We start from the raw sequence: 144,179 nt of genomic DNA on the forward strand, positions 1-144,179 counted from the left end.
TAACATCAATATACTGTCCATATGTACAATCTCCAAAAAGTCAAAATAACGCTAGGACTATGCAACAAAAATCTCCTAGTCCTAGCTCAGGACTTACCCTTCTAGTAGGGAAGCACCAATCACTCAACGGCGGCCCTGACCCGCCGGTCTCTCTAGGTTTCCTTAAAAATATATTAATGTTGGGGGTGAGACACTTCTCAGTACGGGAAAGTAAACTCAATACAATTGTGTGGCAACATGAATATTTAAAGTGCTTATACATATACAGTACATTTCATAACTCTGGAAATAATCATATTATCATGTTGGATAATCATGTATTTTCATATTCGTTAATAAATCATAACATACATAACATCTGTTATAACTTGTAATACTGAAAATATACCTAGGATGAATAGCTAGCTAATGTCATGTATTACCCCCCATGACGGGTTGTGCAACCTGAAGGCGGGACCTGACAATGGCTGGTCGACCACTGCCGAATCAAATATGTCTGTAAGTACGATGGGCCCGTCACACCCTGGTCCGGACTGCCAGGTAGACGTCCACACTCTACTGAAAGCCACATCGACTATCCATCTCCCATCCCCTCGTGGAATGGTTAGCACTAATACGGCCTCATGCCAAATCTGATCTACCCATAGCTACGGTACCGAGCTCCTGATCTGAACTAAACTAACATCCTGGTTGTGATAACATATAATACATGATCATACATAACATCATTACGGCCTCGTGCCGAAAACATAGATACGACCTTGCGCCGAAATCATACGTATGGCCTAGTGCCAAAATCATAGTAAATATGGTCTCGCGCCAATAATATCAATACAGCCTTGTGCCGATAGCATAAATACATGGCCTCGTGCCAAAATCATATAACTACGGCCTCGTGCCGATAACATAAATATGGCCTCATGCCAAATATATTTCAGGTATTTACATTTGAAAATAACTCATTTATCATATATTCGTCAACTCAATATAACATAACCCATCTTTCCAAAATACTTGAAATTGTATTTTACTTGTAAAAGCATTCATATCATATCTCATTTTACGTAAAATAATATTCATGCCACACATGCTTTATTAAAAGTCATACTTCATATTTTAAAATCATCCTTTCTGGCATCTCATACATACATATACATTTTTCATCATAAAAACAGTATTTTCCAAATATACATTTCATATGTAATATACAAAGATAGCATATGCTTTTCTGAAAATAAATGTGCTCATAATTAATAATAATATGTATAGAAAATTACTGCTTTAGTTTATTCCCTTACCTGACTACTGAGAAAGCCCCCAAATATCCTAGCCTAACTCCCGTCTGAGTTCCTGATCAACACCCTGAAACTCAAAACTCCCAGTATTAAATAACAGTATTTTCATGCGTACATTAATTCTTATAACTATCACAAAGTCTAATTTGACTTAAAAAGCCTTACCTCAACTCTGGGATGATTTCCAACTTCGTTTCCCCAATGATCTGCTCCGGCAAACTTGTAGGGAACTTCGCCAGGAGCGTCGTGGTAGCCTCAGATCTTCGATCCGGCGTAAAACCAGCCCAAAATCGAAGAGAGAGAGAGAGTGAGAGAGCCGAAGAGGAGAGAGAGGAGAGAGAGAGATTTCTTAAAAAAATGAGATATTTCCCGGATTTCCATATTTATAAAGCAACGAGATTCGTCGACGAGTCCTTCACAAATTTCGTCAACGAGACCCTGTATTCGTCGACGAAATTCAAGCTGCCTCAGAACCCCTCTCGGTATTTTCTCGTCGATGAAGCCCTGTGTTCGTCGACGAAATCTTTAAAGCCTTCGTCGACGAAACCCTGTGTTCGTCGACGAAGCTTAGCAGCTTCCCTTCTTTTCTTTTATTTTCAAATTTTCCTTTCTTTATTATTTAAATTTCATTTAAAAATTCGGGTCGTTACAACAATCTTATTGTTTATCAATGTAAATTATAAGGAATGTGAATGTGTGTAATTAAATTTGAATTATTTTATAAATTTATTTTAATAATTACAATATTGGTCTAATATTAAAAAGCTTGCAAATAAATACTTTTATTGTGCATAAATACTCAAATGTCATATCAAATCATGAAAATAATAAAATATTAGCAGGGAAGATTATAGAAAGTCAAGTAAAAAAAAATAATTATTTAAAATTTAAATTACTAATAATCATAGCATAATTCCTATTAAATTTAAATACAGAGGACATTTAAAAAGAAAGAAGAAAACACAATGTTTCGACTATAATAATATATAAATAAATAAGAAAAGTATAAATTGATGCATTGCCCATGTGTAGATGCTACTAGTATAAACTATATATTTTTTCACTTCAAACCCTAAAAATTTATATTTAAAAAATAAAAAAGACTATAAAAATGATTTTATACTAATATAGTATTTTTTTGAATGGTTCCAACTTAAAGGGAATCAATATAAAACTTTAAATTTCGTCCTTACATGAATGTAAATTTTCTCATAATATAAAAAAAAATCAAAATATTTTTATTGGTAATATATTGTTTTTATTATAACATTTTACTAAATGAGTTTAACATTTTGTATTTACATCATTGCCACGAAGCTCGTCTTCATTTTGAATGTCGTCTCTCTGGCCTCTGCGAGGGAAAATCCAAACGGCGCCTTTTCCTCCGGCGGCAAATCCAAAATAAGCCCTTCAGGTGTTTGCAGCTTTGCATAAACCACCACCACCACCACCACCGTCTCCTTCTCTCTCTCTCTCTCTCTCTCTCTCTCTCTCTCTCTCTCTCTCTCTCTCTCACACACACACACACGGCACGAAATGTACAAAGAAAACTGTGAGCCAAATGAGGAAATCTCGGAGGAGCAAATGGCTCGGATTTCGCAGAAATTCAGAGCTGCGAAGGCCCTTCTTGCCCGCAAAAGGCCCCGATGCGCCGCCGGGGCACTTGATCAATCCCCTCAAAAGTAAGTAGTTTCGTCGCTTCAGTTTTTTTTTTTAATATATATATATATATATTATTATTATTATTATTATTATTTTGGGGTGATTCGACCCATGTACGGCCTGTTTGGTTGCCGAGAGAATCGAGGAAAAGGGGGTATCTAAAAGTGGTCGAATATTTTGTTTTCTGTTGTTTTAGTTTGTTATCAGTGACAAAATCACTTGAACCAAGTACACCAAGCGAAGCTGTTGTATTATGTAAAATTGTGTGTGGCTATATATATATTGTGTACATATTTATTGGAGGTCCCAAATAAGCATTTAAGAGATAAAATTCTATTTTCTTCATTTCCCCCCTACATATCCTCAGCAACCAAATTGCACTATAGGAGTAGAAGATAAAAGAAAATAAATGCTGAAATGTAGTTCCAAAAAAACTCAATTGTGGTTCTTGTAGCTACATAAAAGAAAACATGAAATTCCTGTCTTTTACCCCTCCTTGATTATTTCTGGTTTCAGTAATGGAGATGCTAATATATTTCAAACCCCGGGTCAGGCTACTAGCATCAAAAGAGCTCCTCTTGCGGGGGTATTAATGAACAAGTTGTCGCAGTTTTATGTTAAGGGTTTCAGTTCAATGGATGGTGGCTGTGGGAGCAGTCCATACAACGTGGGTGTATCTGTTGAAAGGATTGAGTCAATTGATAATAGTTCTAGTGCAAGGATGATGGGTGTTCCTTTGGAAGATGGGTTCGTGTTGAACTCTTTTAAGACTCCAATGAAACGACCACCGAGTTCTAGTTCAAGGGATTCTTTGACGTCACAAGATGTTCTTGATGATGATTTTGATGAGTCCATTTTAGAAGAGATTGATGCGTTGTGTGAGCAGAGGTCAGCAGCTAAGACAGAAAGGGATGGATCAAGTAGCAATTATCATGTGGAAAATCAGTTCAATGATGATAAAAATGGGGAAAATAACAGCAGAATCAATGTGGAGTCTATTGTAGTCAGGAATTGTTTAGAAACTGAAGGTGCATCGGATTCTGCTAGTGCTCTTGTTTCTGGAGATAAAAATTCAAGGATTTCTGAGACTACACAAAGTAAGGGCATGCCTCTCGAGTATTGTGGGTATTTGCAATCTCTTAATGATAGGCAGCGCGAAGCAGCTTGTAGTGACATCTCAATTCCTTTAATGATTGTTGCAGGCCCTGGGAGTGGAAAGGTTTTTTTTTTTTTTTTTTAAATCTCTGTTTAATAGTAACTCTTTTCTCTCTCACCACATGCGTGCACACACACGCCCACGCATATGTTGTTAGGGCTGATTTTGCTGGTTTAAATTTCAGACATCTACAATGGTTGGGCGTGTTCTAGTGTTGCTCAGTGAGGTATGGCCACAATTTTTTTAATTGAATTTTAAGTTCTAACATAAAGCTGTTTGATTTTTGTTTTTAGCCTTTAATGTGCATTTGTCCTTTTTAATGGTGTGGCATTTTTATTCTCTGTTTGATTAATTTTCTCCCATGCCCTTTTCCCTTGCCCTTACTCTCTGGAAGGGCATTGGTCCATCCCATATTCTGGCAATGACTTTCACTACAGCTGCTGCTTCTGAGATGAGGGATCGCATTGGAGCAATAGCTGGGAAGGCAATAGCAAAAGAACTTATGATCAGTACATTCCACTCATTTTCTTTGCAACTCTGTCGTCTGCATGCTGAGAAGTACGAATTTGCAGAATTTTTGCAAAAGCATTTACTTGTTGATTCTCTTTCCCCCTTCCTAGTGAAAATATTCCAAATTGCAATTGGTAGTTTTATTCACATTTTATAATTCTTTGTTTTAATTTATTGCTAAGGCTTGGTTGTCATTGCTGTCATTGTTTCTGTTGTATCTTATCAATAATCATAACCACAAACTATTTCATGTTATAAAGAAGCTGCATGGATTATTTTGCAATATTCTATATATATTTATTTGATTAGATCAATGCAACACTATCATAAATTGTTTTGGTGTTGCATAAGCTGATTTTGATATTTCTCATGATTTTTTAAACTCCCTGACATGAACCTATGAATTTGTTGATGCTATTGCTGTGCTGGATAGTTGATATTGCTGCAACTGCAATTAGAGAGGAATTGAAATGTGTTTTCTTTTTCACTTTTTCTATTTTGAGAGTTTCTAGGGGTTGGCATGATGAATTCAAGGCTGAGCATTAATTTTCCTTTTATTGAAATCTAGCCTAATGCATTTGATGTAACAAAAAACATTTTTTTGGGTACTTGCATGTTTTGAAGGGCATCCCAAGGTGTCACAGGCCGAATATTTCACACCTTTGTGAATGGACCGTGCGGCGCTACCTAAAACCCTCTTGTTTAACTAGCCAGTCTATCGTTTACCACAATTTATCCACAAAACACTTTCATTATCATTCAAGCAAGTATTAGCGGAAGCAGTAAGCAACTTATGAAAGGAGAGGCAAGTAAAGAGTAAACGTTGAAGCAACGTAATTCATTAACAACCCCTCCGTTAACATTGTGTGTCTAGCGAGGGAGACAAGTAGACTAAACACGTTGACAATAGCTAGTGAGTTTTACAAGTTGATGAACACTCACCCTCCTCTAAAGAGCTTTCTATTCTATTCTCACTCTGACACTAGGAAACATCAAAGTGATCGAGGAGTCATACTACCTTTTTTAGCACAAGGAGAAACTACTACTAGAAAATAAACCTACAATAGTATTTACATGATGGAAACCCATCCCAAACGCATAAGACAAGCGGTCAAAGGCAAACATAATGCCCTGAACAAGCTCGGCTCGTGACACTCCCCCACTTATGCGGTTGATGTCCTCGTAGACGTTGACGCTAGTTACACTTTTACTTTGTCCACGAAGGGTTGCATATTATTTGCAGAAACCTAGCTGATTTCTTCGTCACCAAGGCCTTTCCACTGCACTAAGAACTCCCGCGCTTCTTCCTTGAGGATGTGAACTCTTTGCCTGCAAGGATGTCTTCAACTTCACGTCTGTTAGGCTGCATTGTCTTCAATTCGACTCTGGTTCATTGACTTCTGCTCGGATCTTTGGTGTTGGCGCGTTGAATGACTTGAGGCACCTAACATGAAACACTCCTGCACTTTTATCCAAGTCGGAGGGTTAATTTTGTAAGAGGCCTTCTCGACTTTAGCCAAGATGGGGACTGGTCCTTCATATTTACGAAGTAGTCTCCTATCTCGTCCTCGTAGTGACCTGGTCTGTTTAGGATTGAGCTTAACAAGCAGCAAGTCACCTACGGTGAAGTGTTGCGGTCTTCTCCCTTGATCTGCCCACTTCTTAATCTGCTTAGAAGCTTTCTCCAAGTAGGCTCGGGGAATCTCTGCATTTTGTCTCCATTCTCTGGTGAAGATGTACGCCTTGGGACTCTTTCCTCTGTACAACTCGTCCACTGTGTGAGGTAACAATGGCTGCTGGCCTGCAACAAGTTCAAAAGGGCTCTTGTTGGTTGTTGAGCTCCTTTGGGCATTGAAATAGAATTGAGCCACATCAAGTAGTTGCACCCAATTCTTCTAGTTGGCATTGACGAAATAGCGCAAGTACTCTTCTAGTAGCCTGTTGAATCTGTTTGTATGTCTGTGGATGGTAACTCGAAGAGATGTCAAGTTGTGAACCGAGGATTTTGAAAAGTTCTATCCAGAAGTTGCCGGTGAATCTTGAGTCTCGGTCACTATCAATATTTTGAGGAACACCCCAATACTTCACAATATTTGTAAAGAATAGTTGTGCTGTCTCCTTTGTCAAACAGTACTTTGGTGCGGGTATAAACGTATCATACTTTGAAAACCTGTCTATAACCACAAGTATAGACCCTGCCTCTTCCACTCTGGGTAGGTTGGTGATGAAGTCCAATGAGATACTTTCCCATGGTTTGGATGGTACTGGTAGGGGCTTCAGCAGCCATACAATCTTCCTCCGCTCCACCTTGTCTTGTTGGCAAGTGAGACTAGTTCGGGTATAATCAACCACATCATCACGCAGGTGCGGCCAATAATACCTCTGCTTCAGTAAAGCCAAAGTGTGCTGCCATCATGGATGTACGGCCCATATGGTATCATGACACTATCTCAATTGTGTGTTCCTCAGATCCCCAGCTCGTGGCACAAAGAGTCGGCTACCATGGGTCATCAGCAATCCGTCTTCCATCTAAAACTGAGGTGCTTTCCCCTCCGCAGTCAGCTTAATGAGGTTCTGTGCAATTGGATCTTTTGCTAAATTCTCTTTGATGCGCTCTCGCATCGTTGTGGTAATAGTACTCACAGTCAGGTGTGTTACCGTTTGCAAGGCCGCCAGCTCAGCTTGTGTGAAGAAGTGGCTAACACCCGAGTTATCTGTTTTCGCCACAAACCTTGACCCAAGTAAGTAGTATCGCCACACGCGGAGACAATGTATCACCGCTAGCATCTCCTTCTCTTGAGTTGTGTACTTCCGTTCTGCTTCACTAAGCTCAGGACTCTCGTACGCAACAGGATGTCCCTCCTGTAACAAGACTCTTCCAAGGGCAAAGTTTGATGCATCTGTTTGTACCTCGAAGGGTTTCATGACATTCAGAAGAGCAAGTATTGGATCTCTCATCATGGCATCTTTCAAGTCATCAAAGGCTCCCTGGTACTTCTCTGTCCAATTCCACCCTTGACCCTTCTTCAGTAGTTCTATCATAGGAGTAGTTCACTGTGAGTACCCCTCTATGAACTTCTTGTAATAGTTGGCAAGGCCGAGAAAGGAACACAACTCTTTCACTGTCGTTGGGATCTTCCATTCTTGAATCGCCCTTACCTTCTCCATGTCCATCTTGATATGGCCTTGCTTAATCACATGACCAAGGAATTTGATGCTTTGCTGAGCAAAAGAGCACTTCTCTTTCTTCACATACAAACTGTTCCCCTTCATCCTGTTGAACACCTTTCGTAGATGCTTTTTATGTTCCTCCAGAGTGGAGCTGTAGACAACAATATCATCCAGGTACACCACGACAAACTTGTATAGGTACTCACGAAATACTTAGTTCATCAAGGTACAAAATGTTGCAGGTGGATTCGTCAATCCGAATGGCATCTCCAAGAACTCATATGCCCTATACTGCGTCACACAAGTTGTCTTTGGCTCATCCCCATAAGCAATTCTCACCTGATAGTAGCCTGACCTCAAGTCAAGTTTAGTGAAGTACTTGGCATGACTCAGCTGATCCAATAGATCGGCAATCAACGGAATAGGATACTTGTTGCGCACTGTCACCTTGTTGAGCGCGTGGTAGTCTACACACATCCGCATGCTCCCATCATGTTTCGTCTAAAACAACACTGGTGCTCCGAACGGTGCTTTGGAAGGGCGAATATATCCCGCTTCCAACAACTCATCAAGTTGTTTTCTCAACTCTGCTAGCTCTGGAGGCACCATCCGATATGGCCCCTTAGTAGGTGGTTTCACTCTTGGCAACAACTCGATCTCATGCTCCACACCTCGTCGTGGAGGCAAGTTATGAGGCAGCTTATCCAGCATCACCTTCTTCTACTCATCCAACACAGCTTGGATGGTCGTAGGCACTAGCTCTTGGCCTACTCCTTCATCTACCACCACCGTGGCTAGATATGTCTGCTTACCCTTTCTCAACCCCTTCTTGAGTTGCATGGCTGAAAGGAACTTCTCATCGTCTCCTTTCTTTGCAATGGCTTGCACCATGCAAGGGTGATCTCCTATCAGACACAGGGAACTAGCAAAAGGCATTAGTACTGCCTTAGTTTCCCTTAGGAATTCCGTTCCCAAAATGACTTGGAAGTCATCCAATGGTACCGCTGTGAAATTCGCATGGCCTACCCATTGCCGAAGCTTCATAGTCACTTGCTTGGCTACTCCTAGAGTAGGCTGGGCTATAGAATTTACCACTTTCATGCGTTCTAAATCCTTCTTCAAGGATAAGTTGAGTCTCCTTGCTTCTGCCTGTGAAACAAAATTATGAGTAGCCCTAGTATCCACCATAGCGCAGGTACTCTTCCCATTAATCCTCAAGTCCACAAACATCAGTCCTTTTGCTTGTGTAACTTTTGGTGCTTTTGCCTGCTTTTCCAATGTGTTCACCAGCCGCATTGCACCCATTCTCGGGGTATCCTCCTCTTCCCCATCACTTTCCATTACTTGCTCCGCAGTGGAAGCTTGTAAGGCATTGAGTGTTGCCTTGTGAGGGCACTCAACAACTCTGTGAGGGCATCGACACAAGTAGCATGAAATTATACTCTTTCCAGTGGGTGTGTTGAATCCTTGAGATGATGAAGCTTCTTTTGAAGTTGATGCCTTATAGTTGGCTCCCCCACCTTTTGGTTTGCCCTTCTTGAAAGACTTTCCGCTGTTTCCCCCTACGCCAAACTCTTTGGACGAGGCTGTATTCTCACCAGCGTAGTTAGTCAAATGTTCCGCGGCAGCTTGTGCGGTAGACAAGTCTTGAACTCTTTGCCTAGGAAGTTCTGTTCTTGCCCACAGTTTCAACCCCTCAGGAATTTTGTTCCCAAAATGACTTGGAAGTCATCCAATGGTACCGCTGTGAAATTCACATGGCCTACCCACTGCCCAAGCTTCACAGTCACTTGCTTGGCTACTTCTAGAGTAGGCTGGGCTATAGAATTTACCGCTTTCATGCGTTTTGAATCCTTCTCCAAGGATACGTTGAGTCTCCTTGCTTTTGCCTGTGAAACAAAATTATGAGTAGCCCTGGTATCCACCATAGTGCGGGTACTCTTCCCATTAATCCTCAAGTCCACAAACATCAGTCCTTTTGCTTGTGTAACTTTTGGTGCTTTCGCCTGCTTTTCCAATGCGTTCACCAGCCACATTGCACCCATTCTTTGGGTATCCTCCTCTTCCCCATCACTTTCCACTACTTGCTCCATAGTGGAAGCTTGTAAGGCATTGAGTGTTGCCTTGTGCGGTCACTAACAACTTTGTGAGGGCCTCGACACAAGTAGCATGAAATTATACTCTTTCTAGTGGGTGTGTCGAACCCGTGAGATGATGAAGCTTCTTTTGAAGTTGATGCCTTATAGTTGGCTTCCCCACTTTTTTGGTTTGCCCTTCTTGAAAGACTTTCCGCTGTTTCCCCCTACGCCAAACCATTTGGACGAGGTTGTATTATCACCAGCATAGTTAGTCAAATGTTCCGCGGCAGCTTGTGCAGTAGACAAGTCTTGAACTCTTTACCTATGAAGTTTTGTTCTTGCCCACAGTTTCAACCCCTCAAGAAAATAGAACTTGTCCTTTTCTGACATATCCTTGATATCCAACATCAAAGCAGAAAACTATTTCACGTATTCAATGATTGAACCAGTATGCTTGAGGTCTCTGAACTTCTTCATAGCATTGTACTCAACATTCTCAGGAAAGAATTGGGCCTTGAGCTCTCTCTTCAAGTCTGCCCAACAATCCACAACACAATGTCCATTTTCAATTTCATGATACGTAGTGTGCTACCATAGTTTGGCGTCACCAACCAAGTACATAGTCGTAGTATCCACTTTTACCTGTTCTGAGTCCGTCCTCAAAGTGCGAAAGTATTGCTCCGTATTGAACAAAATGTTCTCCAAATCCTTGGCATCATGGGCACCCCCATACATTCTGGGTTCTGGTACCTTGGTCTTGCTAAACCTCGGAGTGTTAAGAGTTTCCTGTAGCAAGAACCACCAAATTCATCTTTGCAGTCAAATCAACTATTTGAGCTTGCAAGGTTTCCACAGTACGGTGAAAGTCCTCACATTTCACCTATCAAACTTGCCTGATGCTTTTGTGATCCCACCACTTTATCAACAAGTTCCATCAATTGGGCCATCTCTGTGGCCATATTGTTGGCTGCTGTCTCAGCCTATGCTTCCAGCACACTAATTCTCTCAGCATTGGTTGGCACCATGGTCATTTACCAAAGCTTTCCCAATCCCACAACGAAGGCAACTGGATTCACGTAGTAACTAACCGAGCTCTGATACTAGGTGTCACGGGTCGAATATTTCATACCTTTGTGAATGGACCATGTGGCGCTAGTTAAAACCCTCTTGTTTAACTAGCCAGCCTACCATTTACCACAATTCATCCACAAAACACTTTTATTATCATTTAAGTAAATATCAACGAAAGCAATAAGCAACTTATGAAAGCAATGGCAAGTAAGCAATAAACATTGAAGTAACGTAATTCATTAACAATACCTCCGTTAACATTGTGTGTCTAGCGAGGAAGGCAAGTAGGCTAAACACGATGACAATAACTAGTGAGTTTTACAAGTTGATGAACACTCACCCTCCCCTAAAGAGCTTTCTATGCTATTCTCACTCTGGCACTAGGAAACACCAAAGTGGTCGAGGGTCATATTGCCTTTCTTTAGCATAGGGAGAAACTACTACTAGAAAATAAACCTACACTAGTATTTACATGATGGAAACAACGCACGAGACAAGCGGTCACATGCAAGCATAATGCTTCGAACAAGCTCGGCTCGTGACGAAGGTCATGGCACAGGGAAGTGGGTGGAAATTGAAGGTTGTTGCTTGGAGTTTCAATCTTCCCTCCTTGCCTAGAGCTTGGTGGAACTTTGGGGTGGGGGGCGGGGACCAAAAGAGTGGTTGGCTAAGTTAAAGCCACACTCTCACTCCAGCAATCTCACCTACCTCCCTTCCATGAGCCGGTTGTAGGAGTTCACACCTATACTGATTTAAACTCTGGTTTTGTTCTCATTCAGATCTTTCTTAATTGAAAAGGAGTTTTTGAGAGGGTTTCTTCCATGAATGCTACAGTCAAGATAGATGGGAAATTTTTTTCCCTTTGAGTGGGTTGTTGTTTTGCTTGCAGTTAGAATAGTGAAGCAATTGGGAAGCAAAGAATTTTGGTGCTTATTGCTAGCAAATGAAGTTAAATGAATTAAACAACTTTGTGAGTTTTCGTTAGAAAAATCCACTTATCCTTGGGTAAAAATGATGAGAAATCTAGGGAGGTCTTTGAAGGATTTTTTAGAAGAAGAATAACCATTCTTATTGAATTTCAAGAGACACGATTACAAGATAAATAGTAGAGGACAGCCGCCAAATTAGGAAGGCCACAAAATCAGCAAATCAAATCACCACAAATTCAGCAGATCTCTAGGCTAGAAAACAGGAAACTGAAACTACTAGTAACTGAAATAGTAATTTCAGATTTTAAAAAATAGAATTTCCTGATTTATTCCCTAGAAATCCGACACCCCCCCTCAAGTTGGAGCGTAGATATCTTACAAAGAGCTCAAAACTAGGTTTGAAAAATTCTTTGGTGAAGATATCGACTATTTGTTGAGTAGTAGGACAAAAGGCATGCAAACAACTCCATTATCAATCTTCTCTTTTATGAAGTGTCTGTCAATCTCTACATGCTTTGTGCAATCATGTTGTATTGAATTTTGAGCAATACTCATGGCAGGTTTGTTGTCACAATACAACTTCATTGGCATGTTCACTGGCATCCACAGCTCTTCAAGAATTCTCTTTAGCCATAGCATCTCACAAACTCTGTTTGCCATAGCCCTATATTCTGCCTCGACATCGCTTCTTGCAACTACATTCTGTTTCTTGCTTCGTCATGTGACCATATTTCCCCATACATAAGTACAGTATCCCGATGTGGATCACATGTCAATAACTGAGCCTGCCCAATATGCATCAGTGTATGCCTCTATGTTCTGCTGTGTGGTCTTTTGGAAGAGTAAACCCTTGCTGGTGTACTCTTCAAGTATCTAAGAATCCGATAAATTGCTTCAAGATGTTTCTTGTAGGGTGAATGCATAAACTGGCGTACCGAACTCATAGCAAAAGCAATTTCGGGCCGTGTATGTGATAAGTAAATTAACTTTCCCACCAACTTTTGATACCAAGTTGTATTCACTGGATCACCGTACTTGTCATCTCCAAGTTTTTATTTGGGATCTATTGGAGTGTCTGCTGGCCTACAACTGCTCATCTCAGTCTCCTTAAGGAGGTCAAGGACATACTTCCATTGGGAGACAACAATCCCTTTCTTCGACCGAGCAACCTCCTTTCCAAGGAAATACCTCAGAGATCCTAAGTCCTTGATCTCAAATGTTGATGAGAGGGAAGTCTTCAATCGGTTCATCTTAAGTATGTCATCTCCAGTGAGAATTATATCGTCTACATGCACAATCAGTACCATTTAACTTCCCAACCTGTGAATGTCTTATAAACATTGTATGATCTCCTTGCCCTTGAGTATACCCTTGAATTTTAACAAACTGAGTGAATTTCTCAAACCAGGTTCTTGGTGACTGTTTTAACCCATATAATGACTTCTTTAGTTTACACTCCTTTGTGCCAAACTTTTCACCAAATCCTGGAGGTGCATCCATGTACACTTCTTCCTCCAGGTTTCCATTAAGAAATGCACTTTTTAAGTCCAAATGTTGCAGAGGCCAGTCACGATTAGCTGCAAGTGACAAAAGAACTCTTACAGAGTTTAGCCTTGCGACTGGGGCGAATGTCTCCAAGTAATCAATGCCATAGGTCTGAGTGAATCCCTTGGCGACCAATCAAGCTTTATACCGTTTTAGAGAACCATCAGATTTATACTTGACTGTAAACACCCATTTGCACCCTACAGTTGTCTTTCCTCTTAGTAGATCAACTAACTCCCACGTGCCATTTTTTTCAAGAGCTTTCATCTCCTTGAAGACAACCTCCTTCCACTTAGGAACTTTCAGAGCATCTTGCACAGTATTAGGAATCTCCATACAAGACAATTGTGAGGTAAAAGCTTGAAAAATAGGTAAGAGATTTTCATATGACACATAGTTGGACAATGGATGTTGGGTGCAAGACCTCACACCCTTTCGGACAGCAATGGGAAGTTTAGAATCATTGAACTCAGGATTGGAACCACACTTGGGTTCTGAACTAGAGGACTTAGAACTCGAAGATGAAATGGACTGAACATGAGGTAAAGGCTCGGTGAGGACATTACCTGGAGGGTTTATAGATTCTGGATAGTGTAAAGGATTGGAAGACCCTTTCTTTCGAGTTGTCCTTTGACGCGAGTAGACAATGTCAAATGGTACCAATGTTGTGGTGTTTTTTTTTTTTTGTTTCTCCTTTGTTAGTCATTATAGGATCATGAACATCATGAGATGGCACTGTAGGAAGACCTGCCTTTTTAGTATCTAAAAAACTCGATTCACTTTCTCTTGGTATAATAAAGCTTGGGTTTTTAGGTTGAATAATCAAAGTTGGAGAAGGATCATTTTGCGAGTCTTTAGTTTGGAAAAAATCATGAAACACAGCCAAATCTTTGTTTTGGTTCCCCCCCTAAAGATGAGGCGTAAAATAGGGATGTAATTCAAAGAATGTAACATCCATGGTAATAAACATTTTTTTGGAAATGGGTTCAAAACATTTTTACCCCTTTTGAGTGGGAGCATAATCAACAAACATACATTTTGTGGCTCGGGGTTCAAGTTTTCCTCGATTATGACCAGTGTTTCAAAAGGTGTTCTTGAGGCACCCCCATTTTCAGCATAAAACGCCCTAAGGCATAACGAGAAAGGCTTAAAGCCTAAAATGCGTACGTATTAGGGGAAAAGGCGTACGTCGTAGGAAGAAAAGCGTGCATTTCACGCCTTAGTTGGGAAGGTGTACGCATTTTTGGAGTGTCAAAACCCCTTGACAAAGCTTCTTTCTTCCCTCTCTTGGAAAAACTTTTGTAGCTCTCCCACGATTCCTCTAGCTCCTTCTCCCTCTCCGACAACTCGACGAAGCTTCCGTAGCTTTCCTTTAGCTCCTTCTCCCTCTCCGATGACTAGACGAAGCTTTCGTAGATTTCCTCCAGCTCCTTCTCCCTATCCAATGACTCGACGAAGCTTCCTAGCTTGCCTCCTGCTCCTTCTCCCTCTCCGACGACTAGACGAAGCTTCCTAACTTTCCTTCAGCTCCTTCTCCCTCTTCGACGACTCGACGAAGCTTCCTAGGTTTCCTTCAGCTCCTTCTCCCTCTCTAACGATTCCTCCAAGCTTCTCGTCTGTCTCTGACGTGTGGATCCCTTCCAATTTGATCTGCCTCGGAACTTTGGTCATTTAGTTTTATATTCTTGGAAATTAGTGGAGGATGCTTTAATTTGGTTTTTCTCTTCTTTTAGTAATGTGGCTAATGCTTATTTTTTAACATGTATTATTTGTGTTTATTATGTAAAATTGGCTTATATGATATTTAAAAATTATATTATATTTTTTTCTCCCTTATTCTAAATTTTTTCCTCTTTTTTTTGCTATATATAATTTAATTTAATTATTAATTATTCAAAAATATACAGTCCCAAAATGCTTACGCCTTACCTCAAGGAGGGTAAAACGCCTCGCCTTTTAAAACACCGATTATGACTATGAAAATGAACAAAAGCGGTACAACCAAATATCTTTAGTGGTAAAGAAGAAGACAACTGATTTGTTAGATAAAACTTATGAAAAACATCAAAAGGTGTTTCAAAGCTTAAAACCTTATTCGGCGTTCTATTTATGAGATATGTAGCAGTAAGAATGGCTTCACCCCGAAGATATTTAGGTACTTGATTGGTAAAAAGTAATGCCCAAGCTACTTCCAATAAGTGTTTGTTTTTTCTTTCAGCCAAACCATTTTGTTGCGGAGTGTCAACACAAGAGCTTTGATGTACAATTTTCAAGAAAAATTTGGCCCAAAATGTTTTTGAAATATTCTCGACCATTATCACTCCACAATATTTGAATATTTTTTTGAAATTGTGTTTGTATCATGGTGTAAAATTTTTTGAAAATTGTTTCCACTTCAGATTTTTCCTTTATCAAATAAACCCTACTTAATCTCGTGTGATCATCAATAAAGGTCACAAACCATTTTTTTCCAGAATACATAGATGTTTTACATGGGCCCCAGATAGCACTATGAATCACGGTAAATGGTGTAGTTGGTTTGTAGGGTTAGGTGGAAAAGGATGCACGATGATGTTTAGCAAACTGACAAACTTCACATTGAAAAGAAGATGGACTTTTATTCCGAATTAAATTGGGAAACAAGTATTTTAAATATTGAAAACTGGGATGGCCTAACCTATAATGACATAACATGATATCATTATCTTTGAAAACAGAAACAAAATTTAGCAAGTACTTTGACATTGTCTACTCGACTTAGGTCCATCGTCAAAATAATAGAGTCCATCTTTTTCCTTAGCACTGCCAATCATCCTCCCCGTGGTCAATTCATGAAACTCACAATAAGAAGAGTAGAAATTAGCTTGACATTGATGATTAGAGGTAATTTTACTGATGGACAACAAATTGCAAGACAAATTTGGAACGTGGAGCACATCATGGAGAGTTAACAACGAAGTGAGTTTGATAGTTCCTATCCCGGCAATTACCGAGAGTGAACCATATGCAATTTTGACCTTTTTATTGCCTGCACACGGACTATAGGATGAGAACAATTTGGAGCTACCGGTCATATGATCAGTTGCACCAGAATCAATTGTCCAAGAATGAACAGAATTAGGAATAACACCTAAAAACGCAGTAGCAAGAGAGTTACCCTTTTGTACCAAAGAACATGGCGGAGTTAAGGACAGTTTTGGAGATTGAAACAATTTGTACAGTTGCTCTAATTGCTCCTTGGTAAAAGGGACTGCATCCCAGTTGGTAGAAGGCTCCTGAGTCTCTTCAGTAGTGGCTTCGTAGGCGTGACTATGACGTTTGGATTTTGGCTTCCAATTTGCTAGTTTACTATGAAGCTTCCAACACGTCTCCTTTGTATGCCATGGTTTTTTGCAATGTTCGCACCAGGTTTCTTACGCCCATTGAGTTTTGTAACCGTGAGATAAAGGGCTGAATTTTGGGAATAGTATTCAGCAGATACAGACTTGGGAGGAATAGTGGGATTGGGTGGAATGGTTTCAGAAGTACCGGAAGAGCCGGTAAGATTTCTTTTGGCGCTGGTCATTGCCGACTTATACGACATAATAAGAAGAAAAGAGCACGAGGCTCTGATACCATGAAGGATTTTTTAGAAGAAGAATAACCATTCTTATTGAATTTCAAGAGACACGATAACAAGATAAATAGTAGAGGAAGGCCACCAAATTAGGAAGGCCACAAAATTAGCAAATCAAATCACCAGAAAATCAGCAAATCAAATTAGCAGATCTCTAGGCTAGAAAACAGGAAACTGAAACTACTAGTAACTGAAATAGTAATTTCAGATTTAAAAAAATAGAATTTCCTAATTTATTCCCTAGAAATCCAACAGTCTCTTATTACATGATTTGTTTTGAATAATAATGGAGGGATGATTGAAATCGAGAAGCTTTTGTACATTGGAAGGAGATTGTTGTTGATAATTCTAGAGGGAAAGGAAGCCTCAAGATGGTGGGCTTTCTTAAAAGTGTTGAACAATTACAAAGGAAAAGCACAATAATCTTCACAAAAAAATTTTGGGTTTAACTTTTAAAACATCTAGGTCTACTCATATAGTGAAAAGTGAGGGCCAAAGCCTTGTGTACAATGGGCTTCTCATGAGCCTAGTTATGCATAGATGGTGAAGCATGGAGGTTCCTTTGGTCAGATACAAGGAATTTCCGATGAAACCCACGAAGTGAAGTCATAGAGTTTGGAAAGTGTCAAATTGGGAGGGAGGGATCCTTGGATATTTTGTTGACTCGAATCCATTTTGAAATTTAAAAAAAATCGTGTGAAGCTTAACGAATTGGATAATGGGCTGAGATTGGTTGAGTTCAAAAATAAATTTTATACCACATATTTTGGGCTAGGAGGCCTCACTCTGAAACCTGTCTATTTGATGGGCCCAAGATCGAGGAAGTAAGCTGCTCAAGTATGGGTGGAAAAAGCAAAGCCTAGTACAAATCAAAACCTAGAAACAAAAGATGTAGTTCATTCAAGTCTTTGAGGTTTGGGTCTATAGTCTCCATTGAAGTAGAGAGCAAATCTAGTCAGGTGGTTAGGGATGTAAGGGCCGTTAGACATTGAGGACTGTTTGGATCCTCACAACATTTTTGTTGAAATATTAGGCAAATTGGAAGACCTAATTACAATGGTAGGTCTCTCCCTCTATTTATTATATATGCCAAGTACATTACACTAACCATATTACCCTTACTAACTCACACATTGACTCACACTTACTAACACATTGATAACACACAACAATTGCACTAAATTACTACAGTAACTACTAACTAGTAACACTCCCCCTCAAGTTGGAGTATATATACCATATGCTCCTAGCTTTTTTTACAAATGGTTTTAACTTGAGCATCTCGCAAGCCTTTAATGAATAATCAACAAGTTGGAATTTAGACTTCTAGTTGTTATAATTCACTTCTGTCCAAGTTTCTCTTGAACAAAGTGACAATCAACTTCAATGTGTTTCATCCACTCATGGAGGACTGGGATGGGGGCAATATGAATAGTAGCTTGATTATCACAAATCAACTCTATAGGCCAAGAGCATGGAAAACCGAATTCTTCAAACATGTTCTTTAGCCAAATAAGCTCACATGTATTGTGGGCCATGGCACGATATTTTGACTCCACACTCGTCCAGGACACCACCATTTGTTTCTTACTTTTTCGATGATACCAAGTTATCAATGACAAAAACACAATGCCGATTATGGAACCCAATCTGCATATGTATATCTTGAACATAAGTGTGACCCAATCTTGAGATAAGATACCTCTCCCAGGTCCACCTTTGAGGCATCTTAACATATGAATTACTGTATCTGAAGGATTTATTCTTTGAAAATCAAGAAACTAGCTCATGATGCTTGTTGCGAGAAATATTTCGGGTCAACTGTGAGATAGTTCAACTTCCTAACAAGCTTCTAGTATCAATCAACAAATCACCCACATTTGGTCTAAAACATGGGTTTATCAACAAATTTGGATCCCAACATCCTGTTTTTCAAAAAGGTCTAGGTGACAAAACAGTCTTGATACGAGATTTGGGTACTTCTATACCCAAGAAGTATTTCAATAGTCCTAAATCCTTGGCTTGAAATTTAGTTTGTAAAAAATGCTTCAAGCATTGTATACCTTGATCATCATCACCAATAATATCAATATCATCCATATGCACAATGAGTAGGCAGTGTGATGATAAAATATAGAGTGATCTACCGTGCACCTTTTAAGATCAAACTAAAGTATTGCAACACTGAATCTACCAAACAATGCTTTGGGAGATTTCTTCAAACCAGACAAGATTTTTTGTGCCAACACTCTAATTGTGACTCTCCTTGAGCAACAAACCCAGGTTGTTGCTTCATATAGACCTCCTTTTGATGATTACTATGTAGGAAGACATTCTTTACATCCATGTGGAGGCCAATGGCACGTGGTAGCTAAGGAGATGATGTACTGATACAGGTTTGGCCATAGGAGAGGATGTGTCTGAATAATCCAGACCATATGAATGTATCCTTAGCAACAAGATGGGCCTTCACGAGCCATAAAACCATCTAGATTGAATTTTAGGTGTGCACCAAACAACAACCAACCACTGACTTATTAGAAGGAACTAGGAAGAGATGCCGGTTCCCAAGTATCATTCCCTTGTAAAGCATGCGCCTCTTCAACCATTGCAGTTCTGTACCTAGAATGGGATAGGGCTCTAGAAACAGAATTTGGAAGAGCAATAGAAGATAGATTACTTACAAAACAGTAATATGAGGGACAAGAAATCATAGTAACAAAAAATTAGAGTTTGGATGCTAGGTAATAAGAACATCAACATCTTAGGAAATAGGATGACCAGACGAGAGGCATAGAAGTAGAGGCTAGAGGAGGCTATCATGTGTACTTCTGCAAATTAGGATGGTTTAAGTGATGAGAAGGGCTTAGATCGGATGAAGATGTAGGAGGACTGGGTAGAGATAATAGGTTAGGATTTGGAATATTAGGTAAAGGAAGGGGCTCATAAATGGAAATAGAACTTAAGGAATCAAAATAGTATGGTGTAGGCTCAAAGAAGGTGACATTTCGATGTAAAGTAGGGCTATAACATTGATATCCCTTTCAAGTACAAGAGTAGCCCTTAAAAAGTACATTTGGTTGCACACGGATCCAACTTATCCATTCTTGTATCTAATTAATGGACAAAGGACACTTAAACCAAATATATGGAAAGGACGTGAGGGCAAAGGAGCCTTTGGGAGGATAAATGTGGGATTTTACAAACAAGGACAGAGGATGACACTTTATTGATGAGAGAGAAAGGCAGCAAGCAGTGAGCTCGACATCACTCCAAAAAACTTTTGGGACATTCATTGGATACAATGGAGTACGAGTTACTTTGAGAATATGTTTGTTTTCCCATTTTGCAACTCCATTTTGTTGTGGAGCATGGGCACAAGATGATACTGGATCATACTAGAATTAGTCATATAGGTAGAGAATTGGGTACTGAAGCACATCAAACTTATATGCGAACAAAAGGCACAAAAGACAACTTAGAACGATCTTTCATTAAATACAACCAAGTCATCCTGGAGTAATCACTGACAAAGGTAACAAAGCGTTAGAACCCCAACTTCATCGTGACACGACTAGGATCACAAACACTGGAATGGATTAACATGAAAGGGCTGACTGCCCGTTTATTGACTTGGGAAGAAGTTGGAGCAAAGATAGGCTAAACAACCTCTCATGCACTAGTGCTAAGGTTGGAACTGCCAGCTGTTGGATGTTGTGTGGGGGCACATGGTGCCTCCTTCAGCGATGAAATTTTATAGCCCTATAGATCGGCAGGTTCTGTGGTTATATATGAGGTTGATTCTGCAAAATCTGAAAGGAGTTCTTGAGATTATGACAGGGCTGTGACGTCCAGGAATTATTTTAGTGACTGCTGTGTTTTCTGGAAATTTCTGTACTTGTTTTCAGTCTCTAGTGGTGCAGATGATCTTCCTATAATCGTAGATTTGCATTGGATTATGAGGTTTTGGGTTTTGTTGGCAGCAACTATGTTGAATTATTGGGTAAATTGGAAGACCTAATCACAGTGATAGGTTTCTCCCTCTGTTTAATACATGCCAACTACATGACAATGACCATATTGCCCTTACCAACTCCCTCACTAATTCACTCTAACTAAAATAGCAATAACTCACAGCAGTAACACTAAATAACTTAAGTAACTAGAAGCAGTTTTGAATCAGATGGTCTATCCAAAATCTAGTTTGGAATCATAGAGGGATTTGGTTGGATAAAAAAGGTGAACATGTTGCTACCCCTTTGATCCTACAAACCGTACACTGATACTTGCAGATAGATCTACAGATAGAGAAAGGACTGATGCACCAACAAATATGGCTGGAGTTACAGCTATGGAAGATTCAGCAATTCCTGGAAAAAACATGGCTATGGGGCCTTGATTGAAGATATTAGAAACGAATACAGAGTTGCAGCCAATGGGAGGAGCCGGAGACTCAGCAGAAAGATTCCCTTTCCAACCATGAGAAAAAAGAGTGGAGAAAGAATAGAAAAAATTGGCTTCCAATATAACTATTAAGAGGGGAAGGGAATGAACGCTAGGGGAAGCAAGGTGGCGGAATGAAGATCTTGAGCTAAAGTATTAGGGGTTTGGGTTGCTCTGGTAAGCGTTGTCAGATTAAGGAAATTATAGGTAAGGTTGCCCCAGTTGTGGTTGTGCTTAAAGAGTCTAAATTGGAGGTGGTGGACGGGTTTCTAGTTAGGAGCATGTGGGATTCCAGGTTCAAAAATTGGCTTGATCAGCGTCTACTTGTTCCTTGAGGGTTATTGTCATCATTTGGATACTAGATCACTTGCAAAATTGGATGTTTAAATTGGTTCCTTTTCTGTATCTATTCATTTAGATATCATAGGAAAGGTGCAGTGGTGTTGGGCATATTGTGGCATGAATTAGATGCTGTTTATGGCATTTGTTCCTCCTAGTGGTGTTTGGGGGGGGGGGTGATTTTAACATCATTAGGGTTCGCTACTAAGAAAATGGGAGGCTGTAGAATCACCTCGAGTATACAAGTAGAATCAGTAGAAGTAGCAACACAGCAGGAGTGGAGTCTTGAGAAGGCCCAACTTGTAAGATGTGAGGGTGAGGGGTCAACATAATCGGGGGTTTTCATACTTTTATTTGGGGTGTGATTTGGGGATATTCCCTTTTTTGAATGCTCAATTTACCTAGTTAGCTAATAGCAGTAGGCTAGTGGCTACTAGGATCGATTGGTCTCTGGTAACCACTGATCGGGGAGGATGCATTGCCTACCCTAGCTCAATAAGTGCGGCCTAGATTTATTTTTGACCATTGCCCATTGCCCACTGGTTCTTGAGTCTAATCCCATTAAATGGGACCCTACTCCGTTTAGATTTGAAAACATGTGGCTAATGCATCCTGATTTTTTAAAGAATGTAACTAGCCTTGTTCAGAAAATGTTACCCTTGTTCATCATATCCTGATTGGAATTAGACTCTGGTATTAAAAATGTAACTAACCTAGAAGAGAGTTCAAAAATGGGGAGGTAAGATGTAAAAATCCAGGAGCATTTATGGGGCAGATTGATGATATCTTGTGTCCGAATTTTGACAGATTTGAGGGTAGCAAGGTGTATGCTTGTTGGAAGGCAGCTTGTATGGGTGCCAAGATGAGGAAGGTGTTTGATGAGAAGGACAGGGACAAAGTTTTTAATGAGAGACTCTAGAGGAGAACTTAGCATAGTGGAAGACTTTCTTACAAAGAAGGATGTTAGTTGTATCAAATGGGAAAGAAAAGACAAGGAGGTAAAGAAATGGGGGGATTTTTTAGATTCAGAAAGTGATGATTTGAGTAAATTTGACTTTGGTGGGGGTTGTTGTTCGATGAGACTCAAAAACAATATGGGTATGTTTTTGATTCTTGCAACGAAGTAGGGGATTTATCTTATGTTCATCCTGCCCTGTTGGGAGGTTTGGAGGTAGTGTCTATTTTTGAAAATGATGGTTTGATCAACAATTTACAGCATAGGGATGGAATATTGCCTACTCCCTTGGAGGAAATTCCCAAGGAGGATTTAGAAGTTCAAGATCTTTTGAATAAGTTGGATTTAAAGTTAAATGATGTTGGAGGAAATGAGGTTTGCTTGGATGGTGACAGAAGTTGTAAATTGAAGGGTCAAAGGGAATTAGCGAATTTGAAAAGCTAAGTACATTATGGCGGGAAGGGTCTGAATAGGGGTTTTCTTGGTTAATTTTATCTAGTTTCATGGTGTAATCTTCGTTTTTTAGTTTTTTTTTTTTTGTTTTTGTTTTTTTCTTTTCTGTTTTTTGGTGAACTCCCTGTCCCCTCATGGGAGAACATATATCACAAATGACACATGGTAGACATGTGATCTACTTGAGGAAGGGTGAAGGAGGCTGACCTTCTCACCTTCCTCACTGGACCCTAGTCCAAGCTAACCAAGCCAATCCCTTCATGTCATCCTGACTTTGGCATTAATTGTGGATACTACCATGTATCTTGTGATCAATCTTGATGTGCGAGTTAGGTTTTTGCAGTGTCACAGAAATTCTTGGCTCCTTATTTCATAGAAATGGATAAATGACAATAATAAAATAAAGATAGCTTGCAATCACGAAGATGGTTCGGTAGATTTATGATTCATAGCACGTCGTGCACGCCCCTTGGAATAATAATCAAATTGAGATGGTTGGGGACGTAATAGTTATTACTTTAATTTTGACCAAAATTGGAACAAAACTTGCGTGTATTTTTAGGGAAGAAATTAGCATTTTTGTTGGTGTGGGTGAACATTCATTTTTTGGCTTCTTTGTGGTGCGTAGGTAATGGTAATTTCAAGGGGATATGCTTCTCAGATATTAAGCAAGATTGGCTTGCTCTGTTTGCTTCTTTAGGATGTGCTGATTTCTTGGGCTGTTTTCTTTACATTTTTAATTTTTGTTTTTGTTTTTGTTTTTGTTTTTATTTTTATTCTCCTTGGGGTTTCCTAGACTTTGTTAAGGAGGTGTCTCATCTGCTGATTGTACATCCTTTTTCTATCAAATGAATTTCTTTTGCTATTAATTTTTTTTTTTTTTGAGCAAAATTGAGATTGCTTTTCACTTCATATAAAATTGGAAAAAGGCTGTCTATGGAGTTTAAATGATTTACTTGGTCAAAAGTACTTTTAACATTGTATTTGGCCTAATGTCCCTCAAACTTCATCTATTCCACATTCAGATCATGAGATAAAACAACAACGACCAATGTGCCTTAAGTCACACTAGGTGGGGTCGGCTACATGAATCCTTTTCCTCCAAGTCACTCAATAGAGGGCATTTTCCTCCGCCAGCTTAGGAGCTGTTAAGTCTTTCCTCACTACCTCATTCTAGGTTATTTTAAGTCTACCCCTACTCCTTTTAATACTAGAAATAGTAACTAACTGACTCCTCCTCATAGGTGCTCTGCTTGGCTTGCGTTTCCAATGTCGAAAACATCTAAGCCTCCCCTCCCTTATCTTGTCTTCAATCGGTACTATGCCTAGCTTGTTGCATATATGTTCGTTCATTAATTTATCTTTTCATGTTATGCCATTTATCCAACTTAACTTTCGCATTTTGACAACTTTTACTTTTTGCATATGTTGTTTCTTATTTGCCCAACATTTTGATCCATAAAGCATGTCTGGCCTTATAGCGATCTTATAGAACTTTCCTTTTATTTTAGGGTATCCTAAGATCACACAACATGCTTGACACACTCCTCCATTTTTACCCATCTTGCTTTAACTCTATGTATCACATCCTCTTTAATTTCTCCTTCCACTTGCTTAATAAATCCAAGATTAAGAAATCTACTAATGCTATTAATTTCTTGATTATCAAGTTTAGCCTTATCTCCTATGCTCCTCCTTACGTTATTGAATTACATTTCATATATTGTGTCTTATCTCTACTTATCCTAAAACCTTTAGATTCTAAAGCAATTCTTCAAAGTTCTAACTTGGATTTCATTCTGCTTCTACTTTCATCAACAAGACAATATCATCTGCAAACAACATAGTAACTTACACCAAAGGATCTCGTTTTAGATATTCCTAGTGAGTTTATCATTCACTAAAACAAAAAGATAAGGGCTCAAAGTAGAACCTTAATGCAGACCTATTATGATTGGAAATTCTCTAGACTCCTGTCCTACAATCCTAACGTAGTTGTTACTCTATCATACATATCTGTAATGATCTCAGTATTTCTATTGCATACTCCCTTCTTTTTTAAAACCCACCAAAGAACTTCTCTAGATACTCTATCAAAGGCTTCTCTATGTCAATAAAAACCATATGCAAGTCCCTCTTATTTTCCCTAAGCTTTTCTATTAATCTTCTTAAAAGATAAATAGCTTCTTGTCGATCTCCTAGGTATAAAACCATGAGATTTGAATACTAAATCAATCCTAAATGAGCTCTTTCTTTACCATCCCTTGGCCATTTGATTCCTTGTACTAAAGAGTTTTAATGCAATATATTTATTTTATGTTAGTTCTTATTCTAATCATTCTAGAAATCTATGTACCATTGCTGTCAAATAAAGATTTGATTGTGAGTCAAAATCCCAATCTCAAGAATCAAAATTGAGAATCAAATCTAATTGTAGTTTGGGACACATTTCCTAACTAATCCCAAATGACATTTATATATGTAAAGCCAAGAAAAAAAAGAAAATACGTTGAGAAATTTTCAACATGAAAATCATATTTCATGTGCGTTTCCTCTAAATAATAAAAAATAAGGGAAAGAGTCAAGAATAAAAACTGAAATTTATGGTGTTTAAGGGAAGGAGTTTTTGCATCTCTTTTCGACTTTTAGCTGTTCTTGCAAAAAGTTAAAATAAGATTTTATGGTTTTTAGTTATTTTAGCAACTTATCACCACGGTACTTCAATATCCAGAATTAACTTTTGTGGATGAAATCATTCATGTTTTGCATAATTTTTAATTAAAATTAAATGACCTTGTGATAAAATATAGTTAAAATAAAATATCCATAAAATTTCTAAAAATTTGAAAAAAATAAAGACAAATCATTAAAAAAATATATATTTTAAATTTCTAAATGTCATGTACAATAGAATTGTTCTTGTAGCACTAGCATGTGATTCTTGTTATACTGCATTTTCTTCTTAGTAAAATCTCTTCTGTTTTGATAAAATAAAAATAAAATAGAAAAGCATTTTAACATTAATCAATTCTTCATTGTCCTTTACATATCTTAGGCCAATTTAATTCCTTGCACTAAAGGATTCTTTTTGTCTATGTTTTTATTTTATTTTTATTTTTTTGATCAAAAAATGATAATTATAGACCAAAAAGGATATGTACAAGGACTCTGGGCAAACCCAGAAAGGGAGCCCAAAGCTCACACACAACCAAAGAACAGCAAATACAACTCTACCTGGGGACCCCTGGGGCACACAGGCCTCAAGACAAAAGCACCAACTAACTACTACTCAAAATACATCAAAACCTGGGCATTCCCAGGGGAGCAATCACCAAAAACTACAACTCAAATACAAAGAGAGGGAAATTTATCATATACTATTCTAAAAGTGTGTGAACCACTTTTATAATTGCCTTTGGTTGAGTAATAATGCCTTCAAATCTCCTCTTGTTTCAAAAGAGCCACAAACAGTAAACTGTGATGGCCAAACAAACTCTCTTGGCCTAGCCACTTTTAGTATTTAGGCTTCGATGTATATACCTAGTGGTTGAGGGTGCAGTGGCAATCACCCCTTTTCAAAACTTGCACTTAAGCCCTTAATCGTTTGGTATTTGCAAGATGATTATAATCCCCCCTACCCCGAAAAACCAAAAAAGAAAGTATTTTGGTTCCTGTAGAGAATTGTACTTATACCTATAATTTTTTTATGATATCTATATAAAAGCTCTACTTTGCCACGATCATGACGCTGCATTGTAGATACTATGTTCTTGTCCAATGGAACAGTTAATTTTCTCTTCCATAAAAAAATTCATGTGCAATACATGTGCATCTTCACTGGTTTATCTAAATATGGTATTTAATGGAAGTTTGAGATCATAATGTCAGGAGTTGGTATCTAAATGTAGTATTTTATGGAATATTTGTTAACATCATCTTGACTTGAGTTGGTTGATCATACAAACATTAAAATTAGTCCCTATTTGTTTGTTGAGTAGCAAATAAAGGAGTAGAATATGAAAGTTTTTTATTCACTTCTGACGGCTCAAGATGCAATTCCTAATCTGTTTTTTTATCATAAGATTAAAAAAGCAATATATGTTGGGTGCTTTCAGAATTATTTAGAATCAATCATTTTATCAATGTTAGACTGATATGTGTCATTGGTCCTTAACTTTGTGAAACTAGATATATATCAAGTTTTATATGCCAACACCAAAATATAAAAAAAAAGAAAAAGCAAGGAGGTAGCAAGTAGAAAGGATTGCCAACCTACAATGGGACTCTCCAGTTAGCTTTTGCATGTCTTCTCTTCAATTCTTCCTGGTTTCCTTAGGTCTTTGCTTGTTGTCTGCTTCTAGATTGAGTGCTTAATTATATTTCTATATAAATTTTTCTTGGCATATTATGACTCATGTAATTGCTTAAGATCTAACCTGTTAATTAGCTTTATAGGTTAGACCGCACATCAGAATTCCTAATTTATGGGCATGGGCAACAAAGAAGAGCAATAATAGAGGCTGTGCGGTTATTGGAGAATGAAAAAGGTAGGAAAAATCTTGATGATTCTAATCTTGGTGATTCTCCACAACATTTCAAGGACAAGTCAAAGCGGTGGCAAAAATTTGTGACTCAGGTCAGCATATTATTTATTGCAGAATGATTTGCTATTTAGAGAAGGGGATTTGATTTTTCCTTAAAAATAAAATCCATTTAAATTATTCTTAATCTTACCACGTGCACCTCCAAAAATGTTCATAAAAAATTTAAAAATTTATGAAAAATTTCATGTGTCCAAAAAGCCACAGAGCCCCCACAATTGTTTGTGCCCTTGGCTGGTACATCTTGTACTTGTCTTAAAATGGAAAATAAAGTTATTTTTTTTGATAAGTTCTATTTTAGGGCATAATATGTTGGCATCGCTTGAGGTTTGTCAAAAAGACATGGACCTCCCTTGACATTCAAAAAGTGGCATAGACCTACCTTGACATTTAATGCAATGATTACGCTTATAATCTGTCTTTCAGTTGACCATCTCTCTATTAAAACAGAAGTAAGTTAATGCATTGCCCTTACTCCTTGGAGCTAACTTCTAAATTCTAAAAGGATTTGAAGAAATGAATACAGATAGCAAATACTCAATACATCTTTTTAAAGATGTTTTTCTGTCAAGACCAGTGATGCATATTGATCAGATTCAATGAAATTTAATAACCCATTTTTTCTTAGCTTTTCTAGGCAATGTTAATAGAGCAAGCATGCCCTTGCAACCTGATATGTAACAACTCTAATTTAAACATAACTCTCTACTCTCATAATAGTGTGCTATGAACATGGCCCTGTATATAGTATGTCGTCAACTCTAAAATTTTAGAATTTTGATATGGCTAATGTAATTGATACCTGATTACGCCTAAAGAATAATGCGGTAGTTGTAGCATAGCTTTGGGGTGTCGATTCCACAGGGAGATGGAAAAAAGGAACACAAATGGGCAAATAAAGATAAAAAGAATAGTAAATGATTTTTAAAGAAAAACAACTGACTTCTTTTTAGAAAGATTTAAAACTAAGATTATTTTTGTGGATGAAAAATCAAGTCTGCAAGAGCCAAGGCATCAGGAATCGCTCTCACAAATCAAATAATCAATCTATTTTTAACCCATTGGTTTTTTCAATTGGAGATTTTTCACGTCCCAAATCCCCAATCGAAAGATGTAGAATTACAAATCTTTGATAAATTCAAAAGTAAATTTTCTAAATATTATTCGTCTCGTTAAAAACTCAAAAGCTATTAACTTTGTTTACAAAATCTAGCGACGACAGTATATCTGGAGACAATATCCCAACCATGGTTCAAAATCGCGGTCGTGGGTAACGTCGCGAAACGGTCGCGGGTGTCGCGGGTCGCGGTAGACGCAGGTGTTACGTAACGGGAAGCGGGCGTTACGGTCGTGAATTTTTTTCATGCATGCACAACCATGCCAAAATTGAAAAATAAGCGTGAAATCCATTAATATATGATTTTTAATGAATTTTAAAGGCTTTCATTCAACCTACAAATGCTTTTTAATAGGCATTATGATTTTTATATTAATTTTAGTGCGCTGTTTACAAAAAAAACATATTTTTTTATAGTTTACATTACTTTAATGAGTAAAAAGATGTAGAAATGTAAGAATCAATTAATTAAAGTCATAAAGTTACTAAAAATGAATCAATACTCAATAGACTTAATACTCAATATACACATTATAAATACATGAATTTAAAAAGTGATTAATATCAAATATCAATAAATAGTTGAAAATACATGAATACAATATTACAAATTTATAACATAACACATGTCACCACCAAAAAGAATGACGTGGAGAGTCTTCATAATTTGCATCTGTATCTTGAGATTGGGATGGGAAATTATCTTCCCATCCTTGTGAAAATACATAGTTGAATGAACCCAAGTTTGCGTCATTTTGTTGTTGCTCTTGAAAATGTATTGGTGATGAAAATTCTCCTGAATAATGTCTATAAGTTGGGGCAGGGGCTGGCTCTGGGTAGTGTGTAGAAGAAGACTCACTAGATCCTGAGATTCCTGATCCATTGGGATAAAAATGTGAGTCACGAGATGCATAATGTGGATATGTTGGATAAGATCCATATGATTGTGATGATGAACCATCTAAACCAAAATCGCCAAAACTACGAACCACACCATATGAATCTTCAGCAGAATCACTAGGGTCACCACGAGCACTCCTTCTCCTGGGTTGTGAAGATTGGTTCCCTGGAGGAATACCCAAGTTATAATTTTCAGGTATGTCATGTAGTCCATAAGGATCAGAAGGATATATATCCCTTGCAAATGATGTCCCTGTATCATATCCATAATTATATTTTACACTGCCGCCTCCACCACTACCCCCCCCAACCCCAGTTCCAACACCACTATTACCCATCATCATCACTTGGTGGGCTCAAACCAAGATTGTCAACACTTTGTGTACGTTCAGGGCTTGAACTTGAATCATCATGCGCGTTTATTGGTGGTTGATCACCTCCTTCTGTAGTACCATCAACTTCTTCATTTAACTAATTTGAATTGTCTTGACCGTCGAGTAGTGGTGTCTCTCTCTCCTCTAACCATTGACTTAAAGGATCATCTTCTTCGAAAATGTAGTCCAAATTGATAGGATTGAAACCCTCTTCAATTTCTCGTTGGCTTCTTCTCATTGTATGTCTTAACTTTAACCTCATGTTGTAATGTACGAAAACAAGTTTTTGTAGTCTCATGTACTTTAATCTTTTTCTTGTTTTCGTATGGATGAGGCTAAAGGTGCTCCAATTACGCTCACAGTTCGAAGCTGATGTGGTCTGGCTAAGAACTCTAATTTCTATTCTTTGGAGCTTAGGAGCACACAAGCCATAATGAATCCACCATTCAGCTGCATGAATAATTAAAAAGAGTTTTATGTTAGTAAAGCGTATATTTCAAAAGTCAAATTTGAACACAAAGAGAGAAAATAGAGTCATTCTCCATTATTTAGCTATATAGCCATATTTACCAGGATTTGTTTGTTTCACTTCCCTTTGAGCCAACGGGGTTCCAAAAGTCTCCTGCCTATCTCGATATAGCAACAACTAAAAAAGGATGATTGTGAAATATAATTAATTAATTAGATGTATTAATAATTATTCTTGAAAGTATTACAGAATACTAGAACAATTCATTATTCAATTCAATGGAACCAATACTTACTTGATTAATAGCCCGAATTTGAGTATCTATATCGGGTACCAACTTGGTTATCACTTTTTTAACTCCATCCATGACTTCTCTAGCAACTTCAGGAGAGGGTGGGGCACCATAAAGAAATTGTGGGTTCAAAAAATACCTTATAATTAAATTTAGAAACATATTAATCAATAGTTTTCTAATGCAACTATGCATAATTTAAAAGTTAAAATAATAAGAAATTGTATTTGATTTACACTTACTAGCAGCGTGCAAATCTTGGTGCAACTGAAAACTCCACCGGTTGTCAATAATTTTCCAATAGTCTTTGTAAAACCGGTAATCTTTTTGAATGACCAACTTCGCCCTATCAATTGCCTTGTATATGAAACCCATAGTTGGTTTTTCATCACCATCAACCAATTTAAGAACTTTCACCAAGGGTTCTTGCACTTTAATTATATCAGAGGTCTTTTGCCAAAACTCTTTGCCTAAGATAATTTTCTTTGAATCATATGCTGGGCCTGATTTTGCCATTCCAAACCTTGAGTTTTTCCAAGCATCAGATGTAAACATTTCCCTTAGTGCTTGTTTATGCCTGACAATAGTCTCCAAAGCAATGAAATTTATGGCAAATCGAGTGATGGCAGGGCGAAGTAACTCTCTATTATTTGTGAATTTCTTCATGAAATTCACTGTCCATGTGTAGTTGTAAATAAATGAGGTTATTGTTCTTGCATCTTCTAAGACCTTCTTCACGTTACTTTTCTTACTAATATCTTCAAGAATAAGGTCTATGCAATGAGCTGCACATGCTGTCCAATAGAGATTGAGCCTCTTCTGCATTAATAATTTTCCTCCTGCCTTCATTGCAGCTTCATTATCAGTCACTACTTGGACAACATTCTCCTCTCCAATTTCTTCAACCACTTCATCCATTAATCTGAAATGAAATTATAGATTCAATAATTACTACTATTTAATTAAAAACATGTAAGTCCATAATACTATTTGCATAAACAATTAAAATTAGAAAATTACCTGAAATAGTATTCAGCTGTTCTGCTTGACACATCAGAGGCATCAACTGATTTATGAAACACGGTGCCTCTATCGCAATAAACTAAAAAGTTTATAATGTGTTTTCTAGTTTGTCCTGACCAACCATCACACATAAGTGTTACACCTCTCTCCTTCCAAATTCCAGCAAAAGAAGCTATATAATTTTTCATTTCTTGATACTCTTGCTCCAAATAAATTTCAGATATTTTATAGGGTGATGGACCCTTCACTCCCTTTTCAACCTCTGCAGCAATATCAAACATAGGCTGCATAAATGGAGAGTCAGCTAATTTGGGCTTTTGCTTCTTCTTGCCTTTTTTGTTTATCTCTTTTTTTCTCAGCATACTGTTGTAGATGTTTCATCATTTGTTCTCTTACTTGTGTGGTCACATTTGAGCATCCAGCTACTTGACCCTTTTTATGTGCCAAGTGTTGTTTCAAGCGTGTAATGCCCCCTTTGATTATCTTCCTACATAACTTACACATAATAACATGTCTATTACCGTCCACCGCAGTACCAAAATGCTATCCAATATCCTCACTAGGTAAGTTTTTATTTCCTCTATCATGTGACATATTGATAGACTTAATTTGATGATCTCTACACAAAACATAAGAAAATACAAAGTTACAACCCTTCTACAATGACAGGAATAATATAATTAGTAATTTAGTAAATATTAAATAATAAGTACTAAATAGTCCTAATTTTAAATACTTATTATGTAAAAATAAAATATAATATTTGATTAAAAATAATAAATAATGTTTATTATTTTTATATTTAAATAAACAAAATTATAAAATATTAGATATTTTATTACAAAAAAAATATATTCCTTTATCTTTAAAAAGATATTTTCATTATTTTTTATAACTTGATTTTATTTTCATTTATAACTATAAGAAATTAACATTGTAATTTTAAAGGTAAAAAAGACTTTTGCTCTACTCTCATATACATCACAGCATCACTAATAGAGATCCATACATTACAAATTGACTATTTAACTTTTTAAGCATTTTCTCAGTATAGGGATTAAAATAAAATTTTTCTACAAATTCCTGTAGTAATTAGTAAAAATCAGATTTATTAATGTATTAACTATTAGGTTAATTTTTTTATTTATTAAGTTATCAATTTTTACTTTATTTGATAACTAAAAACAAAAAATAGATGTAAACATTTATTTTACCTAATTTTAAATTTAAGGTCAAAATGATGTTTTAAAACTTAAAAAATATTAATAAACAAGGTCACCCTACTCAAGAAATGGCAAGTAGATACACATGTAACATAAAATGGGTGACAGATGTTATTTAATTTTTTTTTCTTTTGTAATATGAATATTATTTAATATTTTTTCAATAGATGGGAGTGAATATGATATCTTCTTTATCAAAATGACCACTTTGTCCTGCTGACATAAATAGTATGTTAACCAATTGGTGCCATGAATTAATTTTATTTCTATAAGTTTGGCAAATCCTAAGACTAAATATTATAATAATTGTGCAGAGTATTCCTTGGAATTCTTTAAGAATGGTGAAAAATAGAGCTCAATTAAGCCTAGATAATATAAAATGCCATCACATGGATGTCTTGTGTACATACATAATTTAAATGCTTTGTTTACCGATGGTGAATGCAGTAGTGGATATTCAAATATTATTATAAAAAAGGCTTCAATTATTATTGGTAAATATTAATTATTTACTAACCTTAAAAAATATTAATTATTTACTATTAATAATTGCTTGCTATGTCATGGAATTAGATTTTCATAATTATCTTTCAAAAAATATAAGACAATTAAAATATTTATAAATTAAGAAAATTTTATTTTACATAATTATTAATGATTTCTAATTTTTTACTCTATTAAATTACTTTTTTTTTTAATTCAATTTAACAAATATATTTTACAACAAAATATAATTAAAAAAAAAAAAACATAATGATAAGATAAGTGCTGTGGGTGTTGAGTGTTGAGTGTTAGTGTTGAGTGTCTCATACGCTGGGGAGTCGAGTGAGACCGAGAGAGGGGAGGAAACTCGGAGGAGCCTCGAAGGAGCGAAGGCTGTGAAGCACAAACGGCAGCGATGACTCCAAGCTCCAAAGTTAAAATCGAGAGGCTGGCTGGTGGCGACTGCGACGACTGGCGGAGGAAGGTGCCGACAGGCTATCGGCGACTCGTAGAGGCGGCGGAGCTGCTGCATACCTGTCGCCGGTGACTTGCCAAGCTGCTGCAACTGCAAGTTTGCAATTCCCGAGTCCTGGAAGGCTGCGAAGTGCGAAGATGAGTAGATCTGCTCGGTGTGCTCACTCTTAGGCTTCGAAGAAGTGAAGCCTTTTTATTGCTTTGGCCAACAAATTTTCAAGGTCAGTTTTTTAGTTTCCATTTTACCCTTTGAATGGCAGATGGGTGTGGGGACTGGGGAGAGGGGGAAAGCAGCGCTGCTGCCTGCAGTAGAAAGCCTTCAGGGAATCTGCTAGCTGTTGGCCATGTAACGGTCCGTAAAGGACCGTTACGACGTGTAACGCTGGGGTATCGGCCGTTACGTGCCGTTACGGCTGTGAATTTTTTCCGAACCGCATTATTGGCCCGTATCGGTTTCGGAGCCTCCGATTTCTGTTACGTATCGGCCGTTACGCTACGTAACGGCCGTTATTTAAAACCATGATCCCAGCAGAGGAGTAATTCAACAAAATTACTAGTTTGTCTTGAACATATTCATGGATCCTTACAATTCTATGGAAAAAGCATGACTGAATCCATGAAGAGATTCAAATATATGAATATTCAAGCGCGAAATAAAACAAATAATAATTGATGAACAATAAATAGAAAATATGAAAACATTGAACACCAACAATATGGATTAAAAATAAATTGAAATACCTTTATTTGATCAAGTTCATTCCTAGCCCAGGCTAGGGAATTAGTTCCTCATAATAAGATGAAAGAAAAATAAACTCTAAAGAAAACCTTCACAAACCAAGATGGCCACTCAAAATAAGAGTTTTTGTTTATATACCTACAAAACCCTAAAAACGAAATAATAAAAGAAATTCAGAATAAATAACTTCAGGATTTTGGGCTCAAATTGCGACCCAAAACCGATATCGGATGAGATAGTTATGATGAAAATACTAAACGGTGCGCGGAGACTCTTCCAAAACGGGATTCTATCATATCCAATATTCTTTCCTCCAATCTAGGTGGCTGATCTTCATGTAAACAGATATGCATAAATCTACACCCCCCAACCTAAACCGAACATTGTCCTCAATGTTTATGAACAAAAAGGATCCAAAAATGTGGTACACTCCGGCAAAGTTAACTATAAAAAAAAAAAAAAAAAAAAAAAGCAAAGCCAAAAAAAAATAAAATAAAGAAAAACATACTTGCGTGGTGTGGTCAAGGTTGATAGACCGGATCCTCAAGTGGAATTTCTTCCACTGCCCGAACTTGCCTATCAATTAATACTTTAAGGCGTTGACCATTCACTTTAAAGATCCGACCATCCTTAGGATCCTCTATTTCTACCGCCCCATTTGCAACAACATTCTTCACTACAAAAGGGCCGGTCCACCTAGACCGAAGTTTTCCTGGGTGCTTATGGAGTCTAGAATCATATAAGAACACTCGATCATTAGGCTCAAACGTTTTTCTCAAAATATTTTTATCATGAAATGCTTCCATTTTAGCCTTATAGATTCTAGAGTTCTCATAAGCATCATTTCTCAATTCCTCTAACTCGGTCAACTGAAATTTTCTAAGCTTACTTGCTCATCTCATGTCAAAATTGAAATGCTTGATAGCCCAATAAGCTCGATGCTCAAGCTCCACAGGTAACTGGCAAAGCTTTCCAAAAACAAACCTATAAGGTGACATGCCTAAGGGAGTTTTGAAAGCTGTACGGTAGGTCCAAAGCGCATAAAGTGCATAAACTAATCTCAAAGACCAATCTTTGCGATCTGGGTTGACTGTTTTTTCTAAAATTTGCTTAATTTCCTTGTTTGCAGGCTCTACCTATCCACTTGTCTAGTGGTGGTCGGTAGTAGAGATCTTATGTACCACCCCATATTTTTTCATCAAAGCCTCAAAAGAACGGTTGCAAAAATGTGTACCCCGATCACTAATGATAGCATGTGGTGTACCAAATCGAGATAACACATTCTCTTTGAGAAATTTAATTACTGTCCTATTACCATTGCTCCTGCAAGCTGCTGCCTCTACCCATTTTGACACATAATCTACTGCCACAATAATATATTGATATCCAAAAGAAGGAGGAAATGATCCCATAAAATCAATGCCCCAACAATCAAATATTTCAATCACTAAAATTGGGTTTAAGGGCATCATATTACGATGGGACATAACTCCTAACTTTTGACACTTTTCACATGAGCGACAATAAATGTTTGCATCCTTAAATAAGGTGGGTCAATAAAATCCTCACTGCAGAATTTTTGCAGCGGTTTTCTTCATTGAAAAGTGGCCCCCACGAGCTTTGGAATGACAAAATTCTAAGACGCTAGCAATCTCTTCATCAGGGATGCAATGCCTTAAAATTTGGTCAGGGCAGTATTTGAAAAGAATAGGGTCATCCCAATAGAAATTACGTACCTTAGTCATGAACTTCCTCTTTTCCTGAGCGCTCCATTCCACCGGTATCTCACTTGCAGTCAAATGATTCACAATATGAGCAAACCATGGTAGAGAAGTAATTGAAAATAAATGCTCATTGGGAAAATCATCCCTGATTGGCAGGTGGTCAGAGGTGTCCTCAAATGTGAGCCTCGAGAGATGGTCAGCCACTACGTTCTCCACTCCTTTTTTGTCTTTGATGGTGATGTCAAATTCTTGCAAAAGTAAAATCCACCGTATTAGTCGCGCCTTAGCATCCTTCTTTGTAAGAAGGTACTTAAGGGCTGCATGATCTGTGAAAATAATAATAGGAGAATCAATCAAGTAAGCATGAAACTTATCCAAAGCAAACACTACAGCTAGCAACTCTTTTTCAGTAGTGGAGTAATTCATTTGAGCACTTTTTAGAGTTCTACTAGCATAGTAAATGACAAAAGGCTTCCCCTCCCTTTGCTGTCCACGAACAGCACCTACAGTAAAATCACTAGCATCATACATGATCTCAAATGGTAAAGACCAATCAGGTGGCTGAATTATGGGTGCTGCGGTAAGCTTGCCAATTAGCGTTTTAAAGGCCTCTTGACAAGCTTGTGTCCACTCAAATGGGGCATCTTTAGTTAGGAGGTCACTTAGTGGTCTAGATATGGTGGAAAAATTCTGTATGAACCTACTATAAAAGCCCGCATGACCAAGAAAGGATCTCACATCCTTTACTGTCCTAGGTGTAGGCAACTTAGAAATTAATTCAATCTTAGATTGATCAACCTCTATCCTCCTAGAAGAAATAAAATATGCCCTAAGACAATACCTGAAGGTACCATAAAGTGGCATTTTTCCCAATTCAAAACCAATTCCTTCTCCTCACAATGAGTCAACACTCTCTCTAAATTCAATAAGCATGAATCAAAAGAAGATCCAAAAACAGTCAAGTCATCCATAAAAACTTCCATGCAATTTTCAACCATGTCACTAAAAATGCTCATCATGCAATGTTGAAAAGTAGCAGGTGCATTGCACAATCCAAATGACATTCTATGAAAAACATAAGTACCGAAAGGACAAGTGAAAGTGGTTTTATCCTGGTCTTTTAATGCAATTTCAATTTGATAATAACTAGAATAACCATCCAAGAAACAATAGAACGGACGACCAGCCACACGCTCAAGAATTTGATCAATAAAAGGAAGAGGAAAATGGTCTTTCCGGGTGGCAGCATTCAATTTTCTGTAATCAATGCACATCTGCCACCCAGTCACAAGTTTTATAGGGACTAACTCTCTTAGGTCATTCTTCACCACAGTAACACTTGACTTTTTAGGAACAACCTGTGTAGGACTTTCCCATTACTATCAGCAATAGGATATATGATTCCTGCATCTAATAGTTTCAACACTTCATTCTTCACCACTTCTTTCATAGTGGGATTAAGCCTACGCTGGGGGTCTCTACGAGGGTTGGTTCCTTCCTCCAAATTAATTTTATGAGAATAGACCAGGGGACTAACTCCTTTTACATCAGTAATGCTCCAACCTAAGGCTGGCTTATGCTCACTTAGGGTTCGAATTAATTTCTCACTTTGAGATTCAGACAATTCAAATGAGATAATAACAGGAAAAGTATCACCTCGACCAAGGAAAGCTTGCTTTAAACCCTTAGGCAGAGGCTTCAATTCAACCTTGGGCGCTTCCACACTTGAGGGAATTTGTTTTTCACCTTTCTCAGGCAACTCCTCAAACTTTGGTTGCCATGCCCGCGTGCCATAATCCTGAGTTCTATAAAAAATAGCACAAATATCAACTACATCAGATGGATTACTAATAGAATCAAACTCAAAATTAACAAGAAAATACTCAAAGGGATCAAAATCATGGGCTGTAGAAACTCCCCTATCCATGCGTGAGTCAATCATGTATGTCTGGAGGCCCTCGTCATCATCTTCTGGCTGTTTTGCAATATGGAAGATATTCACCTCGAGAGTCATGTTTCCAAATGACAGCTTCATGAGCCCATTCCTGCAATTAATAAGAGCATTAGCAATGGCAAGAAAGGGCCTACCTAAATCAAAGGAATTTTAGAAGTAGTATCAACAGCAGAGCTAGTGTCAAGAATTAGAAAATCAATAGGATAATAAAATTTGTCAATTTGAATTAGAACATCCTCTACTACACCTTGGGATACTTTGACTAAACAGTCAGCCAATTGCAATACCACAGTGGTTGGTTTGATTTCTCCCAACCCCAACTGCAAATAAATAGAATATGACATTAGATTCATGCTAGCTCCTAAATCAACAAAGCTTGACCAAACTCAAGATTTCCAATGCTGCATGCAATGGTTGGGCAACCAGGATTTTGTACTTGGGAGGAATCCGCTGCTCAATTAGAGTACTAACTTGTTCTGTCAGGAACGCTGTCTTCTTCACATGGTGCTTCCTCTTAACTGTACACAAATCCTTGAGAACTTTGGCATAAGTAGGAACTTGTTTAATCACATGCAAAAGAGGAAGATTGATTTTTACCTGCCTTAGATTCTCTAGGATTTCATTGTTAAGATCCAGAGTTCGTTTGCTTGATTTTAAAGCTTGAGGGAATGGTACCTTAACAAGACTCTTTGTCACCTTAGCTTCCTTGGGCAGCTCGACATCATTACTAACTCGATTCTTTTCCACATCCTATGATTTGTTCGTCGTTGGGATGTGTAATGACTTACCATTTTGTGTCACAATGACATTCACATCCTTCAAATTCTCTTGTGCCATGCGTTGACCATGGGGTGCAAACTGAGCTTGAGAAGGAAACTTACCTCACTCATTCACACTCAAGGAGCTCATCAATTTGGACACTTGGCTCTTTATCTCGTTGTTTTCTTCAACAACCTGCGTAATCAAAGATTCAAACTTTTGGTTAGTCTTACCTTGTGCCTCAATAAAAGCATGCAAAGTGTCTTCTAAAGTACTCCTAGAAGATGAAGGTGCATGATATGGTGCAGGACATGATCTAGGGGGTTGTGCAGGTGGCTGGTTTTTCAGACTTCCAGCTAAAATTGGGGTGATTGCGCCACCTTGGATTATAGGTATCAGAGAAAGGTGTAAAAGGCTTCTTGTACACACCTAAGACATTACATTGTTCCTCATACATCCCTCTCATCTTAGCAAATGTGGGACACTCTTTGGCTAGGTGATCTACCCCGCCACACAAAAAACATGGTTTGAAAGACTCTGCATGGTTAGCCATATGTGTTGGCTTTAAGTCCTTAGTCTTTAACACCTCTAGCTCCCTAATGAGCATCTCAACCTTAGCCTTTAGGTTATCCTCCTCCCTGAGATGGTAAATTCCACCACCATTTGGGTTTCTTGTAGGTCGTGACCTATTTGTGCTTTGAGTAGCACTAGGTCCTATCCATGTGTGGGCTTTTTCTGCTAAGTCATTCAAAAATTCAATGTCCTCATCAGAGTCCTTTTGCAAAAATTCACCTTTACACATCATCTTAATGAATTGGCGCTCCCTAGGTACAAGTCCTTCATAGAAGTAACTCACAGTGCGCAAACTCTCATAACCATGGTGGGGACACAAATTTAACAATTCTTTAAATCTCTCCCAAACTTGGTATAAAGTTTCACTCTCTTTCTAAACAAAGGTTGAGATTTGTCTCTTCAAAGCATTCGTTTTGTGATGTGGAAAATACTTATGAAAAAATGCTTGAGTCATCTCAACATGACCCAATTGAACGTGGTCTCAATGAATACAGCCAACTCTTTGCTCTTTCTTTTAAAGAAAATGGAAAAAATTTAAGTCTAACTGTGTCCATTGTACCAGGTTGATTATGAAAAGTTGCAACTACCTCTTAAAATTCCCTATTGTGCACATATGGGTTTTCGTTTTCAAGTCTATGAAAAGTGGGGAGAAGAGGAATCATCCTTGGTTTAAAATCAAAATGCGGCGCATTAGGTGGGAGCATGAGGGTGTGGCAGTGCGTGTAGAATGGAGATACTTCTGAAGAGTTCTAATGGGTTGGTCCTCATGATGACTCATTGTGAATGAAGATTGTGAAGCAATGGATGTTGTATCTGAATTAGGAGGCGTATTAAATAGATTCGGAAACATAATATCCGTATTAGAATCAATGTCGGGTCTCTTTGCTATTCTACCTAATTCGTCCCTATACCTATGCATACACTAAAATAAAAATAAAAATAAACTACTTTACTAAACAAAAAATAAAACTAAAACTAAATAAAATAACAGAGAGAGGAATGAGATTACTGCCCTTGATGAATCAATTCAGTAAAATATATTCCTCACAATGCTCCTTGTTGTACCTTCTCCCCAGCAACGGCGCCTAAATTTGATTGTGCCCAAAGAATAATGCGGTAGTTGTGGCACAACTTTGGGGCGTGGATTCCACAGGGAGATGGAAAAAAGGAACAAAAATGGGCAAATAAAGATAAAAAGAATAGTAAATGATTTTTAAAGAAAAACAACTGACTTCTTTTTAGAAAGATTTAAAAGTAAGATTATTTTTGTGGATGAAAAATCAAGTTTGCCAGAGCCAAGGCATCAGGAATCCCTCTCACAAATCAGATAATCAATCTATTTTTAACCCATTGGTTTTCTCAACTGAAGATTTTGCATCCCAAGTCCCCAATCGAAAGATGTAGAATTACAAATCTTTGATAAATTCAAAAGTAAATTTTCTAAATATTATTCATCTCGTTAAAAACTCAAAAGCTATTAACTTTGTTTACAAAATCTAACGACGACAATATATCCGGAGACAATATTGCACCAGAGGAGTAATTTAACAAAATTAATAGTTTGTCTTGAACATATTTATGGATCCTTACAATTCTATGGAAAAAGCATGACTGAATCCATGAAGAGATTCAGATATATGAATATTCAAATACGAAATAAAACAAATAATAATTGATGAACAATAAATAGAAAATATAAAAACATTGAAGACCAACAATATGGATTAAAACCAAATTGAAATACCCTTTATTTGATCAAGTTCATCCCTAGCCTAGGCTAGGGAATTAGTTCCTCATAATAAGATGAAAGAAAAATAAACTCTAAAGAAACCTTCACAAACCAAGACTGCAAATCAAAATAAGAGTTTTTGTTTATATAGTTCTCCCTACAAAACCTTAAAAACGGAACAATAAAAGAAATTCGGAATAAATAACTTCAGGATTTTGGGCTCGGATTGCGACCCATTTTTGACCTAGTAAAAGTCCGAATTAGCAAAAGGCTATTTTAGGATAAATTGTAGCCCATTATGTAAGGTTTTCAACGCAACTTGAATCGCCCAAAACCGATGTCGGATGAGATAGTTATGATGAAAATACTGAACGGTGTGCGGAGACTCTTCCAAAACGGGATTGTATCATATCCAATATTCTTTCCTCCAATCAAGGTGGCTGATCTTCTTCATTTATGCTAAGGGTTGACTTCCAAATCTTCTTAACTTTATTCCTATGATAAAAATCATCGAAAATTAATTAGAATTAAACTTTATAAAATGAAGATCAAGTCAGAAACTTACCACTAACATATTCAAATTGTTTTTATAAATTAGCAAATAAACAACAAAAAGTAATGTTCAAAGTGCACTTTTATGCACTCATCAATACCTTAAAGCTGAAATTGTTAATCTGGTAATGTACTAGATAATGAACAATTTACAATGACTATTATTTAATTATATGTATAATTACAAGATTGAAATAGGGGTATCCTTGGACTGTCTACATATAGACTTCTTGAATTATGATTCACGCGTAAGTTATCTATGTTTCTTGTAAAATCTTTGAAAAATTATATTTTTGTTTAAAATATTATTGTTTTAAGAAGCAACTGCGTAATGATTCTCTGTAGTTCTTGGTTGTTTTGATGCATTACCCAATAATTTCTTAACATCTTCAACTTAAGCAGGTGCTAACTTATTTGTAGCTTTGACACTACTCTATTTCAGGCTAAAGCTTCTGGAAAGAATCCTGCAGATTGCTGTAAAATGGGTGACGAGATCGGGGTGAGTTGATGCAACACTCTTCCAATTATCTTCATTGCTACTTTTCCTTCCCCTATTTTGTGATTCTTAGCTTTGTTTATCAGGCAGCCATTCTTGGGAACTACAATGATATATTAAAATCTTGCAATGCTCTGGATTACCATGACTTAATAAGCTGTTCTGTGAAACTGCTCACCGATTTCCCTGAAGGTTCATATTATCGGTACATATTTAATCAACTTATGCAACTTTTTGAATTTCTTTTAATATGCTAACAAATTATTTGTTCTTTTCAACTTTTAGTATTCAAGGAGTGTCAGGAGTTGTGGAAAGCTGTTGTAATAGATGAGTTTCAAGATACTAGTGCCATGCAATATGGTTTTCTAAGAATACTTGCATCTCATAATCACATAACCATCGTTGGTGATGAAGATCAGGTCTATTTTTATCTCTCCTGATATTTATTCTTGGAACCTTAAAGAGTTATTTTCCCCTCATCATCATTTCCTCTAATTATCTTCCTTATTTACCTATGAAGCTGAAATAAAATATTCTGTATGTTCCACTGCAGTCAATTTTCAGTTTCAATGGAGCTGATGTATCGGGATTTCATTCATTCCGTAAAGATTTCCCAAATCACAAAGAGGTTTGGCTTATCCTTAAGTGCCCTTGCTTGTAATTCTTGTATGTTTCTCATTCCCAAAATATGCGCAATTTGTGTTTTGCTCAACTCAAGAACAGAACCACTATACCATCTAGGGTAGTTTTCTCTTGGTTTTATTTGACTATTGGTGAGGCTGCCTATATCTCCCTTGCCAAAACCAAACTATGAGGTGGGAGATTGTGCTGTAGCTTGGTCTTTTTTCCCATTTGGCTCTTGGTACTGTTTTGATAAGTATGAGAACCAAGATATTGGTTTGGTACTGGGTTGGAGGGTTGGGTAAATTGACAACCTTAGGCACATGGGAGGTGGAAGACAGTCTCATAATGCTGGGCTATGTTTCACTGAATCATAAATGGTCGTTGGGTGTAGGTATGTGTCTAAGCATCCAACATTTGAAATCTTCAATCCATATACATGTGGACACAGCAAAATATTCATATAGTATATTGATTTATAATTTTAAAATAAAATGATATTTTAATATAATGTAAGTTGTTCAATGTGCGTACTCTTTGTTTTGAAGCAAATAGATGGTGAACTTGGAACTAATGAACAGACTGTTAGATGAATGTCCAAAAAAACATGCTGAACAAATATTCCATATCCTTGTATGAAAGTTGCATTTTTGACATGGGCACTTCAAAGTATATATAGTAGTCCATGTATCAAGCTGCTAGCTTCTGTGTTGTGAAATAAGCCACATATATGTAAGTGATGGTGCCCAGCATGTGCTATTTCCTAATGGCAAATCATAGGTTTTAGCTCTTAACAATTAATAAGTTAGTAAAATTTATTATTGAAGAAGGTTTTTTATATTATAACTTCGAATAGTTTTAACTAAATTACAAATTGTCTCAAAAAACCAAGATAGGTAGTCTTCAGATTGAATTGGCCGAGTTTCTTTTGGGACTTTGGTTTAGTTTAGTTAAGGGGTTGTCGTTAAGGGAACCATCCTAAACTGACTTTAACTGCTAACATCCATCAGTTCCAACACTCTAGCTTCATTGATTTCGTTCACTTTGTTGTGGATGACATTGATGATATGTTTTACAATTTCACGATGCAGGTTAGACTTGATAAAAATTATCGGTCCACAGGGTGTATTGTTGAGGCTGCTTCGTGTCTCATACGAAATAATACAAAGCGATGCCAGTTAAAGAATGTTCTGACTGATAATTCTTCTGGGGCAAAGGTATTTTCTTCTTTGCTCTTTAAATCAGAAATGCAAAAATTTTGATGCTCTGCATCCATTATTTTAATAGTTAATAACAACTTATTATGCATGGTCTGGCCTACAATATTCAGATTACTGTCAAAGAATGTCATAATGAGGATGCACAGTGTGCTTTTGTTGTTGATAAGATTTTGGGAGCTACGTCAGATGGGTCAGCTGCCAAGTGCTCATTTGGAAATATTGCAATTCTTTATCGGAGGCAGGTCAGACTGTTTAATTTGATAATTTAAGTTGCATAAACCTGCTTTTAAACTATATTGAACAGCTTGTGGTTACATATTTTTTTTACAACAGGTATCAGGGAAAGTGTTTCAAACAGCCTTTCGCAATAGGAAAATACCATTTAATGTTCATGGCGTGGCTTTCTATAGGAAAAAGGTTGAATAGTCTTTGTAAAAATTTTTCTTTGCCGTCTCGTATGCATTGATTCATATTGAGCACATTTGGCCTAATTACTTTTGGTAATATATATATATTTTTTGTGAATGATTGGTGCCTTTTAGCCATGCTTCTAAGGCTGCATTTGTTGTGGGAAAAAATTAAGCAGGAATAGGGCATGGAAATTTGCACTCCTTGAAATGCAAAATGGATTCATATTCCTTTGTTTTGCTACCAAAATGGATAAAACCCCAAATGAATGAACATATTCATATTTTTCTATACCCCAAATGAATGAACATATTCATAGTTTTCTATAATTACATTTCTTTTTCTCATTTTACAGTATAAGCTATTCCTGGTGCCTCGGAATGGCTTTTCAGGCTAAGAATAACTATTTCTTCAATTAGGGGAATGGTCATTCCATTCGAATAAGCTCAACCAAGCATAGAATACCTATTCTGGGATATAACCATTCCATTCCATTGTCCTATTTTATGTGCCAAATGTGCTCAAAGGTGGTAGAGCTTTCTCATATGGCGCTTGCAAATTTATTTCATCATTGAGCTATAGTTTTTCTTTCAAGTTGGTGCTCTATTGAACTTTACGGAAGCTGTAAGTGAAATTAAGTTTCAAATAGAGGTGTTTAAATTACGACAGCAAACAACAAACCAAGCCTCAAGTCTTACTAGGTGGGGTCAACTACATGAATCCTTTTCTTCCGGTTTACATGATTGAGGACAATTTCCTCCAACTATTTAAGGGCTATTAAATCCTTACTATGTCATTCCAAGTTATTTTAGGTCTACCCCTACCTTTTTAACTGCCACTAACAGTAACTAGCTAACTCCTCCTCAATGGTGCACTGTTTGGCCTATGTTGCAGATCATTTGGGTTGTTCCTCTCCTATATTTTCTTCTGCAGGTGCTGTGCCTAACTTGCTGCAAGTATGTTCATTCCTTAATTTATCTTTTAATGTTATACCACTCATCCTCCTTCGCATTTTCATTTTGACAACATTTACTTTTTGGATATGTTGTTTGTTAGTTGCTCAACATTAATTATCAATATAGTATAGCTGGTATTGTAGCCGTTTTATAAAACTTTCCTTTTGTAAAGGTATTCCACGGTCACACAACATGCCCCATAAACACTTTTGCATTTTACCTATCTTGCTTTATCTTTAAATATAACATCTTCTTCGATTTCTCCTTCAACTTGCATAATATATTCAAGGTATCTAAATCTAGTAATGCTATTAATTTCTTGACCATCAAGTATTTTTTCCATATTCTTCCTACCATGACTGAATTATTTATACTTATCCTTAAACTCTAGATTCTAAAGCTTCTCTCCATAATTCTAACTTAGATTGTACTTGACCCCTAGTTTCATCAATCAAGACACCATCATCTACAAACAACATGCACTATAGAACCTCATATTGGGTACTCCTCATAAGCTCTTCCACCACTACTGCAAAAAGATAAGGGCTCAAAGTAGACCATGTACACCTATTGTGAATTCCCTAGTCATTCCATCATACATATCTTTAATGACATCAGTATACCTACTATGTACTCCTTTTTTTTTCTCTTGAAATCCACCATAGAACTTCTATAGATACCCTCTTGTAAGCTTTCTCTAAGTCAATAAAAACCATATGAAAACCTCTCTGTTTTTCCGTAAACTTTTGCATTAATCTTCTTAAATGATATATAGCTTCTGTAGTCGATCTCCCGAGCATAAAACCAAATTGATTTTTTTAGACCCTCATTTCTAACTTTAGTCTTTATTCAACTATCCCTTTCCCACAATTTCACTATATGACTCATGAGTTTAATTCTACGATAGTTGTTACAATGTTCTCTCCTTTATTTTTTTGTATGGGCATTAAAGTGCTTTTCCTCCATTCATTTGACATTTTTTTAGTTTTTACAATTGTGTTAAAAAATTAGTTAACATTATAATTTCATTATCACCTAGGCACTTCCAAACTTTAATTGAGATGTCATCCGGTCTATAACTTTTCCATTTTCATCTTTTTAAGTGTAAACTTAACTCCATTAACTCTAATTTTTTTGAACAAATTTCAAAATTTTAGCTTTTTTCATCATTTTTCAATTCTAAGTTTAAGCCTTCTACTTAGTTTTCATGAAATAGCTTATTAGAGTAATTTCTCCATCTTTATTTTTTTTCTTTTTCTTTAACCAAGACACTATCATCCTCCTTTTTTGTTCCTTTTTTATTTTTAAATTTTAAATTTTATATTCCCTAATTCCTTTCTTTCTCTTTTTGTAGCTTTAGCAAGTTTAAATATGCCTCTTTACCCATATATTGTAATCTAGCATATAAATTATTATATGCTCCATGTTTAGCTTCATTAACGGTCTTTTTTGCATCTTTTCTTGCGTCTTTATACCCTTTGGAGTAACTCTACTGGTACCAAGTCAATGTCGTGTTGTATCTCAATGGTGGTAATCCACTAGGCAACTCAATCGGCATAACTTCCTGGGGGTCTGCCAGTATTTTGTTCACATGTTCTGGATTTAAATGAGAATGGGTTTCTGGCCTCCTGAGCTGCATATAAACAACTGCACAGTCCTTGCTTTCTTTAATAAAATCTTTCATCCCCAAAAGTGAACAAGAACATCCAGCCTCCCTTTTGATTACACCACCTTCTTTCATTGGTCTTAGCACCATCTTTTTGTAAACAACACCGAGATCTGCTAGAAGAAACAGTTGAAGAGACAAAACAAACTTTTATTCCAACAATCAGATTACAACAATCTGTCCAACCATGCGCTCACTAGATGAGCTTCAATGGCAAATGGACAACAAGTAGAGAAACAGAAGATGACACAACTTGCAGTGGAGGTTGTGTGGGGGGGTCTCCATTTATAGCCTCTGTCTTGGGGCAAAATCACATGGGCGGCTTAACTACCATGGTAGGTGACGGCGGCTCAGCAACCATGGACAGTGGCCGTCATTCACCAACCGTGGACGGTGGCCACCATTCACAGTAGATAGTCCATACCATTTCGCCGGGGCTTACCGGCAGCCCCAGGACCCCACCGTCTAGGGGGCAACCCCCCCATTGGTGGTGCTGCCCCCAGACCCTCAGAAGGGGAAGTCTTCTGTCTTCATGGTACATTGCGGTCTACCACTTCGACCTCATCTGAGCCATATGTCAGGTAATTGTGCCTTTCAACTCATGGGAGGCGGGCATTGCACACATAAACCAACACTTTTACGATTAGAACAGAAAGAATAGATGTTCATATCGCCATGATGAGCAGTCCTTCAATCATATTGCCATGGCTGACCAAGTAAGATGTGGCAAGCATCCATTGGCACTATATCACACTAAACTGAATCTTTAAAATTACCAAATTGAAAAAATTACCAAACATATTAAAGACACAAGCACCTTATTCCTTTGTTGAACCAAAGGTTGTGATAGGGTCAGTGTGTTTCAGAATCTTGAGTTTCAGCTTGTCCACCATTTCTTGCTCTACTGGATTCTTACTGCTGCCTGTATCAACTATTAAATTGTAAAGTTTCTCCTAGATGAGCAGCATGTGCCAGAAATGTTCTTAAGAATCTTAACCAATATTCACCATTTGTGGTTGGCCGTGGAAGCATGGTCCTTTGAACAACCAGAATCTCACTACTTCATCACCATCAATCTTTTCTTCTTCCAAGTTAGCTTCATCTGCAGTCTTGTACTGAGCCTTATTTGCACCAACACCTGGTTTTTTTTCCTGGTTTTCGGATAAAATTTACCTATCCTCTGGGCTTCTTTTGGGCATTCATTTGATAGATGTCCAAGTCTTGAAAACCTGCAGCACTTATTAGCCTTCCGGCCCTGTAGGTTATAAGCACTTTAAAAAAGGTCGCTGCAAGCTTACTTGATCTTGAATTGCTAGTGGAAAACCATTGATGTATCTGCTTTACCTTTTGAGATTCTGTTTCAGAAAGATTACTCCTTAGTGTCAATTGATGAAATTACTGCATGTACTCTTTTGCATTCTTCCCTTGCTGCTTAAGATGTTGCACTTTCTGGTACAAAGTTTGCTCATAGTCCCACGATAGGAATTGTGCCTTGAGCTTCTCCTTCATTTTACTCCATTGCCCCTAAGTTCACGATCATTTTGGTGATGCCTCCACCAAGTAGAATCAGCTCCTCTCAATTTTGCAGCCAGCAGCTTGACTCTTTGATATTCTGGAATATCTTTGTGCTCAAAGCGGCTCTCTACGCTGTCCATCCAGTACAGGAATTCATCAGGTTCCATGTCAGTATGTCACCATCATCTTCTGCAGTATGAACCAGAATACCATATTCTTTAGAGTTTTGGGAGCTCGAACTCTCCAATACTTCCAGTGTTCAGGCCTTTCATTGTCTTGGGCATGCCTTTAAGTCCAGCACTACCTCCATTGCTGGAATCATCACTTACATCATCAGAGAACTGGTTGGGTTCATTTTCAACTTCTCTTACTTGTTCATGATCCCATCTCCTTTCATATCCTTGATTGTTTGTGTGAAGAACCAGCTCCGAAAAGATTTCGAATCTTGCAACATTTCAAAAGTTGCATAAGTCCTGGTTCTTTGGCTTCAATTTCCTCTTCCGCGCTAGCAGCCATCTAAAAATTATTCAAAGAAGAACATGCTCAGGTACCAATTTGATGCAGCGTGCATGGAAGAAAAAGACAGTAGAATCTGTCAGATTAGAACTCTGACAAATTAGGATAATTATGGGGAGATACGCAGGCAAAAGAGAGATTATCTTGCACAAAAAACGCAATGGTGGAGGCTATGGAAGGAGCCATTGGGTGAATCGTCAACCCACACTTCCAGATCTCAGGAAAATTCTGAGCAGATCGGAATCAATAGGCAAAATGGAAAAGGAAAACTTTGTACTGTCTCGTCATTATCTGGGCAAATATAAATGCAAGTACATGATGACTTTGGGCATTAAATGTGCCTAGGAAAATTTACTGCAGACTACAGCTGGATTGGCTTCTCTAGACTCAAAATACCTCATAAATAACTTTGGAAGTAGACTCACGAGAAAACTTCGTAAATAATAAACTTGGACTTAGGAGATGACGCACATGACTGGACCATAATAATGACACCTACATAACAGTAATAAATATGATAGCTATCAATATTAACTGTGATTTTACTGGTGCAGCAGTGCAGCATCACCTGCTGTCACAATATAGATTCTTCCGGCCAATTTTATACTGTTATAACATCTCTAACCAGTGCAACCCTCAAATGCGGTTGCCATAATTTTAATTTTCTGTTTGATAAGCTTTGACAAAAACGTGGATTTGTTTTTAGTTCTCCATATTACCAGATTTCTGGTATGCATAAAGCCCTGTGATAGGCTACGACTTGCAACCAGTGGCTCAGTTATTTTTTTTTGGATAGGCAAAGAGAAAACAAACACTGAGCCCACCAAGGGTATACAGCCCAAGAATAAAAGAAAAAAGAGATAGCAATCCATGGCTGAGTTTATCCAATGCTTTAATGTATTGAAAGAAAAAAATTGTTTTACATTCTTAGCATGCAACAAGACTATGGGGTGGCAGGTAAGTTGGAGAAGATTATGACTCTTGGTTACTTTTGTGTAAAAACATTGCTTTAGTGCGTAAGTGGTTCTCATGTTTGTTTTTGGGAGGATTTGTGGGTGGGGAAGTTTCTTTTTCCTTTACTTTTCCTTGTATCTTTTGGCTTTCTTTGTTGCATAATACGCCCATCTCTTCTTTTATGGTTTACAAGGGGGAGTCTATTTCCTAGAATTTTAATTTTCACAGGAATCTTAGTGATTGGAGGTGGTTGGGCTTTCCTTGTTGCTGAACTTGATGGATCTTTTTTGGCCTACTTTTAGGATGGATTATAGGGTGTAAACTTAGGATTGTTTTGGATTATTTTTTATTAATCTTTTTTTTAATCACTTGATTTGTTTATCTATGTTGTTTCTTTGTAAATCATATTTTGAAAGCCAGGGTTCCTTCCAAACTCAATGGCCCAAGGCTTTTATTTGGTTGATTGTCATTAATAGAGTTAACATGGAGAAGTAGGCAGCCTGACACAGCTTTATGATCATAGAAAAAATTCTCTTCAAGCAAACAGGACTATAGGGGCTTACACGGTGAGTGGAACAAAGACACATTTGGTTGCGAATTCCAATGTGGCAGATAAAGACATATATCTGCCGGCCAAATTAATAGTTCAAGTCACACACTACCATAATCCAATTCCTCTTCGGAAAATTCCCTTCAACTATTCGTGTCAAATAAACAATTCAAATAAACAATATTGTGGAATTGAAGAGAAATATCCAAATACATGTCTTATTCTTTTCAATAATCCATTCTTGTAGCAATGAAAACTTATTGTTCCTTTTATATGTGAAATGATTAATTCCAAATATCTATGGTCTATCTTTTGCATTGTTCAGTAGCTTGAAATTTGTGGTACAGATTGTTTAGTTTCTTTGGTGAGAGTTGGATGCACCCAGATTCATTTGAGGGTTTCTTTCTTATTCCTTTAGAGGATTTCGTAAGAGTTAAGATGCTAGAAGATTGTGGACTTGAGCTGTTTTCTTTAGGGAATTTGACTAGAAAGAGTGCATTATTATCAGTGGGCAGTTGCCAGCTTTAACTTTGCTTTGGGATAGAGATGAGATCCTTGCACTTTGGGCTTTTCCATTGCTTCAAAGATTTTTTTTTTAGATTTTCAGGGAAATTAGATAGCATTGTTGATATGATGGTTTCAGTTTTTTCTTTTATATGTTTTCTTTTGTGCTTTAGGAGGATTTCTAGTCCTCCACTCTATGCATCTTATCCCTTGTTGATTTTTGTTTTAAAGTAAAGAAGGCATGATTTGAATTTGATCAACTTAGTTATTTAGAACATGCAAATATCAATTGGCTTCTTAGACACAGCACTGAAATGAATGTCACATATTTATGGCGAACATAGCAAATTTATTGTAATCATCCGCTTGTAGGACCACACAGATGGCTCTTTATGGAAAGAAATACTCTTCAGAATCCCATAATCCTTTATCTCAACTATTGAATTTTTGCCAGTTGGATCATAAACCTTTTGATATCAATATGTTAAGCTATTTTCATTTGAAAATCACCGAGAGAATAAAATTTCCCTATTCGGGTTCTTTGACTTATAGTTGGCGCTGGCGAATAACACGTATCATTCATATGTTCGGTGATATCATTCATATGTGATTTTTTTTAATAATTTGTATGGCAGTGCATTTTATTCCTTGATGGACCCTTGCAATTGGTTCACAAATACAGAGATTTTATTCTGTTTTATTTAATGTTGATTCTTTTTCTAGTTAAGTATATTCATTTTTTTTGAAAAAAAATATTGAATCTGTAAGTTTTAAATTTGCAGCCTCAATTTTTGATTTTCATAGATTGGTATTATTTTCCTATTTCTGTTCTTACACATGCAAACATAGCTAGATTTACCATTTAGTTATTGATATTATTTTTCAATTTATAACAGGTTGTTAGAGCTATAGTTGCACTGCTTAAAACAACGTTGCCTGGTTGTGATGACGGTCCATTTCGTCAAGCATTCAAGGTTTTATTGCCTTTTGAGAAAGAGGAAAAGAAGATGGTAACAGTTTATTTATCTCAAGTGTCGTTTCCTCTTATAGGTCTTCTTGTCAGTATGAGGCCAACAGAGATGATTTTACCTTGATTTTCCCCTTCATTTGTAGGTAATTGATCATATTGATAAAATTTCAACTGTTAGGAAATGCAGCTTTATATCAGTTGCCCGTGATATATTCAGCGCAAAGATCTCCGGCACCTTCAAGAGGTTTGGTTCAAACACGCACACACACACATAAACATTCCTGAAATTATAACTTTTTGGGGAAGATCTTCATAAGTAAGATTTTTCCCAATGCATGGAATTAGTTAATAACCGTAATAGTAAAATCTTTTATACAGCAAAGCATGCACTCTGGTTTATTGTACTAATATATAGGTTACAATTTATTTTCATTTTTTTTTTGTGGTACTAGAAATTTGAGCATGCATTGCAGGTAGTGCAAACTCACATAAATTATGCCAATCTCATGTTTGTTTAGGTGAGAAAAAGGTTAAAAAAAACCTAGACCTACTAAAAATTAATCTGCCTTTGAAAGATTATCCAACCAAGCCCCACATATTCATAGGCAAATAGGCATTTCTCTTTTCAAAAATTGCTTATGCGTATTGCTTCTTATTGTGGCCTATTTGGGTTGCCCCTTCATTAATAAAGATCTCTTCATTATTCCATGCATTCTTCATATGATTGTATTCTAATTTTTAATCTTGAAAAAAATCGGATTTAATCAATTTGGCAAGCCTGAAAGTGGTGTGATAGCATCCTTTCAGGATTTTTGAGGTGAGAAGAGCCCTATACACACCGGGAAACTGAATGGTCATAGGGTGGGTTGGTATATAAAGGGAAGATAACATAAAATTAATAATTAACAATTAACAATTGAAGTCCATGCATGATTTGTGTTTGAAACTTTATGAAGTTATAATGGAACTTTATGTAGTTATAATGGTGCCATTCATGGATGGGCCTATAAGGGGCAATAGTACCTCTCTCTCGCATAACCGTACTCTTGAACCTGACTTTGGTAGCACATATCTTGACTATCAATTCCTTGGACCTAGGTTTAACTTAGGACTAATTAGTTGATAGCTAGGTGATTTAACTACAACTAGTAAAATAAAATGTTACTGATGACTCCGTTGATATTTATTACCCATTTCTCACTCCCATCCTCATATTTTTCCTCTTGGGTTCGCCATTCGGGTTGAGGCAGTTCGGAGATTCATCTGCAGGGGGTGGTCCTCTGGCATGTTACAACACATGTGCTTGTATTTGAGAAAAGGGAAGGAAGGATATAAGGAACATTGTCCTAGTCTTGACCTTGTTTTCTCCCTGTATTTGCCTTAACCGATGTTTTTTCTTATTAATTTGTTTGATTTCATCCTCTGACAAATGCTATCCTCCAATTTCTCATCAATTTGCTAGAGCTTGAACAACTAGAAATGGATGTGTTGAATGCCTTGTAAGATTGGAATACAATGCTTTTTGATACTACTTTAAATTACTTAAGCTTTCTAAGAATTAATCTGGCACAATTCTTTTTTGCTTACTTCTTTGTTTGATGTGTTATAACATAAATATTTTCAGTGCAGTTGTTTCTCTTAACAAGCTTGAAATCTGCCTCTTTGTTGCACATATGATTTTTTAATAAAATTTTTAGATTTTACAAAAAGGTTTTCTCACAACAACTTTGATAGCAAATGAAAAATAATGTTCCCATCCTCGTATCCTCTGCTGAGTGGTAGTTGTACCCTTCCTCCTTTGTTTTACTTTCTTATTTTAATTTGCACTGTTTTGATTGATTGAGCATGTTGCATTCCTTAAAAATGGACTAATGCTGGATCTTGTAAATGTTTATAGGAGTCAACTTACCCAAGGACGGAAGGTGTTATTTACATTGGAGATGATATCAAAACTAATTTGTGAGGTAGATGTTTTAATTAGGTTGATGAGTTATTGAATTTCTTTAATAATAGTTTTGCTTATAAATCTCTATAAACTATTAACAAGGTAAGGCTGCATGCTATAGACCCATTGTGGTCTGCCCCTTCACTGTCCCTACATACATGGGAGCTTTGTCCACCAGGCTGCCCCATTTTATCTTTATAAACTATTAACAATGGGAAGGTGTAGTTCTATGTCTTATTGTCATATGAACGAATTAAACTTGGCTATGTATTATGCGTAGTTGTAATATTTAGTTCCCCAAAGTCAGAATCTTACTCAGTTTTATCATTTATGGAACTTTTAGTGCTACTGAAATCACATATTTGGACTGAATTTTTTATATTAGCTTTAACACTAGAATTCCTCAGAAGAGAAAGTTGGGTCTGTTTCATAATTTGGGATATTGCTGCTCAAAGATCTTTATGCTTAATATGTTTGAACAAATTCATTTATAATAAATTTTATGGAAATTCACTGTGCCTTACTGTTTCCCACAGGAACAATCAGTTTCAACTGTCATAACTTCGGCAGCAAACCTGCTACCTCAGGTTTGTCTTCCTTAACAGATATTTGTGTGTAACAAAGTATGGAGTTGGATAGTTTTTGTTAGCACACTGTGATGATAATATTTATTTAACAATAATATTTCTATATGTACATGTTGTTTAATAAATACAACTTAACATCTTTATTTTTCTGTTTTAGTTTCATATTGGTAGAATTTAACCATTTATGCTAGCAGGGGATAGTAACCATAGTATTGACAACCATATATATGAGTCTATGCATGTGTTTGTAACCAATCATGAATTATGCATAATTGAGCTCTTCTAGGATATGTTTCTAATCAGCATAGAAACTTCCCTCACAAACTTTGGCTTTGATGTGCATAGCACGCATGGGTTCAATGTGGTAAAGAAACAAGGACAAGAGTTTCTCTGAATGTAATCCAGAATAGGGTTACTTTGACGATAGAAATGTGGTTAGAGCTTTTTTTTTATATTTTTAGAACTTTAATTGTTTGGTTTTGTCTTTGTCAGGTTGTTGCCAGCTATGTGGAAGACACCTTTGTCCATCAAATGTGACTTATGAATTATATTACTCATTCTAATCTTAGCTAACTGCATAATTTTTACAATCTATTCTGCATATCTTTTATAAATTTATTCTTTAAAAAATAAATATTCTGATGTTGCTTGGATTGTATTTCATAAAAAATGTTGCTTAGGTTGTAAACTAAATGGATTTTAATTCTTCATTTGTCCAATATCAAACATTTGTGTGTACATGAATAGCTATTTATTGTTGTGCTGTTTTTTAGTTGCGTCCTTTTTGTGTCATTGTGTTAGTGTGTCTATATTGTGTTGATTACTTATCCTACGTCCTTATCCATTTGACATTAACAAGATAATCTGTATGCTTTTTACACCAATTTTTGTGTCATTTCTCTCTGTATTTTGTTGATTGAACCCCTCACTACCAGTAAATAAACCAAAAAAAATAAAAGGAAAGCATGCACACACACATGGAAATTTTCATGTATGGTTTCGATCATGTATTAGGTTTTTTTGCTTCAAATGGCATCATAGTTCTTTCGATGATGGCATCATAGTCAATTATTATATTGATGCAATTTTATAGTGCGACTCCAAAATAATGGGAATAAAGAGAATTCTGGAAGGAACTTTGTCATTCAATTTCGGTTGGTGGCTATAGTGAATTTCTCTTGGAAAAAAATATGTTTCTTTCTTTCCTCATCTTGTTGGTTTAGCTAGAGTAGTGTTTTTGTACTCAATAGGTTAAGTCAAAATACATTGTATTTCTTTCTATGCTACGGTGGTTGGATGCGGTGTTTTGAATTGCCTTTTTACTTAGGTTTTCCTTCATGAGGTAACCTACAACTTATCTTTTTTTGAGATACGTTGTATAAGAAAGTTTCTAAGAGGTTGGATGAGTGGATCATGGATGGGGTTTTTCTTCACTTTATGAGGTTGGTTTATTCTCATTTAGGCTTTTTAGAAATTTTGTCACACTTAGTCAAAATTGTTTGTTATTTAAGTAGCATATTTGAGCTAGAGCATTCTATCAAATCAAAGATCACATAGAATTTCATGCACAATTTTATGAAAATAAAAATATTAAGGAACAAATTTCAATCCTTTAAAATTTAGCATAATACAAATGTCACCCCACTTTTCTATCGATCATAATATTGCCTTTCTCCAACCATATTGTTACAAAATCATAAAGGAATTGACAACTAAACTGCATTTAATGCCAATATAAATCTTAAGAATTCAGAACATAGGTTAATGTTGCACAGGAACACAAATGTCAACAAATTTCTAATCGTTTTCATCCAAAACATTAATGTCTCAAATATTCAGTTGAGGAAACTTGCCTTGATTATCCTTTCCCATGCCAAGAGAAGCAATTTTTCCCAAATTTCCTTGAGTTTTATGATTCAGCTTCTCTCTCTCTCTCTCTTAGAAGTAGCCATTACCATTTCTTTATCTTTTTTTGAAGTCTTGGATTTATTTATTTCATGTTTATTCCCTATGCAGTCAAAGTCTTTGTCTGATATTTCTTCAAAGATTGTACATTTTCATCCTTTTACGAAATTAATTGTGACAGTTGAAATTGTACCGAATACCAATTTTGCACAAATTAAATAACTTGGGCATGTTTAGTTGTAGAAAACAGTTCTCATTTTCCATTTAATTTTCCAAAAAATTACAAAAATGTTTGCTAATTTTTCATTTTTACAACAATTATATGAAATAAATGAACAATAAATAATTTTGGCAATATTTGCTTGTTGAAATAGTTTTATTTTCCATTTCTAATTTTAAAATAATTACTAAAATTCCACCTTGTTTTCCAATTTTCCAAATTTAGATCGAAAATTTGAAAAACATATTTTTATGTTCTTTTTTTTTTTTTTTAATTTCTAATTCTTACTTTGCATATGCATGGACTTTAGATCTTGGACCTTAAGTTGTGGTAATTATGTGTAGGGTTTCTTCTAAATGCATGCAAATCCACATTCAGGCCCCAAAATCCATGATCCCAAATGTTACCTCATACAATTTTTGGGAAATTGAAAAACAAGTTTCCTTTTTTATAATTATTTTGAAATCTAAAGATAAAAAAAATAATTTTTTTTTCTTTGCATATTTAAACAAACTCTTTATTTTTTACCTTTTTAATACGAATCTTGAAAAACTAAAAGGTAAGTTAAATTTTTTTATAATTCTTTGGAAAATTAAAAAATGGGAAGCAGAAAATGTTTTACACAACTAGACAGACCCTTAGGCTTTGATCAGTATGCTCCGCCCAAACACATATCACAAACCATGCATTTAATTAACAATATATATATTTACATTTCTCAAGGGTTATTTCAAGGGGTCTACCATTTGTGCTGTATTCTTTTTATATGTTTTTTAATTTCTAACAGTTACTAGCTAAGTTTTAGATTTCTTTTACTGTGATTTATGAAATATGCATATGCCTATTAATAGTTATTTTACATAGTCTAATCTTACAAGGATCCCAATTTTAACAACCTTGTTCTTGTACAAAATTGACATTCCAATTCATTTGTCTTGCTACCATAGTTGTGGTTTTCCGTGCATATCATTGACATCTCAACCATCTGTTAATGTAGTTATCTGACCTTTATTTTGTAGAAATACCTTCTCGAGCAACGAGCTGTAATTGATGTTGATGGAGGGAAATTTCTGAACGAAGATTGCGACCTTCGATCTGTAAGTTTTTGAAATTTTCTACCGATGCAGCACCTTAGATCTCGGGTATATCAATTATTACCTCTTCTGCCTTTACCATTGATATCTCTGCAAGTGTTGAGAAATTTCCTTTACTCGTCATTTGGGAATGTGTATGGTTATTCTCTTCTTTGTATTTGCATTTTTGTTTTCCTGGTGATCAATTGTTGTTGTGTAATCATTGAGCATTTTAACTCGATTGTTGAGGTTTGATCAACATGATGCCAACTTTCTAACTAAAAGCTAAACTGGTTGATTTGATCCGACTTTGTTGTTTCTGCGATAACAATCCTGAATTTTCATGTTCTTAATGTAATGTGCTTCCAGATCATTTGTTGAGCTGTCACACCTATATTACAGAATGTCATGCATATTTTTTCTTGATTGAAGCCTTTCTTTTACCATTCCATTAACTTCTAGTGCCTTATGTTATTATTTTCCTACTTCCTTTGGTGGTTTATTCTGTTTTCCAGGTAGAGTTTCATTTAATTTAGCAGTGAAAACAATTCATGGAACAGTGTGGAACTATAATGATGACAATGACGGTGAAACTTTTTCCATGATCTTTTTCAACTCCATTTAAGGCTATCCTTTCTGTCAAACTAAGTTTTACTAAATCTCCTCAGTGGATCAACTCATGGTCTTTTGGTGTTCCCCATCCTACTAGCATCCTCCACATAAATCAGATCATTCTTTTTAGCTGGTGCATTACATGGAATTTTGTGGAACCAGGTAGTTCAAAAGAAAAACTTAAAAATGGAGGTTTACAAGACACTGAGCTTCACTTTTGTTATTGGGCTGATATAAACAGGCCCATGACTTCTTTGAACATTTTATATGCTGTGTTTGTGTGTGGAAGTCTATTAGTTGATTTAATGTTCAGATTATTCTCTCCTTTCATATGGTCTGTTTCGTGCATTGTCCATTATTTTTTGAAGGATTACATTTTTAATATGATTGCATTTATGTTAGAAATGAATTGAATATTTGGCATTTAGGTTTTTGTTATTCCACCATGCAGGTGCTTCAGTACCTTCTGGACGATGTCGCTGATTTTTTATCTACACAAGTCATTGCAGCAGAAGGGGAGAGAGATACTACTGCAGAACAGAAAGGTTGTGTTAGTTTACTTAAAGCTTTCATTGATTATATATCTGAACGCGAGAGTGAGAATTTTCGTTCTCGGAGACGTGACAATGAAGATTCTGTCACCCTGACCACCATTCATCAAGTATTTCCCTTTCACTTAAGTTGCACACTGCTCTTTTCTTTCTACAGTTTCCAATTGCTGTTTATATGCAAGTTTTAAGAGTATATTTAACTAGATTTTATCTCTCTTTTTACCTTCGTGCAGTCAAAAGGCTTAGAATGGGATACAGTATTCATAGTGAAGGTACTTGAATGCATTTACTTACTACCTTTGATGATTTCCTGAGGCAAACCACGTATGAGATCAAAGAGAAGTAAGAAAATACAAACAGATTTAGAGCAAGAAAAACCAAAGCCTCAATCATTCGGAAAAAAAAAGGAGAGGATTGCTGTAGCCGGCTGTAAATTATTGATAGATCTTCCAAAAAGCTGCTGAACACAACTTGGAAGACTCCTTTTATACGCCTTTGGGGCTTCTCCGGCAAAGAAACCACTATAGTTTTTCAGAGCTAAATCTAAGGGCTGTAAATCTGTCCAGCAGAATTTAAAACATGAAACTGACCAAACTACCTTTAAATAGTTATAACTTACAGGTTAAGTTGTATGACTTTAAAAATAATTCCTATTTGGCCAAAATACCCTAGAAGAAACTTAAAAGACTGACAAATAAGAAAGAACTAGAAACAGTTGTGTAAAGCCAGAATTTGGACACAAAACTTACTTAAAATATATCAAATCAAAGATCCTTGATGTCAGATCATCTCCATGTGGTAGTACTTCTGAAAGCTTTTCGATGATTCTGAGATATTCTTCAGCTTTATTAGTCCACTTAGATGATCCTTGCTTCATGCTTTCATTGGTGTATCTATAGAACTAAAATCCTGTATAAGATGTCTAAAATCAGGCTAATCCATGAAAACTATGAACCTGGTGAACGTTTTTAGGGGTTGGCCAATCAACCGAATTATAAGGGACTTCATGTCCCCTGAAGAAGACTCAGTCCGTGATAACTGCTTATAATTAATAAATAAAGAGACATCACATCTCATGAACAAGATTCAGTCCATCATAAAGGGGCACTTTTCAAATTAATAAATTTTTTTTGTGTTGTACATAAAATAGCCCACAGATGTTGCTGGTGCAGCTTAAGAGTTTGGATGTACGCTACAACAGTGTGTATGGACTTGGACTTGGACCAGTAAACATCCACTGTCAAGTTATGTATCCAATCATAGACTTGGACCAGTGTTTAAAGCTTTCACTACCAACCTAACAAGTCTTTCCATTCCAAAGAATGTCACAGAGGCACTTCAACAGAGGAAAGCAGTATTTGAAGGGTTGGGAGCGTTAGAAAAGAATTAGACGTGGAAGTTGTGCACACTACCAAGAGGAAAAAGGGCACTTGGTTGCAAATGGTTATTTGCAGTAAAGCAATGTTTTAAAAGGTGAAGGCGTAAGGCGAGGCGCTTTACCCTCCGCGAGGCGAGGCGTAAGCCTTAAGGCGTTGAGGTGTAAGCATTTCGGAATTGTATTTTTTTAAATAACTAATAAACAAAATCAATTTATATATAGTAAAAAATTGAGAAAAAATTTAGAATAATGGAGGAAAAAAATAAAAACATAATTTTTAAATATCATATAGGCCAAAACATTACAAAATGAAAAGGGTTCTGCCCCTTTGACTCACATTCAGACGTTTTTTTTTGTTGAACAGGAACAATCAGCAGCTGCAGCAAGAAATTAAAACTGAAAATTGAAAAATGAAAAGGTAAAAACTGAAACAAATCAAAAGCAGCTGCAGCTAGCTTGAGTTTTAGAGACACTGGCAGAGAGTCTCATGGGAGTTTGCTACAAACAACACTGGAGAGAGCGAGAGTTGAATACTCGAAGTGGAGAGGTTGTAGGGCGTCGCAAAGAGAGACAAGAGGCTGCAGAGGGTTGCTGGAGAGAGAGACGAGAGGTTCAAATGGATTGTCGGAGAGGGATGAGACGTTGGAGGCAGATCAGAGGTTGTAAGGGATCATTGACTCGTTGGAGAGAGACAAGAAGCTGGAGGAGTCTTCGAAGCCAGACCCTAGCTTGGAAAGAGACGAGAGCTCCGAAGGGGTCATCAGAGAGAGATGATACCTCGGAAGCAGTCGACGAATCGTCAGAGAGAGACAAGAAGGTGGATTAGTCATCGAAGAGATATGAAGCTTGGAAGAAAGAAGCTTCGTTGAGAGAGGGGGGTTTTGATGCTCGTCAAAGCCCTATCAGACAATTTTTTTTTTTTGTTTTTTTTAACTCAGGTGCTCCCAAAAGGCATACGCCTTCCCATTTGAGGCATAAAAGGCGAGTTTTTCTCCCTGAGGTGTACGCATTTGAGGATTTACGCCTTGGGGAATTTTATGTTCAAAATGCCTCAAGGCGCCCTCACGTACTCCTTTTAAGACATTGCAGTAAAGTATAAACCAGATGGAAGTGTTTAAAGGTTCAAAGCACGCCTAGTAGCTAAATGATATACTCAAACTTCAGGTGTTGATACAGTTAGAATTCTACTGTCTCTAGCAACAAATATGGATTGAGAACTGAAACAGTATGATGTTAAGAGTGCATTTCTTCATGGAGAACTTGATGTAGAGGTCTACTTGGAAATTCCAACAGGGCTAACAGGAAAAGATGTAAAGGGGAAAGTGTGTCACCCTCAGAAATCCTTGTATGCACTAAAGCAGTCACCTAGAACATGGTTTGGGAGATTTACAAGGTTCATGAGAGGAATGAGTTATAGGCAGAGTCAAGGTGATCATACTTTATTCGTCAAACACTCTACAAGTAACAAGATTGCTGTCCTGATTGTGTATGTAGATGATATTATTGTTTAAGGGAATGATAAAGAAGAAATGGAGAATCTGAAACTGAGGATGGCCTGAGAATTTGAGATCAAAGACCTCAGCAATCTAAAGTATTTTCTGGGAATAGAAGTTGCCAGATCTAAATGAGGTATTTTTATCCCTCAAAGGGAATATGTTCTTGATATATTAAAATAGGTTGGGATGGAAAGAAGTAGACCAGTAGGAACTCCAATTGAAGCAAATGGCAAGCTTAGAGTGAATGAAGGGGTGAAGCAATTGATATGGGAAGATATCAACGATTAGTTGGTAGATTAATTTACCTATCACATACTAGACCTGATATTGCTTTTGCTGTAAGTTATGTGAGCAGGTTCATGCAGTGTCCTGGTAAAGAACATATGGAAGTTGTGAATCGAATCCTAAGGTATTTGAAGTCATGCCCACAAAAGGGCATCCTATACAAAAAACATGACACATTGAATGGAGAAGTCTATACTGACTCAAATTGGGCAGGATGTCTGGATGACAGAAGATCCACTACAGGATACTGTGTGCGTGTGGCGGGAAACTTAGTTACATGGAAGAGGAAGAAGCAAAATGTTGTTGCTAGATCCAGTACAGAAGCAGAATTCTAAGCCCTAGCTATGGATTAGATGAGATACTGTGGATTAAATTAATCCTGAAGCACCTACGAATGAACATCAATGGAACCATGAAGCTCTCCTGTGACAACAAGTTAGCAATCTCATTAGCTCACAATTCGGTACTACATGAAAGAACTTAACTTATTGAGATTGGTAGACGCTTCATTGGAAAGAAAATTGAGTCTGGAGAAGTGTGTATGCCATATATCCCTACAGCTCAACAAGTGGCAGACCTGTTTACTAAAGGATTAGACAGGAAGACTTTTGAAGCTCTGGTGGACAAGCTTGGAATGATTGACATCTATTCGCCAGCTTGAGGGGGAGTGTTGAAGATCTGCTACATATGGAAAGCTACCATCCTCGACAACTTTAAATATAGAGTTTGCCGAGAATTAGTGTGTCCTAAATTAGACTTGCCTTATTAGCTATAATTTCCTAGAATTAATTGTATAGAGTGTGAGTTGATTTTTTTCTATTTATAGGCACCTGACTTTATGTATAAAAGCAGCAGTATGTAATGACATTATACACAACATAATACAAAAAGTCATTCATTAGTTTTTTTCTACTTATTAATCTTGTCATGCTCATTAGAAAGCATTTTGTAGTGGGGATTAAGCTCCATGCTCCAAATTAATGTGGTGCTAAATATTCCTTATAGGAGGTAATCCCGTTGTTGGCAAATTCTCAGGCATGACATATGAAAATTGTTCCAAAATGGAATGAACACTAATTATATCCTTAAATTAATTCCCTATAATTCCTAGCACTTTATCTACTTGGTCGTGATGTAAATTTAAATTAAAATTACAGTAATTACCAATAAAATTCCCAAAGTCAATTATTCCCATAATTCCTAAACTTAGGCTTTTAGCTTGACTTCCTTTTATTGGTCAGGGTATGGTTAAACATTTATATGTACTTCATAATAATCACAACAATGTTTAGTTTGAGCCTTTTTCATTTTTCACTTCAAAATTTTTTGAATGCTTGTGCAGCTGCCGTTCCATAAAATTTGATTCTTGCCTAATTCACTTCCTTCTACTTTTTAGGTGGGCGATTTGGGGGGGGGGGGGGAGCGTATTATTGCAAGCAAGGAGTATAGATTAGGGAAAACACCTAAAAAAACATTAGTGCTGTTTTTAATTTCTATTGCCATCTCAGTCCCATGATTGCGTGGAATCATCCTGCTTTATTACCAATTATATTTTTCTTAAAGGAGATGTCTTCAGGCTCTATGTTCTTCTTCTATTAATGAAATTCTTCTTTTAGACTTTTACTATCAAAAAAGGGGAAAAAAACCAAGGACTTTTTCATGTTTATAAATGGGAGATGTTCAGATTACTCAATATTTTTTAGATAACAAGATTATTCCATGAAAAAATGAAAAGGTACAAGTTACAGAGGATAAGGAATCCCTAGAAAAGACAAAAAGTGATTACATCAATGTTGCCTTACAAGAACCCCAAATGAATGTGCCCAAAAACAAGCAAGAAGGAAGTAAGTTTATTATAAAGAAAAACGGGAAAAGTCTCTTGATCCTTGAAAGTTTTTGCATCCCTCTCGAGCCATAGAATCCACAAAACGGCATGCAACACACAAGTCAATAAGGTTGTTCCCGAAATCTCACCAACAAAAAATCATACGTGTTATGCATGGCTATCCATTCCATACTTGGCCACTCGGCAATGAATAAAAAGATCAACAAACTAGCCTTACTAGATCTCCTTATCTGTAGCAAGTAATTCGTACTAATCCTATTGTTGAGAGGAAGAGCCCAAATGGAACCCTGAATCCAAAATCTTGAAAGGAATTTTTTCTTGCCAATCATCTTTATTCAAACGGAAGTGGCTAGAATTGAAGAATTTATAAGTTGAGTAAAGAAAGATTTTGAAGAGAAAGACCCTGAGAATGCCCAATCCAAGCCTAGTGTCCTCCCTTGAAGTAGGAACAAAAGAATGCAGCACACCCAATGATGAAGTTAGATCATCGACCTCACTTTCATTGAGACTCATGAACAAATGCAAATCCCATGAATGATGGCCCATCTAAAAAGAAAAGAAAAAAATTGACGGTGGGTAGTCTAAACAAGTATGCACCAACAACTCCAACCAAGTCTCTCCCAACAAAATATCATCCGAAAAATGAGTTCTATTTACCTTACCTACTTTAAAATGATTAAGAGGAAAAAAAAACAAGTTTTTTAGCAAACTTCTTGGGGCTCATATGAGTAACATTGTCACTTCCATTAGTATCCACCTATCACGTCCTTGTTTTTGGCACATGACCGGTTATGACTCCATCTAAAGTCCAATGGAGGCACTATGCCTAGGCAAGAATTTGTTTTAAAAAACTATCATTTGAAAACAAGTTGGAGACCCATTAAGGGTGAATATTTGTTGAAAACACAAGATACATACATTTTATGAAGCAACTAAAAAGGTTTACTTTCAGTGACAAGCTCTTGACATTCAGTTGTACTTTACATACAACATTTTTCACACTTCCTAATCTACATACATGACCATCAACCAGATACATGCTTAGTATCTCTATCATCTTCCTGCTAACTTGTAATACACGTGAAAAATGGCAATCTCTTGGGAACTTTAAAAAGGGGGCTCTCCTTTAGTTTGAACCTGAAATTGTTAAGGAATAGGGGAGCAACCATGAGCTTAGTAAACATTCTTTATTCCCCTTATCCAAATAATGATTTCTTATATGTATGCATAAGCATAAGGTGCATGAAAACACTCCTTATTCTAAGCAATCTGTTCATCTAAGGTTACCGTCACAAAACATCCAAATGGCAAGCAGTTCCACATTTTTTTCAACATAGCAGCACTGTCCCAACTATGCACATTTTATCTCAAATGAGTGCCAAATTCTAGCTTGGCCAATCACCGCTTAATGCATAAATACCTTCCAGAGGTTTAGGGCCTTTTTCACGAGGGAGCCATAATCCTTGCTAAAATCCCATAACATTGGGGCCACAAAAAATAAACGAAGGGCCAGCTATTTTACATAATAGCAATTCAATAGATACACAAAGACACGCTATGCTATAGCAAGTAAAACCATCATCCTTATGAGATGAATATCTATCACATGAAAATTTCCCAACTAAATAGAATAAGCAACTATAGTAACCAAACGGAACATATATGTAGCCATATCAAGTAATTAGAAATGGCAAGTTTAAATCTTTCTAACTAGGATTCAATTCCATGCAAGATTCTATCTCTATTTCATTTGAATACCTAAAATCCCTAGGTGATTAAATGAAAATTAAGAACACCTACCGTGGCTTTCAGCTTCTTCAAACCTAGTTTAAGTTTCACTCTGAATTTCCTGTATTTTCTCCTGATTTCTGCAGAGTGTTCTCTCTTTTCCTGTCTCTCTCTAGAACTAGGGCTAATAGCTAGAGTTCGTGGTATTCTGTGTGTTGTGGCTGCTCTGCAGGACTGGAATGGTCAAGACATCAGCTACTTGTTGCCAGCTGCTTGCCAAGTGTCTCCTTCAAGGCTGTAAACATGGCAGGATTGCAGCAGCTGGTGGCTACAAAGGTCCTGCAGTGCTGCCATCTGTGCACTAGGTGTCGGCTGCCAGGTGGCTGGTGCTGGTTTGTAGCGCTGCCAGGTGTCACACTTGATTTCAGCATGCCCCTTCTTGTGTGTGTGTGTGTTTCTCTCTCTCTCTCTCTCTCTCTCTCTCTCTCTCTTCCCCAACTCTTATGTTGTATATGTTTTAGCATGTCCCTTATAATTTCCTTTCATCTAAGCCCCCCTACCCCTAATAAATCAAATGGAATTTCAAACATCAGTTGGCACAACTTAATTAATGAATAACATGGTTAGTATGAACTTGTTTGATGCAAAAAAAGAAAAAAAACAAAACAAAGTCATGCTAATTTATCAAAGTTATTTAAATTTACCACAGCCTAACGGGTATGGGTATCACACCACCATTCTGATGAACTCCATACTTACTCTTAATAACGTGAGGCCATAAGGAACTAATCCCTAATGGGAATTTCCATAACTACTTCCCAATTAAACAGAGATCCTTTTAGAAACCAAATTACCAAGCCCCAATCCCTTTTGAGATTTGGGTCACCCAACCACATTCTAAATAACAAGGTGATCCCTCTTATCCTCCCCAAAACTCTCATAATTTTCTCCAAGGGATAAAAATAAATGGGAATATTAGAAAAGGAAATACTAATAAGAGTGCTCTTACTCATATGCCCTCTTCCAACTAGTCTCCTCCCCACTCTCCTGGCCATAAGATTCCAAAAAACAGCCTTCGAAGGATTACTCCCTAAAGGAAGACCTAGATACGATAATGACCAAGCTAAAGAGTCGCAACTAGCTGGAGATTTGAAACCCTTTAAGTCACTACTATTTAAATTAATACCCACCACCCTACTCTTGGACAAATTTATCTTTAACCCAGAATTCTCCTAAAAAATTGCTTAATTAGCTATGCAATAGTTGCATATAACATGATTTCTTGCATGAATAATCATCTAATATTCCTATATTTTAAAATTTTGGATATGAATGTATAATATCATAATTAGATTTTAGAAATAATATAGCACATCTTTTGTTTTAAAAATTTGAGCAAAAGACATGACCTTCCCTAACGTTTGACAAAAAGACAAGGACCTCTCTAAAAATGCCATAGGCCTCTCCTGAGGTTTGACAAAAAGATGCGGACCTCCATTGGCCAATCTGCCCTGCATTTGATTTTTGGGACACTTCTACTCCTTATTGGGCTGGCCTTTTTGTCAAATATAAGGGGAGGCTGAAATCTTTAGGTGAGGTTTGCATCAAGGGAGGTCCTTGCATGGAGGTCCATGTTTTTACCAAACCTCAAGAAATATCAATGTCTTTTACCCTAAAAATTTTAATTTAATTAAAAAAAAATTTTTTAGGTCAGGTACCAATCTACATATTTTAAAGACTAAAATGTAGATAGTGCCTTTATTTAATTATATCGATTGAAAATTTTTGTTTTCATGACTTATTTATCTTTCCCTGTATAAAAAAATGGTCATTTTTTTTGTTCCTAGATTGTACAAAAAGCAAGCACATGCACAGTTTGTTGAAATAAATTGAGCGCATCATTTTGATTCTTTATGAATCTAACCTCATTTCTGTAGGGGCAATTTGGTACTGTTTTTTTTTTTTTTTTTTATATTTTCTGTTTTTGTTGCTAGAAGAAACATATTATTACAACATGTTTGTTTATGTTGCTAGTTTTTTGTTTCTATTATCATTTTTAGCAAAAATATAAAATCAAATTTTTGGTTTTCAGCATTGTGCAACGTGTTGCTACAGTACTTTAATATACATAATTGAATTTTTTGGAGTAAATGAAAAAAAAAGTTAATTAAAATTGACATAAAATTACCATATGAATATAAAATACTGAAGGCAAAGAAACCAAAATCCAAAATGCTGTCTCTCATGATGCTCTCTCTTTCTTTGTGTCCCTTCCTTCCTCCACCCTCTCGCACGTTGCTCTCTCTCTTTCTCATACGAAGCTCATTATGGTTTTGATAGTATCAAACAATGCTAAAACGTTTGATCAGATTGAGGGGAAGAGAGTTAGGTCTGGGGTGGAAGGGTAAGTAATTATTTAGAATTATTCCTGATGATGAGAAAGGGGTTGGTTGGCATAGTTTTGTAAACTTATTCTGCAGAGTACTTGACTCACTTCTAAAAATTAGCAGCGCAAAGGCTGTCCCATGTATAGGAGTTACGTTGTGTACTAATTAGCCCAAACAGGCCAGATCGTCTCTTCAGGGAATGTAAATTAGTTTTAAACTAGCGCAAAACAGGAAAAAGAAAATGAGAAAACAATTTTATTGAACATGGTTCAGATTCGAAATCTTGGGGGTTTTGAAAATTTGTGGTGAATTTGAAGTGACGTGAAACCTAAACTATGAACCTAACAATGACTCAACTAAATGAAAATATACTAAGCTAAACGATAAATAAAACTGGACTAAATAAATAAACTAAACCCAACAATAGAAAGAATCAAACATTTCCTAAATAAAAATGACTAAATTTAGACTAATAAAAAACACCCTCAAGATATTTAACATGACATTAGCTAAAGTAAAATAATTAAACAATCACAAGGAAAGGAGGGAATGAGAGAGTCCTAATCAAATAGTTAACTTCAATATAATAACAGCAAGGTAAACACAAGAATAAAAATGTCCAACAAGTATTAACTCCTACAATGACTTTGAAATAAAATAGATAAACTGAACTTAATAATATAAATAATCCAACATAATTTAAATTCAACAACTACAAAAAAAACAAACTGAATTTAACCACTTAAATAATCTAAGCAAGTATTTAAACTAAGGAGAGAGAAAAAGAGATCCAACAATCTTTAAACATGTGTATTCACTGCACTAATCAACTTAAACTAACAATAAAATGAAATACAAAGGAAAAAATAATTAATTAAAGAGAGAGAGAGAGAGAGAGATAATCCTAACAATAATCTTAAATGCAAATAAATAAAACAATACTTAAGAGAGAGAGAGAGAGAGAGAGAGAGAGAGAGAGAGAGAGAGAGAGAGATAGAGATCGAGGTGTGGTTGGCCGTGAGTTGAGCTGGAGATGCTCGGGTCTCCACACAGCAACAGCGGCGCAGCTCCCAAGCTGAGAATAAAAACCCCACGCAACCCCCCTAGCTGTCCCAAAACCCTAGCCTCTTTCTCCTCTTTTAATCCCTTAGCCTCCTTTACTTTTTTATCCTTCCTTCCAGCGCCTACTCACCCTTTTGGACCCAGCGCCTATACATGGCCTCTTGCACACACACACACAAGCCTTCTTGCATGGCCGGGTCACATCAAGACCCAGCCCTCTTCACGTGCCAGCCATCTGCCCTCTGCCCTCCTCCTTTTCTTTTACTTTTCTTTCCCTTTTTTGGCTCCCCTTCAGCGCATCAAGCCACCCACACACCTGGCCTGCATTTTTTTTTTTTTTTTTCAATTTGGCTCCTGTTTGTTCCTCAACTCACACACGGCCATGGGCCTCCAAATGCACGCATGCAAGCCCACTTTTCTTTCCAACCGGCCTGCCTCTTTAATTGCATGCAGCCCAGCCCACTCATGTCCACATGGCCCACGGTTCTTGTATTGTTTTAAGCCCAGCTGCCCCATGAACCCAGCGCACCAATTGTCCACGTAAGACCCAGTCCGCTCCTTTCTTCTTTTGCCAGCCCCTGGTTCTTCACTCAATGCTCAGCTTCTTGTCGTACATGCGGCGTCTCCTTGTCACGCGCATGGCTCACGTACACGGTTTCTCTCACGCACAACCCGCGTACATCTTTAATATCCAAAAATTGTCTTGCAATAATAGGACATGAATGGCCATAAATTTATGAAAAAAATAGGCTATTTATCTCAAGATTATCAAATGAGCTCAACGTTAAAATATTAGACATAATTAGGCATTTAATTAAAATTATAATCGTCAATGCATGAATTTAAACGCCTAATTATGCATCTTTGACGCGTAATCGGCACTTAAGGAGTTTTGTCAAGATTCAGGTGGCGTAGGTGATGCTAGTCCTTTGGCCCCTAGATTTTGGACAGGTGGTGATGGAAGGGAAAACAGGCAATGGAGAAGGTTGCACAAGTAGTTCCCGAGCAGCAAGAAGATTTAGAATATGGGAAAGATAAGTTGTGTTGTCAATGCAGGAGCGAACTGCAGAAGGATTCCGGGGCAGCTAGGGTTATGAAAGAATGAAGGTTCCTTGCTAAGGTAGTTAGGGTTACACTCCAGGAAGAGGAGGCCAAGAAATTATGTTTGGGCCTCTTTCTCCTCATTTTGGATTTGGCTGGTTAGTGGAAAAAGGACGAACCTCTTTCTTAACTAAATTGGGCCATATAATTGAAAAGGCCCATTTAGCTCCGACTTTATTTTGAACTTTAGGTTCGTGCGTCTCAATTGGATCCTTTGCTAAAGGGTCATGCCCCTAGTCAGTCCCATTTTAAGGATAAAGGAGATAGGCCCAAATCTTAGATTGATCATGTTATTACTCAGGCCCGTTGTTCTAGCCTAAATTCACTAGAACAAAATAAGGAGAAGATGGATTTTCTCCAGCTATTAATGTAAGCCTATCTCCAGCTCTCAATGATACACGTGGAATAAATCAAGATAGGGAGCAAGTCCAGGACAACATTGGCTTGGTCTCGGAATAGCCCCTTGGTGACAAAGACCACAAGTTCAAAAGTATCAGAGTGGCTGATGCTTCTAATTCGTGCAGAGGGACTAGCACCGGGAGTTGTCGAGGCCAATAGAGAAATGGTAACTTGTGGAGGAAACCTGATGTTTCAAAAAGTAAATATGACAAGTTTAGGAGTCCCAAGGTCTACACTTCTCGAAAGGCTGCTTTGATGAGTATGGCAATGAGAAATTTAATCAAGGAAAAGAGAGAGCAGTTTGGAGAGGTAGTGCCTAAGATCTTAAAGAAGAACTTAAATGGAGAATTAAGTGGAAGATATTTGTGCTAAGAAATTAGGTAATTCTTGTGATAGGGTTAGCAGAGATAAGGAGCTTAAGAAATGGGTGGGCCAATCAAATTATGAAAGTGATGATCTTAGTAAGTAGGTTTGTTGTTGGACGAGAGTAGGGAGGAATGTGGGTATATTTCAGACTCCAGTGATGTTTTAGGCGATTTAGCTTATGTATCTCCGTCCCCGTTGGAAGGACTGGAGGGGCTCTCCATTTTTGGATGATGGTTTGTTTAATGATCAATAATGCAAAGGTGGAATATTACCAACTCCAGAAGTGGAGTTTCCGAGGAAGGTTTTGGAAGTTCAAGGTTTGTTGGATGAATTGGATTTGAAGTTGCGCAATCCGGGGGAAATGAAGTGCACTTTATTGAGGACAAAAATCAAATTTAAAAGGGTCAGAGCGTGTACGCAGATTTGAAGTGCTCAATGAATTACGACAGAATTGGACTGAAAAGGGAATTCTTGGTCTATTGTGCTTTTTTTTTTAAGGGGTGGACTTCTTGTCCCTTTTGGTTGTATCTTCTCTTTCTCATTCTAGTACACCTTCTTTTCTTTACAAAAAGATATAAATAAAATAAATAAATCCATAAATTTTCTAAAAATTTTAAAATAATAAATCATCCGAAAAATCTTTCTTACCATTTTCAATTGCCATGTACAATAGGATTGTTCTTTGAGCACTAAAAGTGAGTTTAAACTTATAATAAAAAAGAAAGGTCGTACCCAGTGCACAAGGCTCCCACTTTGAGTGGGGTCTGGGAGAGATGGATGTCGGCAAGCCTTACCCCCATTTTTGGAGAGGCTATATTAATTTATAGTTTACATTATTTTTCTATTTTTATTATTTTGATTATGTTTTTTATAGTTATTTTGATTCAAGGAAAAAAATGAACGTGAGTTTGATTAGTTTTTGGTTTGTTTTCGTCTTGGAAATATTAAACAAGCTGCTATTCAGTCTTTAGTTTGTGTTTCTGGTTTTCTTTTTTCTTTTTTTTTGGCTTCTATTTCCATAATTTTTTACAGCAATGCCAAGTGGCCTGATATGTGTGCTTTTTTAAAAACAAAGACATTTTTAGGGAATTGGTAAGAATGTATGTGTTGGAATATGGACATTTTTAGATTACCTTTTGGTTTCATATATTTTTTTATAAGTAAATATGCATTGTATTGAAGGGCACAAATTATTTTGAAAAAAAAAAAAAAAAATAGCTATCAACAAATTATAGGTAAAATGCATTGAAAAGATATGTAGTGTAAATATACCAGAACTCCAATAAAACAGAGTATGTAGGAAATGATCCTTCAGTTTCCAGGTTGGAAGTTCTTTCCCATGGAACGCTCTCCTCCTTTCCTCCAAATACACCAAGGAGCTAGCTCCCACTTCCTAGTTCCCTGCCCAGAGTTTCTACTTCCAGTAACTAAGTAGAGCCAGAAAACAGTTGAGTGTAACCCAGCCACATATTCTAGAATCCAAAGCTTCCTTGGCTGACGGCTGTGGAGCAGTGAGTGGCTAGCGCTTTCTCCATTATTTGCATTGAAAACACTAATTTAATAGTGTAACTCCTCTTTTCCTTATGTTACTCCAGTAAGAATCGCTTTACTGATCAAAACAACACCTTTTTTGGAGCTCCAACTTTCTAAATAACCTTCCAAGGACAATGAGCACCATTATAATTCCTAATTAGCTTATAAGGACCTAACCCAACTTTTAAGTCTTATCTCCCGACCACCTGACCCTGTCTTTTCTGTTGGGGCAGATTCTGGTACTGGGTAGCTTGCCCAAGAGATTAACAACCTGGCCCACCTCCCAGTCCTGCACCCCCACTCCTGAAGTTCCAGTCAATACCATTAACTGCACAAGAAAGCACATATCTGAGACCAGTTCTTTCTTATCTTTGGAAATTCTAAACAGGGTCGGAAAATTTTCCTTTAAAGCTACATCACTATATCGAAAATCCAGACAAAATTTGATTCTATTCTCATATCCTACTTCATAGCAACAAAAGAGAAAGCACTCCGTTCCTTCATAATCCCCCTCCCAATGACCAATGCCACAAGAAAATCTTACTTCTATTTCAAAAACCACCCTCTTCTGGAGGCTATTGTTTTCCACAATACATCTCCACAACTACTTAGATGAAAGAGTTCCGTCGACTCTCAGCCTGGTTCTATCAAATGAAATTATCTTTCTTTATTGCCTAGAAAAAAAAAATGTCTTTCTTTGTTTGTGTTTCCCCAGGCAAAACTCTTTGTAATTTTCATGTATCCTGGCCATTCCTACTGGAATTGTAAAGAGTAATAATAAATAAGTAGGCAGATCGAACAACGTGCTTTTGATGAGCATGAGTCTGCCTCCTTTGTTAGGTAATGCTTCTTTCATGCCGTAATCCTTCAAACCTTTCAATGAAACCAAAGAGTCTGGAAAAATGTGTTCAATAATACTAAAATAAAAAAGTTAAACTAGTGCATGTATACAGTGGCATTGTCACTGGCACATAGTTGTTAGAATCTTACGATTCACGATTCGATTCATACAATTCGAACCACTTCTACACTAAATCGATTTGAATCTTACTAGTGAATCTAAACACAACTGAATCATTGCCGAATCTATCAATCCATCTTGTGAATCTAACAATTTGATCTGAATCTATCAATTCACACAATTTTGGAGCTATCATATCTTGACAAGCCCAACTAGTTTGAAACCCCCAAACCAAAGTTTCTTTCTTTCTTTTTTTATTGCTTTTATTTTTACACAATTACCTTCATCATTCGTTGTCTATGTCAATTTTGTACTAAAGAAGAGGAGAAATAGAATTTTAGGTCTCATGTTGTCTTCACAAAATCATTCTTCACTCTAGGAGGAGTATAGTGTTCTGCCGTTGAGAAGTGGCAGAACACTCACCGGCTATGGTGGTACTCTTGTTTCGTTGTGTTGTTAAGGTTTAGTTGGTTTTTTCAGTAGTTTGTTCAATTATTATCATTTTTTGGTTAATTGTTTTTTTTCCCCTTTTAATCCGAGAAAGAATATGCATGCAATATTATTATTTTTTAAAAAATTTTGGTAAATACCGAAAATTTCAAATTTTATTTTTCTTGATTCCTTCCCTTAAACAATATAAAGTTCATTTTTTTATTAATATTTCCTAATTCATTCTCTTACTTTTCATTTGTTTAGGGAAAGCATATAAATGAAATATGATTTTTTTGTTGTCAAATGTGTTTTACTATTTTGCTTGTTGTTTGTATATCAATATATGCATGTCATTTACAATTGATTTTGGAAATTTATACCGAATCTTACGATTCGATTCTCTATTCTGGATTCCCAAATTGGAATTTCGATTCACGATTCGAATCTCAATTTGACAACTATGCACTGGCATTATAATGGAAATTGGTAGATTGGGCTTGAGCTCAGGGTCAGATATGTTCAATTGTTTATTAATTGATGAATAATGCCACTTTTATGACAAGTTAGACCAAGAAGTTCTTGGACTGTATTTACCAAAATTATTTGTCATAAATTAAAATATTTATTTTATTCCTGTTTTTTTGAAATTTCCAAAATTGGAAGAATGTGTAGATGAAGTGGAACAAAAAGTGAATGACAAATAGAAATGAGTGTTAGTGTGCTTTAGAATATAACTTGTTGTCTTGTTCTATAAACATTATAGGTGTGCAAGTCTAAGTCTACTTATTTAATGGAATTTTTCAATTATTTTTTTGTACCAATGATACAGGTGAATGAATCTGAAATCCCTTTGTTGCATGAATTTAATGGTATTGCACGCGAAAATTCTACCTCAGTTGAGGTAAATATGTTCTGGCATGGAATGTGTTTGTGTTCGTACTTATGTCACATTCATTCATTACCTTACATAAGTCACTTATCCATACATATGCATTTGAAAAAATTTTAGGAGGAGCGACGTTTATTATATGTGGCAATGACTCGCGCTCGCAAAAAGCTTTTCATTCTATATGTTATCATGGACCCAAATTGGCAGGTTCAATCTACATCATTTCTATTCTCGTACTGTATTCATTGCCTTATTATTTCTTTGGGTAACAATTGGATCCTTTTAGGTGCTTCAACCTTCTCGCTTTTTAAAAGAGATTCCTGGTCATCTTAGAGAGACACAGGTGTGTTTCGGTCCTTTTACTTCTGTGTTGTCAATTTTAAGCGTTGAATGGAAATCTTAGAGATCCAGATTTTTCGTTTAATTCTCATGCTATGTTATTAAAGATGCTTACTGCTTAGTGCTTATGATATTATCCTCATTCTGGATAATTATGTACTAAACTGGTCTCTGCAAATGGGAAGTTGGGGGTGGGGGCTGGTTAAGAAAATTAGGTTCTCCCGCTGAGCTTTTATTGCTCATTCAATCCTATATTTTCGGGTTCTTGTGCAAAGAGAGATATCTCCTGTCCGGGATCTTCTTCTTCATAATATCTTATTTTATAAAATAAATAAATAAAGCTTGTCTTGGATGTGCTGAATCTGTTTCCTATAAACATGCTTTGTTTGCTGCAGGTATATGTCAGAAAGATATGTTGTGTATTGAGAAAGTGTTTTATAATGGAACAGTATGTCTGTCTTGCTTTATGTAGTTAATATAAGATTTGTGAAACACAGACTGAATAAGCCCCAATATAATGTAAGATTATTATACATTTACGATTCATTATTCTATTATTTAGTTCCATGAAAAAATAGTTCGATGGGTAGCATATTTTACTGGAAATACATTTTATTTGGTTCTAGAAAAAATGTTAAACCCTGTTAAGTCACTTAATGCAACTGTCAAGGGAGTTTAGTGGAATTTCTCAAATATTAGTAGTGGTCTCAAATGTCAATAGAGATCCCTTTAATGTTGGAAAAACTTCGAGGGCCTCCCAGCTATTGTTGCTATAGTGGACAGAAAACCACCTGGAGTGAAGAAAAATCCAAATCAGCCAATAATCCAGTAAAGGATGGGAAACTCACCTCCAGAAAATATCAGCAGAATTTCACTGTTATTATTATTAAATGCAATGTCTATTGGAGGATGAAGACGGTCCATTGGTTCTTTTATCAAGGTATTCTTGGCCTTTGTACTAAGTTGTAAGTGGACATTAAATGATTTCTCTGTTAATCTTAAAAATTGTTGAAGTACTGGGTAAATTGGAAGATCTAATCACAACTATAGGTCTCTCATTCTATTTATAAGATATGTCAAGTATATAACAATGACCATAACGCCATTACTAACTCATGGTTACTAACATAACAACATATGCTAATAATGCTAAATGACCAAAATAACTGGTAGCACTCCCCCTCAAGCTAGAGCATAGAAATCATATGCTCCTAGCTTGTTACAAATGAATTTAACATGAACACTTCCCAAGGCATTTCTAACTAAATCAGAAAGTTGAAATTCAGACTTCACATTAGTGGTTGTAATGAGCTTTTTTGTACAAGTTCTCTAGAACAAAGTGACAATCAACTTCAATGTGTTTTGTCTGCTTGTGGAAGATTGGGTTGGAGGCAATATAAATAGCAGCTTGAATCAAGTCCAAAGACTGAGAATGTGGAAAAAACCAAGTTTTCCAACATATTCTTCAACCATCGCGTGAGCTGTGGCCTGTTACTCTGACTCAACAATTGATTTGGCCGCCATACTTTTTCTTTTTCTCTTCCAGGAAACCAATTTACCACCAACAAAAATACCGTACCTTGTTGTGGGTCTATTTTCAGAAGGTAGCCCAAACCAATCTGCATTTGGCTACCCCTGAGTATAAGTGTGCCCCCCATACTGATCTAAGAGACCTCTCGTGCACCTTTGAAGTATATTGAGATGCAAATTACTACACCCTAGTGATTTAATCTCAAAGAATCAAGAAATTGGCTCACAGAACTTTATTGCGAAAGATAGATTTGGTCAAGCGACTGTGAGAAACTTTTTGACATATCTCTAGTACCATCCAGGGTCAGGGAACAAACCTGCCATATTTGGCACCTACTTTTGGGTCCATGGGTGTATCAATAGGTTTGGATCCCAACAACCCTTTCTCATGTGAAGGATCCTCTGTGACGAAATGGTTCTTGTACAAGATTAGGATGCTTCTATGCCCAAGAAGTATTTCAATGGCCCCAAATCTTTGATTTGAAACTTATCCTACTTTGGGTTCTCGGAATGTCTTTTCCTAGGAATAAATTAGTTATAATAGGTTATGATTAGATCATCCATATACACAATAAGCAGAATCTTACCATATGAATACAGAGTGATCTACTGGACATAGTTGGAGGCCAAACTCAAGTACTAACAACATTAAATTGACCAAACCATTCTTTAAGGGATTGGTAGACTGGTTTAGACAATACAATGATGTCTTGAGATGACCTACTAAGCCCAATTCCCCTCGAGCAACAAACCTAGGTGGTTGCTTCATATAAACCTCTTCCTAAAGATCACCATATAAGAATGCATTCTTCACATCTAACTGATGCAGAAGTTGTGGTGACTAAAGAGATGGACAAACTAGCAAGTTTGGCAACTGAGGAGAATGTGTCTGAATAATCCAAAATGTACACCTCATTATACCCCTTAACAACAAGGCGGGCCTTTCAATGAGCCACGAGACCATTAGGATTGGTTTTCATGGTATATAACCCAACAACAATCAACCACAGACTTATTAGGAGAGGTATTGATTCTCAAGTATCATTATCTTGTGATGCATGCATCTCTTCAACAATTCCCATTCTCTACCTTTAGATTTAGGAAGAGAAATAGAGATAGAGTACTAACAAAACAATAATGCAAGGGTGACAAGAAACCATAGCAATCGAAGTTGATGGAATGTTGCGTACATTTGCATTTACCATTCCAAAAAGCAATAGAACAAAGGAGCATTTGTGAAGAAAACAATGTAGGGAATTTCCCACCAAGAACAGAGGATGACATTCTATTGACAAAAGAGCTAGCGGTGAGCATAACATCACTCCAGAACACTTACGAACATGTACCCAATATAGTAAGGTACGAGTGACTTCAAGGATATGTCTACTTTTCCTTTTTGTAACCCTATCTTGTTGTGGAGTTTGGGGCACAAATGACTAATGAACAATACGAGACTAGGTCATAAGTATAGAATTGGGTACTTAAGTACTCCTTAGCATTATCACTATGAAGTGCCCGAACAGGAAAATCAAATTGAGTTTTTATTTGAAAACAAAAGGCACAAAAGGTAGAAATAACTTAGAACTATTATTTGTTAATTTAAGCCAAGTCATCCTTAAATAATCATCGACATAAGTTACAAAATATCAGGAGCCCAACTTTGACACTACTTGACTATGACCCAAATAGAATGAACTAACATGAAAAGTCTTGCTGCCCATTTATTGACTTGGGAAGCAAATGGAACATGATGATACTTTCCAAATGACAAGACTCACACCCAATACTAGATGCAGAACTCAAATCGGAACTTTTTTTTTTTAACTTTTCTAATGAAGGATGACCAAAGCAATAACAGATTTAAAGGGATGTAGCAGCAGAAGTGCAGGCGATTGGAGGTAATGACTAAAAGTGGTAAATTCCACTAGCTGCACATCCTCCCCCAATTGTCTTCCATGTCTTTAAATCTTGAATGACAACAAAATGAGGAAAAAATGTGATTGAACAGTTCATGGATTTTCTATTCTCACTAATAGACATAACATTGAAGGGGAACTTGGGCATGTACAAAATAGAACAAAGAGAAATAGAGGAAGTGGGATTTACTGTCTTTATTCCCTTAACGAAAGAGGACCCATTGGCAAGGGTAATATGACTTAAGCTTTCAGAATACTAGAGAGTGGACAAGAAGTTAGTTAATAGACAGTGGCTAAATGTATATAATCCAAGGAGTAGTGGATGGCAAGCAAGCTATAGAGTTGCCCACTTGAGCAAGAGATGCAGTGGGAGGAAAAGCTTGTTGGATGCTTGCTACTACTAGCACTTGGAATACTCTTCTTTTGGCATAGATACAGTACATTGCTCCCAAAGTATGGAATTTTGTGGTGGTTGTATTGGCAATGCGTGGCAGTCTATGGTCAAGATCCCAACATTGTTCAATCATTACCTTCTTGTCCACAATGAGTGCACTTGCCGGGGGCGGGGGGCGAGCTCTACCACATCCATCCCTTTCACCGTGATCACTTGAACCACCTTGAGAACTTTCGTGACTGCTTGGTTGACACCCAAAATAACCTTGTGTTATGAAAGCAATCTTCTCAAAGTCGGGGGCTAAAACACCAGATGCAGGGACTAAGGAATGTGTGCTGGTGGAAGCATGAAGAACGCAAGAATGAACATCAGCAAATGATGACAACTCTACACTACCAAGGATCTCAGACTGGACTGCCTCAAACTTGCATTTCAAACTCTTTAGGACCTGAAGAACTGTCATATGCTCCCTCTACTTTTGCATCTCACAAACATCGACAGTTATGGATTGCACAATGTGAAGCTCCTTACAAATGCGCTTCATTTATGCAAAATACTCTATAACACTCATGCATCTCCCTATTGTAACTGGAAGTACTCTAGGGATAGATCATACGTTCATGTAATTGTTTACTAGAATATATGAGCTTGACATAATTTCAACTCTCTTTGCATAGATCTAGATGCACATCCCAATCAGGGTTCCACCAAGTTCCACAATAAGGAGACAGTCAATGCATCTTTTGAATTCCTACTTCTTTCCTTTTGTCGTGAGAGGGCCCAGATTGGAACTTGTATTCAAATTTACCTAATCCTGTCAATAGATCTTGACAGCCTTAGACCACTGCACATAATTCTTTCGATTGTTATCTGTGGCAATGATGAAGGAACATACTTCTTGGGATTCATGGACTCCATACCAACACTCACAAATGAATTCAATGATAAGCAAGGTTAAGAAACAGCTAGAACAACTGAAATGGCCTTGAACAATTGACAGACAAACTAATGTAGCATTGCCACAGCCCCAAGAAACTCACAAACAACCACTGCCACAACCACAATAGACTTACCAATGACCCTAATGGTGCCAAACAACCATTAACAAAGTGTCACTAGGGAATGATAAAAAAATGTTGGGTATTTGAACAAAATACATGACTAACAACTTGATATTATGGTGTGTGGAAGTATTTAAGACATTTTGGAAGAAGTTAGAGCAAAAACAGGCCTGAAGAACCTTTCATGCATGGGCATATGGGGTTGTGTGAAATTAGGTGTAATCCTAAGAGGGGGGGGGGGTGAATTGGGTATTTTTAAAATTCTAGGCCTTTAAGTCCTAATTTTAAAATCGCAACTACATACACTAGCTTGAAGATATTCAAATATCAGTATTACACAACTTAATAAATTCAAGTTAAGCTTATCTCAAGCAATTCAGTATTATCCAATCAATCTCAAGTGCAACAATTATTTAAAACATACACAATAAACAACTAATCAAGCGCAAGTAGAAATAAAAGTGAGATAAGGGAAGAGAGATGCAAACACCAAATTTTACGAGGTTCGGCCAACCCGGCCTACGTCCTCGCCTTGGGTAAACTACCCAAGGATTCCATTATACCGCTCCTTAACTTGGGACGGAGCTTTCCGTTACAATATGCTGCTTATAAGAGGCACAACTTCCTCCTTACAATCTACTACTTACAAGAGGCGTAGCTTCCTCCTTACAATCTGCTGCTTACAAGAGGCGTAGCTTCCTCCTCCCCGGTTCACAACCCGAACTGTACATACAATGGATAAATAAAAATTTTCGGATACACTCATATGCTTCTCAACAAGCTAATGTGTACAAGTGAAATCCTAACCACTCTCTTAAGATATAACTTGAAGCTCAATGGAGTAAATGTGTTGATCTCAATATGATTTTTGTAATAAAAAAATATATGATCTTTGTATAAAGATATGTATGATGAGTTTCTCAAAAAGATCTAAATCCAATACGATAAATCTCCAAAAAATGATTTTCAAATAATATGTATGTTGGAGATCTAAGGTTTGATTTCAAATAGATTTTGTAAAAACAAGAAAGTATGAAATCTTTGAATAAAAATATGAAAGTGAATACTTCAAAAATTTAAGCCCTAGTATAACCTTTTTCCCAAAAGATTTATCAAACAATGAATAAAACAACTAGGGTTCTTACTCTCAGTAAAATATTTAAATATAAGAATATGAGAGAAGAAAAAATTTGAAGATAAAGATTGAATGCCCAAAGAAAATATTTGTTTATCAAACCTCAATACCAAAGATGCTTGCAAGATATGTGAGTGAATTCCCTTTGAAAACTGAGAGAATGCCCAAAAGATGTCTGAATGTGATAAAGTGTAGGCAGAAGGTCTCAAAATTTGTTTCTAGGGTTTTTAGGATTGATATTTTTAAGTACTTTCGGCATCTAGACGGTTTCTGACCGTTGGATCATTGAAAAATATTTTAAGTAAAAAAAATCTGCTCGTTAAGTGCTGGAGCATCAGTCTACCTGACAAACTCATCGACGAGTGGACACACTAGTCGACAAGTGTCCTTCACTCGATCGGCGACGAAACCAAGGGATTCGTCGACGAGTGGTTTGTCTGAGAAAGTTAGGGTCTCGGTATTTTCTCATCGACGGGAACATTCATTCGTTGACGAGTAGCCTTCATGCATTCGTCGACGAGGCCAGGGGACTAGTCCACGAGTTCCTTATTATTCAGCCCTATTAACCTTCTAAGATGTGGATCCAACCTAGAACAAGTGTATTGTTTCATGAAAAACATGCATCCTAGGGTCCTTCTATTGGTCATTTTGAGCTTCCAACTATATCTTATGAGACATGTAAATACAAACAACTAAATGCACATTACAATTTAAAAACTGGATTATCTTCATCCTTTTGCTTTTCTACTTCCATGGAATGAGCCAAGCCGTATGCGCTTCAAGTTCCTCATAGCTTCTATAGCATTCTTACCATCCGTGCATACTAAGTAATAATCCTGTTCAAAAGCTCAATGCATAGGTAAGATATTATGTGATTTGTCATTATCAAAATAGGATTGGACTCATAGAGTCAACAGGTTGGAGCTTCCTACTATCGGCTGGCACATGGGGCTTCCTCCGGCAATGAGATTTCACATCTGTATGGATCCAAAGGTTCTGTGGCTAGTTATGGGGTTGGTTTTGCAAAATTTGAAGGGGTTCTTGAGATTCTTAAAAAGCAGCAACATCCAGAAAATTTTCAGGCAATTGTCATGTTTTCTTGTGTATCCTGGACTCATTTTTCTGACCTCTAATTGTGTGGTTAATCCTCCTATAATGGCTGGTTTGCATAGGAAGATTAGGTTTATTGGCAGTGGCTATGCATTTTGGGTTTAGGTTGGATCTTGCTTTGGTACCATGTTGAAGTATTGTGTAAATTGGAAGACCTGATCACAACAATAGGTCTCTCCTTCTATTTTTAATATATGTCATGTACATGAAAATGACCATAATACCCTTACTAACTCACCCTAACTAACATAATAATAACACTAAATGACCAAAAACCGCAACAAATATATTCAAATTGTACCTTCAATTTTTTACCAATGTTTTGTACCAATGTTACCTAGAATGTGGAATGTTCTGGTTTGTGGAACGAAACAGGATCATGATATGGCACATGCTATGTGGAATATTAGGGGTATACATAAGTAGATATATTGGTGAAAAAAGTGAAATGGCATTTGTATATTTTGGAGAGGATGTTGAGGTGTATCTAGATGTAGAAGAGATCTTCTGTTGAGAAATAGATTAATAATGGTAAAAATAGAATTAAAATGTCATGATTCCCTACTTTTAACTAACAATAAATTATGTTATGTTAAAAATATTGAATTAAAATCTTGGATCGTTAGATTTAGCATTCGGGAACGAAAATGTTCCATGTTTTGGAATGTTCGCACGAATACGTGGTTCGCTAGGGTGCTAGCTTTTTCTGGTAACTCTGGTTTGTACCTTATTTTGTTTACCTCTGGTTCCAATTATTTCTCAATTTGCTTCTTTTCCAACTTCCAAGGTTCTTACTTACGTGATAGATTATCATATGTGCATAGGCTCAGCCGAGTACAGAAGAGTTACCCACTAAGCATCAAGGCGTGCTAAAAGAAAGTGCCCAATATTCTATTGGTCTACTAGGAGAAAGTGAAATTCCCCTAGTAAATGAGATGCCTGATGATTCTCTCAATATCCATGTGGATGAGGCATCAAAAGAGTCAGCAGAACTAGCTGAAGCATGCAACGGAAATATTTTTTTAAGAAGGTATTTTTTAAGTGATGAATGCACTAATATTTATTTCACGTGGGATTCAACTTTTTCATGATTTTCCTGTCTTGCAGATTTAGTGTAGAGGATCGAGGGATCGTTTCTAACTTATTTCATCTATGGGCCAAGAAGCAAGCATTTCAAGACCCTAGAAGGTTGCTTGACAAGGTAAATAATTGGTTGCGGAATTTCTTTTTTAAAATTTTATTTTTACTTCTGCAATTCAACTATTTACACTTTAATTTCCAGATTTCATCTCATGCAATTTAACATTTAATTTATATAAAAAGAGAGCCTTTTCTTGTGATGTAATACTTAATGCTTAATTACTTTTGCTTCTAATTTACTGGATGCAATTTAACTTTTTTTTTTAAACAAAGAAATTTATTAGAGAGAGAAAAAGAGTAGTGCAAGAAGAAAGAAAGAAAACAGGGAGGATAAGATATCCTCCCAAATCAAAAGAAGGAAAAAAAAAAATAATAATAGTAATAATAATAATAATTACAGAATAGCTGTACTGGAGCAAAGCAACGCAGTCCTGCCGTGAGTCTACCATAGGTAAATGCCGAAAGAAACTATTCGCCAAAAGTCAGAATGAGCAAGGAACACTACTCTATTCCAAAAAAAAAATTAAGAGAAATGCCTCTCTGCAATCCATACACACCTAAAGATAGCCATAATCAAACACAGCCACAAAGCCTCTTTATTTCGCCTTCCTAAAACCCCCAATAATCATAGCAAACAGTGTCTTCAAGTAGGAAAGGCGCAACCAACTCTCTTCAAAAATACTAAACTACTTGCTCCAGAAGGTCCAAGAGAAATGACAATGAATGAACAAGTGTGAACAAAGGACAAACATCAGGCAATATGGACTTATTAGGTCTTCATTTCAGGAGTCATTAGTATTAAACGTTTCCAACATTGCTGTCCACATAAAGGCCTTACTTAGAAGGAACTTTAGCCTTCCAAATCAAAGAGCGAGGGGCAACAGGAGTAGGCATTAGGAACACTTGTCAATTGAGAAAGGAAAGATTTACAAGAAGCATGCCCGAAAGAGTCTAAACCCCAAACTCTTTTATCACTTGCCAGTTGGTAACCAGGAACTGAAAGAACAAAGAATGTTGATCAAAGGGTCAAACTTGTTAGCCTCTCTTATTAAGGCTCTTTACAAAATCCCAAGAGTACCCACTCTGTTTCCAGATGAAGAAAGCAGAAATAGGGATGCCATGAAAATAAGACAAGCAAAAGAGACGAGGATATATGATAGCCAAAGAAGCCTCCCCAGTCTTTCCCCATTATCAACACTATACTAAACACGCTATGACAACCCCTGGAGTGAAAAAAGCTCCTTTTACCCATCCAACGTCAAAGCAACTCTCTTGAAAACTGGGTCTTAAAAAGAATCAGCAGTATGGTTACCACCTAAGGGTGCCCTAAATAAGTAATGAGTCAACTCAAAGCACCACAACCAGCTAACCTAACAAAAAGACTCAAATTAGGGAAGTTAATTCTAAGACTGGTCACTTTTTCTGACAGCTGCAAAATTGTTAACATATTTGAGAAACCAATGTTTTAAAAGGCGAAGATGTAAGGCGAGGCATGTTAGCCCTTAATAGGTGAGGCATAAGCCTTAAGGCTTTAGGGATTTACAGGTGTATGCCTTATGAGAATTTATTTTTTAGATTAAAAACATGTAAATTTAATGTAAAAAAATCATATATAATTTGTTAATTACTTGTTGGCCATTCAAAAATTGCTAACTTGAGTTCATTATATAAATCATGACAAGAGATAGCTTTAACAATACGAAGTTCAAATTATTTTTTCAGGATCTAAGATGCAAATCTCAATTATTTTGGAAAGGTTGAGGTTCAAGAGTTTTAGCAATCAACTTATATTATGACATTCCTTTTGTATAAATATGGAGTTAAATTTTCTAGCTAAATCTAACTTGAGAATCACAGATCCAAAATGTGTATGCCTCAACTAAAAAGGCGCGAAAAGCATTCCTTTTGTACAAATGCGTAAGCCTCAGCATGTAATGCGTTAGCCAATCTATTCGGTATTTTAGATTGAACCTCGAGGCAATTTAGGCATGCCTTGCCTGAGAACAGGAAAAAGCTGAACAATAGGCACCTCTAATCCATTTCCTCCATCTCACTCCAAACCCTTTTTTTGTCCATCACTCTATCCAAGAAATCCAAACACGCATGATCATAATCTTTTTCAAATTCCAATTTCAAAACTGAACTCCCTTTATTTTTTCTCACGGCATCTTCAACAACCTCATTTGCTACCAGAGCTCCATCTAAAATCTATCACCAATGAATGCACTTGGACCATCAGAAATAGCATCCAACAAGACGCCTGCCCTTAGATAAAACTTTGATAAGGATCTTATGCACACTGGTCACTAGGCTAATTGGCCTGACATCCTTGCCTCTAGTAGCACAATCTTTTTTAGGCACAAGGGTAATAAAATTCGAATTATCTCCTACCTACAATCACGTTATGAAAAGATCTTCCTACAAAAGATCCTGTTAAGCTTGATATACATTGTTGGCCCACAACCTGAACAACTTAAGATTGTAGGTGAAGTGGTAACCTAACATGGTATTATAGCTGGTTACCAGGAGGGTCCCGGGTTCTAGTCCTGTTACCCACATTTATTGTGTGGTGTTTTAAAAATTATCATATTCCCTGTAATGGGTGTTATTTATCACGTATACATCTCTTCACACACTATCGAGCTGCACGTGCGGGAAAGTGTTAAAGCTTGATATACGGTGTTAGACCACAAACTAACAGCTTAAGCCTTTAGGTAAAGGGGTCATGTAACAGATCCCAACCATGCGGAAAAAATGCCATTGTAAACCCATCCTGCTGAGGGGTCCTCTCTCTGCCCCTTTCAAATGCTGTACCTCCAATCTCCACCTTGCCTCTCTAACCACTCCGCTTTCTCTATTGGAACAGGGCACCATTCCAACCCCCAATCATTGCCCCGTGTCCATCCTCAGAAAAAACAAAAAAAAAGGGTTCCTATAAAAATCAGTAATCATACCAGCAATACAATCAGGGTCCCTTGTAATCACACCCCTATCTCTAATTCTTTTATAAAATTTCTACTCCCACTCACCACCTGATGGACGAATCTCACATTACAGTCTCTGTCCTACCAATTAACCTCTTCCCTCAGAAGAATGTGCTTAAATTCAGTAGTTCAATCCTTCTACCCACAAAATCTTCTGCGAGAGGTTCCTCCTCAGCTAACTGATCTATAGCATGTAGTTACTGCAAAATATTTCTTTTCCTGGAATGCACTTCACTAAAATCCTTCCAAATTCTAAGTTTATCTTTCAAAAACTCCAGCTGTCACTGATAAAAGCCATCCCAACCATCCACAGTACATTCATCCCACCACTCCTCATCCAGCCTCAGAAAGTTGTGACATGTCAGCCACATATTTCAAAGCGGAAATAAATTGGGCCCCACTTCATGTGATTGGATTCAAGCACAAAAAGAAAGTGATCAGAAATCACTGTAGGAAGTGCTTCTTGAATAAGGTTATGAAAATCGTCCTCCCAAACTGTTCGTCAATCCTAGTAGCTACTACCTATTACCAGCAGCAGACAGGGTAAATTGAGCATTACAAATAGGAATAATCCCTTAATCACAATATCTAGTGAAAGGGTCAAACTCCTCATTATTAGTGGATCTAATAACGTGGTCATTTCCTAGACACCAAGTAGGAGAACACAAAACATAAACCGCTGCAAGCTCATCCCATTAGAAACCCCTCAACCAAGGACCATTAGGGCCATTTACTAAAGTCATCCGCTGCTGCTCATTACCCTCAATGGCTAAATAAATAGACGTAGAAAGAAGCCTAGCAACATCCAGCTTGCATGCAAACCTCGTGGCCTGAATAACCAAAACGCCACCCAAGGATCCTGTAGAAGCTAACAACTTCCAATCCATAACCTAGAATCCCAAAGACTCCCAACGAGAGTCTCTGCAACATGACAATGTCAGGGAAAACTTGGTCTTACAATGTTTCCTCATACTCCCAAACCCCTAAATCCAATTCAACAACTTCATCTTGACAACTTACTAACCCCACCTCTCTTACCCTCCCGTCTCCAAAAATTTGATTGTACAGTCAAATTTTTGCAGTTTCTTTTCGACTTTTTTTGTTCCATCGTACGTTCTATTGGACAAAACAATCTTCAAAGTCTGACCTATAGGGTTAACTAACTTGCAACAATAGCTCCTGTGGATCTCGGTTCTCTCTTTCATCCCCCAGCGGATCTATGGTCATGGTCCTCATGAATAATTTTTCATTTATGACATTAACAGGTGTTGGCAGAATGTCTTTGTCAAGGTGATACACTCATTTTGGATGCCTTGGGTTTCATGCCCAGTGTTAGGAACAAGGCAATTATTTAATGGAAGTAGAGTATTGTAATTAGAATTTTCTGAAGGAGATTAAGAGCCAAGGTTTCTCCAGCCAAAATCTCTTGGGCATTGCAATCCCAGAAAAGAACCCTACCATGTTGCTCAGGTACAGAAGCAATAACAAGATCTGCCCCCTAGATGCAGTTTCCATTGATAGAATGACAGGTCTCTCGATCAGAAAAAATGTCTGAATCAGCCGAATTCACTCTAGGAGGCATATTTAGATACTCGTCCTTGGAACCTCATGTTCACGAATCTCTTCCAGCAGCAGATGGGTCTCTTCCTCAAATAGCTTTTACTAATCTGGTTCAGAAAGGTCATCTTCCTACAGCTAATCAGCCATATCCACTAACTGTCAGTCCTCCTGCTGGAATATTGCCTCATTCATATCAACCTTATAAGAACCATCAGCCCTCTCCCAACTCTTAGCCTTATCTGAAAACTCGAGGTTTTCAACTTGGAGAGTCCTTTGAAACCGTATTTGCATTGCATTCCCTATTGCTAGATCCCTATTTAGTGCAACTCTGTTACTGATTTCGATTTGCCATTAGTGGCATCTCCATTAATGGCAATCCTTCCTTCTGCTGCTAATTCTCCTCCTTCAGACTCTCTGGCCTCACTAACCTCGTGGATGGCCTCATTAGTTCCCTGTGTCATAAGTTGGGAGTGGTATTAGGGTTGGTTTGGGCGTGGACACAACCTTGAGTCTTTGTCTGGATGCTGGCTATGGCAGGAATTATGTCCAAGACATGTATCTAAGGATTGGGTTGCCTGAACTGCCATTCTTCCTCCTGTTTTCATTGGTAGCTCCACTCTAAACTTGGTTTTGTAATTCTAGGTTGGACCTCATCCAAACTATTAATCCTTTAGGATTTAATGGTCTCTTATCATTCTGCATTAAACTCTATCTCTTTCCTTTTTGTTGAGAGCCCCCAAAGGAGCACCCACATCTATGACCTAATAGCCGCCAAGGGGGCATGAGAGCTGCCGGAAGCTTTCCCAACTCCTTCCCCATGAGTTCAAGGTAATTCAAACCCTGCATCTTCCCTTTGGGAGGCAAGTGATGCACCACTCAGCCAAAGTCCTGGTGCTAAGTTTGTTCTTTTCTATTAACTATGAACTAGTTGTCATTGTTACTTGATAAAATTTTTACTATTTTTGGTTTTACTTCTTCCACTCCTAAGCAAGTATGAGTTCTAATCAGTTTGAGTTTTTCTTTGATTGCATCTTATTTCCAGGTTGGCTTTGTGATTGATGAGCGTTTAACAATCAAGAAATACAAGCATAAGGTATTAAAATGTGTGCATTTATTTTGAATCAGTTTCTATTTCTTCTTCTTTGCTTTCAAAATTTGCACTGGTTCCTTTCAATAGCAGCAATCATTGTGTTCTTGGCTGTGCAAAAAGATTATGAGGCCAGGTTGGCGTCTTGTGATGTTGGCAGGTAGCCAAAATGTGCCGCCGTATTTATTCAATTAACTTTCTCTACTTTAATTATCTCATTCTGGTTGCATGAAGTTGGTTTGTGATTTCTCTGTGTGTCTCTGTGCATGCGCTTTGGGGGTGGATGGGGGGAGGTTGGAGTTGATATGGTCCAAACCTTTGTTTTTGCATGAAGTGGCTATTCTCAACTCTTAATGCTTGAATTTTAGTACAGCGCATTCTCACTCGAGAGTTAAACACATGAAGAACTTAATGTTTCATTTCTTACATATGATATGTTACAACATATAGATGTTGCAATACTTAAAACGTATTGATATGAGCTTGGATCCCCTACCTGCTCATAAATTCAGACCCAAATCCAGAAGACATAAAATCACTGAAAAAAACAGGGTATAGGTCAAGGTTTATGAATTCTTGTACTGATTTCTGCCAGTTGATGCTCTATCCAGGAGGGGATTCACTCGGTGTGTGCGTGTACTATCTTGATGCTTGTGACTTGTTTCTTGAATTATTTCAGGATTTGTTGCATATGCTGAAGTCTTGTTTGAAGGGTGATGATGCGTTACAATATGCAGAATATGTAAGTTCACTTGCTCCTTCCAAGTTATGTCGTAGCTCAATTGTTAGTTGTTAAAATATGAGATGGGTGAAATTTGGAGGACCATCCCTATGCAATGCATGACGATGGTAGGTAATTACTTTACTTTAGCAATTAGTGTAGGCCAGTCATAATTAAATATCCTTAAATCTAATACCTTTTCATACCTAATCTATTTTTGTGGCTATGTAGGTCATGATGAGAAAGTGCACTCGGTTTTGCATTTATTTATTTTATAAGAATGCATTTTGTGTAGATCAAAATATGTGCACATGCATGTGTCTTTGTGTGTGTCAAACTATCAGTACGAGTTGATAACCAAATGGCACAGTTTTGCAAATTGAATGTCATGTTTTCATCTGGTTTAAAGACACTACGCAAAAATGCACCTTCTCCAATGCCTTAATATTGTTATAGCTTAAGGTTTTGGGGCTGTGTGATAGTTAAATATGGTATCTCAACCCTTCTTTTCTAGGTTGGGGTTTGAACCTCTTTACCCTATCATCTTCTGCTATCTATTGTTTTTTGTTTGCCTGCCTCTTTGATTGCTGCAGGGTGGAGGGTGTCAGCTTGATATATGTTGTTGGTCCGGAGAGCTTAAACTTTGACCTTTTGGGGCCAAGTGGTAGTTTTGCAGTGTCAACATGGAGCTATCCTTTCAAAATAATAATAATAATAATAATTGTACAACTATTCATATTGTGGACTGGGGATGTTGTCTAGGGTCCCTTCTGTCTTCTCAAGAAAAAAACTGAAAATCTACTTCCAAATGTCTTGGGAAGGACTACACAACAAATCGTATGGAATGGACTTTGGTATACAAAAAATCCAAAAATATAGTTTCTTACACAATTTTCTCCTGTATGTAAAACAAATACATTTGTTTCTGCCATAATTATAAAAATTAGAGGCTTTATTGTGCAATATACATACATATGTATGCGTGTGTGTGTGTATATTACATATGGAAGTAGTTGGCTAATATTGGAATTTTGTTGAGTAGGTTTTGAGATGGCTGCGAATTCCTGCTGACAAACGTGCTTATTTGATGAGAGAGAAACAGGTGATGTTTTCAGCTTAAGCCACTTTATTCTCTCATACGTTCTTTACTGTAATTAGAATAATCATCCCTTTTGATGTTTTCTTTCATGGTTTTAAGAAGATTTCTGTGTGGAACTTTTGCACTTGTCCAATTTTGTGCCACCCAAACTTTCATTTCCGCTGATTTTACTTTCAAATTTTGACAAGTGGAACCTTCCAATGTGCAGTTCTTGCTGCTTAAAAGGCCAACTATAGTGCCTTAAGCACTGAAATTTGCATGCGAGTTAGGAACTTGCATCTTGGGTCTAAAAACATGGTCCATATTGCAGGGATTAGTACCAAATATTTCATTGAATTTTCCAATTCATTTGTTCCGTTTATTGCAAAAGAATTTCAGAACTATTTCAAGAATCTAGTCTACATTAGGTATGTGATAGTTGAAAGATGAAGATACCTAGAGCCCTTTTAGCCTTATGATGCAGCTTTCTTACCAGATATTTGCTGGAATTACAAACATCAAATTAGTTAGTTTATGAATGCCACTCAAGTCTCTGGCAGAAAAATATAAAACAGTGTAGAAATCCCGAGTATCTCCGTATCTTAAGTAAATTAGGGAAGTATATAAATATAGAAGATTGTATATTATTGAGTGATTCTGTTAGGAGATTGTTTCCATATTTAGATCTTGATTGTATTATAAATTTTGTATATTGGTCTGTACATATGAATTCAAGAAATACAGAAATTTCATTCTATTTTCATGGTATCAGAGCTAGGGTTTCTAAACCTTAGCTAGCAATGGCCGACGACACCATCAATAGCAAAGGGTCGAGCTCCTCTGAAACTCTCAATGGCGACTCTAAAATCACCTCCATCGCGGGTTCGAATGGGCTAGACAACTCGGCCTTTCCATACTCAGTGGAGAGATTGAACAGAAAAAATTTCCGTGAGTGGGCTCAGTCCATCAAGCTTGTGATTGAAGGCAAAGGGAGGTTGGGATCCCTTACCGGCAAGAGGAAGAAGCCCGCCTCAACCGATGTTGTAGCACTGCAAAAATGGAAGTCCGAGAATTTCATGGTGACTGCGTGGCTCGTAAACTCGATGAAGCCTTCAATCGGAAAGATTTATCTGTTCTTACCAACAGAGAAGGACGTTTGGGATGCTGTTCGTGAGACGTACTTTGATGTCGAGAGCTACTCCCAGATCTTCGAGATAAAGACTCGATTGTGGCAGATGAGGCAAGGTGAGAGAGATGTCATCGATTACTTCATGGAGATGACACACCTCTGGCAGGAGCTCGACTTGAGTGTTGAGGAAGAGTGGGAATGCTCCGGCGACAGTACCCGCTACAAGAGGTGACTCGAGAATGAACAAGTCTTCGAGTTCTTGGCCAGCCTCAACCGCAACCTAGATGATGCACGAGGAAGGATCCTTGGCCGGCGCCCCCTACCTTCGACTCGAGAGGTCTTTGCAGAGGTGAGGTGTGAGGAGAGCCGTCGTCACGTGATGCTGAAGGCACCGCTCAAACACACTGGGCCTAAAATATCAACTCTAAACCCGAAAGGTAGTGGGCTTGAGAATTCAACCCTAATTTCAAAAACTCCTGTAGGCTCTGGCTCTGGGCAAAACACTCAAAAAGGGAGACCATGGTGCGAGCATTGTTGCAAGCCAGGCCATTCAAAAGATACCTACTGGGAAATTCATGGAAAACCTACAGATTGGAAGCCGAGACAATCAAAAAAATCATGGCTATTAGACTACTATTGATAATTCAGTTGAGAAATCTCTAGCTGAGAAAAATAATAATACCCCTCCAAGTGGCGCATTCAGTTCAGAGCAGTTGGAACAGCTATATAAAATGTTCTCCATTCAAGCATCGGGTCAGTCTTCCACTGGTTCTTTTGCCCACCAAGGTAATTTTTTGTCAGCCTTAAATACTATATCTCGTTACAAATCACCATGGATAATTGACTCAGGTGCGTCTGATCATATGACTGATTCTTATCACTTGTTCTCATCCTATTTACCATGTGCTGGAAATTTGAAAGTTAAAATTGAAGATGGATCACTCTTATCTGTTGCAGGCAAAGGAAGTATTCAAATATCTGATTCTATAACTTTAAAATCTGTTCTACATGTACCTAAGTTGTCGTGCAATTTGTTATCCATTAGCTAGTTGACAAAAGACTCCAACTGCTCCGTTAAATTCATTTCCTTTCACTGTGTTTTCCAGGATCTATCATCGGGGAAGACGATTAGCAGTGCTAACGCGTGTGAGGGACTCTACTACTTTGAAGAGGCAAACATGAGTGAACAATGTAAAACTGTTTTTTGTGATTCTGCATCTATTTCTAGAGATAGTGCAATTTTGTTATGGCATTCTAGGATGGGTCATCCAAATTTTCAATATTTAAGACGTTTGTTTCCTTCCATCTGTTCAAATGCAATGTCTTCTAATTTTCAATGTGATATTTGTGAACTTGCAAAACACCAACGTAATTCCTTTCCAAAGTCCCACATACAAACCATCCAACCTGTTTACTATGATTCATCGTGATTTGTGGGGGCCTCACGCTCTCTTAATCGCACTCATACAAAATGATTTGTTACTTTTATTGATGACTATACTCGTATTTATTGGGTTTACTTGTTGAAAGATAAAATTGAAGTCCGATCTACTTTTGTCAGTTTCCACTCCATGATTCAAACTCATATTCAAATTTTACATACTGATAATGGTATGGAATATTTCAATGACATCTTGGGACATTATCTTCAAGCAAATGGAATTGTTCATCAAAGTTTCTGTGTGGATACCCCTCAACAAAAAGGGGTTGCTGAACGTAAAAATAGACATATTCTTGAAGTAGCTCGGGCATTGATGTTAACTACAAATATGAAAAAGTATTTTTAGGGTGATGCCTTTTTAATAGCTACACATCTCATTAATCGAATGCCTAGTTGGGTTCTTTCCTTTGCCACTCCTCTCTAGAAATTCCAGGAATATTTTCCCAACTCTCAGCTCCGCTCCAATCTCTCTCTAAAAATCTTTGGATGTACTACTTTTGTTCATGTTCATGCTCACAATCGGGATAAATTGGAACCTTGTGCCATTAAGTGTGTGTTTATTGGTTACTCTCTTACTCAGAAAGGCTACAAATGTTATGATCCGTAACAAAAAAAATTGTTTGTTAGCCTTGATGTCACATTCTTTGAAATCACTTCTTATTTCCAAAAGCCCTCTCTTCAGGGGGAGAAGTGGAGTGAAGATCGGTTCTTTGATTTCTCAACTGCTGATTCTGTGCTATCTACTGAGTCTCCCATTGCATCATTTCCTGAGCCTCCCATTGCATCATTTCCTGACCTGTCATGTGCAAATGATCACTTAAACTCAGGGGGAGATGCAGAAAAACAAAATAATAAGGAAATACTTGTTTACTCAAGAAAGCCAAAAACAAAGTACAGGGAGAATCTCATACCTAAGGCACCAAGAGAGTTGGAACCGGTGATAGCTCCGAGCAATCTTGAGTCCACGCCCAGTCCCAGTCAGGTAACAGATGGCCATGAGCTTCCTTCTGATAAATCTGCACCTGATGACATAAATTTACCCATTGCAGTTAGAAAACAAACTAGGTCATGTACTCTATATCCCTGGTCAAAATACATGTCTTATAAAACTCTATCTACAGGATATCGTGTTTTTAGCTGTAAACTTGATAGGATGAAAATTCCAAAGAAGAAGCCCTGGAAATTCCTGAATGGAAGGAGTTTGTCATGGAGGAAATGTGGGCCCTGGGAAAAAAATGGAACTTGGGATGTTATAAATTTGCTGAGAGGAAAGAAGCTAGTAGGTTGCAAATAGGTCTTCAAAGTAAAATATAGAGCTGATGGGACAGTTGAACGATATAAAGCCCGACTCGTTGCAAAAGGGTTTACACAGACCTATGGCATTGACTACGCGAAGACATTTGCACTAGTGGCAAAACTGAATACAGTTCGGGTCCTTGACAGCAAACTTAGATTGGCCACCACAGCAACTCGACATTAAGAATGCATTTCTAAATGGCGAGTTAGAAGAAGTCTACATGACAATACCACCAGGCTTCAGTAAGAAAGGTGAAGAAAACAGAGTATGTAAACTTAAGAAGTCCTTGTATGGACTTAGGCAATCTCCTAGAGCATGGTTCGACAAATTTGCAAAAGTAATAAAGAACCAAGGATATTGACAAAGGCCATCAGATCACACTATGTTCTTCCTACAGTGTGAAAGTGGTAAGAGAACAATTTTGATAGTGTATGTTGATGATATAATCCTAACTGGAGATGATACAGTGGAGATGGAAAGATTAAAGAAAGTTCTAGCTACTGAGTTTGAAGTTAAAGACCTGGGGCAAATGCGGTATTTCTTGGGAATGAAAGTTGCTAGATCAAAAAAGCGTGTAAGTGTCTCTCAGCGAAAGTATATCATTGACCTCCTAACTGAAACTGGCATGCTTGGATTAAAACCTAGTGAAACACTAATTGTAGTAAAGAGGGTCAAAGATTGCGGAATACCAGTTGAAAAGGAGAGGTATCAGAGATTGGTTGGTAAGCTAATCGACCTATCACATACTAGACCCGATATTGCATTTGCGGTAAGTGTGGAAAGCCAACACATGCATTCACCAAAAAAGATTCACCTAGATGCTGTGTACAAGATCCTCAGGTACCTCAAGGGCTCTCCTGGCAAAGGACTCTTCTTCAAGAAATGTGAAAGTAAGGAAGTAGATATTTTCACAGATACAGATTGGGTAGGATCAAGGAAAGATAGAAGGTCTACCATTGGATATTACACCTTCGTATGGGGAAATTTGGTAACTTGGAAGAGCAAAAAACAAAATTTAGTGGCTCGAAGTAGTGCTGAAACTGAATTCAAGGTAGTTGCACAAGGGATATGTGAAGGACAATGGTTACGGAAACTCTTGGAAGAGTTACAAATCCTAGTGAAATTTCCTATCAAGCTCTATTGTGACAATAAAGCAGCCATTAGTGTCTCTCTCAATCTAGTTCAACATGACAGGACTAACCATGTAGAAGTGGACCGACACTTTATCAAAGAGAAGGTTGAAGAAGGAACCATCTGTATGACTTATGTACCTACCAAGGTACAAATTGCAGATATCTTTACTAAAGGGTTAGCTCGACAGAGCTTTGACGATTTCATTTGCAAGTTGGATATGATCAATCTCTATGATCCAACTTGAGGGGGAGTGTAGAAACCCCGAGTATCTCCATATCTTGAGTAAATTAGGGAAGTATATAAATATAGAAGATTGTATATTATTGAGAGTGATTCTGTTAGGAGATTGTTTCCATATTTAGATCTTCCGATTGTATTATAAATATTGTATATTGGTCTGTACATATGAATTTAAGAAATACAGAAATTTCATTCTGTTTTCAAACAGAAATAAAAGTATTGTTCTTTAGCTCTACATTTCATGCTTGTAAACAAACATGTGCATGCACACACAGATCTACATCGATGTGTGTGCGCATCTGCACTACTGTACTCCATTGCATTTTCTTTTTAGTGAGAGGAGCAAATTTCATTTGTTTTTTACCGATTTTTGTATTCTACTTTTCCTTCTGAAAGATTGAGTGGAAGATATAATGCATTTTGCATTCAGAGGTTCTAACTTTGATGTCCGGCTTTCATCTTATAGAACATTCATTGCTCTGTATGCATAGAGATCCCTTGCTTGTCACACTGTAGAGAATCTAATGCAGTTCTTGGTCTCCTTCCAGGAGCATTTCCAGAAACTGAGGATTGAAAAGTCAATGGGTTCTTCTGCACCTACTTCAAAACAGGTTACCCTACATTTTCAATTTTGAAACACGTTATATTTAATACTTTCACTATCCTTCATGACAACAAGAATTACAGTCTGTTTGACCGGAGAAAAAAAACTCGAGAAAAGAGGGAAAAAATTAATTACTTTTCACATAATTTGGTTTAATAAGAGGAGAAACATGGGTTATCGTTTACAAGTCTCTCACAAAGAACATGGGTCATCATTCACAAGTCTCTCTTAAAGAGCCACTTTTTAATATTCACTACTGTTCAAGTCTCTTTGAGTAGTTTCTCGCCTCCAATTTGTTATTAATATTATTATTATACATTTTAAATCTCCACTTGTCTCTGCTTATTTTGTTTGCTTCCATTTTATGTATTAAAAAAAAAAAGATTCAAGACCTGTTTAGTTAAAAACAAAGTGTCGCATTGTTTTCCACTTTTCTAAAATTTAGGTAGAAAATTCTGAAAACAATAAAATGATATTTTCCAACTTGCTCATATACAAATTTGGAGAATTTAATAATATAAGGTGGCATTTCTATAACTATTCGAAAATCTAAAAATTGAGAATTGGCAAATAGTTTTGCACAAGTGAATTTCTGTACGTCATTCACAGAAACCCTTTTTGCCCAAATGCTCATGCTGGGGCTGTGTCAATCTTCTTATGTTCAATATTCTGTTTTGCACTGTTTTGTGGCAGATTGCATATTTGCAAAGTTTGGGATGCACTGTCGTCCCTACGTCGCGTCTCCATGCTTCACATTTGATTGAGCAGTACAAATCACTGTGACAAGAGAAGCCATTTTGACTTCATGGAGGATATGAAAAGATGCCTCTTAATTCTTGAGATTGTAAATGTTTCAGAGATGACAATGTGGATTGCTATTATATATATATTGTTGTGTTTGTTGTATTGTAATTTTAGTAGTATTTCCTGTGTTCTCTGTAAGCTCTCAAGTTCATTTTCTATGCCCTCCATAATTCAAACTGATAATTTATGTATCACATAAAATAAATGAAGCTCAAGTTTAGAGCTGATTTTTTTTTTTTTTATTAAAAAAAGAAAGAGTTCATCAAGCAGTGACACTGATCTCTACTCAATCACAGCCAATATCTGAGCTAATCATGAATAAATACTAACAAGTTTTAGTGAATGCAAACCTGGAAAATTATACAAAGAACCTCTTCCTTCATGTGTTCGTACATCTGTTTCCTAAATCATGCACATGTTAAAAATGGATCACTCTCTTTACATGTTTGATTTCAATGAATGTAAGATCAATTTGTCATATATCTAACATTTAAAATACAAGTACATGAACACATATAGGGGAAGATTTCTTATATAATTTTCCGGAGGCCTCAATCCCTTGGCAAATTGATAGAAAAACAAATATCGACATTTATTAGATTATTTATTTATTTATGATTTCCACATTCCCTATTGAATGTAGACTTCTTCCCTAGTAATTCTTTATGGGCAATTTTGCTTATCCACTTATGCGAATCAGTATTTAGAAATGTAATTTGAGAAAGCATAAATTCTCTGCAAAGACTAGATTATCCACAGCACCTAAATCACTTCACCCCCAGTTATTTAAAGAAATTGTAAGCTGCCAAAATCTCCGTGAAGCTTTCAACATTGGTACTTCCCTTAAGTTTTTTCTTTTCTTTTTTTATTAAGTGCTTACTTTTTAATTTGAATTTACATTTTCTTTTTTCTTTAGTCGCAATATTGAAAATTGCATAGCACCTTTTTGAATGTATTCCCGCCCTCAATGTTTATGAATGTGATGGGATTTATTGATGAATTATTTTCATTTTGAGATGACCAATGAACTCTGGTAAAGAAGAAAACAAAAGCCAAATGTATATATATATATATATATAGAGAGAGAGAGAGAGAGAGAGAGAGAGAGAGAGAGAGAGAGATAGAGAGATATTAAAGGAAGAAAAATATTAGAAACTGGTTTAGGTGGAAATCACTCATTGTAGAAATTCAAGTCGTCCAAATGTGCATTCACAGCGTTCTTGTTTTTGTAGTATATACAGGATGGCTTAGCTTTCGTGTAAAGAAAAGCTCTACAACTCAAATAATATAAAAAAGGCAAAGTAGGAGAGGACGATGCAACTTTAGTCAAAGGGATCAATTCGTGGGTCATGCTCACTCGCCATTGCCATCCCAGTACAAAGGCATGTAGGGCACATGACCTGCAAAATACAAAGGAGAAAGCATTTTAAACCTTATCATCCTATTTACAGAAAACAAAAAATGAAACTCAACCAGTATGAAGAGAAATTTGGAAGTTTTCAATGACTACTAAGTGATCTGCATGCTTTGAAGAGGATCAGATTGACAACCCAGGAACCTTAATGCCAAATATCAACTGAGAGAACTTAAAATGATGGTTTTCTAGTTCAGTGTAAAGCCCCCACATCAGCCCATAAAACCATTAGTTCATTGGGTTGGCAGGAAAACGCAGCTATTCTATCATCTATAAATAAAAAAGTTGATAATTTATGCAGATAGTAACAGCGAAACCAAATTTTTTCAGGCATCCTACCTTTCCTGACCCCGAACAGCTAGAGCATCTCTCAGTTTTGGGCGGTGAAAGAGGCTGATCTCCACCGCTAACTGTTGAGACTGCCTCAATAAGAACTTGTGATCCTGTGCTTGAACAGCGAGCACAAGCAAGATATCCTGCATTGATCAGCCAACAGCTCAAAGTGTAAAGTGTCCATTAAGGCAGTGGCAGTCAAAATTGCATAAATTAAGGACACAACCAAATTTGGCTGGGAAGGAAATGAAAGAGAACTGTAACTTTGAAAGGCATAACATTCATTCCCCAATCTCAACATGCAACGTCAAGGATTATTAAAGAGGGAAGGATCTAGCAGCAGAGCTAATTGCACATTATAAAAATCAGGAACTTTCTACAAGAACCATACAAAGAACTCATAGAAACATTTGGTTGAACAAATTCTCTAAAATGTGCATGGGTAAGGTGAGGTGTTTTAACCCTAGTGAGGTGAGGCATAGACCATAAGCTTTTTGAGAATTTTATTTCTTGGATTAAACAATATAAATAAATTGTATTTATTTTTAAAAACAAAGAAAAAATAGTAAAATTAAAAAGTCAAATATAATTTGAAAAAAAAACTACTTGTTCACCATTAAAAAATTAACTTGAATTGACTAAGTAAATCATACCAAGAGATAATTACAACATTACAAAGTTAAAATTATTTTCATGATATACGATGCAACTCTCAATTATTTTAGAAAGGTTGAGGTTCAAGAGTTAGAAAGCTTATGTTAGGATATTCATTTCATATAAACACTCAGTTAAAATTTCCTAACAAAATCTATCTTGAGATATTCACAAACCAAAAACCTCAACATAAAAGGTGCAAAATGCGTGCCTCAATGTTTAATGCATTTGCCTTCTCAGGATTTTGTATTTTAGACAATGCATCAAGGCATTATTGAGCTTTTCTTCTTTTGAGGCAAGCCTCGATCAAGTCTTCTAAAACATCAAGTCAAACTAAAGAAGCATCTCAAAAGAAAATATCAAAACCCACACCAAGTTAAAACTGGCCCTCAAAGGAGATATTCCAAAATGCATACCAGTTCCTAGACAATATTTGCATCTTTTATCTTCCTGCTGCTTTACGTTGTTTACTTCAACCACCATTAACGCTGAGATCACCCCAACTGCTCCTCCAGAGAATGATGCCACAATGGGATCAACCTGACTGAGCATTGCCACAAGTGGGTCGGTACAGGGTAAAAGAACAGACTTAGGGGGTGAAAATCCAGACAAGACAGCCAGCAGGCTATTGAAATTATTCAATATGGTTGTCTTGACTTTCATTTCCTCAAATAAAATAAAAATAGATATATGATGAACAAACCCGTAAATCAAATGCTTCCTTCCAATGACTGGATGATGACATTGCTTAGCAGTAAAAAGTGATCAGTGTATTTGCATACATTGACATCTTTGAATGAACAGCTGCTAATGTAGTAGGCCAGATAAAAATATAGCATGTGTGCACATTGGTAACACAAGTGCATGCACTTTTCTCCCACTCTTTAATTCTCGTTTTCTTCTTTCTATCTTTTAAATAAACTGTTGTAAATATAGCAAGACGAACAAAAATAATAAAATATGGGATGTGTGTGCATTGACAAGTGACAGCAGCATGCATGCATCCTTTTTCCTCTCTTTCTTCTTCCTTTTCTTCTTTCTCTTTTGATTCAAAGAGCTCATAAGAAACAAGTTGGTAAAGCATTAAGAACTAAAACTTAAATTTTGATCTGAGAGAAGTGATGTTACCATCTACAAAGGTATTTCGCATTTGATCAGAAGACTGGATATTTAACATTGAAGAACAAGGTTATGGGCTATCTGTTGGGGAAAACTCAAGCTTGAGTGTTTTCACAGGCCAGAGTGTAAATTGTCATGGTTTTAAGTGATTATTCCTTACATTTTTAATTATTTTCGCATTAATTGTTGTTTGAAGAAGGACAACTAGATCTTGGGATTCGTGAAACTCCCTTTTGTAGGGCTTTGCACAGACCTATGTAGCACTTGGTCAGCTTTAATTGGAATCTGCTTCTGTTTGGAGTAGATAAGACCCATCTAGACCATGTGAAAGAGAATCTTTTACTTCAGATAACTAGTAGCACAGAGTCTGTACTATAGTCAACAAAAAATAGGATGGACTTATTGGAAAAATCAATGAGCCAGACATCTCTAATCCCACAGCCCATTCAAGACTCTGAATGATCATGGCATCATCAATCAGATATAATCAGATTCACCATAAAAAATGGTGTTACAGAAAGGCATAACTATCATATGTTCAGGATTGCTAGGTCCATTAACTGACTGGTCATGAGTTCAAATCCTACTTGGGAAGATTTGATTCATTCTGATTCTTTAATTCAGAAATTATAGTTCCCACTTTTCTGACCTAGTGACCCCTGTCCAGTGTCCTCCTTAAGTTTCTAAACTAGTAGAATCATTGGACATAAGAAGAGGGAAGTTAATTGTTAGTTATTATTCCTCACTTCTGTATAGGTGAACTTGCCATACATGTTTATAAGACCTAGTGGGTGGTATGCAGCTCTAACAAGTATATACTTCATCAATACCATTTCACTTGCTTCATTTCAAAGTTCCCTTGTAAGTTTTATTTGTTTAGAAACATTGCACTCGATTCCCCTCCGACATTTTCTCATCATGAGTGTTTTTTCCATGTTTTAGGATGAGTCAAAAGCATACTGTTAAATTTTGACAGCATTGACAAAATATCCAGAGCAAAGTTTTGATTTGGATTAGAATGTTGGGCAACTAAGAAGCCACATATCCAAAAAGAATAATTTGCAGAAATGAGAATGCTAAGGTGAATGAGTGCAATAACTCAAAAGGATAAATCAAGGAATGCATACATCTGCAATAAGCAGGGCATAATACCTGTAGAATATAAAAAAAGGGTGTTCAATATGGTTGGATCACTTATGAGATAGGCCATGTCATGTGCTAGTTAGGAGCAGTGAGTTGTTAGTGGCAATAGGATAGGGAAGTGTATACTTAAGAGTAACTTCAGACTTTGAGATGGTAAGGATTTGACAGCACTCCAACTTGCAGAGGATGTTTCTCCTAAGGCTTGGTTGTTGCTGTTCTTTCAAAATGACTACAAATACACACACACACACACACACACACACATTTCGAATTCAAATTCGTAATATTCTTTCAAATAATGTTTTATTCTAATAATTTATTTTGAAAACATTGAGATTTGTTTCCATTTAACTATTTGTGCACTCTACATTTTTATATTTAAGCTTGTTTCTTATCATTTATTTTCACCCTCTTTATCATTTATTTATATCATCATTGGCTGGAACCATGTAAGGCCAAGTTGGAGTTAATATAATTAGAAAAAATAATTCTTTGGAGATGGTTCCTCTTCCCAAGCAAACAGGCTACTGCATGCAATTATATTGTTCATTGTGAAATGTGAAGCAGATGCCTATGTAGAAAGATACAAAGCAAGATTGGTTGAACGACGATTTTACCTATGGGACTGATGAGACTTCTGCCCAGTAGCTAAAATGAATTTCAAGTAAGAGTAACTCTCGTTAGTGGAAAATTTTTGGTAGCATCTTATGCAATTTAACAAGATTGTTGCCTTCCAAGAGACTTGGAATAAAAAGCCAATGTTCCACCAAGATTTAGTTTGCATACTTCACAATGTTCCGCCGAGATTTGTCTCTCCATTGACATGGTAAAGTATGCAAACTGAAGGCACACATCATCAAATAGAATATCTTTAAGAGGTTCCAAAGGATTATGATGAAGTTTGGAACTAGCCATGTTATTCATTATTTATTTGACATTCACATGGGAGAAATACAATTCTTATCGTACATGATGATACATGACTGAAAATGAATGAAGGGATGCAAGAACTTGAAAACCCACTAACCAAGGGAAAAAAAAAAAAAAAAAAGTCAAAATTTAGGAGCCTGGAAGTGCTTTCTTGGGCTAGGCGTTGCCAAAAGTACCTTGATGCCGCCACCCCGACCCCAGCACCCAAAAAAGACATAGTATTTAGAACTAGTGACATAGTATTTAGAACTAGTCAGCAATATAGGGGTGTTACTATGGAAGTATGCTGATAGGCCTGGTCATCCCAATGATTAGATGGGGGAGAATATTGAGGATGATGGGATAAATACAGAGAGATAACAAAGAAACAGATATTGGTTGGCCCACTTGTCTTCCTTTCTCACACTCGGCCTGGAATTACATTTTTTATAAGTAGAGTTGGCTATTTATGCATGGACCTGATATTCTTATCTAGATGTTTTTGCATAACGGAAGTCCACATCTGGCAAGCAACTTTTTTTGGGTAGAAAGAAACCAACCATTAAAAGCCAAAGCCAAGTACATCTTGGAGGAACCAACGTATTAACATCCTCTTGCATTGGAGGTAAAACAACGTTGCAGAACTGGTAAGCAGAACAGTTATTGCATAAACTAGCCAAAGCATCGGCAACTCTGTTTGCTTCCTTAAAGCTGAAGGAAGACCTTTGCTTGGAAATGATGAACATTTGAGTTAAATATCAATGCAGATTCAGCAGATCAATTGGCAGACACTCCAATTTCTGTACCACTGTAAAGGATAATTCAGTGATTTTGACAATCAAGAAACAGCACATGGTTGTGGGGTCAAAAGCGGAATTTGAGCTTAACACCACAGGACACGGAGTTTGCAAGCTTCTATGTCCGCCAATTCTGATAAAAGAAGTGGGTTTTGAATTGTGCTTCTATCAAACTTTGTTGTCATAAAAAGTGCCAATTCAAATTGATAGGAATTTATCGACGAGAGGCTAGAAGTTAGCTTGTTTTCTGCAGCATTTGTTTAGTTTAGTGCTTGATGTTTTGCCCAAAAAAAAAAGTAACTTGTAGGGCTTTTCATTCTCTTTCATATACAATGAGATGTGTGGAATGCACCAGCCTAAGGGAGGGATTTTGAATGACATATACTGCTTCAAAATAATAATGTATTATGCCCATTTTTGGATTTTTTGCATCTTTCAAAATAAATATAAATAAAAAGGGATAAGAAGCGCTACAAGTTATTTATGTCTTTTAGTATTATTATTTATTAAGTGTGTTAGTATGTTAATTAGTGAGAGTTAGTAAGGGTATTATTGTCATTAGAATGTATTTAATTTGTATTATAAATAGAGGGAGAGACCTATCTTCAAGTTATGTCATTCATTTTAATCAAAATCTCAACACGCTATCAGAGCGTGACCCAACATAAACCCTATTATACTCAGCCATTGATAGAAAACACATTCCTCTCGCTGCCCTTTTCAGATCCACCTCCACCCTTCATTATTTCACAAAACCAACCATATAGCCAAAAACAGAACCCTCCGAAGCCTACCACAACAAAACCCCATCCCCAGAAAAGGCCCCATGCACCGCCAAGCACCAGCAGTGCAGACCCCACATGCCAGCACGTGAGAGAGTTTCCAGCCACCTTTTTCTTTTTGCCTTCCCTCTGCCATGTTCTGATTCCTTCTCTAGACAATATTATCAAGCTGTTGGGCATGTTTTTTGCTAAAAAACCCAACCTTTTTCGACCATGCACTCGTGGTAATCCATCAATATCTGTTCAGTGTTTGTAAAGGCTTCTTTGTGAGTTTCTTGGAGCAGTGGCCGTGTTCGTAAGTCAAGTTGTGAGGCTGTGGCAGTGCTATATCAGTAGGTGAGTCGTTCACCTCATCCGTGGTTGTGTCGGTGCTTCACATAGTTTGTGATTGTTAGTTTTTGATTGTTCTTCTTGTTTGACATTGGTATGGCTGCAAGTTTGTGAGTGTTGGGATGGAGTCTATGAATCCCAAAAATATGTTTCCTATATCGCTGCCACAAATCACGACTCAAAAGTTGGATGGAAAGAATTATGTTCAATGATCTAAAGATGTTCGGGTTTATTTATAAAGATTAGTAAAATCTAACAACTTGCTCCAATCTGATCCTTCTCATGAGAAGAGAAAAGAAGTGTGGATTCAAGAAGATGCCTTGATTGTTTCCCTCTTGTGGAATTTGATGGAGCCACAGATTGCACGAATGTGTATACATCTAGATATGTGCAAAAAGATATGAGATTATGCCAAACTTCAATACTCTAGTAACATTACATTTATGTATGATTTATCCCAGGAGTACTTTTAGTTGCAACAAGGAGATAGGAGCATTGCAGATTATTTTGGAGAGATAAAGCATATTCATGAGAAGCTTAACGTCGTGCAACCTACAGCTGCTGATATTCGTAAGATGCAGAAGCAGAGGGAGCAGATGACAGTCCTTTGGGTTCTAGCGGGCTTAAGACCCAAGTTTGAGGCAATCCGGTCCTTGATACTTTGTAGTGCCAAGTTGCCATCATTTGCCGACGTTTATATTCGTGTCCTTCGTGCTTCCTTTAGCACACATTCTCCTACTCTTGCATCTGGTTATGAGAGGACAACTTTTGCTACACAGAGTGATTCTAGTTCTCTACCAAACAACGCAAAAGTTATCGAGGTGGTCATGGTGGTAGAGACGGATGAGGTAGAGGCACTCCTCGCAAGTGCACTCATTGTGGACAAAGTAATCATACTATTGAGCAGTGTTGGGATCTCCACGGTAGACTTCACGTGATGACAATGCAGCCACCACCAACTCCACACCTTTGGAGCCAAGTGGGGGCAACATACGGTATCCATGTCAGAGGAAGAGTATTCCAAGTTCCAGCAGTATCAAGTGTCACAACAAGCTTCTCTTCCCATTGCATCTCTTGCCCAATAGGTAATCCCATAGTATGTTTGTCATCCAATACTTCTCGTCCTAGTCCTTGGGTCAAAGGTATACCTAACTCCTCCACTCTCAATATCCTGCAAATTTACCTTGTGTTACTCTTGCTGATGGATCCACCATTGCAGTCAAGGGAATTGGGATTGTAAATCCCACTTCTTCTATTTCTCTTCCTTCAGTTTTGCATATTCCCAAATTTATTTTCAATCTTATGTCCGTTAGCAAGATTACTAAATCCATGAGTTGTTTAGTGATATTCTTCCCTAATTTTGTGGTTATTCAAGATTTGAAAACAAGGAATACAATTGGCAGAGGGCATGAAGCTGGTGGACTTTATCACTTTGAGCCGCTATCTCCTTCTACCACCTACATTGCAACTACCACACCTCTCGAATTCATTATCATCTTGGTCATCCTTCACTGGAAAAGTTAAAACGTCTTGTTCCTAATTTGAGCATTGTGTCTAGACTAGATTGTGAGTCTTGTCAGTTGGGAAAGCACCATTGCTTCCTAAGTCAATAAACGGATTGTAAGCCCTTTCATGCTAGTTCATTCTAATGTTTGGGATCCTAGTAGAGTTGTGTCCAAGTTGGGTTTCCGATACTTTGTAACCTTAGCTGATGATTATTCAAGAATAACTTGGCTATATTTGATAAAAGATTGTTCAGAGTTATTTCATGTATTTTGTGCCTTTTTCTTTGAAATAAAGACTCAATTTGGTCTGCCAGTTTGAATACTTCGAAGTGATAATGCTAAATAGTATTTCAGTGCACAATTCACTGCTTATATGACTCAGTTCGGTATTGTCAATCAATCAACGTGTACCCAAACTCCTCAATAAAATGGGGTTGCGGAGAGGAAAAATAGACATATCAATCACTTGCACCTTACTTTATCAAATGCATGTACTTAAAGTGTTTTGGAGTGATGTTGTACTTATTGGTTGCTATATGATCAACAGGATTTCATCCTCTGTTCTTAGTGGTAAAATTATATACTCCATTCTCTTTCCTAATTCACCTTTATTCTCTCTCCCTCCTCATATATTCAAGTGTGTCCTTTGTTCATCAACTAACTCCTAGAGTGGATAAGTTGGATCCTCATGCTATAAAATGTGTCTTTATGGGCTACTCATATACTCAAAAGGGATATCATTGTTATAATCCTGTGTTGCATCGCTTCTTTGTTTCTACCAATGATACCTTCTTTGAGTCTACACCTTACTACACTCAATCCCTAAGTGCTTCTGAGCTCAATGAGTCTCTTCCTCTACCTAATCTTTCAGATTCTACTTTGTTGTCCTTGCCTAACCAACCATCTAAGTTTCCATGTACTTCGAGTCCTTCTCATTGTCTTGATCATCTTAATTTGCAAGTGTATTCACGATGGTAGCTCCAAGGAAGAGAGTCCCCTCTAGCTTCTACAACCACGCCTTTGGTTTCCTCGTCTAATGATCATATTTCCCATGATGTTGATCCTCTCATTGCTGTTCGGAAAGGTAAATGCACATGTACTCAACATCCCATTTCCAACTATGTTTGTTATGAATACTTATTGCCATCCTATCATTGTTTTATTACTGCTCTGTCATCTACTACCCTTCCTAAATCTATTTTGAAAGCCTTAACCCACTCTGGGTGGAGGAATGCTAAGGTTGAAGAGATGAATGCTTTACAAGACAATGGCACTTAGAACTTTGTATCTCTTCTTCCTGACAAGTCTATGGTTGGTTGTCACTGGGTTTACATTGTGAAACTCAACCTTGATGATTATGTGGCTCGTCTAAATGCCCATCTTGTTGCTAAGGGGTATACTCAATTGTATGGTTTGGATCATTCAGACACTTTTTCTCCGGTTGCCAAACTTACATCAGTACGTCTATTCATCTCCTTGGCTACTACTTGTCACTGACCTCTACATTAGTTAGATGTGAGGAATGTCTTCTTGCATGGTGACCTTGAGGAGGGGGTCTATATGGAGCAAACACCTGGGTTTGTTACTCAGGGGAAGTCAGGCTTAGTGTGTCAGCTCAAAAAGGCACCGTATGGTTTAAAACAGTCTCCTTGAGCTTGATTTCGTTGTTTTGGTGTTGTAGTACTTGAGTTTGGTCTTTGACAATGTGCAGTGGATCATTTTGTGTTTTATCATTATACTACATCGGATAGGATCCTTCTTGTTGTTTATATGGATGATATTGTTATTACAGGTGATGATGATAAAGGTATTCAAAGTTTCAAACTTTTTCTACAGACTAAGTTCCAAACCAAAGATTTGGGACCATTGAAATACTACTTGGATATAGAACTATCTAGATCTCGTATGGGAACTATTTTGTCGCAGAGGAAGTATATTCTTAATCTCTGTTGATTGAAACTGGATTGTTGGAATCTAAACCACTTGCTACACCCATGGATCCTAATAGCAAGTTAGTGTTGGATATGGTTGATTTGCTACCATAATCCTAGACAATATTGGAGACTTGCTAGAAAGTTGAATTATCTGACAGTCACTCGGTCAAATATATCTTTTGCAACAATAATTGTGAGTCAATTTCTAGATTCTCCGAGGACAAGTCATTGGGATGCAGTAACTCGCATCTTGAGATATCTCAAAGGTACACCTAGGTCTTTTATATCTTGATCATGGTCACAAATTCACAATCATATCCATGGATATACAGATGCAGAATGGACTAGATCGCCATCTGAGCAGAGATCCACAACAAGGTATTGTATCTTGGTTGGTGGTCATTTGGTTTCTTGGAAGAGTAAAAAACAAATTGTGGTGGTGAGGTCAAGCGCTAAATCAGAATATAGAGCTATGGCTCACACTACTTGTGAACTTGTTTGGTTGAAGAACATGTTGGAAAAATTAGGTTTTTCACGTTCTCAACCTATGAAGTTGATGTGTGATAATCAAGTTGCTCTTCATATTGCCTCCAACTTGGTCTTTCATGATCGGACAAACCATATTAAAGTTGATTGCCACTATGTTTAGGAGAAACAAGTGCAGAAGCTCAAAACTACCGCTTATGTGATGTCTGACATGCAGTTTTCTGATTTGTTTACCAAAGCTTTGAGGGTGCTCCTGTTAAATTTATTTGTAACAAGCTAGGAGCATATGACATTTATGCTCCAGCTTGAGAGGCAGTGTTAGAGGTTATTTGTGTCTTTTAGTATTATTATTATTATTGTGTTAGTATGTTAATTAGCGAGAGTTAGTAAGGGTACTATTGTCATTAGAATGAATTTAACTTATATTATAGATAGAGGGAGAGACCTATCTTCAAGTTAGGTCATTCATTTTAATCAAAATCTCAACTAGAAGAAATTGTATGGCTCTCAATATTCTTGCTTTATTCTTTCATTGCCCCCACTTCTCACAAGCGTGCACGCATGTTTTTCTCCACAAGAAAACAAAAGCACACTCATATAATCTGTCAGGATACAAACAGATGATGCTAAAGTGGGAATTAACATTACTTATTCAAGTCCTTGGAAGTTTGAATCTCAGATTTATGGTTATTTCCTTCATAAAGTGCATTGTACAGTGGATAACAGGGAGTGTATTTTCTTTTGGGAGGATCATTGGGTGGGGAAGACTCCTTCGGCTAGTACTGTCCCTCATCTTTTTTGTTTATAAAATCTTCATGACACCCTGATTTCTGCTTTTCTTCTCTTGCAAGAAGATGGGTATTCTTGGAACTTCCATTTTGAGAGAAATCTATATGAGAGAGAGATTAATGAGATGGTTCTTTTGACTGGGTCGCTCGATTCTTTTCATGTTCAGGGAGTGATAATAGGGTTTGGAGGTTAGATCCTTCTGGGGACTTATCTTGTAATTTTTTTTTTTTTCACCTACTTGACTTGTGATTCAACAGCGGATCCTTTTGCTTTGTATCCTTTGATTTGGAAAGCTAAAGCTCCCTCAAAAATAAAAGCTTCCATTTGGACTGGGATACTTGAAAGAACCAATGATTTGCTTCAAAAGAGAAGACCTAATAAGGCCCTGTCCCCCGACATTTGTGTCCTTTGCATGAGGAGTGAAGAGACTTGTGCACATCTCTTTCTTCATTGCCCTTTCTAGTTGGCCATTTGGAATAAGTTATCTGGTATATTTGGTGAAAATTGTGTCTGTCCATACACTTTGAAGGCCTTTTATGCCATAACTTTCAGGGGTTTTGGCAAAGGAAAGGATGTGAAAGCTCTATGGCGTTGCATCTTTATGGCTATTTGGTGTGTTCGGTTGGAAAGAAACAATAGAATATTCAAAGGTGTGGCAACTACTAACAATTTGCTTTGGAGTAGAGTGGTATATCTTGTGTTGCTGTGGGTGTGAGCAAATGGTTTTTTTTGTCACGTTTCTCCAGGAAGACTTGCAGTGGGCTTGGTCGGCCCTGTTACATTGGGTTTAATTTTCTGTTTAGGTTGCATTCTTCGTACCAAGTTTTTATTGATGTAAAGGGAGGATTTTCTTTTCCTTTTCTCTTTCTATTTTTCTGATGTACATTCTTCTCTCTTTTAATACAATTCTTTGTTTATCAAAAAAATATAATCTGTAAGGATAACAATATTTCAAGCACTGTCAAGTTGCCATTTGTAGATGGAAATGAAAAAGGCAAGTCAACACAAAAGTAAAACGAGATGAAAATTCCTTTTGGTTAAGGAGGTCATAGGAAAAGTTATATTTATGTTAAGAACATTATCATTTTTTTTCTACTGAACAACAAAAGGGTAAAAAATAATGGTTTCTGGATGGTAATGCATCCACAACTGCTGCAGCAAATGACCAGAAAACAATATCATTCCTGTCGTACAACGGACCAAAGGAACCAAAATCCAGAGCAGCAAACCATTTCAAATGCATCATCACGGAAAATAAATTCAAGAAAATATATGAGCTGTACCTCAACTGCAATGGCAAATGCATGCTGCGAATGAAATCTTCATAAGATGTGCCCCCAATTCCCAATCTAAGCTCCAGCTGACATAAGCAATTATGAGGGGAAGGGATGTGAAGGAGAACGGTCAAAAACCAGATGGATTAATATGTGTCTACAAGCACTGAAGCATTTAAACCAGCAAGCCCTCATAGCCAGAAAGAGATAGGAAATATAATATCCCCACTTGAAGGATTATTTCCAAAATTTTTGCAGTTACCCTGTGTTTGGGAGAGGCCTTGGATTTGGATTTGTATGGATTTGGACAAGATGTAATACAAAATTGTATTGAATTTTGTCCAAATCCAAATCCCCAACTCCATGCTACCAAATGCAGCATTAATGTGCATGGCTTCATCCCCTTTGTCAGAGCAGAGCACACACACATCAAGTTTCTCTCATGTATTATAATATGACAAAGATTTTGTGACAACTGCAAGGAGAAGACAAAATTAACTACAACCAGAAACTCTAGTGGCAGTGGATTTTTTGGTGGCTGCTGTAAACATAGCTCAGTTGAAGAAGATGATCTATTTGATGAGTGAGAGGACACTTGTTTGATCTGAAAAGCCTCTAAATAGAGGTTATGTCCAAACTGGTTCACTAAATAAGTGAGTTAGTCAGACTTTAGTTTGTATGGTGGGGGCTCTTAATACTCCTAAAATTGGTCTGACAGAATCAGACATAGTCAAATGTCTGATTTAATAAGTAGGAAATTTCTGAGGCCTGTTTTCCATTTTTACCCTTAATGAAAAGTGAAATGACAAAAAAGGAAAACACACACACACACACACACACAACACCCAAAATGAAACATATATCACAAGCTTAAAATTTGAAAATAACACATTCAGATATTAGATACCAAATGGTTAAAATAAGGGCAAAAGATGCTCACCTCCCCTAAGGTTTGACAAAAAGACAGAGACCTCCCTTGAGATTTCAAAAATGCCAAAGACTTTCCCTGAGGTTTTTCAAAAAAGCACAGACCTTCCCTAAAAAACCTTATCTTTTTGAAAAATACAAGGAGAGGTTTATGTTTTTTTGACAAACCTTAGGATAGGTCTTTGGAGTTCTTGAAACCACAGGGGAGGTCTTCCAAATTTCTGAAATCTCAAGAGAGGTCATTGTCTTTTTGTCAAATTTCAGGGAAGGTCAGCGTCCTTTGCCCTTAAAATAATTCATCATTTAGATTCAGTGACCGAATCAAGTTAAAATTCAGAAATAATTGACAAAATCAGATTTGAATTCAATTTTCAGCACTTAAACACTTAATGTTACCTAACAGCACCTGAAAAATTAAAACATATCATCTCTCTCCTCCTCCACTATTCTTTCCTCCTTTTTTTTTCATTCATCATCTGCTCTGCTACTCCTCTTTCTTTTTTCTATCTATTAGCTCTGTTAATCATATGCATTATTTGTCTGCAACCTAACAGCATAAGTTTTAGGCCAATTAGCAACTTCAACATCATATTAGAGCCAAAATTGTCACAATGTCCTAGGTTCAATTCTTGTTGCGTATGTTTATGTTCTATTTTTTGTCTTATCCTCCTAATGATTGTCATTCTTCCTTTGTTTCTCAACACGAGCAGTAGGCCAGGGAAGCCTGAAGGCTTCATTTTCAATGACGAACTAAAAGGCTAACAGCTAAAACTTTTATTTTTAAGTCAATTAGTGAGTCCACAATCTCCATCCTGCTCTTCTCCTGCATAGAGAGGCATGGAAGATTGTTTTTTTTGCCATCCCCCCTCCTTCCTCTTCCTTATCTTTCTGATTCTCTTGTCATTGAACAACTTTAAACACGCTTTATACCTTCTCTCACTACATTTTTCTTCTAATTATATTTTTCTCTCTTCCTCCTCCCCGATTTTAATACCATAAAAAACTAGCATCTTGTTTTGAAGAATTCCAATGTACATCAATCTTGGTATAAAAACCAAGATATTGCTGGTAGTGTAGCAAGATTCCATATTTTTTTCCCATTTTCGTAAACCAATGTGTTTCATTTTGACTGATATTCTACTATCCATACCAAAAAATGGATTCTCTCAAAGACATTATTCTATCTTCAATATGGTATACATCAATAGAAACTTGCCACTCCATCCATCCCACCCTTGTTCTAGAGGCAACATACTTGATTTCCCTTCATATGGATAATGAACCATCTGACGAAATGAGGCACGGCTAAGATATCATCTACTCATTTGGCAGTCCAAGAACTCCGGTTGAAAGTGATTCTTCAGTGAGATTTGAAGACAGGCCTATCATTTTGGGACTGGTATTTTTAGAGTCGGTTCTGATGATAATCCAAGAAGGCTAAGTATGACAGCCAAAACACTTTCAACAAGACTCTGCAACTTATTTAGCGTATGATGCTTGCTTCCATATACTGTTGCAAAGTGAAATAAATCTCATTTTGGCATATGTTTACCTTAGTCTCTATTAAGACTAGTGTGACATCCATCCTTCAAAGCTCTTTGTGCATCATTTTACGAAATTATGATTTTCTGTCCCTTCCTGACAATGCTACTAAAACACGTGCAATAGCATATATCAGGGAGAATAATTTAGTTGCACTGCACCAATTAGCTGCATCCGAGCATGAACAAGGAAATAACCTTCTGATATGATAAAATGGAACTGTGAATATGCAACAGATATAATAAATAGATTCAACTTCAAAAGGCTGAGTATAGTATTGCAAGTCATCTTCGTTGCTTGTGAAACTACTTGAGAATAAAACAACAATAGTGCACCATAAGGCTAGGCAGAACACATTGAAAAAAACATAGAAAAAGAAAGGGACACAAGTATGCACATGTAAAAATGCACAGGACTGAAATAAGATTCCACAAAAAATCTAATGAAACTAATGTTTTGTCACTAAATATAATGGTATTGTTCGTTACTATAGCTATTTAGTGTTTCTGCTGTGTTATTGCTGTGTTAGCATGAGTTAGTGCGTGAGTTCGTAACGGTTATATGATCATTGTTATGTACTTGGCATATATTATAAATAGAGGGAGAGACCTAACCTGTGATTATGTTTTCCAATTCACTCAATTCTTCAACACAGTACTAGAGTATGGTTCTGAGACTTAAACCCTAAATGCCACAGCCACTGTCAAGTCGAAGCCTAAACCCTAAATATACTGCATGTCTACTACTGTAACAGAATTGCCACCACCACCATACCATAGGACTGAAAACCAGCCAGCAGCTGCAGGAAGCCACAACATTTGCAGAAATTCCCTGGACGACACTGCAAACACAAAGCCCTTTAGATTTTGCAAAACCAACACCATAGCCACCCATAGACATTGTTGATCTACCCACCACTGAAATCCCATCACTGGGACTGCTCCTAGGCGCATTAATGTCCCAGTTGAAGCCAGGAAGTGTCAATCCCATGTGCGGCTTGTGAAGCTTCTTACAGGCATGTTTCTGGCTTGAGTTGATCCTATACTGTTTGAATCCTTCAATAAACATATTTTGAGTTTTTGGTGATGGTTTTTTGTCCAAATATTTAACCTTTTTAGTTGCCGATGTGCAGTACTCCAAGGAATGATTGTTTGGTACCACCTGAAGCTATTTCAATGTTTGTTGAGTCCATTGGGGCCTCAGACAGTGCTACATGCTGTGGTTTTTATTCATTAATTGTTTATCTTGTTCATTATGTGTTTTTGGTTTGCTCCAGTTGTCAAAGGTCATGTGTGTTGGGACTTGGGATAGAGTCCATGAATCCCAAAAGTATGTTAATAAAAGTATCTTGACTTCATATGGCGACCATCTTGTCACAAAGTAGGTATGTTCTAGACACTTTAGAAGAGAGTGGGTGGTTGGGAAATACACCCATGGATCCTAACAGCAAGTTAGCACCAGATGTGGGTGATTTGTTGACTGACTATCTCACGATTACTCCACCTAGCATATCGAGCCAGTTTCTTAATTCTTCAAGAAAAAGTCACTAGGATGCAGTCATTTGTATCTTGAGATACCTCAAGCGCCATTGGCAGAGGTCCCTTATATCAAGATCAAGGTCACACTTATGTTCAGGATATACAGATACAGATTAGGCTGGGTAACCTCATTGTGTTTTGCTGGGGGTAGCTTAGTATCCTGGAAAAGTAAGAAACAAGATGTGATGGGTCAAGTACTGAGTCAAAGTATTAGCTGATGGCCCACACTACATATGAGCTTGTTTGGATAAAAAACATGTTTACGAAAACTAGGTTATCCACATTCTCATCCTATAGAGTTGATGTGTGATAATCAAGCCGCTTCATGTTGCCTCCAAACCAAGCTTCCATGAGCGAACAGAACGCATTGAAACTGATTGCCACTTTGTTCGACAAAAACTTGTGCAAAAGCTCATTACAATGACTCATGTGATGTCTGAATTTTAACTTGCTGATTTTTTCCACTAAAACCTTGGGAGGTGCTCAAGTTAAATCCAATTGTAATAAGCTAGGAGAATATGATATCTATGCTCTAGCTTGAGGGGGAGTGTTATTGGTCACCATAGTTATTTTAGCATTACAGTGAGTTATTGCTGTGTTAGTAAGCATTAGTGCATCAGTTAGCAAGGATAATATTATTTTAGTTATGTAAAAAGGACATCCCCAGGCCACAAGGTTCCTGCTTTGCAAGGGTATGGTGAGGGGTAGTGTACATAGCCTTACCCCTGCTTTTATGCAGAGAGTTTGTCTCCTTGGACTCAAAGCTGTGACCAACTAGTCACATAGGAGCAACCTTACCGTCGACCCAAGGCCTGCCCTCAATATTATCATTGTTATGTACTTTACATATATCATAAATTGAGGGAGTAACTTATCATTGTGATTAGGTCTCCAAATTACCCAATTCTTCAACAGGTATGAATTCGTTGGTCATTTAAATTTCTAAATCAAACAGTCAACGGCAGGAAAACTTACAGTAGGTGCTATAAGACCACCAAAAAGGATAATCCCAGCAATAAGAGAGAAACAGGTGGCATAGTACACCTTAAGATTAGCTGCACTCTGCATGCAATATATTGATTAGTCGCCAGATGAAATTCCTCAAAGGAGAACAAAAGAATTGCTATATCTTAAAATATGCAGTTGCCAGATGAATTTTAACAAATTACTAGAGTAAAAGAAAGCTAACCAAAGGAGGCAAAAATGGAATGAATGATGGGAAATTAGGAAGTTCATTTTCTTGCTCTTCCTTAAAGATTCCAAGTTCAGCACTTTTGATTCTCTGTTGTATCCTAAGCCTGCGAACCTACAAGAATTTGAGGGCACATGCATCACAAATATGATGATATGTGATTAAGTTATTAGATATGGAAATGAAAATAGTTTAACTAGATGTGAAGGGCACCAAACATAGCCAAAATCATATGACAAAACTAGATCAAACAGTAGTCAGATATTCAAATACATTAAAAATGCCCCTGCAGCTTAGCTATTGCTTCCTATACTCAAATGCTCTTTAAAAACCCTACAAATTCCCATGTGTGAATGAATGGGTTGTGCGAGAATAAGAATCAACTTCTACTCAACTACAGCTCTCTCGCTGTTGTCAGCTACTGAATGGGATAGAATGGGTCAAATTAGATACAGATTAATTAGACAATAGATTCTTTTATAATATTTTTCTTGTATTTTAAGTGAATCCAAGAGTTTCTTTTTTCCTGCATTTCTAGAGGTCCCCTTGATTTAAATATTTAATCTAGGTTTAGCTGTCAGATAATTCATGGTTTGAATAGTACTAGCTATTTTGCTTTGAAGAAGTTTAAGACTCTGTAGTGGTCCACAGAATTTATTATCGCATCGTCACCAACTCAACCTTTAGCAAATACATAACTTGCTATAAGCAGAACAAAGCCAAACAAAAAACATAACAACGTTACCACGCATGCATTTTAGAACATAGTAGTACATCTATGAATCTAACCTCCTCCATATGTAAAAAAATTTTGTTTCGACGACTTCTGATGTTGTCTTGAATTTCTAGCAGCTCCATTTTGGCAAAGCCCTGCACTGTTTCAGGTCCTTCTATGATGCAAAAGCTGCATTGAGACAAATCAAATATGCAACGTCTCTGATCATCAGGGCATTGATCATATCCAATTTTACATAAGTCAGCAGCCATTTTTAACATCAAAGCAAAGGAAAAGATGCTTTGTTAATTTATTCACAGAAAACCGATATAGATAAAATAATTTGTGCTTTGTTAATTTATTCAGCATAAAGATAACCAACGTACATAAAATTTTTGATCAAATCATTTGTCGCACTTGAAAATATTGATTTATTCTGGACAAATCAGCAAAAAAATAAATAAATAAAAATGAAAGATATGTGCAAAGGAAAAAAAAATGCAAATTAGTTGTTACATTCAAGGAGCAAAAGGAAGCCATATACATGGCCATTCCCTAGTAGTTAAATAAGGGAACAAAACAAACTAATAAAAAGTCATAAAAGGGCCAAATACCTACCAACTTCAAATTACTAAAATTACAAAGTAAAACTCAGTCAAGTTCTCATGTCTCAACACCAATCTTACTCCGATAGCAAAGAGACATTTGAAGAGAAAAGCTAGAAACTAGACATTTTTATATTAATCATAAAATCCATTTACATCCCTAAGTTTTCTGACATTCCAACCACTAAGTTTCTTATAACTTATAAGTGCCTAAAAACTTCCACAAATTACCTTCCCTTTATATTTCTATTGAAAGAAACACCCCCTGCGTTATCAAAGGTTACTTCCACGATAAGAAAGGCCTACATCAGCAAAATGACCTTTTTATATATTCATTTGATTACCAAAACATATGACATTAACAAATTAACTTAAAATATAAATACACTTATATAAGCAATGTTGTTAAATCCAACCCGGACATGAGCCTAGTGAAAGGGACGATGTGAGTCAATGAATGATCCAAAAGTGAGTCAACCATAAGACTGATGTGGTCAATAATAATCTATACAAAGTTTAAAGTATTTAACTCTTAACTTTTAATTTTCATTGATTCATTTACATAAGAAGATCTCAACTTTCATAACTTACTAATTTAGCCTTGTTTTGGAAAAAAAAAAATGCAACAACTGAATACAAGAAAAGTAAGGTTTGGGGGGTTTGAGCCTTTGACTAGGTTGTATACATTTTCATAAAAAAACCAACTAGGTTTTAAGCTCAGGTCACTGGGTTTTTGGTCCAACCAATCAAGGCCTAGTTGGGTTTAATAACACAAGTAATAAGTATACATTAAAATATTAAAAAAAATATATTACTAATTGAATAAATTCCCAACTTAAACTATTATTTAGACAGAACCCACCATTGTCAAACCTTATAAATTTGAACTAACATCCATTGCCAATGCTAAAGAAATATTAAGATTTAAAAAATCCACAAAAACATAAATATGCATATTCCATTACCATAAGAAAATTAAGGCATAACTGTAATGATAAATACTCAGTAAAATATTATTAAAAAATATTAAAGTCTTCAATAACATGCATAATTCATTTAGGATTAAAAAAAAACTATAAAAATATTTTTTTCCTGAGACTTAAGAGCATACACCAAACAAAGTCATTTATGCAAGTTCAAAGTGCCCACTTAACTTCAATTTTTGCATCCTACATGGGATTTTGTGGTAATTGTCAGCAACTCAAAGGCTGCAGTGCCATTTTCAGAAAACTTACAGGGAGTTGGTGAACATTACCCTAAATTTAAATCTAGGAAAAAAGGCAAAAGACATGTAATTAAATTATAAGAGGAGCAATAATTTTGCAAAGGTCAACTAAGCCTTGTTCACCAAATCACTTGCGAAAATCTCGCAAGCATTTTCCTGTGATGAACAATAACTATTTTAATACCCATACTTGACCATTCCTCTCCGTCACTCCTAACAGTTCTCCATATGTTTCAGCACTAAATGCTTGTACTACAATACGTTAACGCTTCACTAACTGTAAGCTTCAAATCCCATTTATTTAGCAATATAAATAAGAACAATTTTAGAATTTTAGATTTTCTTTCGCTATGTCGAAACTAAGGAAACAAAAAACCTCTCTCAGTTGCCCAACATCCGGTTATTTGGAGTGGCTGACCTCACATACTAATTTTCCAAAAACCATAAACGCCACAACACCAGAAAAAAATCAAAACTATCCTCTCGTTCGCAGCATGATTCAGTAACCAAACGAATTCCAAAACCAGAAACAATATAATTCAACCCAAAACGCTCACACACACAAGCGAGAGATTACCCGGGGGCGTTTCTATCAGCCGATGACGAATCGGAATCGACGGAAGGAGCAAACGAAGACGACGCGTCGGGCTCCAACGCCATTGAGCGCCATTTGAAGTTGGATTTGAGCTTGCCCTGAAGAAATCTGGAGTTGGAGAAATACGGATTGCAATGCAACACAGGTTTAGTAGGGAACGAAACCGCGAGAATTCGACCGGAACAAACCATCTTGCTTCAACTCCAATCCCTGCGCTTCTCCCTCTCACTCCCTCGCGAGAACATCGAGCTCGCTAGTCGCTTCCTGTTCTGTTCGTGTATGGCTTTGTTGAAGGAAAGAACAGAGGCAGAGGAGATTCTTCTTCTTCTTTTTCTTCTTCTTCTTTCTTTTTTTTTTATAATAATTTTATAATTTATAAATATATAAGCAATGGTGGGAAGGTAGCTGTGGTGCGGCACGTGTAGGGACCTCATTGGTGGGCGGTGGGTCCTATGTTTGCGTTTGGGTGAATGTGAAGAAAGGGACGGCCGGTGCAATGCATTTCACTATTTTCAGCAGAAAACTGAAAAATTCAAAATCTAATCTGGTCAGGATTTTCCACGTCATTAGTAGCGAGTCTTTTTTTTTTTTTCTATTTTTGGTGCATAGAGTAACTAATATTGAAATATGGAGGAGTTTTTTTTTTCTGAATTTGATTTAATTTATTTAAAAATATTTAATAAAAGTTCGAGAAAAATTTTATTTTTCCATTTGATGCGTCATAAAAAACGTTGGATCATTTAACGTTTTTTAAATGAAATACGTTAGATGGTCCAGCATCTTTTAATCTCTGAGAGTTCACCGCCCACGGACGCGAGGCAACCAAAAAATTTGCTCCGTTTCTTTACTCTTCCTCCCTATCCAACATCCAACTCGTCAATCTCATCGACGAAATTTACAGAAGTGCACTGTAAAAATAGTACAGAAGTAGGCTATTCCTTAGGTTCTCATCTATTTTTAAAAATATGTTTATACCATGTGAATGGTCAAGAGCTATTCTTTAAAGAGTCTTGCACTATTGGTCTAAGAATTTGAATTTATACTTTTAATTTTACTTTATACAAATTTATATAAAAGACACTAGCATATTTCAAAATTTGAATGAGTTCTCTTGAGCTTTTAAGAATTTTACAATTTCTCCTTAAATTTCTCGAAACAACACAAATCTCTTCTCATATTTTGTGAATTAACAAGTCTTTTAATAAGTTCAAATGTCTCAAAAATCAAATGTTTGGAGAAGTTTATGGTATTTTTAAAATCTGAGGGAAGATTCATGGAATTTTTGAAATTTCAAGAGAGTTCCTTATTATTTTTGTCAAATCTTAGGAAATGTCAAGGTCTTTTGTCCTAAATTTAAATTTAAATTTAAAAGAAAATATGCTGACCTCCCCTAAGCTTAGCAAAAAGACACTAATCTCCCTACAGTTTTAAAATTTCCAAAAATCTCTCTGGAGATTTTTAAGAATTTAAGAGACATCCTCCAAGTATAGCCAAAAACGAAAAAATCTCTCTTTATATTTTACAAAAAGACAAATCTTTCAAAAGAAGGTTTTTGTCTTCTAACCAAATCTTGGAAGGTTTGTGTGTTTTTAAAACCTCATGAGAGAATAATGGAATTTTTGAAATTTTATAAGTAGTGTTTGCCATTTTATTAAGTATTTTTGTCATAAAATTTAATATGAAATTATATATTTGTTTTTTAAACTGACACAAATCTAATTTAAATTTTAAAATTTATGTTGCCAAGCATTATTTATGCATTGCCTCGTGATTATCAAAACAAATACACCCTAATGTATGTTAATATGGATAAGACTTAATAGTAGATTACATCTGCTAAAACTGATGGAGTGAAGTGAAGCTTTCACCTAGGCCAAAGTGTCTGCGTCTGTTATCCTCCCTAAACTCTGAACCAAACGTTCCTATGGCTGTCTTCATGTTATTTAATGTTGAAAGTTGGACCACAGCTCAAAGGCCACACTGCAGATGTTGTAATGAGCCTCTTCTTTTATGCCAATTGAAAGAAAATTTTCATCCATTTTTTTATATACTTGAAAATTCATTTTTTCAATGAAAAAAAAAAAATTGCAAGATTTCACTTTTCTACTTTTGCAATTGATCAATTGGAAGATGGTACTTACTATGAGTTAGATCCATATAAGCAAAAGATATAATTTGGTATGTTCCTTCATGATGTGGTAGTTGCCATATGACTTTAGTTGGTCCAATATTAATAAATAACATTTTGTAATTTTAAAGAACCATTTTCGTAATTGTTTCTCTTTTTGAGCATTTTTAGGAGGGATGGTAAAACGGGTTAATGGACTGGGTTCAGGCGGATCATAAACGAGTCTGGATTAAACGGGTTCAAGTTAACCTGTTTATTAATAGGTGACTACTATGTAAACTCAAATTCGCCTGCTTATTAACAGATGATTACTATGTAAACTCAAATTCACCCGTTTAATAAGCGGATCACTCATTCAAAAAATATAATTTATTTATTTTAAAATTTTTTTAATATTTCATATAAAAGAACGTATCTTTAAAAAAAAAAAAAAACATTCCTTCATTTTATTTTTAAATGGGTCACCTGACGGGTGACCCGACCCAAACCCACCTAACCCATTTAATAGACGGGTTGAGTCTGGGTTTATCCTTTTATAAATTGGTTAGCTTGTATAAAACCCAAAGTCAACTTAAACAGATGACTCATGGGTCACCCATTAGGTTTCGACCCGTTTTTCCACTCTTAATTTTTAGAGTGAGTTTGACTTCTTTTTTGTCTCATTTGAAATATAAATATGGGTTAGCGTATTTGGCAAATAGTTTTTTCAGCTTTAAAAAAAATGTTTTAAAATTTTTTTAAAAAACTTTAAAACTTATGAATTTGAAGTTTTTAAAACATAAAATTACCATTTTCGTGACCACATCATTGATAATTTTACAATGTTTGGTAATAAGTTACCTTTGAGTGTTCAGTAAAAAAGTTATGAAATTTTTGAAAATATATAAAATGACTAAATGTACATGTATTATTAACAAATGTAATTAACAGTTTTACACAGTTATAATTTTGTGATGCTTGAAAAAAAATTAAAGTTAACAATGGAATAAAATAATTTGCTGAAAAAAAGGTTAACTTTTAGCTTTCAAAAACTTTAAATGCATAATTTTTAAAAGTTGAAAAGATTGTTTATCAGATGTTTAATACCCAACTTTTATTTAAAAAAACCAAGGCAAAACAAAAAGAGACTCGCTCGCCCTTAATTTACTCCTAAAGTATTATGATTTATAATTTGTTTTGTGGGTGGGTGTATATTAAACATAAATTTTATATTGTTAATTTCTAAATATATGATGATAAGAGTAAAGCGTGCATCTAAATTTGCAACACATGCATGTGCACAAATACATATACGTATGTGTATATAATTATATACACTTGCATGTCTAATAAATCATCTTTTTATCAATTAAAGGCCTCAGGGATGCAAAAATGAACCAAGTTCAATTAAACTTTACCATGCTCAAACTTATTTTTTAAATTCTTAAATGAACTTGAACTCAAACCAAGCATGAATGCACTCGCTCAAGTTCGTTCATTTTTTTTTTTTTAATTAAAGGAGGGCGGCACTTCTAATTATTTATTAATATACCCTCACTTTTGGCAGAGAAATACTGTGGTTACATGACAAGTATTGGGAGATTACAGATAAAAAATACATTAAAAGTCTCCCAAAAATAATACCAACAACCAACCAAAACAGGTCTACAAATTCAAATAAAGTTAAATAAGAAACAAATCTAAACAAGTTTAACAAAAATAAAAATAATAAAATAAACTAAAATCAAAAAATCTGAACTAACCAAACAAAAACGAGAGAATGAACTAATGACGAAGGAAAGTGAGACCCAACCTATCCATTCAAAGGATACCTTTCAGAGAACGTGGTAAAAGATGTTGTTATTCGTAGATGACATTGTTCCTCATTTCTTCTTCTCTAGTGAGAAAATCAGTCGCACTATTGTCTTCCCTATATTGATGGATCACCATGAAGTTTTCTTTTTCTAACTCCGCAGCAAGGTCCTTCCAAAAATCTCAAAGATACCATACGGTACATCTACCTTTCCGAAACCAATCAACAACAATTCTCGAATCACTTTCAATAATCACATTAAAATAATGAAGTTGTTTGCATAAACAAATTTCTTTTAGGATTGTTTTTAATTCCGCACTATTGTTCGTATCATTGTCAAAATAGCTTGAAAAAGTCGTTTTCACCATGTCATGGCAGTCCCAAATGATTCTTCCATCTCCTAAAGTATTCGGATTGCCCCTACAACTCCCATCATAATTAAGTTTTATTCACTCTATTGGGAGTTTAATCCACGAGATAATTTTTTCAGGCCTAACGCAAACTCCCTTATGCTGAATTTGAAACCCTTTCAAAATCGTAATGTCTGATATCTTCAATTTTCGAAAAGAATTAGAGCTCTCAACTAAAGAACTAACCCAGTATTGAACTGTAATAACCCCAAAAATGATTACACAAGATTAGTGGGTGATTCCCAAAAAAAAAATTCATTCATTCATTAATTAAATTTAAAAGAAAAAGAAAAATAAAAATAATAATTAAAATTTATTTTTATTTTTATTTTATTTATAAAATATATTATTATTATTATTATTATTATTATTATTATTATTATTATATGTAATTAACAATCCTTCTAAACCTGAGGATTTTAAAAGGAAACAAAACAAAAAACAAAAAAACAAAAAGAGAGAGACCTAGAGAGGGTCTCTGCGCAGGAAGCCCCCCCTTCAATCTTTCTCTCTCCTCTCGTTCACTCTCCCTCTCTCCTTAGTTCCGTGACGGATTCTCATCCGATCGAAAATCGGAAGATACCGCTGAACTCCATTCTTCGCTGTCGTCATTTCTACCGGAGTGAATTGGTGGTAGGAGCGGCGTGGGCGTATCTCTTTGAGTAAGCTAATCTTCCATTTTTCCTCAATTTCTTACAAATTATAAGCTCAATCGACGATCGGACACCACCACGAGAATTTAGGAATAATTTTCTACAAGTCTAGCGGAATGGAATTCTCGTGGAATCATTGGGGCCGTAATTCCAAATTTGAGATATGGAGGTTATTAAGGGGCTTATTTTTAATTAATTAGGGTTGATTTAGAAATGTTAGAATATTGAACATCTAAAGTTGAAGTAAAATTTTTGAAATTTAGGGCTCGGGTGAGCGACGCGGGTGTAATTTCAGGACCTGCAGGCATAGTTCAGAAAATTAAGTGGGGGTGTTAAATATTAGTTTAAATGTTAATTTGAAGTATATGGAACCTAAGGAAGGTTAGAGAGTATTATTTTGGGGAAATAAGGTAATTAATCTGAGAAAAAAATGCGAATTGCAGGATTTGAGTTTTTGGCTCCAAGGGCGTAGAATTTGGGTTTTAACGAAACTCTCAATAAGTCAGGTAAGGGGAATAAATTATAGTAGTATTTTTAAAATTACTATTTAAATTAATATGTGAAAATGAGCATATAATATTTTTCTAAAAATTATTATGATATAAATATTAGATAAATTGTGTGGCATTTGAGTAATATTAAATTGTGAGATTTTGAAGTGTGAAATTAATATGTTATGAATATTAGATGAGAACTATGTGACATATGACGTGTATTGAAAAATGTGAAACATAATGATCAGTAATTTATGAGAAAAGATTAAAATGAGAATTATTGATGTGATTAGTGAAAAATAATGAAATATGGTATTTATATGTGAGTAAAAATAATTTGCATGAAAAATGAGATTTTGCGAATTAGTGAAATAGGTATTTTGAAAAATATTAAAATACATGAAACACGATATATACCATTATGAGATGATGAAATGTGCATAGAAAACAATGAAAACATTTATATTGAGATGAACTGAGATATACTGATGTGAATTTAATGATGTGTATTGATATGGAAATACTAAAATATGAAAATGGAAAATATGAAATAAGAAATTGAAATATGATTTATGAAATGTTAATACCGCATAATGATTGCGGGTTGGTGGTAGTGATCCCTGATGGATGGTTGTGATATTGAGCACAGTACCGTTGCTAGTGGTGTAGTGCAACCACACGGACTCTTGGAGCATGTGGCGTGATAGTCGACTGAGCCATTTTGTAGGGTTATTGGGCCCCTTGAGTCCGGATCAAGGCTATAGGCTGGCCAGTCATACTAAAGACGAGATATGTGATATGATATTTTGATCTAATCGGGTCAACCAATCACAGTTAGATCTAACCTTCGGGCCGCACAACCTTGACCATGGGGGGAAGCATGGCATGGAAAGAATGATCCTCAGGGTAGCCATGAGTTACAGACACGATGTTGGTACTAGGTACCAAGGATACTCATAAGCTGGATAGTAAAATGGAAATGGAAAGTGAAAGAATGATAAAATGGGTTAAAATGATAAATGAAAGAAACAATGGATGTAACGACCCAGAAAATATCCATATTCAAATATTAAAGAGAAAGGAAAATAGATACAGAAACAGAAGGAGGCCATAGACTTCGTCGACGAACACAGGGTCTCATCGATGAAGGCCTTCAGAATTTCGTCGACGAACACAAGGCTTTGTTGACGAGAAAATACCGAGAGGGGTTCTGAAGCAGCCTGAATTTCATCGACGAATACAAGGCCTCGTCGACGAAATCCCCTGATATATATATATATATATATAACTATACGAAATCCGGGATATTTCTCATTTTTCACCAAGCTTTCTCTCTCCTCTCTCCCTCCTACGACTCTCTCTCCCTTCTCTCTTCATTTCCGGCCTCACCGGTCACTGGATCGACGGTCTGAAGCTACCACGACTCTCCTGGTGGAGTTCTCCACAAATTTGCTGGAGCGGATCATCGGGAAAACAAAGTTGGGTTTCATCCCAAATTCTAAGTAAGGTCTTTTATTGAGTTTTTGACTTTCCGGCAGTTATAGAAAATGATGTAGACTAAGAAATACTGAAATTTTGTTCTAGGACATTGTGTTTTCAGGATGTTGGGTTAGGAATCCTGCGGGTATAGAGCCATATTTTTATAGGAGCTTTTCAAAATTGAGGTAAGGGAAATATGCTATGCTAGGAGTTTTAATAGAGTTAATTGAGATTTCATGAGCATATTTTTATGTCAGTTTGTTATACTGTTTTTATAGAAAATGAGCATAAATGTTTGTGTGGCCTAAGTAGACTTTCATGTAAAGAATGAATTTATACAATTGTTATCATACTATACTAGATACAAAGATATAGATAGTATATATATTTGATATAGTTTTCTAGCATATGAGATTATACAGATATAGATTTATATTCACAAAGAAATGTACATATGCGTTTATCAGGCCCAGTGTGTCGCCTTGGGGTGCACTAGTATTGTTCGTGAAGAAGAAAGATGGAACCATGAGGTTGTGCATTGATTATAGGAAGATAAACAAATTGACAGTCAAGAATAAATATCCTCTCCCTAGGATTGATGATTTATTTGATCAGCTCCAGGGGACCCAGGTTTATTCTAAGATTGATCTGCGGTCTGGATACCATCAGGTGAAAGTCAAGGCAGAGGACATTTCGAAGACTGCTTTTCATACCCGATATGGGCATTACGAGTTCTTAGTGATGCTATTCGGGTTGACTAATGCACCAGCGATTTTTATGGATTTGATGAATCGGGTATTCCACCAGTGTTTGGACCAGTTTGTGGTTGTGTTTATTGACAATATACTGGTCTACTCGAGGAGTTCTGAGGAGCATGAGCATCATTTGAGGCTGGTGTTGCAGGTATTGAGGGAAAAGAAATTATATGCAAAGTTCAAGAAATGTGAATTCTGGTTAAGGCAGGTTACTTTTCTTGGCCATGTGATCTCAGAAGCAGGAGTATTAGTTGATTCGAGCAAGATAGAGGCAGTGATGAATTGGGGAAGGCTGGGAAATGTTCAAGAAGTTAGGAGTTTTCTAGGGTTTGCAGGTTATTACCGACGCTTTGTGGAGGGTTTTTCCAGGCTATCGGGTCCATTGACACAACTTACGAGAAAAAATGTGAAATTTGAATGGACTGATGAATGTGAGTAGAGTTTTCAAGAGTTAAAGCAGCGGTTAGTTTCAGCCCCAGTACTGGCTATTCCATCAGGGGAGGATGGTTATGTGATACACAGTGATGCCTCTTTGAAGGGTCTTGGGTGCGTGTTGATGCAGCATGGCAGGGTTATTGCATATTCATCTAGGCAGCTTAAAGAATATAAGAAGAATTATCCTATCCATGACTTAGAGCTTGCTGCGGTGGTTTATGCTCTTAAAATTTGGAGACATTATTTATACGGTGGGAAATGCGAGATTTTCACGGATCACAAGAGCCTGAAATATTTCTTCACTCAGAAAGAATTAAATATGAGACAAAGAAGGTGGCTAGAGCTTATTAAAGACTATGACTGCACGATTAGCTACCACCCAGGAAAAGCGAACGTAGTGGAAGATGCTTTAAGAAGGAAGTCAGGGGGATCTGTGCTGGCAGCTATGGAGATTTAGCACTCGATTCTGGTGGACTTGGAGAGGCTTAGTATCAAATTGGTGGAGGAGAGTCCTCAGGTAGTTATTGCCAGCCTAGTGATTTAGCCTACACTATACGAGAGGATTAAAGCAGCCTAGGGTGATGACGCAGAGTTGGCAGCAGTGATGGCTAGAGTACGTGATGGTCAGGTTGAGGAGTTCAGCATATCAGATGATGGAGCTCTGCGATTTCGTACTAGGCTATGTGTTCCTACAGATACCGAGATCAGGAGGACTATATTGGAGGAGGCTCACAGATCCCTATACACGATCCATCCCGGCAATACTAAAATGTACAGGGATCTGCGAGAGTATTTCTGGTGGAGTGGAATGAAGAGGGAGATAGCTGAATTTGTTCAGCAGTGCTTGACGTGCCAACAGGTTAAAGCTGAGCACCAGAGACCAGCAGGACAGTTGCAGCCATTGTTTATTCCAGAATGGAAGTGAGACCACGTTTCAATGGATTTTGTTACGGGGTTACAACCAGTACGGCAGGGATTGAATGCAATTTGGGTAGTTGTGGATCGTTTGACGAAGACTGCTCATTTCATCCCTATTAAAATTGGTTATTCCATGAACAGACTGTCAGAGATATATGTTCAGGAGATAGTTCGTGTTCATGGAGTACCAGTGTCCATAGTCTCAGATCGAGATTCTCGGTTTACTTCACGATTTTGGAATAGTTTTGAGGAGGCTATGGGTACGCAGCTAGCTTTTAGCACTGCTGTCCATCCCCAAACTGATGGTCAGACAGAGAGGACCATTCAGATACTAGAAGATATGCTTCGTGCTTGTGTACTTGATTTTGGAGGCAATTGGATTTAGTTTATGTCATTGGTGGAGTTCGCTTACAATAATAGCTATCAGGCTAGTATCAGCATGGCTCTATACGAAGCATTGTATGGCAGGAGATGTCATTCTCCTCTTTTCTGGGATGAAGTAGGTGAAAGGCGAGTTTTGGGTCCAGATATAGTACAACAGTTGTCCGACAAAGTTCGATTAATTAGAGAAAGAATTAAAACAGCACAGAGTCGGCAGAAAAGTTATGTAGACACTCGCCGCAGAGAATTGGAATTTGATGTGGGAGATCGAGTATTTTTGAAGATAGCTCCTCTGAAGGGAGTTATGAGGTTTGGAAAGAAGGGCAAGTTAAGCCCTAGGTTTATTGGCCCTTTTGAGATACTTGAGAGAATAGGGTCAGTTGCCTCTAAGCTAGCTTTGCCGCCAGCTTTGGCTCGTATTCATGACGTGTTTCATGTTGCCATGTTACAGAAATACATTCCAGGCCCATCCCACATCATTAGTTATGCAGAGATAGAGCTTAAGGATTCCTTGGCATATGAAGAGGTACTGGTATAGATTTTGTACAGAAAGGTTCAGACTTTACTTACTAAAGAAATACAGTTAGTTAAAGTTTTGTCGAGGATCCACGCTATAGAGGAAGTTTCTTGGGAGCTTGAGGAACAGATTAGATAGAGATACCCGCAGTTGTTCCAAGAGGTATAGAGGTACTCAGGTACAGTATAGTAGTTAGATAGATTTTCTTTTTGCAGGTACATGTATAAGATTTTAGCTAGTAGATAGTTTTTAGTTTTATATGTGTAATCTCCCAGAACATAATATGTAATCACGGTATTTCTCCGCCACAAGTGAGGGCAGGTAATAAAATAAGTAGACCATTTTCCTTTACGGAATGATAGAGCGTATTGGCGGGGATACAGATAGTAAATTTCGAGGACGAAATTTTATAAGGAGGGGAGAATGTAATGACCCAGAAAATATCCATATTCAAATATTAAAGAGAGAGGAAAATAGATACAAAAACAGAAGGAGGTCGTAGACTTCGTCGACGACATTGCATTTTGGAGATAATATTAAATAAAATAATCTTATAAAAATTGCCAAGCTTCGTCGAGGAACACACGGTCTCGTCGACGAAGGCCTTCAGAATTTCGTCGACGAAGCCCTGTGTTCATCGACAAGAAAATACCGAGAGGGGTTCTGAGGCAGCCTGAATTTCGTCGACGAATACAGGGCCTTGTCGACAAAATTTGTGAAGGACTCGTCGACGAATACAGGGTCTCGTCGATGAAATCCCCTGATATATATATATATATATATATGAAATCCGGGATATTTCTCATTTTTCACCAAGCTCTCTCTCTCCTCTCTCCCTCCTATGACTCTCTCTCCCTTCTCTCTTCACCGGTCGCCTGATCGACGGTCCAAGGCTACCACGACGCTCCTAGCGGAGTTCTCCACAAATCTGCTGGAGCGGATCGTTGGGAAAACAAAGTTGGGTTTCATCTCAGATTCTGGGTAAGGTCTTTTATTGAGTTTTTGACTTTCCGGCAGTTATAGAAAATGATGTAGATTAAGAAATACTGAAGTTTTGTTCTGGGACATTGTGTTCTCAGGATGTTGGGTTAGGAATCCTGTGGGTATAGAGCCATATTTTTATAGGAGCTTTTCAAAGTTGAGGTAAGAGAAATATGCTATACTAGGAGTTTTAATAGAGTTAATTGAGATTTCATGAGCATATTTTTATGTCAGTTTGTTATACTGTTTTTATAGAAAATGAGCATAAATGTTTGTGTGGCCTAAGTAGACTTTCATGTAAAGAATGAATTTATACAGTTGTTATCATACTATACTAGATACAAAGATATAGATAGTATATATATTTGATATAGTTTTCTAGCATATGATATTATATAGATATAGATTTATATTCACAAAGAAATGTACATGCTTATACAGATTCTATATGGATGGCTTCAAGAAACAGTTATATACATATACCCATATATGTGTATACAGATGCTCAGATCAGTATTTTATATTACAGTTTATTACAGAACGGTATATACATATATACAGTGTTATAACATGCCATGTTTTTCCTATTACCATAGCATACAGAATATAGACAGAGTATATATACAGAATACATAGATAGATATACAGAGGTAGCATCAAGATGCTACAGATACAGTGTTTGCTGTACAGAAAGACAGAGTTATGGTAATTTTGGAAATACAATGAAAACAGTAAAAGAGTATATATATGTATATATGTATAGAGTATCAGATCCTTGAGGAAAGTTACACAGACAGATACAGATTATAGAGCACGGTACCGTTGCTAGATACAAATAGAGTGCAACCACATAGCTTAGATAGTATGTGGGTACCGTCAACCGTGCTCGAAGAGTATGCAGCTCACCAGTACACTAGGTTGAGGGGGCCAGTTTGACGAGGTAGTAGCCAGTCCCAAGCTTAGGAGAGGATGCAGTTTGGCCGGGCTGAGGTAGTGTAGAGTATGATGACTTATCTGGAGGGCCGACCAGATAGAGTCCCGCCTACGGGCCGCACAACCCTGTAATGAGGGGTCAAATCATGAAGTACAGAGTCCCGGGGAGAAAAGCACAGTTATATATATATATATGTTTACAGTTTTACAGTATAGTATGATATTACCAGTATGAAAAGTAGAAAATAGATGATACAATATGTTTTAAATAAAGAAAGAAAGATATACTTGAAAGATATGATTTATAGATGATTTATTGCACTACAGTTCAGTCATTATTTTAAAAGTATCCTTAACTTAGTTGCCACACACTAGTAATAGCATATTTTCACTTACTGAGCGTCGACTCACCCCTTTATTCTCACATTTTTCAGGTAAGCCAAATAGGCGAGCAGATCAGGCTCGCAGATAGAGAGAGTGTTTGGTCACCCTAGTTATAGGGTGAGTTTTTGGCAGAGATGTGTATGTTTTGGGATAGATAATATTAGAGTGGCATTTTTGTGTATGGTTTGTATATTCTAGAATCTGTTATTGTACAGTTTATGTATGAATGGTTTCATGATATATGTTTCCGCTGCGTAGGAATGTTTACTGTATATGAAAAAAAAAAAATGATAAGAATTTTGAGGTCATTACAATGGAAATTGAAAAATAGAGAATGGTAAAATTAAGAAATGGAACCGTGTGAGTTAATAATATAAATAATTGAGGCGAAATGAAACTTTCCGCCTGAGGGCTTTCTGAGTAAGGTGAGTGCCTTCATAGGTATCAAATATGGTCATACTTGACTGTACAACGTGTTAAGGCAAAGGGAAGCTACTTGTATGGGCGAGTAATCTTCCCTATTCTCAAGAATTTCGCAGGTAAATATGTATTGGAAATCATTGAATTTGAGAAATAATTTTAAAGCTTATAAAAGCTTGTGTTGTATATCTATATGATTATGAGAATGGGTATATCAGTGTATTTTCTCAGATAAAATAATAATTTGAAAGGTAAAGTGTATTATAACTGAACTAATATGGTCACACATTATAAATAATTTATTCATTCTTAGTGAGATGTGTCTCTCCAAAGATTTTAAGAATTTAAGAGACATAGCCAAAAAGGTAAAAATCTCCCTTTATATTTTACAAAAAGACAAATCTTTGTTTTGTCTTCTAGCCAAATCTCGGGAAGGTTTGTGTGTTTTTAAAATCTCATGAGAGAATAATTGAATTTTTGAAATTTTATAAGTAGTGTTTGTCATTTTATCAAATCTCATGGAAGGTAAGTATTTTTGTCTTAAATTTTAATATGAAATTATATATTTGTTTTTTAAACCGTCACAAATCTAATTTAAATTTTAAAATTTATGTTGCCAAGCATTATTTATGCATTGCCTCATGATTATCAAAACAAATCCACCCTAATGTATGTTAATATGGATAAGACTTAATAGTAGATTACATCTGCTAAAACTGATGGAGTGAAGTGAAGCTCTCACCTAGGCCAAAGTGTCAGCATCTGTTATCCTCCCTAAACTCTGAACCAAACGTTCCTATGGCTGTCTTCATGTTATTTAATGTTGAAAGTTGGACCACAGCTCAAAGGCCACACTGCAGATGTTGTAATGAGCCTCTTCTTTTAGGCCAATTGAAAGAAAATTTTCATCCATTTTTTTATATACTTGAAAATTCATTTTTTCAATGAAAAAAAAAAAAAAAGAAACTTGCAAGATTTCATTTTTCTACTTTTGCAATTGATCAATTGGAATATGGTACTTACTATGAATTAGATCCATACAAACAAAAGATATAATTTCGTATGTGCCTTCATGATGTGGTAGTTGGCATATGACTTTAGTTGGTCCAATATTATAAATAACATTTTGTGATTTCAAAGAACCATTTTTGTAATTGTTTCTCTTTTTGAGCATTTTAAGGAGGGATGGTAAAACGGGTTAACGGACTGGGTTCAGGCGGATCATAAACAGATCTGGATTAAACAGGTTCGAGTTGACCCGTTTATTAACAGGTGACTACTATATAAACTCAAATTCGCCCGTTTAATAAACGGGTTACTCGTTCAAAAAATATAATTTATTTATTTTAAATTTTTTAAAATATTTCATATAAAATGACATTTCTTAAAAAAAAAAAAAAAAAAACATTCCTTCATTTTATTTTTAAACAGGTCACCTGACAGGTGACCCGACTCGAACGCGCCTAACCCATTTAATAGATAGGTTGAGTCTGGGTTTATCCTTTTATAAATTGGTCAGCTTGTATTAAACCCAAAGTCGGTTTACATGGACAGGTCACAGGTCACCCATTGGGTTTTGACCTATTTTTCCTCCCCTAACTTTTAGAGTGAGTTTGACTTCTTTTTTGTCTCATTTGAAATATGAATACGGGTTAGCGTATTCGGCAAATAGTTTGTTCAGTTTTAAAAAAAAAAGTTTTAATTTTTATTAAGAACTTTAAAACTTATGAATTTGAAGTTTTTAAAACATAAAACTATTATTTTCATGACCACATCATTGATAATTTTACAGTGTTAAGTAATAAGTTAGCTTTGAGTGTTTAGTAAAAAAGTTATGAAATTTTTGAAAATATTTAAAATGACTAAATGTACATGTATTCTTAACAAGTGTAATTAACAATTTAACACAGTGATAATTTTGTGATGCTTGAAAAAAAATTAAAGTTAACAATGCAATAAAATAATTTGTTGAAAAAAGGTTAACTTTTAGCTTTTAAAAACTTTAAATGCATAATTTTTAAAAGTTGAAATGTTTGCTCAGATGTTTAATACCCAACCTTTATTTAAAAAAATTAAGGCAAAATAAAAAGAGACTCGCTCGGCCTTAATTTACTCATAAAGTATTATGATTTATAATTTATTTTGTGGGTGGGTGTATATTAAACATAAATATTAAACGTATCGAAGTTCAAAATTTTATATTGTTAATTTCTAAATATATGATGATAAGAGTAAAGTGTGCATCTAAATTTGCAGCACATGCATGTACACAAACACATATACGTATGTGTATATAATTATATACACTTGCATGTGTAATAAATCATCTTTTTATCAATTAAAGGCCTAGATTCAGGGGTGCAAAAACGAATCAAGTTCAATTAAACTTTACCATGCTCAAACTTATTTTTTAAACTCCTAACCAAGCTTGAATTCAAACCAAGCTTGAATGCACTTGCTCAAATTCATTCATTTTTTTTTTAAAACTAAAGGAGGGTGGCACCTCCAATTATTTATTGATATACCCTCACTTTTGGCGGAGGAATACCGTGATTACATGACAAGTATTGGGAGATTACAAATAAAAAATACATTAAAGGTCTCCCAAAAATAACACCAACAATCAACCAAAATAGGACTACAAATTTAAACAAAATTAAATAAGAAACAAATCTAAACAGGTCTAACAAAAACAAAAACAATAAAATAAACTAAAATCAAAAAATCTAAACCAACCAAACAAAAATCGAGAGGATGAACTAATGATGAAGGGAAGTGAGACCCAATCTATCCATCTAAAAGATACCTTTCAGAGAACGTGGTAAAAGATATTGTTCTTTGTAAAGGACATTATTTCTCATTTCTCATTTTCTAGCGAGAAAATCAGTTGCACTATTGCCTTCCCTATATTGATGGATCACCATGAAGGTCACTCCTTTTAGCTCCGCCACAAGGTCCTCCCAAAAATTTCAAAGATACCATAAGGTACATTTACCTTTCCAAAACCAATCAACAACAATTCTCGAGTCACTTTCAATAATCACATTAAAATAATGAATTCGTTTGTATAAACGAATTCCTTCTAGGATTGTTTTTAATTCCACACTATAGTTCGTACCATTACCAAAATAACTTGAAAAAGTCGCTTTCACCATGTCATGGCAGTCCCAAATGATTCCTCAACCTCCTGAAGTACTCGGATTGTCCCTACAGCTCCCATCCTAATTTAGTTTTATTCACCCTACTAGGGGTTTAACCCATGAGATAATTTTTTCAGGCTTGGCACAAACTCTCTTGTGCTAAATTTGAAATCCTTTCAAAATTGTAATGTCTGATATCTTCAATTTTTGAAAAGAATTAGAGCTCTCAACTAAAGAACTAACTCAGTATCGAACACTTCTCCACCTCTGATCCGCACTTTGGTAAACTCTTTCTATTCTGGCTTTGCATCTTCGATTGCAGAGGCACCATGTAATTAAACACGGAATTAGACCAATTAAAATACCTTTAATAGATAATTTTCGAGCATAGTGGAACCAGTTTACAATTCTATTTTTTTAAGGAAAGAACCGTTGGAAAGGAATCCCCAACACCACACTAGCGTGACGCCAAACCTCTAAAGCCACCTCGCCTAAAGAAAGGATGTGATCAGTGTTTTCCTAACTTCTCTGCACGCAGCAATCACAACTCAAAGTCATCGATATTCCTTTTGCTTGAATTCTATCATCTACTTTCAAGCATCTAAATCAAGCTTTCCATAAACACATTGAGATTCTTCTAGGCAATAGAGAATGTCAAAACCACTCATTCCACTCAAAAGTATCACTTCTACTCCTCATTGCCTCCCATGCCGTTTTTGTAGAGAAATTGTCGTCAAGGGCAGGCTTCCAGATGAATATATCCTGACCACTTTTACCAGCTGACACATTATGCAAGATTTCCATTGTTCTATCGGCCCCAACCAATTCCATTAATAAATCAGAGTTCCAATTGCTATTTAGCCAATAATCCTTAATACACAGCTTCTTATTCGAAATATCCTCAATGTACACCGCTAACGGGCCTGATGTAAGCCACCTATCAAACCAAAAAGAAGAATTCCCACCTCTTACCAAAATTTTAATATTATCCATAACTTCCGGAATGAAGGTCATCACTGATTTCCATAACCGAAAATCATTTGGTCTCCCCTTTCTTATTAATAAATGATCATTTTTGCAATATTTAACCCTAAAAAAAGCTGACCATAGATTGTTAAAAGTGAGCAGTTCGAAGGCAAATTTCATAATAAGCGATTTTTGAACTTTTTAAAGATCTCTCAAGCCCATACCCCCTTCCGACGTGTGTAATAACCCCAAAAAAAAATAATTAAAATTATTAATCAATTAATTAATTAAATATTATTAAATTAATTAATTAAATTAACAAGTAAAATAAATAGTAAAAAAAATAATAATATCATTAATCAATTAATTAATTAAACATTATTAAATTAATTATTGAAATAAACAAATAAAAGGAATAGTAAAAAAAACAAAAAAAAAATTGGAATAAACATATATACATATATACATACATATAAATATATAAGAATATAATAAAATAAGTTTTAAACTTATCATCTCCTAAAGCTTAAAGAAGCTTTAGGAGAATTTGGATAGGCAGCCATCTCTGCATGTCCCTCAATCTTCTTCTGCGTCCGTCGCTCGCTCCGTTATTCTCCTTTTTCTCCTCGATTTCGTCGGCTTAACAAGTACCGATCGAGAAACAGAAGGTGTCGTTGGATTCCTAACTCTGCCATCGACATTTCTACTAGAGCGAATTTATCGTGGGAGCGGCGTAAACACTATTCCTGGGGTAAGACAATTTTTCCCTAATTTCTTAATTTTTCGTTAAATTTGTCATTGAATCGACGATCAGGCACCACCATGGGGTCTTAGTCGTGATCGTCTTCATTTTGATATAAATAAAGTTCCAATTGGGGTTTTCTAAGCCCCACTCCAAAGCGAGAGTGGATTTGGAAAATTTGTTAATTTGGCTATATTTAAGGGTATTTTTATTTATTTAGAATTTATGGGTTTAGAAAATATTAAAATAATATTTTATTCAGGATTAACTACATGGAACTAGAATTTTTAATTTCAGGATCCGGGTGAGCGCCGTAGGCATCTTTTTGGGGTCCCTGTTGGTATAATTTAAGAAATCAGGTAAAGGAAAAAATATATATTAAATCAGAATTTTTATGAATTTGATGGAAAATGAATTGTGTTATATTTACGTGTATATGTCTCAGTATGGATTAAAAAATAGCAATCATTTAAATTACGTTTTCTGAGCTTAGGGCTATTTATTAGATACGTATATGTGAAAATGAACTAATGAAAATGAAATATATTTTCAGGATAATTATATAAGAAATAAAAGATGTATTTTCAGCATATAAATGTTAAATGTAGGTTGACTTATTTTACAGGCAGTGCATGAATTTTATTACTAAATTGTGTGGCATGAGTAAAATAGAATTTTTTGTGGAATTATGTTATATATATATGAGATGTAGGATATACATGAAATTAACTGAATATTAAAATGATATATGAAATATGCTGCATGTGAGTGTTAATGCAACCATGGAACCAATCACGGCTGAAAAGATGTCGACCATGGCTGAAAGGATGCTGAAGCTAACTAACCACGGCTGAAAAGATGTCGACCACGGCTGAAAGGATGCTGAAACTAACCAACCACGGCTGAAAAGATGTCGACCGTTGAAAGGATGCCGAAGCTAACCAATCACGGCTGAAAAGATGTCGATCACGACTGAAAGGATGCCGAAGCTAACTAACCATGGTTGAAAAGATGCCGACCACGGCTGAAAGGATGCCGAAGCTAACTAATCACAGTTGAAAAGATGCTGACCACGGCTAAAAGGATGCTGAAACTAACTAACCACAGCTGAAAAGATGTCGACCACGGCTGAAAGGATACGGAAACTAACCAACCACGACTGAAAAGATGCCGAGTATCTATGAATTAAAATAAAAAAAATGAGTATGAAATGAAAATGAATGAAGTAGAATGAAATGACAAATGTAAATGATGAAATGTTGACCATTACGTAAAATGAAAGCAATGCAATGTTTAAACTATGAACAGGAACAAATGTGAATGATTGAATAATGATGTAAAGAATAAAGTATTATGATACTAGAAGCACCTATGTACGTAGTACATGATGTGATTGGGCAGGGCGTACTCTTCGCCTAAGGACTTGTTGAGGAAGGCGAGTGCACTAGTAGCTTTAGATGTGGCAGTAGTTGCATAACGTGCTAGGGCAGAGGGAATCTACTTATATGGAGGGTAGATTTCCTACCCTTAGGGCCTTTGCCGGTAAGTTATTGTTGAACAGTGTGAGTACGAGATCAATTTTATACTTTAGGACTTACTGAGTAAGGTGAGTGCCCTGGTATGCCTTAGTTGTGATCTTCGGGTTGCCTAAGTATTAGAGTAGAGAGGTGCTACTTGTATGGGCGGGTAATCACCCATATCCTTAGGTAATCTCGTGGGTTAAATCTTTTGCATGTGTTTGGATAGGATCAGAAAATGATTTCAAAAATTATGTTAATGATTTTCAAATATTAAATATTATGTTGTTATATAGACTCATGTTGGCCACACACTGTTTTAATATATTGTTTCTTCCCTTACTGAGACGTGTCTCATCCGCATATAAATGTATTTTTTTTAGGACTTTCTCGAGATTGAGCTTAGAGAGCTCGAGGTTTTTATAGCATTATTGGGAGATATAAGAAAAAAAACAGGGGATAAACATTTTAATGATGTTTTTGGGAATGCAAATATTTCATGTTTTATTTTTTAAGTCTTCTAGATTTTATGAATGGTTGTAAAACATCCTGGTATTGTGAATACTGAATATTTTTTTTTTGGAGATGTGTGTATATATGAGAATAAAGGTGGATGCATGGTTCATTATAATGTGTAGATAGTTTTAGAAAACTCTGGTATTATATTTGTTGAAGGATTATAATTATGTTTTCCGCTACATAAATGATATTAGTATGTTGATTATGAAGTAATGAATGGATTAGTAGCACTCCGGGTCCACGTAGAGGGTTCGGGGCATTACATTGTGGTATCAGAGCAATGTCCAGTCGGAAGTGTGATTAATTTCACATCGCCTGGATATAGGAATGTTAGAGTATTAGGTTAGGGATGATTTATACCAGAGTATATGATTAAGTTGCGATAAGGATGGAGATGGGTAGATTAAGATACCGTTAGGAATTCTGAGTTGTGTTTTGTAAGTTTGGGGGCAGAAATCCGTTGATGGTCTTCTGTGTTTTTTTGAAGAAATAGCTAGCTTCAGAAAATCACGATAAATCCATTAATGGTGATGTTTTCGGGTAGAGAAATTTGAACTCAGGATTTGAACTTGATGGTTAGGTTAGTTGATTTCAAAGGTTATGGTATCGGGAGAAACCAGCAGATACCACTAGGCATAGGTGGACGAGTACGTGGTTTTACGATGGTCCTGGATGGGGCAGGTAAAGCCAAGGGGGCAGTATAGGTTTATGATTAAGATAACAATAATTTAATTTGGTTATGGATGATTGATTAGTAAAGGAATTTTGATGACGAAATTCTTTTGAAGAGGGAAGAAGGTAATAACCCGGAAAAAAAATTATTAAAATTGTTAATCAATCAATTAATTAAATATTATTAAATTAATTAATTAAATTAACAAGTAAAATAAATAGTAAAAAAATAATAAGATCATTAATCAATTAATTAATTAATCATTATTAAATTAATTATTGAAATAAACAAATAAAAAGAATAGTAAAAAAACTAAAAAAAAATGGAATAAACATATATATATATATATATATATATATATATAAGAATATAATAAAATAAGTTTTAAACTTATCATCTCCTGAAGCTTAAAGACACTCCAGGAGAATTTGGAGAGGCAGTCGTCTCTGCATCTCCCTTAGTCCTCTTCTGCATCCGTTGCTCGCTCCGTCATTCTCCTCTTTCTATTCGATTTTGTTGGCTTAACGAGTACCAATCGGGAAACAGAAGGTGTTGTTGGATTCCTAACTCTGTCACCGACATTTCTATTAGAGCGAATTTGTCGTGGGAACGGCGTAGGCACTATTCCTTAGGTAAGACAGTTTTTCCCTAATTTCTCAATTTCTCGTTAAATCTGCCATTGAATCGACGATCAGGCACCACCATGGGGTCCTAATCGTGATCATCGTCATTTTGACATAAATAAAGTTCCAATTGGGGTTTTCTAGACCTCACTCCAAAGCGAGAGTAGGATTTGAGAAATTTGGTAATTTGACTATATTTAAGGGTATGTTTATTTATTTAGAATTTATGGGTTTAGAAAATATTAAAATAATATTTTATTCACGATTAACTACATGGAACTAGAATTTTTAATTTCAGGGTCCGGGTGAGCACCGCAGGTATCTTTTTGGGGTCCCTTTTGGTGTAATTTAAGAAACCAGGTAAGGGGAAAAATATATATTAAATCATAATTTTTATGAATTTGATGAAAATGAATTGTGTTATTTTTACGTGTATATGTCTCAATATGGGTTTAAAAATGCCAATCATTTAACTTACGTTTTCCGAGTTTAGGGCTGTTTATTAGATACGTATATGTGAAAATGAACTGATGAAAATGACAGATATTTTCAGGATAATTATATAAGAAATAAAAGATGTATTTTCAGTATATAAATGTTAAATGTAGGTTGACTTATTTTACAGGCAATGCATGAATTTTATTGCTAAATTGTGTGACATGAGTAAAATAGAATTTTGTGTCGAATTATGTTTTATATATATAAAAGATGTAGGATATACATAATATGAACTGAATATTAAAATGATATTTGAAATATGCTGCATATGAGTGTTAATGCAACCATGGAACCAATCACGGCTGAAAAGATGCCGACCATGGCTGAAAGAATGTCGAAGCTAACTAATCATGGTTGAAAAGATGTCAACCATAGCTGAAAGGATGCCGAAGCTAACCAACCATGGCTGAAAAGATGTCGACCATGGCAGAAAGAATGTCAAAGCTAACTAATCACGGCTGAAAATATGCCAATCACGGCTGAAAGGATGCCGAAACTAACCAACCACGGCTGAAAAGATGCCAACCACGGCTAAAAGGATGCCAAAGCTAATCAATCACAGCTGAAAAGATGCCGACCATGGTTAAAAGGATGTCAAAACTAACTAACCATGGTTGAAAAGATGCCGACCACGGTTGAAAGGATGCCGAAGCTAACCTACCACTGCTGAAAAGATGCTGAGTATTTATGAATTAAAATAAAAAAAATGAGTATGAAATGAAAATGAATGAAGTAGAATGAAATGACAAATGTGAACGATGATATGTTGACCATTATGTAAAGTGAAATGTAATGCAATGTTTAAACTATGAACAGGAACAAATGTGAATGATTGAATAATGACAAAAAGAATAAAGTATTATGATATTAGAAGCACCTATGTACGTAGAACATGATGTGATTGGGCGGGGCGTACTTAACGCCCGAGGGCTTGTTGAGGAAGGCGAGTGCACTAGTAGCTTCAGATGTGGCAGTAACTGCAAAACGTACTAGGGCAGAGGGAATCTACTTATATGGGCAGGTAGATTTTCCTATCCGTAAGGCCTTTGACGTTAAGTTATTGTTGAACGGTGTGAGTACGAGATCAATTTAACACTTGAGGGCTTGCTGAGAAAGGTGAGTATCCTGGTATGCCTCAGTCGTGATCTTCGGGTTGCCTAAGTATCAAAGCAGAGGGTTGCTACTTGTATGGGCAGGTAATCACCCCTATCCTTGGGTGATCTCGTGGGTTAAATCTTTTGCAGGTGTTTGGATAAGATCAGAAAATGATTTCAAAAATTATGTTAACGATTTTCAAATATTAAATATTACGTTGTTATATAGACTCATGTTGGCCATACACTGTTTTAATATATTATTTCTTCCCTTACTGAGATGTATCTCATTTGCATATAAATCTATTTTTTTCAGGATTTCCTCGAGATCGAGATTAAAGTGCTCAAGGTTTTTATAGCATTATTAGGAGATATAAGGAAAAAAAAAAGGTATAAACATTTTAATGATGTTTTTGGGAATGCAAATATTTCATGTTTTATATTTTAAGTCTTTTAGATTTTATGAATGGTTGTGAAACATCCTGGTATTGTGAATACTGAATTTTTTTTTTTTGGAGATATGTGTATATATGGGAATAAAGGTGGATGCATGGTTCATTATGGTGTGTAGATAGTTTTAGAAAACTCTGGTATTATATTTGTTGAAGGGTTATAATTATATTTTCCACTGCATAAATGATATTAGTATGTGGATTATGAAGTAATGAATAGATTAGGAGCACTCCGGGCCCACGTAGAGGGTTTGGGGCGTTACGAGGTAGGTTTACAAATTTTCTCCCAAGAGCGCCAATGAATCTTCCTTTTACCTTTCACCTCTCTTCATAAAAAATTAGCAAGAAGAGAGTTGATGCAACTGTCTCGCCACACTCTATATAAGATGTGTGGTTGCATTAACACATATGCTAGCAATGGTACCGTGCTCTCTGTACATCTCTGGTCCATCAAAGTTCCCATTTCCACATTTTTGTATTCATATTTCATCATGTCTGTATATCTTATCATGTCTGTATAATTCTCTTCGTTTCTGTATAATTCTCATCATATCTGTATCAAACATGTTTGTATATATCACATATCGTCATTTCTATATAAAACAAATATGTATGTCACATTTCATCATTTTTGTGTAAAACACATCTGTATATCACATATATTGTTGACTTTTTGGGTTCGTTTCCTATTTTGATTATAACAAACCACAGTATCTCATCTGTGTACTAAGTGTATAAACAAGTTTACTTTTCTAAGCACAGATGACAGATAAGAAATGAAAGCCGAGAAGCACTTAAATGAGCACATCTTTCGGCATATTCCATGGAATTGCAAAGGAGCAGCGCATGAAGATTGACTTCCTTTTTAAGTTGTATTATATTTTCTTTTATTCATTTCGAGTCTGTAATAATTATTCAAATGTCTGTAATAATTAATGCATGGCTTGCATGGTAGGAACTATAAGCTCAAAGACCATAGAATGACCTTAGGGATCAAGGTTGACTGACGCCAAATTTTTGGACTTAATTTAAAAACCTATGTCATAGATTGACTTTAGATCCCTAAACATCACATGAAAAGTCTCTTATAACTCAAAAGTTATACTTATGTGAGTAGGGGTGACTTCAAATGAAAATCAGGACTTAAATGCACACTTTAAGTGGTTTCAGTCGACCGAACCCGAAGCTATATAGAAGCCTTCGATCGATTGAACTTACTAGAGTCAACATGCTGACTACTCGATCGACCATCCTGAAATGAACTTGCCTTCCATGGTCGACCAAACCGACACGTGGCTGACTCCCAACAACTTGGTCGACCGAACTACTAGTTCAAAATTGACTTGGTCGACCGAACATTAGAAAATGGTCAATTGAACTTGCCTTGGTCGACCGAACCGCGAACAGTTCAAAATTGCCCGA

General features: G+C 36.5%; 2 protein-coding genes across 5 annotated transcripts; one reads left to right on the plus strand and one right to left on the minus strand.

Moving 5' to 3' along the window:
- The first annotated feature begins 2,697 nt into the window (after positions 1-2,697).
- LOC131159788 (ATP-dependent DNA helicase SRS2-like protein At4g25120) lies at positions 2,698-98,307 on the plus strand. Of its 4 annotated transcripts, none has more exons than XM_058114956.1 (29): positions 2,698-2,977; positions 3,474-4,176; positions 4,298-4,339; positions 4,508-4,671; positions 27,679-27,859; positions 42,652-42,708; positions 42,792-42,897; positions 42,991-43,124; positions 43,259-43,333; positions 44,418-44,543; positions 44,657-44,788; positions 44,880-44,963; positions 52,512-52,625; positions 52,729-52,829; positions 54,483-54,549; positions 55,067-55,117; positions 58,262-58,339; positions 59,379-59,588; positions 59,712-59,750; positions 75,282-75,353; positions 75,462-75,548; positions 75,628-75,684; positions 83,651-83,856; positions 83,934-84,027; positions 89,553-89,603; positions 90,277-90,339; positions 91,361-91,420; positions 97,186-97,248; positions 97,935-98,307. In XM_058114956.1, exons 1-29 carry the CDS (start codon positions 2,832-2,834, stop codon positions 98,022-98,024), a joined length of 3,453 nt encoding a protein of 1,150 aa, XP_057970939.1. In that variant the 5' UTR covers positions 2,698-2,831; the 3' UTR covers positions 98,025-98,307. The 4 variants fall into 4 exon arrangements, with proteins under 4 accessions (XP_057970939.1, XP_057970940.1, XP_057970941.1 ...); XM_058114957.1 differs by having other exon boundaries at positions 83,657-83,856; XM_058114958.1 differs by lacking the exon at positions 59,712-59,750.
- Positions 98,308-99,204: 897 nt separating this feature from the next.
- LOC131159528 (protein ORANGE, chloroplastic-like) lies at positions 99,205-120,212 on the minus strand. Its single transcript, XM_058114519.1, has 8 exons — positions 119,836-120,212; positions 117,503-117,617; positions 116,711-116,827; positions 116,497-116,583; positions 111,524-111,600; positions 100,863-100,990; positions 99,799-99,935; positions 99,205-99,445 (listed from the first exon to the last, which is right to left on the minus strand). The coding sequence occupies exons 1-8, from the start codon at positions 120,042-120,044 to the stop codon at positions 99,368-99,370; spliced, it is 948 nt and encodes a 315-aa protein (XP_057970502.1). The 5' UTR covers positions 120,045-120,212; the 3' UTR covers positions 99,205-99,367.
- Between the last annotated feature and the right edge of the window lie 23,967 nt (positions 120,213-144,179).

Source organism: Malania oleifera, chromosome 7 (assembly GCF_029873635.1).
Source record: "Malania oleifera isolate guangnan ecotype guangnan chromosome 7, ASM2987363v1, whole genome shotgun sequence".
In the NCBI taxonomy this organism is placed as follows: domain Eukaryota; kingdom Viridiplantae; phylum Streptophyta; class Magnoliopsida; order Santalales; family Ximeniaceae; genus Malania; species Malania oleifera.

Coding starts and splice junctions, on each gene's coding strand:
- LOC131159788 (XM_058114956.1), top strand. CDS start 2,832: ATGTACAAAGAAAACTGTGAGCCAAATGAGGAAATCTCGGAGGAGCAA. Junction 27,860..42,651: donor GGCAAAAATTTGTGACTCAG/GTCAGCATATTA, acceptor ACTCTATTTCAG/GCTAAAGCTTCTGGAAAGAA. Junction 44,789..44,879: donor CAATTCTTTATCGGAGGCAG/GTCAGACTGTTT, acceptor TTTTTACAACAG/GTATCAGGGAAAGTGTTTCA.
- LOC131159528 (XM_058114519.1), bottom strand. CDS start 120,044: ATGGTTTGTTCCGGTCGAATTCTCGCGGTTTCGTTCCCTACTAAACCT. Junction 116,828..117,502: donor TTTTTTTACATATGGAGGAG/GTTAGATTCATA, acceptor AAATTCTTGTAG/GTTCGCAGGCTTAGGATACA. Junction 111,601..116,496: donor GTGGTCTTATAGCACCTACT/GTAAGTTTTCCT, acceptor TGCTTATGTCAG/CTGGAGCTTAGATTGGGAAT.